Below are 144179 nucleotides of genomic sequence, written 5' to 3'. Positions count from 1 at the left end.
ATCATCAAGTCCAACCCTTGATCCAACCCCGCTGTGGTTCCCAGCCCATGGCACTGATGCCACATCCAGTCTCAGCTTAAAAACCTCCAGGGAGGGAGAATCCACCCCTTCCCTGGGCAGCCCATTCCAATGGCTGAGCACCCTCTCTAGAAAGAAATTCTTCCTAATATCCAACCTAACCCTCCCCTGGCACAGCTCAAGACCCAGCCCTCTTGTCTTGCTGAGAATTGCCTGGGAAAAGAGACCAACCCCCCCTGGCTCCCCCCTCCTGTCAGGGAGTTGCAGAGAGTGAGGAGGTCTCCCCTGAGCCTCCTCTTCTCCAGGCTGAGCCCCCCCCAGCTCCCTCAGCCTCTCCTCCCAGCACTTGTGCTCCAGTCCCTTCCCCAGCCTCGTTGCTCTTCCCTGGACCTGCTCCAGCCCCTCCATGTCCTTCCTGAGCTGAGGGCCCAGAACTGGACACAGCACTCCAGGGGTGCTGAGCCAGAGCCTCCTCACCCCTCTGTGACCTGGAAGGCTCAGGACACAGACTCTGCTTTAGCTTTCGTCTGCACTCACATGTCAAACCCAAATGGATCAGGAGTGAAACACTCTGATGTGACTCAGGCAAACACTCAGAAAGGGCTGGGAACACAGAAGGAAATGACAGACCAGGGAAAACTGTCCCACATTTGAACTTCAAAGCCTTTCCTCTCCCTTCCTTCCCAGCTCCTTGCCAAGACCTGGCAAGTCCACAGATCTGGAGTTTCTCTGCAAGAGCTGGTGACAGCCAGTGCTTCTGAAAACTTTGCAGTCAGCAGACTCTTCAGGCTGCTTTCAGCCCGAGAAGCAGCTTTCCAGGGCAAAACCGCCTGAAGACGAAAGTTAGAGGAGAAATTCTGCAATATTTGGCTTAAAAATATTAATTTGGGGAATAAGGGGGGGGGGGAGTTAATGAATTTCACACTCAGGAAGTGTTATCAGATTTTGGTGCCATCTGCTTGTGCCTAAGACAGTTTCCAAGGCAGCTTCTCTGTGCTGCCTCCAGCCTCTGCTGGTGAGAGACCACGGACAAGGGAGAGGAGCAACCTCCTTGCTTGGCCTCCCAGGGCAGCCTGTACCAAGCCTTGCAGTCTGACACTGAATATATGTGCAGAATATTTATAAATAGCAACAGCCTTTAACTACTTTGTCGAAGGAAAGGGTGAAGTGAAATAATGTCGGGGGGGGGGGGGAAAAATGGTACATTCACACCCTCACACACAAAGACAATTTTGCACTTGTTCTGTGCTGTTTTCATTTACTCTCCACTAATCCTCAAGAATGAAAAATTCATAGAGGAATTACTTTGCCCACCAGCAAGAGAACAAGCAGAGTCCTACCACCAGCATAAGGCAGAAGGAAGCAGAAGGACATAAGGCAAGTTGCTGCACATTTTGGATGGAAGGAGGACAGAATTGCTCTTCTGAGAGACTTCTCAGGACAACAGAACAGGCCTCCAAACATTACACTCCATAGTTTGTCTGTGTCTGCTTTTGCTTGAGCATTTTTCTTTTGCTTGAGCATTTTTCTTTTGCTTGAACATTTTTCTTTTGCTTGAGCATTTTTGTTTTTCTCGACCATTTTTCTTTTGCTCTGGTCACTTCACACACACAGGTTCTGGTGCTTTGCAAGGCTCTGTCTCAGCATTTTATTCACACACTCCACAAAAGCAAGTTTCATGCATTCACAGCACTAATGGCAACTAAAAACATGAGCTATACTTAACTCTTCGTTACTTCAAATATCCCTCAGAAGTCAAAGGTCCTGGCTGATCATTCACCTCCCTTAAGCCCCCAAAAACCTGACCCTTGAGACCACTGAGGTTGTGGAGCTGTTCCAAGTTTAACAAGTCTCAGTGGGGTCCAGCACTGCCCAGTTCAAGAAGCAAACCAGCAATCCTTGCCCTAAACAGCATCGAGCTCAAGGAATTCTGCTAAAAACACAACCTTGACCCATGAAAAAGGGACAAAAGAAGGACCCTGTGGGGCCCCACCCCAGGAGGACACGGGCACCACACGCAATGTCACATCCTTCATGTATTTTTGGAAAGTGGGAGGGAGAAAGCCCATTTTGGAAGAGACAGAAAAAGAAGCAACAGTTCTGCAGAGATTTGCTGGAAATACTGTGCAGGATGATTTCACAGAGAGCTTTCTGCTGTTGACCCCAGGTGGTACAGACATAACTCCTCCGAGCACAGAATACACACAAACCTTATCTAGAGACATTAAAGGAAGCTGCTTGACATTGAAAATCAAATTGATTTCTTGCCAAGATTTCACAAGGGCATGTGTGACAGCAAATGACATGCTTAAGCCTTTGCAAGAAGAAAATAAACATGTCCAATGCAAAAGCCATCAGTTGCTGTGCCAGCTTGAATTATGCACATCTGTACTGATTTGACACCCAGCTTGCTTGGCAGCACAGGCAGAGTGTGTGTTGCCACAAGCTGAAAGAGATAAATAGGCTAGAACAGAGCTGGCTGTCTTATATAAGGCTGCAGAGAAAGCAACTGGGAGATTTAAGGAAATAGTGTCCACTCTCCTCATTTCTCACTTTCCTGTTTAGCAGCAGTTGCTTGGAAAGCCTCTGCTGCTGCCCTTGGACTTTGTTTCTTGGTATATGAACAGTCAGCCTTTAGGAAATTGTTGGCTTCCTGCTTTCTTATAACCAGGGGGGAATTTCAAGTTGTGCAGAACCAGCTTTTTTTCCCCCAAAAGGCAGCAATTTAGTGTTTAAGGTGATGTGATGGATGGAATACCTGGGGCTCACTCCCTGGTTCCAGACCTGGCACTGGGATGTAAGGCTGCCATTCCCAGGGTATTCCCACCATTAAACTCTGGGAATATGGGGGTCCCTCTCACCAAGTGCCTTTTCAGGAGGGGGAAAAAAACCCCACCAAAATGGCTTTAAATATTAAGTGCACCCTTTAGGAAAACATCCCAAGAAATGGCCTTGTTAATATGGTTATTTTGGGATATTCCTCTAAAAATCTGTAGCGTGCTCCAAGGTGTGGGAATTGCTACAGGAGGACACAGGGAATCAGAGAGGGGAAAAACAAGAGGGTAAAAAGATGAACAGGAAGTGTTTTCCAAGTTCAGGCCTCTTTTTGGGGAGATGCCACCACCAGTGAGCTGGGCTGGGTCGGTCCCACCAGCAGCAGGATGGGACTTTTCCATGGGAAAGTTGGGATAAAGCGTGAAATGGGCAGGAGGCAAATGCAGGATGAGAGAAAGGGGCCTCAAATTGCATCAGGACACATTTAGGTTGGAAATTAGGAACAATTTCGTCACAGAAAAAGTTGTAAATCATTGGAACAGGGTGCTCAGGGAAGTGGTGGAGTCATTATCCTTGGAAGTGTTCAAAAAACACTTGGGGACATGGTTTAATGGTTTAATGGTGACCGTGGTGGTGCTGGTTGATGGTTGGACTTGGTGATCTTGGAGGTCTTTTCCGACCTGAACGACTGTGCCATTCCATGAAATGCTCTGACATTCCCGGGGTTCTGTGCTGCTGTGGGAAACGAGGTCAGCTGTCTGAACTCCAGCTTTTAAACTAAAGCCATGGCAGCAGAATTGCCCCCGACTGCCCTGCCGGGTGTCACGAGCTCTCTGACCCCCCGGAGCTCGTTTCTCTTGGATTATTTATCAAATCAGAGCGGGGACTCTTCAGGCCAAGCACCATCTTCCCCAGGAGTGTGTGCCATGCCCAGCACACTGGGACCACTGGGGTGCTATAAATAACCCTTCCCACCTCACTCCTGGGGAGCAGAAACAAATGTTGAAGTCCCTGAGTACCTTCCACCCACCAGAGATTAATGGAGCTGCCACCTCCCTCTGTGCATTTTGCTATATTAACATAAAGTTTCTATTGCACAGCAGTTTGATCCATTTGTGTTTATTTAACTCCCGTGTTCTGACAGAAGAAGATGGAGAATCTGCATAATTAATAATGACCCAAGCAATCTCACTTAATGCCTGTTCTGAACCCCCTGACTATCCTTGCTAACTAATGGCATCTATAATAGTGTCAGACAGGGAAAAGACTCCTTTAGTCTGCTGAGATATTATTCACCTGGGATTACCAAGGGGTGTTTTTCAGCTCCAACCATTAGCTGGAATTGCTCAGGTCATTCATAAAACTTCCTTTACTTTTCACAAAGGGAGCACAAAAGCAGGGCTGGAGCACCAAGTTGTGCACCAGGATTAGTCTCTTTCATATATATATATATATTTATATATGTGTGTATTGCCATAGTGCTCCTGCCATCCCCAAGGCAGGAAGAGGGATAATAAGAGTTTTCCTGAGAATAAGCAGCTCTCCCAACAGCTTTGGAAAAGCCGATGACTCAGTAAATGACCAAAACAAGCTGTGCTTGCTGCAGAGGGTCACCTGCATCCTCAGGACCCTCCTCTGCCCCTCCAAAAGCAGACAAACCATTTTGGCTCCTGAAGCCTTAACTTGTCCCAGCTTATTCTCCAGGGAGCCTCAGATGCCCCAAGCATTTAGTCTGCACTGACACTATTTGTATTTTCATTTGCTGGCAGTTTTGAAGGGATTTAAAGACCAGGCTCGTCGTGTGTCTCTATCACAGACCCATCAAAAAACCTGAGGAACTGCGAATTTTAGGGTCAGAAGGCTGAAGGAGACCAGGTTTAGCTTCATTTGCTCAAATAACAGATTTAACCCAGTTCACAGAGCTGGGTTTTCCATGCTGTGAGATGCTGTGTGAACTGGGCAGATCTGTGGGTGCAGGGATGGTGGGTTTGGGTTTTTGACCCCTGTAGCAGCCCCACCAGCACCACTTCTTGTCACCTCTCCCACCACTGCCCCAAGTTGAGCAGCTGCCAAAAAAACCAGACTCCTGTGCTACAGGCAGCCAGGAGAACAGTCAGGAGCACAGGCAGCAGTGCCACCCCCAAATTTCAATTTAAACAGCCCCCCTGGCCACGAGGTGCTTTTGAAAGAGGCTGTGGGAGGTGTGAGGCTCTCAGCAGGCAAAGGCTTTATTTCCTGCAACCAAGTAAACTTGTAATTCCCAATATCAGAACAATGCCGTTTGCCAGATCAGATGAAATGCTTGTAACAGGGGCTAATCAGATTCTACATTAATGAGAGAAAATATGAAGCTAATCAACACTCAGGCAGGTCTCTAGGCTGCAGGCCTATTAAACTTCATAAAAAATTAATGACTGAAAGAGCAAAATCGTTTGTAAGGGGTCTCCAGTGGCAGTGGAAGTGTCTCAAGCGCCGTTCACCTCTCATTACACTGCATTAGCCTCCCTTCCCAGCCCCAGCCACATCTCCTGCTCAGCCCTGCACTGCTCTGCCCCAAGACCGTCCTGACAGATTTATCCCTCCTCCTTCCCTCCCTCCCACGTCCTGCTCCAATTCCATAGTGGCTTTTTCCATTTTAATTAAGGACGTTTGCACCCCGTCAGCTCCCGGGAAGTACCTTTGTTCCCCGAGGTCTGGGGGAGCCCACGGAGAGCAGGGAATGGGGCTGCTCCTGCAGGCACCTGGAAAACAGGGATGAGACAGTGTAAGAAAGGAGCAGGTGAGGAAACCTGTGGCCAATCCACCGGTGGTTTTGGCTTCGGGACATTTTCCTGTTGGGAAGAGGATTTTCGTTTGGAAAAAATGACTCAGGGAAACACAGAACTGTGGAGTCACTGGATGGGTTGGGAGGGACCTTAAGGAGCATCCATTCCCACTCCCTGCCACGGGCAGGGACACCTTCTACTAGGCCAGGTTACTCCAACCTGGCCTTGGAGACTTCCAGGGATGAACAGGGCAAAGCTTCTTTGTAGTGTCTGCAAGATGGATTTGCAGACATTGGGCTCCTGCTGGAGCTCCTTAATTCCCGTTGGAATTCAGCCTCAGCCCTGCCAGTTCCCCCGTGCCACCTCCAGCAGGTTATGAATTACTAATAAGATGCAAAAAGGGAGATCATAATACAATGAACTGTACAAGAATGGAAACAAGGCAGGTTCCTCTGGCTTACATCTGTGGAACAAAAAGGAGGCTCCACTGATTTTGGCTGTTGCAGTCAAACATAAATAAGACAGGCTCAACCTGCCTGGTCCAGTCCTTTTTCTCACATGAATTGTTAAGCTCTCGCTTAATTGCAAGGTTGTGCACAACAGATCACTTTAAATGATCCTCTGTTTTCGGTGTTGTGGAGGTAAAACAATCATTTCTTAGATATTTTGGCTGGGAAAATAAAAGACCATCAGAGCACGTCTTCAATATTTAATGCACTATGTAAATTAGCTGTTTAAGTACATATCTACTTCAGTGAAAGAGGAGTAGAGGAGGTACATTAAAAAGTATGAGAAAGACATCTGGAGGATTCAGTAATCACTGGTTCAGTACATGGGTCTCAGAAGACCCAGAGGTTTTGATCTGAAATATCTTCATGCCTGAATGGTTGTCAGGGGCGTAGTCCCGGGCCTGTTTATAACCTGCTGCAGCTGAATTAAGCACCTCTAGTTCCTCAAGCAGGTTACAGGAGACTGTCATTTCTGTCTGCAGTACTGAGAGGCTTCATTTTCCCCTCCTGATGTGGGGTTGGAGTCCATTAGTGGGAACTCATTGCCAGTAATGAACCTGCTTGGAGGAGGGAAGTCCCACAGCTAATCAAGGCTTAATCTTTGCATGGTCCACTGGGGACAGGGCCACGTTCTCTGCTGCCTTGGACTGTGAGAAATCACCTAACTCTGCACAAAGAAATGCCTGTTTGTGCCATTTTGGTGGAGCAGCAGCTGAGATCAGCTTTGTTCTCAGCTCACACAACTTTGTTCTCAGCTCACACAACTTTGTTCTCAGCTCACAACTGCATGAGATGCAGAGCAAGGCAAAGTGTGTTTTCTCTGCCCCAGTCATACCAAAATCACACAAATCCACTTCAGGAGCAGCTCTGTAGAGCAGGGAGGAACTGCAGAGTATTATGGCAGCTGGAGCTGTAGGATCCATCCTGTGTTCCTATATATTTACACACACAAACAAGCTGTGGTTGTGGTTTGAGCAGTGCCTGGGTGAGACATGAACCAACTGGAGTCATGGATACACCCTTCCTCTTCCTTCCCCTTAAGGATTGGAGCCAAATTCTCACCTGGCAGACAAATTCTCAGCTACACAGTTCAGATTTTGGGAGCCCAGAGCGTTGAATTTCGCAGATGAAAGGAAGCAACAGCAAGGACAGATCTAAAATTCATCTTTCCTGGCTAACAGCTTAAAAGTGCCTCTGTTTAAAAAAACATGCAGGCCCTTTGGAGCTGCAGGTTTATCTCTGAAAGACTTTTCTCCTACAGAAGATAAACCCAAGATGAAAAATTTATTTGGATGCAAACTGTGTAGGTAAAGTGCTGGCTACAGCTCCAAAGCAATAAAACTCCTCTTAATGTCTTCATCATCTGTTCCAGCTCCCTCCAACAAAATGGTCCAGGATATTCAGGAGCCATCAGTCTGACTTACCTGAACCCTGCTGGCTCCAAGCTCTGCAGAACAACTGCCAGTATCTCATGGTAGTTTTTGGAAAGAATAATTCTTGAATATTTTTTTTTTCTTTGCTGCATAAAATAGGAGGAAGTCATAAAGCTGCCCCTGACTTCAATATAAAGTTGTCATCCCCGCTGCCAGAGAGTCTCACCCTCCAAAATTTGCAATATGACCAAAAAAAGGGCAAGATTAAGTAGAAAGGAACTGGTTTGACACCTGAGGGCTCTTTAGGACTCCAAGACCATCGAGTCCAACTGGTGACCAAACACCACCTTGTCCCCCAGCCCAGAGCACTGAGGGCCATGGCCAGCCCTTCCTTGGACACCTCCAGGGATGGGGACTCCAAACCTCCCTGGGCAGCCCCTTCCAATGCCTGACCACCCTTTCCAGGAGGAAATTCCTCCTGATGTCCAACCTGAGCCTCCCCTGGCACAGCTGGAGGCTGTTCCCTCTCCTCCTGTCCCTTGTTCCCTGGGAGCAGAGCCTGACCCCCTCAGCTCCCCCCTCCTGTCAGGGGGTTGCAGAGCCAGAAGGTCCCCCCGAGCCTCCTTTTCTCCAGGCTGAGCCCCCCCAGCTCCCTCAGCTGCTCCTTTGGTTGGAAGTTGTGACCCACCATCAGAATTTCCCTGGCTCCTGCCACAGCTTTAACTCCACTGCTGTGTAAATTTATCCAATATCTGTGCCACTGATGTTCCTCCAGCACTCACTTACTTTAAAATCATATTGTTTGTATATTATTAAGCATCAGGGGTGGGATCCACCTGCCCACTGGAAAAAAAAAAAACCTCTGTGTGTGATTTATCATCCATTGTCGCTGGAGGTGGGGAAGGTGGATGTGCTGGATACAAAAAGGGAAGAACAAAGCAAGTGGGAACAGGTGGTGGGAGCTTTTGATGACCACACAGAGAATATAACATCATTAAGAAGATAGATGCAGCTCTGCCTCTAATTTATTATCCAGGTTGTCTCTTCCAGGATCACGTTGTCTGCAGGGCAGAGGAAGGGGCTGTGTGATCTCACTCCAAGTGAGGAGGCAGGAGCTGCAAAGAGCTCTGAAAAAAAGGGGAATAAATCAATTGCTTTGGTACCTTTGGACTCTGAACTTTTCCAGGCAGGGCATATTTACTGCTGAATCTCATCTTGTGACTAATATTCACTTGGAATGCAATGAGTGAAATCAGCTCGTTAGAAATCCAAGCAATGTATTCCTGTGGGTTTTTTGCTTCTCTTTTGGGAATCCTCTCCTGTGTAAACAAGACACATAATAACCCTTCTCTACATTTCACACGTGTGAGCTGCTTTTCAGCCAGAAATGTCACAGTGCTGGTGCAATTATCCCTATTTTCCAGGACTAAAAAAGGAGCACAGAAGGGTCTGATCCACCAGCATTAGATGTGACAGCTAAATTTGGATGCCCGTGCACGGTGCAATTTTCAGCCCTCCCACCACCTCCTCTCAAACAAGGGGGAGTCATCCAAACCTCCAACCCTTACAGGCAGTTTAGATGGGATATTAGGAAAAATTCCTTCGTGGAAAGGGTTGTAAAGCTTTGGAAGTAGTCAAAAAACCCATGGATGTGGCACTTGAGGACATGGTTTAGTGGTGAACACGGTGGGGGTTGGACTTGATGCTCTTGGAGGTCTTTTCCAACCTTAATGATTCCATGATTCAACCATTTCCAAACACACTCAGGAGATACAGTTGGATGCTCCTGCCTTGGAAAAAAACTAAACCTCATTTTAGCATCTGAAGGGGGTTTTGGGTTCCTCAGAATATCTGATCTTTATCTTGGGGAGATCCTGGCGCACGTACTCAGAAATAAAACACTGAAAAGAGACACAGCTCCCAGAAAAGTGGATTGCAAGGTATTTTTGGGGAGGTTGGAACAAGGGTTCAACCTGCAGAAGCCTTAGAAGGGTGTTTTAAGCTGTGATGTGTTATAAAAGGGGATTTATCTGACGTAGGCACTGACTTAAGTCCATCAGCTCCTACTTGGCACAATCGTGGCACAAACAGACAGTTTAGATGCCAAGTGTGTTTTTAGGACACACAGCAGCAAATTAAAGCCCCTTAAATGCTGCTCCAGCCTGGGCTGGTGCCTTCCATGCTCCTCAATGCCATTCCCAAGGCTGGGATGGGCTCAGCACCCTGGAATCCTCAGCTCCCAGCACGGAACCACCTCCCCTCTCATGGGGACAGACCCGGCCAAGGGCTGGGCAGAAGGGCCTGAGCACGGGGGAAAATCAGGCTTTGGGGGAGATACAGCGACCAAAACACCAGTCCTGCACTGGGAAACCTGGGTTTTTACTCAAACAGACTGTTTTAAATCTGTTAAAAACACAGGAAACATGTTTTGTAAAAACATGCCCAGAGGAAAACAACAAGAGACAGCAAGACCCATCAGAGCCCAAAAACTCCTCAGCAAGACACAATCCCTCTGTGTTCCATCCAGCCCTGCAGGACCTGCCCATTTTCAGCTGACACTGCCATAGATTTAGCTCCATTTAATTTCTGAATTTACACAAAGACCCTGTAAGTGGTTGTGATTTTTTTTTTCCAGTGGAAAAACCGGGGTCTCGCTGTATCTAACCCTGGGAGTATTTTAATCTTTGGATCAATAAAATCCATTAAACAAATTGCTCTCCCCCCCTCTCTCCCCTCCTCCATGCATCCTATCCAAACTGAGGGGGGGGGTTAGAATTATTTATTTATTTTGGAGCACGCTTCCACAGCTCTGATGATGGATTGAGCACTTTTCTGCTGGTGCAGGGAAAAAACAAACCAAAAAAAAAAGAAAAAAATCACAGTTTCCAACTTTGAATGGAAACAAATGGCCTGTAAATGCAGTGCTTGGAAAAAGGCAAAAACCACTCAAAAAAAAAAAATATGCCTGGAATGTTTATAGATTTTTAGGCTTCATGCTCTGTATGTGCAAATCAGAAGTAATGATTAAAAAGTGCTTTTCTCTTTGGAAAGGTTAAGTGTCTCCTCTCATACAAAGAAACTCTGTGTACCAGCACTCTCAAATCCTGGAGTGAGATCAAGTGCGTGGAGTCTTGATAGCAGAATATTTAGTGATAAAGGATGACTATCAGGGAGGATTGAAAATCTGGAGAGCAGGCAGATGTGCTGCAGCACTTGGAGCTGCACTGACAAAGTCTGACTTGGAAATACACCCAAGAGAGAGCAGAAAAAAAGGGAGAAAAATAGTTGGAGAATGGTGTGTTTAGGTGAGGGTGGGGAAATAAAGGGATGAAAAGATTTCCCTCACTGGGAATTCCTGTTCGGTCCTGGGGACTAACCAACAGGCAAAATCTCTTGGAAGATCAGCTGGAAGGCAGGAGGGCTCTGCAGAGGGACCTGGACAGGTTGGAGAGTTGGGCTGATTCCAACGGGATGAGGTTCAACCAGGCCAAGGGCCGGGTCCTGCCCTTTGGCCACAACAACCCCCGGCAGCTCCAGGCTGGGCCAGAGGGGCTGGAGAGCAGCCAGGCAGGAAGGGAGCTGGGAGTGGGGATGGACAGGGAGCTGAACAGGAGCCAGAGGGTGCCCAGGGGGACAAGAGGGCCAATGGATCCTGGCCTGGCTCAGGAACAGGGTGGCCAACAGGGCCAGGGAAGTGATTCTGCCCCTGGACTCAGCGCTGGTGAGGCCACCCCTGGAGTGCTGTGTCCAGTTCTGGGCCCTCAGCTCAGGAAGGACATGGAGGGGCTGGAGCAGGGCCAGAGGAGAGCAACGAGGCTGGGGAAGGGACTGGAGCACAAGTGCTGTGAGGAGAGGCTGAGGGAGCTGGGGCTGCTCAGCCTGGAGAAGAGGAGGCTCAGGGGAGACCTCCTCACTCTCTGCAACTCCCTGACAGGAGGGGGGAGCCGGGGGGGGTTGGTCTCTTTTCCCAGGCAACTCTCAGCAAGACAAGAGGGCTGGGTCTTGAGCTGTGCCAGGGGAGGTTTAGGTTGGATATTAGGAAGAATTTCTTTGCAGAGAGGGTGCTCAGCCATTGGAATGGGCTGCCCAGGGAAGGGGTGGATTCTCCATCCCTGGAGGTTTTTAAGCTGAGACTGGATGTGGCATCAGTGCCATGGGCTGGGAACCACAGCGGGGTTGGATCAAGGGTTGGACTTGATCTCAGAGGTCCCTTCCAACCCAGTTGATTCTGTGATTCTATGATTTTAAAAGGGTCTGGGACATAAAGGCACTGAAGGTGCAGAAAGATGCTGTGCACAAGTTTAGGGCTGAAGCAGAAAGAGATTTTCCTTCTGTGTCTCAGCCCATTTCCCACTCAGCAAACAACTCACTGGGCAGAGCTGCTCTGCTGAGAGAGATTTCCCTCCCTGCTCTGTTGGAGCTAACGAGAGAGTTTTCTATATTAAGTCTCTAAATATGACATTAAGCAGAACGGGGAGGAGAGGAAAGGGGCTGGCAAGAGGCCATAATTAATTTTCTGACATTTGGAGAACTGTGACATTGGGTCTTATCTGTCTGTGATGGAATACTCCTCAGCCCTAAGGCAACTGGTAGTATTTAACCAAGCTTCTGATATCCAGACAAATAACAACTTATTATGTCTTTGACTCAACAGAAGGACAAAAAAAAAGAAAAAAGAAAAAAAGGAAAAAAAACAGTTAAGGGCTTCAAATGAAAGCACTGAAGTATTGTTATGACTGAGCTTCTCAAGCAATGAAAACCCATTTCTGGCATTTATAAAAGCAGGATTAAAACATTGAGTTCTGCTCATTTACAGGCCAGAACTTTGTGTCTTCTGCTTCAGATAATAGTAGGGATGTGGAAGAGGAGATTCTCTGTTGGGAAGGGGAAGGTGATGGGAAGGGAGCACAAGGAATGTGAAGAGAGCCTGGGGCTGTGGCTCGATGGTGTTTGTGCTGGGAGGGGGATTTGTGTCCTTTGGCTGCATTTTTGGGGTCACCTGAGATGAAGGGCATGGCCAAGCAGGTCTGTCCAGAGAGACTGTCCAGCATTCCCAGCAGAGATCTCACCCACAGCAGTGGAAGTGGCCATGGCACCTCATTTTCCTGTTTCCTGGTGAGAGGAGTGAGAGGATAATTCTCTCCTTGTCAGCCCTGTCCATCCAGCCCATGGGTTCTTGGAGAGCTGAGCTCCTCTGAACGAGTTTAACACAAAGGCATCTTGCACCAGCAGTGATGGAAAACCACCCAGGATCTGTCTGGGTTCCTGCTGAACAGGAAAAAAATCAAGAAAAAGGCAAGTGCTAAGAGTTTGTGCAGTCAGAGAGTGAGTGGGACCAGCCACCAGTGGAACTTAAAGGGAATTTCTCTCCTCTGGCCACAGGAAAAGGAACTTCAAGGGAATTTCTCTCCTCTGGCCACAGGAAAGCTGCCAACACAGAGAGACAGGAGGAGGTTTGGTGGAGGATCCTCCCTCCTGCCTTCCTGAAAGTGCAAAAAGCAGCAAATGGAGGAGCACAATGAACACAGGGAGACCATGTTTAGCAAGAGAATTGCAGCAGCTAATTACCAAATAATAATAATAAAACATCTTGGAGTTTGCTAATGGAGGGGTTGAAATAGTGTAATTCTTAACAGATAGCAATTAATACAGGCTGGAGTAGCCAATAAATTAAGAGAGCTCATCTGTTCTGTTCTGGAAGCACATGATGACATATTATATGATGACAGCTCTGGCTTAGAAATCAGATATGTCTGGAATTCCTTTATTTTTATGGGGACAGGCAGGCATTCTCTAGTGGGAGCTAAATGAAGTTAAAGCCCTTTTGTAAACAGTTTGCAATCCCTGTATTCATTAAAGTCAAAAGTAATTGTGTTGTTAATCAAGTCTTCATTTTAAAAGGATCAGAACTGGACCTGCCCTATAACCCTCTCTCTCCCCCCCCCTTTTCCAATAATCACAGATCAACCTTGTGTAAATTAAAGCCTAAATTTGGCTTTCTGTTTAATTTAGTTCTGTTCAGTCCTGGCCTTTCAGCCACAGTATCATTTGCAAAGTGTGGCCAAGAGATCTGGGGGTAAATTTTTTCCTGTTTTTCCTTTGGATCTAAACCTTCTCACAAACTTCTATTTGCATAAAATACATATATTTTCTTGCACCATCTGAAGCTGCCAGTGTATGAGCACATTCCATGCTCTGAAATAATTTTATTCCAAGCTGAAAAATCTTGAATAATCTCAGGGGGTGGGGAACGTTGGGTTTTCAAGGCCATTGTTTCAGGCACTCAAACATTTTTTCCTTCTTCCCTGTGAAGCAAAATGGACCAAAACAGGCTGTTATGAGTTACTTATTTCTGAAATTTGCATCTCAGGGTCCTCGACATCGTAATGTGTTAGAACTGACATGATCTCACAGGGCACAGCACTTAAAAATATTTGATCAGGGGTCTTTTTTTCAGAGTGTAAAATTCCCTTTGTAAAAAGAGGAGAACTCAGAGGCAGAACTGGTGCCTGGGCATAGCTCTGAAGGGAACCAGCAGCCCTGGAATGGTGAAGAGCAGAGCTGTGCCATCAGCCTGGGGTGTGTTCCCTGCCTGCAGACACACACACATATGCCTTCCCCAGGATGCAGAATGAACAGGGAAAAAACCCAAGGAAACCTATGAATGAGCTTGGAACTGTCACTGCTCCATTTCTGAGCCGTGGCTGCTCTAAAAATGAGAGTTTCCAGAGCGTGGCTGTGGTCTGTCCCTGGCTGGGCACAGAAGGTTGGTGCTCAAAGTGCCCTCTGACATCTCCTCCCTGTGGGCACCACGAGGGCCAAGAAATGGCACATCCCTGGCTCTGGGAGGCAGAATTCCAGACTGCTCCTCTTTGGGTCTCGTTGGCTCAGATCTCTCCTTTATTTTTTGACAGTATTCCCATTTTAATCCAAGCAAAGGTGCAGCTGCAGCAGCAGCCAGACCTTCACTCTCCAAATCCCTATTTTCATCTATGTCAGAAATGTCTCATTTGAGCTGCTCCAAGTTCTGGCCTCAAACACACCTGTGTTTGACAAGAATCTAAATCTAATTTCTGCAGCACTGGGCAGCATTAAGTTGTTGTTGGGGGGGTTAATTTTAAACAAGTGCAGCGTGGGGAGAGATTTTCAGGGAGATATCTCTCTCCCTGAAAGGTTAGAGCAAGCTCAGTTGCTGCCACTCTGAAATGAAAGGTTAAATTTAGCCAAAAAAAGGGAAGTGGTGTCTTCCATCAGTGAGCATTCGATTGCAGTGACATAACAATGCCACAAGAGCAATTTAATTCTTGGCATATTTAGAGGTGGCATTAGGGAGTCTACCAAGGTAGCAATTTTCTAGATAATCAACTTAATGTCTTCATTCTAAGTGCATTTATATGTGTAAGTTAATTAGGGGAGTTAATTTTCACAAATGGCAGAAAAATCTGCATTTTTTTTTCCGGGGAGCTTTGCCTCGTGCCAGTTCGGGATTCAAAGGGAGCTGAGAGACAGAACCTGAGGTTCCTGTCACAACAACCAGCCAGTCAGGCTGGCACCTGCTGCCAAATCCAAGTCCTCCTGGGGGTAAAGGGACACAGGTTGTGTGGCTGGAGAGAGATCACAGCCCCTAAAGCCCTGCAGGATCCTCAGCACGAAGGGTGGAGAGAAACTCGTGCTGGTGGAAAGAAGAAAATGGGACCAGGAGTTAAGTGATGGAACCCCAGGATGGGTTGGGTTGGAAGGGATATTAAAGATCATTTATTTTCAATCCCACCTTCCAGCAGATCAGGTTGCTCCAACCTGGCCTTGGACAGGGATGAGGAGTCCACAACCTCCCTGGACAAGCTCTTCCAGTGCCTTCTCCCTGTGTCATTCCAGAGCAATTCAAAGGGTCAAATTTTTGCAAATCACCAGGGAACCAGGATGAATATGGATCAAAACTGCTGGCAGTAAACATGGAATTGCAAAAGGGCATCTCAAGGGGTGGTGAAGCATCTCTCTTGCTCCCCACCACAACACCACCTCGCTGAGCTGGAGGGGAAAACGCTGGAAAGGAACCCTGTGAATGATTGCACAATGGCCTCAAAAACCTTTCTGCTAAAATTCTGTAAGAGAGATAAAAGCAGACAGTGATAGCTGGCCTCAGTGAAGCAAAAGAGAATTTTACCGCACGCTTTTAAAAAGCCTGGAATTTCAAATGGAGTCTGTAAAAAGTTAAATTGCTCTGAATAGCCACGCTGCACGCCCGAATTTAGCAGGGCTATCTGAGTCCACAGCAAGTGCTCATGTATTAAAATAATGACTGCTATCCACTTTTGAAAGCATTAATGCCTTGGGTTGAAAAAGAAAGCATTTGTGCTGATTGCCTTCACACATGTCCCTCTGAGGATGGCTCAGCATCACTCCCTCCCATCCTCCTTTCTGCTGGGCTTCTTCAAATTTTCCTCCACTTGTCCCCTTTGGCCCCATTTTCATATTAATTTTTATCTTGCTGAGTAAAAGCCAACTCGGAGCAAAGACAGAAGGCATGTGACAACAGGGCCACTGGCACTTTAGATCTGACTATGAGAGCAAATATGGATTTAAAAGCACAGCTTGAATATGAGCCACTTTCCACCACTGGTGTGGGGCCAAAAATCCCCTTCTTTGTTCCCCAAATCCACCCAGGATTCAGAGATGGAAAGGCTGAAAAAATGGAGGTGTTCAGCTGGAGAAGAGAAGGTTCTGGGGAGACCTTGGAGCCCCTTTCTGTGCCTAAAGGGACTCCAAGAGAGCTGGAGAGGGGCTTTGGACAAGGACCTGGAGGGACAGGACAGCGGGGAATGGCTTCAAATTATAAGAGAGTAGGTTTAGATTAGATATTAGATAAAAATTGTTCCCTGTGAGGCCTTGGCAGAGGTTGCCTAGAAAATCTGTGGCTGCCCCATCCCTGGAAGTGTCCAAGGCCAGGTTGGACAGGGTTTGGAGCAACCTGGGCTGGTGGAAGGTGTCCCTGCCCATGGCAGGGGGTGGAGCAGGGTGAGCTCTGAGGTCCTTTCCAACCCAAACCATCCCATGATCCACCCAAACAGGCTGAAACAGGAGCAGGGAGGGAGGAGTTTGCTCTTGCAGCACCAGCTGAAGGATGCAAATGTGCAAACTCAGGGGAAGGCAGGGGGGAGCGGGGAGAAAAATCTGTATTTCTGCCTGGTTTGTGTGACTGGGAACTGCTGGTCCCCACGTGGCAGCACAGACACGTTTGGTGTTGTGACATGGCTGATCTGCCATTATGGTTTGTGGAGGCAATAGTGGAGGGGAGGAACATATGGAAACTTTGATTTCCACATTTACACCCCTCCTGCCATCGGGGTTTTACATCCAACTATTACTTTTCAACACGAGATTTCATTATCTGCACATTTCTAACCCACCCCATCAGTGCAGGACCCGGGTGCCAAACACAGCCATTAAATGAGTGATTGCTTCCCACAAAAAGGGCCACATTCCTGCTTCTTCTCAGGAGGAAAAGTTCTTGCTGTGTGCACAGGGGGGTGAGGACTTAAAGGAAGGGAGCTTTGCTGGTGAGCAAATACAGGTGGCACAGGAACATCACCAGCTCAGTGCAGCACATTTCATGTGGAGAAATGGTGGGAAAGGCTCTGCACCCAGAAAAAAAAAATATTTCATTGGTAAAGGATGTGTCTGCAATGTGCTTGCTGCAAAATGGTAATAAAATGGTTTTAACTTGCTTGAGCCACCCAACCAACACCTCGTGACAGGAGCCCACCCCTGTGACAGAAGGAAAGACAGGGATTTTAGGCTTTGCTGCATTATGAGGCACAATTTCACGTGCTTTGGCAACTCTAAATAAAGGATTTGCCGTGTAATGACTCAGCTGCTGCCTGTGTGCAATAACAGCAGGATGGATTTGGGGAGGGAGAGTCTGGGCAGGGCAGCCAGGCCTGGATTTTAAAGAAGTTCTTGCACCTTAAGAGGAGAGGATGGGAGCTGGCACAGCTCTCCAAACCCTTCTACCTCTTTGGCTTTTCTAATGTGGTTTCCCATCAAGCAAAATGGAAACTATGACAGGATGGGAAATAAAAGCAAGAGACTGAGAGCTGCTGCTTTCCACAGTGCTGTGAAACAGGAGGGTTGAAGTACAGGCTGGTTTAGATATGAAATAAACACTATTAAGGTATCTATTAACCTATGTGAGCCTTCAATTAGATCAGTAATGCTTTGAGGGAGGAACTGTTTCTGATGTATGCTTAGGCAGAATAATGAAAGATTGGCCCCCAGGTACTACAGCACTATCAATAATAAACATTATTACTAAATAATAGGAATGAAGACTTGGAGTTAATATTTAAAACGGGCATGAGACCAAGAGCATGCCCAAGCACATTTCATGCTTATTTTAATTGCCACAAGACAAATAGAATGAGGATGGATGTTCACTCAAAAGGGTGTGATTCTGTTTTGCTGAAGCATTCAGATTTTAGTGGGCTATTGTCAAGCCTATTTGGACTCAATTGTGGGCAGAATTGCAATGAGAGCTGTAGTTGCCTAGCAAAGGTCTAAGATTTCCATTTAAAATTAATGTGAACTGTTTCTCTGGATCTGACATATGGGCTTTGAGAACCCCTGCCAAGATGTCAAGAGCTAGACTGCTCCCCCTCCAACTCTGAAAAAAAAACCGCCGGAGGCAACTTTCTCCTGGTATTTTGGCATTTGGCTCAAATGCAAAACAAAGAGACACAGAAACCCTCCTGCAGTGGAGCTGCACAAGTCCAAGGGATCGCAGATAATGGGGCTGCTTGGCTGGAACAGCAGCTCTGCTCCCTCCTGGGCCACACACTGAACCTGCTCGTGGGGTGTCTGCTCTGGGGAGGGGACGTGGGGAGGTGAGATTTTGTGCCAGCAATCACAGACCACAGGAGAGAGAGACCTTTGATTGGAGCCAAAGGGCTGAGAGGGCTGAGAGGAAACCCCCTTGTGTGTAATGGAGAGAGAGAGAGAGATCCCAGCTACAACAACTCCAGCTATGTCTGCTGCATCGAAGAAGAGAGACACTGCTGCCCTGAAAGTGGAAAGGATCTTTCCTTCTTCCCTTCTGGACTTTTATTGGAGGGAAAAGAGATTTGATCAAATGTAAATATTGCTTTGCCATAGGAGAGATAGTTAGAATGGTGTATATAATGTATTATAATATTTATCTGTGTAATAATTGTAACATAATTCTCTTCCCCCCCCATACTGAGTCCTGTGTTGTGTCTGGAAAAATCCCTCTCACACTGGGGTGAGTTGTGGGAGGGGGGTTTGGGCTTGGAAATTGGATTTTTAGGGGTCTCGAACCACCACAGGAGGCTTCTCCTCCTCTGCCCTGCAGGGCATCCCCCCCAGTGCAGTGACACTCTGGGGACAGCTCCTTGTCCCTTCAGATCAGTGAGCTGCACACTCAGCCACAGCAAAGGCCCTCTGACACTCCACGGGGGCATCCAGGAGAGAGCCAGCAGAGCTTTTGGCTCCTCTGAAATTCAGATCACACTCATTGCCCGACCCTGGGAGCAGCAAAGGAAGGGGGAACAACTGCTGTGGTGGAGTGGCAGATGCATGACCTGTGCTTAAAGCCCTGGCACCAAACTGGAGCCAAAAGGAGATTTGGGAAGTGCTCAATTCTTACAGGAGCAGCAGCCATTAATACCTCGTGGGGCAGATGGAGGGAGGGAAATTATATTCCCGTTGAATCCTTTACCAAACAGCTCAGCTATTGCGAAGGCTTTTTATCATGGTTTTTTGGAGGCCCCAGGTTTTGCTCTGAACAAGGGGATGTTCTCCTGGACCAGCCAAGCTGGTCTGGTCCCCAGTCAGGTCCTGCTGGAGCTGCATCACTGCTCCCATCATCATCCTCAGTCCTTCATCCTGCTCCACCCTCACTCCCTGGGCACAGCAAAGGCAGTTTTGAATCCTCCAAGCCCTCATCTCCCTCATTCACCTCCCCCTCCACCAGATCAGCTCCTGATCCACACTTCCTTGGATACCCAACCTTGCTCAGCACTTGAAAAATTTCATTTCCCTTTACATAAATTCCCCTTCTACTCCACTAAAAAGAATACACAATTCTCTTTGGTTTGTTTTCTTCTTTCTTTTTTCCCACTTCCCAAATTATACCCTTTCAGATGAGTGTGAAACTCTTTGCAGTGAAACACGGGGGTAAATAAGGGGGAAACCTGCCAAGGGTTCTACAGAATCCAACATTAAAGCAGCTCAGAAGGCAGTGTGGGGAAGGGGAACTGCAGAGGAGGAGGAAGAGGAGCAAATAAGGTGGCTAAGAGATAAACAATAGGTTCTAAAATGCAAGGAAAAAAAAGATAATGATGCTAAAAATGGCTGCAGAAAGACAGAAATGAATTCTCAGCTTCCCACACCATCTTTAGGATGCTGAAGGAACTCACAGATGAGAAAAGATTGTCTCTGGATGAAGAAACTTCCTGTAAGACACACAACAGGCTGCTCTGGGCTGCTTCCCCATCCCTGAGCATGACATTCCCACCGGATTTTTTGGGCAAAGCCTCAATCCTCATTCCTGGTTGGACAGGAACCCTGCTCAGCTGTTTTGGACAGGCAGTTTGGTGCAGCTGCAGCTATAAACTGAACCCCTGATGTAGATTCTAAACTATTTGGAACAAGAACTGTTTTCATTCTGTTGTCTGTGATTTCAGCTTGACCTGGCCCTGATGTTCAGAGGAACCTCCTGATGTTCAGAGGAACCTCCTGATGTTCAGAGGAACCTCCTCAGCACTGGGCAAGAGCAGGAAACCACGAGCAGAAACACATCTGGTGTCCACCCCTTGCTCCTTTTGAGATGCCAACATTGCATTTTACAGCTGAATCCTCAGCAGGAGTGGGAGGAGAGAGAAGATTGAACCAAACCAAAAGATGAATCAGAAGAAGAAAATCCCAGTAAATGCTTCCCCTGTGCAGTTGCAGCTTCCACACCAGCCCTGTTCCTTCCCTGGAACAGCAGCAGGGCAGAGCCTTTGTCAGCAGCAAGGTGCAGGCACAGGTCCTGGAGAAGGGAACTGCCAGAGAATCCCAGAATGGATTGGAAAGGACCTTAAAGACCATCTCTTCCCCCCCCTGCCACGGCCAGTGACCCCTTCCATGCACACACTATCCCAGGTTGCTCAGAGCTCCATCCAACCCAGCCTTCAGCACTTCCAGGGATGGGGAGTCCACAACCACAGCAGAGTTTCCTATCCTTTGTGAGGCAGGATGGCACCTACCACAGAGTTTCTTTGGCTCCATTTGGCCCCTGCAGGAGGAGAAGGTGCTGAGCCACCAGCTCCCACCTCAGTGTCAGCCACGGGCTTCCCAATCCCTCGGCTTTTGTTCCCTCCTCTCCCACTGGAAGCCGTGGCAGCCACGCTGCCGTGGAGAGGTGCCACACAAACGGGCTTCTAGTCAAGGCTTGGTGTCACTTCACTTGTATCTTAATTCCGCTGTGGAGCTCTGGGACCAAATTCCCTGGCTCTCACACGGGCACGTGCAGCCCAGAGACTCGAGGCACGACATTCCCCACGGACACACACGACACCAGGAAAACATTTCCCGGTGATGGAAACAGTCTGGGAGAAGAAACAAAACATGCAGACAACGCACAAAGGCATTGGCTTTTTTTGTTTAGTCTGACTTGGACCACGTTGAATTGGTTCATTGTTTGCAGAGGAATCTGAGCAGAATTAATGATTCGCAGGCAGGAAGAGGCACTGTTTGCAAATGCAGTGGCCAGACATTCTCCAAGATCTGTAATCTAATTTAGCTCGGAGAGTTAATGATTTTAATGATTTGTTGTGATCTCAAAACAACTGTTAGGAGATAAATCTACATCATTAAACCTATTATGGTGTTTTGCTTCATTTAGCAAATGGTGTTTTTTTGTTCTGAAGACGCCCACATTTTAAACAAGCAGAGAGGTCAGCTGCTGATGGTAAGGAACAATTTATTCCCAGCTCCCTTGGAGACTGAAATGAAAGGTGTCCTTGGGAAAAAAAAAAAGAATTCTTCACAAATGTTATTGAGCATTTTACAAACAACAAGCTTTGCTTGTGCTGTGCCTGGGACAAACCAGACCAGATTTCTGCAAAGAGCCACCGAGCTGATGGTTCGGGGTAACTTGAGTTAAAATCCAGTTGCTTCTCAAGGATCAGAGGGGGCTGCCAAGCTCTGGGAGCAGAGCTTTAAGGCCACTGGCAATGGCAAGAGGAAGGTGGTAACATCAAGAAGCCTTTTAGTAGCTGTTTAGCTCTGGATGGAGGGTTCACTTCTGCTTCTGGAAAGACAGATCCAGGTCCCAAAGCACAGCAGGTGATGAACTGTCTGTCCTGCTGCAGGACATCTCCATGGGGCAAGCAAAGTGCCACAAACAGAGCCCACATCCCCCAGGTGCCATTGCAGCCCTGCAGCTCTTCTGTGCACCAACACCCTCTTCATGGGATCACAGAATCGTGGAATCAAGGAATGGTTTGGGCTAGAAGGGATGTTAAAGCTCATCTCATTCCAATCCCCTCGCTGTGGTTCCACCAGACCTGGTTGCTCCAAGTCCCATCCAGCTTGATCTTGAACACTTCCAGGGATGGGGAATCCACCTCTCCAGGAAGATTCAGAATCATAGAATCAGCTGGGTTGGAAGGGACCTTCGAGATCATCAAGTCCATCCACTACCATTTCCTCTTCAGGAAGGAAAATATTATGCAAGACTGATACAAAGTTTAGCCAACAAAACTTGCATTTAATTCCCTAGAGACTGACTAATCCACCATCATTTTCCCACAAACATGGTGCACAACCTTATCCACACAATCAAACAGCAGCAAACACGTGAACGAATTGACTTGCATCATCTCTTCCATTTTTCTCATCATCAGCAACAAAGTTCAGGATGAAACAAGGGCAAAGAAATGAAGCTCTGAGAGGTACTTTCAGCTGCCCAAGGAAGATGGAGAGAGTGTGTTCACCAAGCCCAGCCACGGAGACATCCCACACACCGAGATGCTGTGGATGGATTCCCACCACAGTTTCATTGTCTTCCCCCAGCACCAGCTCCTTCCAGTGTATTCCATTCCCAAGCTTTTTATGCTGACTGCAAAGAGGATGGAAGGAGGAGCAGAGGAAGGTGTTTGTTTCCTTACTTTTCGTGTCAGTTATTTACACAGGAGAGAGCAAACAACCAAACTCTTTCCCCTGCAAGCTGGAGAAGTCTATTACAACTGACAGCATTTGCCTAAGCTAAATATTTTATAAATTTCAAATATGACAGAAAGAAAAAACAATTCTGTAAGCAGCAATAACTGTTTTCTTGCCCAGCTCCTTTTTAATCCCTGGGCAGGGAGGAATATTTCAGTTCCTCAGATGTCACTCAGCAATCACTACCATGACTCCACACTTTTCAGTCTGCCTGGCACTGAACAAACACCAGAGATGAGGAGGGAGAGGAATGTGTTTGTTTGTAGGGGAAGTGAAGCACCCACTGGGGTCTGAGCTCCGTCCTTGGAGCCTTCATAATCCCCCCTCACTGCATGGACAGCACAGAGCTGCCACTTCAATAACCCAAAGTAAATAAAAAACCAAAGAAAATATCTTTCACTTCTGTTTGTTTTGGGGAAAGCTTCTTTCTTCAGCTCTCAATAGAGGGAATAGATTTTATTACCCACTGTGACATCTCCAAATGTAGCAACTGAACTTAAGTGGAAAAGAAAGTCACGTCCTGCCCTTCTGCATTGCTTTCATCCCCCGAGATTCCTGATTCTTATCAAAGGGAGAAGGCAGGAGGGTCTGGAGCTGTGCAGACACACACACTGTGCTCTAAACACACTTTGGGAGAGCTCTGCAGTGCTGGAGACAGTTCCCACCTGGATGGCAGCTCCTGGTTGACACCATCTCAGGTAAGCCAAGCTCTGCACTGGTTCGAAATCAGTCCTTAATTTTTACTCCTTAGTTACTCAGTAGCTCAAATCAAGACATTCACATCTCTAAATTACCAAACCATCACCTGGAATTTTTTACTTTCCTTTACTTTTCATTTTTCACAGCAGCAGCAATAACAGTGCAGCACTCCCACCCCTCCATGCACCTCCTGCAAACACCTTCTCTTGATGGCACCTCTTCACACACACCAGAGCACCATCTCTCACAGGGTCCAGCCCCAGTTCCATGCTGGTGTACCCAGAGCACAAACTGGTCTGCAGCTCCAGACACCTTTGCTTTCTGTATTTTAAGAGGAAAAAAAGTTCACAAAACCTTGGATATTTGTATCCTGTATTGAAGAGCGAGTAAACAAATAACCCTTCCAAAGAAATGGAACTTTTCCAACTTAGGTGGGGAAAATAGAGTGATATAAAATAGTTATGCTGGATGAGCTTGTTAAATGCAAATATTTCTTCTTTCTAAGTTTTCCATGTGCTAGGGACTGGCTGACAATGAGAACATCCTTTGCTGAGAGTACATTACCAGCCCTTGAGCCATCTGCCAGGATCTCCAGGATCAAAACAGGTAAAAATAGTTATATTCAGGGATTTGCTCTAATTTGAGGGTTAGATGAAGGTTTGAAGTCATTGTGTCATGTTCAACCTGTTCAGGTTTTCCTCAGCACTGTCATCAGACTTTACTCTTGGTGAGCTTTCAGGCACAGAAAACATCTGGTATCAAACTCTAAATCAACACTAGTACAGTTGAAAATGTGGTGGCTTCGTGCTGACAATCCCAGCTGAAGACGTGGGCCTTTATTTCATGGGATACTCCCATGATTTTCCATTTTCCTGTCTGCAACAAGACCCCCTGTCCATCACTTTGGCCACTATTCCCGTGCCAACTGCTGCAGCTGTGCCTGGCTGGGCTGTGATATTTGGAAACCACCCTCCAGGTAGAACAAATGTTGGTTTATTCACCGGCTGGAAATTTGTTAAATAAATCATAGATTCCTCGTGGCTCAGAGGAAATTAGCAATAAGCTGTGCCTGCAAGGTTGGACATATTGTACTTCAAAATAAGCAGGAGGTCTCTTTGAAATTCAAAAGAGATATATGGGGAGATGGGGAAAGGCACATCTGTGAATCGTTTTTCCCCAACACCCCAAAGGTTGTTGCAGGAGTCTCAGCAGAGCCCTGTCCCTGTGCTGAGAGCATCTTTTAAATCAGCTTCAATGCCTCTGCCTGGATCAGAGCTCGGGAGCTTTTCCTGGATATTGAGGTACTGGAGCAGGTCCAGAGGAGAGCAACAAGGCTGGGGAAGGGACTGGAGCACAAGTGCTGTGAGGAGAGGCTGAGGGAGCTGGGGGGGCTCAGCCTGGAGAAGAGGAGGCTCAGGGGAGACCTCCTCACTCTCTGCAACTCCCTGACAGGAGGGGGGAGCCGGGGGGGGTTGGTCTCTTTTCCCAGGCAACTCTCAGCAAGACAAGAGGGCTCGGTCTCAAGTTGTAGGTTGGATATTAGGAAGAATTTCTTTGCAGAGAGGGTGCTCAGCCATTGGAATGGGCTGCCCAGGGAAGTGGTGGATTCTCCATCCCTGGAGGTTTTTAAGAAGAGACTGGATGTGGCATCAGTGCCATGGGCTGGGAACCACAGCGGGGTTGGATCAAGGGTTGGACTTGATGGTCTCAGAGGTCCCTTCCAACCCAGCTGATTCTGTGATTCTATGATTCTCTGATTCTATGATTCCTCTGGAAGCTCTGATGTCCTGGGCTGCCTGGCTGTGTTTCAGGAGCAGGGCTCTGGCTTTCCAGGCTGCTGGAAATGGGAGCCCCATCCCATTATTGCCTCCCACTTCCCATTTGGGAACCCTGCGGGGGGTTATTATTCTGCCAGGGTTTGACATTTCACAGGGGCTGAGGCCTGGGGTGCTCTTTATTTGACAATTACTCCCGAGTTTGCCTCGGAATATACACGGAAAGGCTGTTTCTGAGAGCTCCCTTCAAAGTGACATCTGATGAATTTAAATAACGGGTTTGAGCGCCTCGAACGCTCCAAACATTTTTACATGTATTATAACCTTTACAAACCCTTTGTTCCTCTTCCCCATCATTTCATAACCCCAATCTACCTGGGAATATTTCAAGAGAGCATTTGAAAAAGATGCTGAAAGACTCTACATCTTTTTCCTGTGTTTTGAGTTTCTGTTGGTATCAAATGTTCTTTTCAACAAGAGTTATGAGATATGAACTGCTTCCTGAACAGCTTTTGGGTCAGGCAATGGATATTTATTTTCTCACCTGCAATAACCAATGAAATCAGAATAACTTCAGCTTCTCTGCTTTTATTTTCATAGGTTTTAGGTTTGGAAGGGACCTAAAAGATCATCTCATTCCAATCCCCTGCCACAGTCAGGGAACCTTTCACTAGACCATTTTACGGAGACAAAAAGTTGAACAACTTAAAACATTTTTTTTTCCTTATCATTCTGCAATTCCTTATTTTCCAAGAAATTTCCCATTGTGCTGTAAAAGAATTTTTTTTTTCTTACAATAAATGTATGTCTACATTAAAAAACCTCTACCTGCAGGTCAAAGCTGCTGATGGGGGCTGTGGAGTAAAAGCCTTTGGAGGCAGCTTCACTCATCATTACCAGAGATAAGCAACTGGAATTCACTTTAAAGGAGGCAGAGACACCCTAAGCATCACCAAAACCTCAGGTGAGCCCTTCATCTCCCAGCTGGAGACCCTCACCCCTCTCCCACCCAGCCCTGAGCCTGACCCCAGGGTCAGGGAAAGGTCCAGCCGGTTGGGATCCAGAACAAGGACATGCTCATGCAGCCAGAAATCCAACAGTTCTCTGGATAATCCATTCCTTACATCCCTACAGTGCTTCCAAAACATTCCTGGGGGGGTTTCCAGAGTCCACAACAGATCTGGACACAAAATCCTCCCTCCTGCTCCTCAGTGCAGGGCTCACCCGTGGCTGTGCAGCCCTCCTGCAGTCCCAGGGCCCCCTCCCACAGGACAGCCAGCAGCTCTCGTTATTTTTTTCGCCCTGAAACCACCCAGGGAAGAAAAAAAAACCAGTGAAAGAAAGGCCAACAAAAGTTCAGATGAAGCAGAATTGATGCTCGTCGCTGCAGGGCAGTTTAAACTGAACTACAGTGTAGTTTAGATAAATAAGGATTAATTATCTTTCTGTTAGTCTGTGAGGCAACATGTAATTAAATTATTTTGCAGTTATTGTTTTCGGAGTGTTTAACCAAGGAGCAGCACAAAGGTAGGATTTTCTGTTTAACATCTTGCAGAATAGTTTCACGTTCAGAATATTTTGTTTTACTGTATTAGCTTGTGTAAACTGTGGCACTGCATGTTTCCCTTTTCTTTTATTTGCCCAATGGCTCGTTTACTTATTGGAATTGAAGTCAGAAGTGGTTTGCTCTCACAAACAGCACTGAATTTCTAATAAATATGTAAATAACATATCTCTGAGCTGTTGCCTTTGGCATTTGTTCCTACATTGTCTTCTACAGTAGTCAGTCTGTGAACACACACTTGTTTTAATTGGAAGAAATATCCATGATCTAAACATTGCTCAGAGTCACGGGTGCTTTCCCTCACTCTGCTGCCACTGCAGGGAAGGTACAACCCAAAATAAATGATGAGGGAACAGAGAAGCTGGAGAACAGCAGAGATCAAAGCCAAGGGGTCACTCTGCAGGCAGCAGGTGGGATTTACCTGGGCAGAGGGTCCCCCATCCCTCCCGTCCCAGAGAAATCCTGGTTGCTCCAACGAGCAGGGAAACCTGACCTTGGAATGATGCTGCCACAGGGAGAAGGGGAATTTAAGCAAGCCCTGAATTTTCCCTGGTGTCTGCACCTTTCAACACCTTCAGCCTCCCAAGTGCAGATCCCAGGATGGGCTGAATGCGACAGAGCAAGGATTAAGAAGATCAGCAGTGGGGTCTTGAGTTAAAAAACTCATCCTTTAGGGCACAGTGGGACCTCAGGATAAAGGAGATGTCCGGAGATTAAAGCTGTGCCGAGCAGGAATTGTGCCCAGAGAAAAGGAGGGAGAGCATCACACATAATTCAGAAGTACAAGTGCTCAGACAAAGCCCTCTGGCCCTTTTGCTGCAGGAATTCAGATGCTGATGTCGGAGCAAAGCCTCCCAGCACGAGGTGGGGGGACTCCACTCAGCTCCTGCCTTGGAGGCTCCTTTCTGCTTCCATCCAGCTCTGAGGAGGAAAAAAGCTTCCCGAGGCTCCTGGCACTGGGACAAGACCTCTGTGAGGGGGGAGAGGGCAGAGGGGACAGCTCTGGGGGCTGTCACTGCTCAGCATGTCCTTCCAGAGACAGGACCTTGAGGAGCTGCTGCCCGGGAGCTCAGCAGACCCAGCCCTGAGCGCAAAGCACCCGCAGCTCAAACTGCCTTTGCTGAGCTGAGCTTCTCCCAAAGCCTTTCCACGTTTTTCACTTGTTCCCTTTCCTCCTGGCTGCCTTCCTGCCCCCAAGTGGGAAGCCAAGGAGGGTGGGCTCCAGCCTTGCCAAGGTTTGGAAATCCCGGTGTCCTCAGAGCGCCTTGGCTGTGCCTGGGGCTGGTTTCTCTTCACCTCTGCTCAGATCAGAGGGGCCAGAAATTTGTCCCTTCCCACCTTTCCCTTCCCAGAGTGGAGAAATCCCTGAAGCTGAGCAACCTGCACAGCCCTGCAGACATAAATAGATCCTTAATTGCTTCCCTGGGCTGAGGCTTAAATAGATGGGAGAAAGAGGATGGAGAAAAGAAAGGGTTATTTATTTTGGGGACAGCAGGAGGTCAGGAAATTTTCCTGCATTTAACCAATGAGATAATGAATCTTTTAGCTCACAAAGTACAGTGGATCCATAGGTACTTAGGGCATAATGTAATTCCACCCCTATAAGCACTTCCACACCTAATGGTAGAAGAATGTTTTGTGCTCCTGGTGCTTTATCAACAAAATGCCCTCCTGTAGCCACTTGGCCTTTGGAGATTATTTTCTCAGGGAAGCTGTCATCACTCAGCTGATTAATTACTCTAATAATCATAATTTTTTTTTCTAATAAAACACTCTCTTCCCATTCATTAACTACATTGCAGGTAGGTGACAGTGGTAATTATTCTCTGGGAGTACTTCTGAATTATCTTTTCTAATCCAGCCTGTGCTGACATTTTTGAGAGAAAAAAACATTTTGTCTTTCTTTCATGAGCGGGGTAACATTTGAATATGCAAACAGTGTCAAAGCATGCCCTCTGGATGTTTTCCTGAACTATGATTTATGAGGCTTGGCTATTGTATTTGCTATCATAGACCTCGAAAGGTCATTAGACAAAGAGGTTTTCCCTGCAGGGGTCCCTTGCCATCTTTATCTTCTGATATTTTAATTTTTGTCTCGAGCACCGAGCGGGAGAAGCACCGTGAGTTCTCCCATATGCCTCTGCTGTTTATTATTTATTTATTCCTGGCTGTAAAAGTCCTGTGTGATGCTTTAGGCCCAGAAATCCACATCTGTACATCCTTCCAGGGTCAAAGAGCTGCTGTTTGGGCTCCCAGGTGGCTCTGTGGGATCTTTTGTCTTTGGGGATGGGAATTTCCCCCTTAAGGGCCGGAATTCCAACCCCTCCCTGCACGGGGGATGTAAAGGGGGAGCTCACCCACCTCTCCCATCCCCACTCAGCCTCCCAGACAGGAGCAGATCACCCTGTCCAACTGCTCACACTGGATATTTAGGGACAGCATTCCCAAATATCCCAAGTGCATCCTGCCTGCACAGCCCTTGGAGCAACTGGGATGCATGGAATGATTCTCTGTCAGCACCAGGGGCAGGTTCTGGCCCATAATTAGCAAAGCTGGGTAAACAGAGCAACAGCTGCTCTGTAAATATTAGTCTGTGTGGTTGAATTAACTTCTCCTCGCTCTTGCCCTTCCCCTTTTGTTCTTCATTCCCTGCAAGGGGTTATTGGGGTTGGGTTTACTTGTGCAAACAGTTCCCAAAAGCTGCTTGAAGTCCCAGGTAGAAATATTCAGGGGAAAAACAAAACAAACATATCCATTACATGTATTTTGTAACCATATCATGTATTTCTGCATGATGTGGGCAAGTGAGTCCAACACCACGTGTTTTATGGAATAATAAAAAAAAATCAGCTTGGAAAGGGACCTTTGGGATTATCTGGTGCAACCACCTGCTCCAGGAGGGGAAGACTTCAAAGTTAGATCAGCTTTGTCCAATTACATTTTATTAAAACTCAGTGAAATAGAAGCAGCTTCCAGGGAGGGGGAACAGCTGCCAAAACCATCCAAACAGAGAACTTTGGCCACTGGAACAACTTTCTCTGCTCTCTTTTCACGGGAGTTTTCTGCAGCTGCCTCTCCCACACATTCCTTGTACTTCCCATCCCTGACACCTCCTTGTGTTATTATCCAACATCCCTGACAAAATACGACAACATGACATTGTTTTGGGTCTAGCAGGAGAGCTAAAACACGGAAGGATGTGCTGGATACTGGTCACCACAAACAAAAAGCTATTTTGCAGTGTCTGTCTTGGCTGCTACAACATTCCAGGGGCTCTGGCTTGAACACAGCTTCCCAAATCTAATGGAAGAGCCTGAAGACACAACAGCTCTGCTCCTGTGTTTATTAAAGCTACAAGTTCTGAGCTAGCCTAGGGAAAATGAGGATGAATTGATATCTTTATGTTAAAGCTGGGAGTCAGCCTAGGGTCTCATAATTCCTCCAGTGTGCTTTGAACAAGACTCCCAACCTTCCCTGGCTGTATCAGGCCAGCACAGGCTGCACCTAAGGCAGGATCCTGCACAATGTGCTCGAGGAAGAGCAACCACTTCAGAGTTTCAGTGGAGTAAAGGACAAGGAAGAATCACAAGGGGAAAAAAAAAACCCTATGTAGCTCTGCTCAAAAAATGGAATAGTTTTTCTGTTGCTGCACTAACAGGCAACAAATAGATCTGCAGGAATTATTGTTCAAGGGAACAGTAGTGTGGGATTCAGCTCTTAGGAAAGAACTGCCCTAAAATGAGAAAAAGGAAGGTCTGATTTGAATGCAAACTGTGAATTGATGCTCAAAGCTCCCAATACCCACGTTCAACACAAACCTCTGATTTCTGGGGGGTAATTACAACAATGCAATAACTTCACCCTGAGCTATAATGAACAAACCAGTATCTTTCTTTTCTGCTTTTCAGCAGCCCAGAGTGGTTCTGTGCCCGCAAGAAATGCCTTCCTAGGACAGGCTGCACTCAGACAGAGCTTGAAATGATCCTCATCTTAACACCATGGCACAGAATGAAATTAAGTTACCAAATATTTGTAAAACATTTCTGGATTCTCAGGTGAACAGAGTTATTACATTAAATTAATATTCCAGAACATTCTACCATTAGTGGATACCAGTGCTTTGAACCCCACGTTCCCTCCTCTCCACCCTTCTGTGAAGCTCCAAATCCCCTGTGCCAGGAAACTCTGCACTCAGGAACAGGCCCTGTGCACACAAAATTTAACTCTTAAGAGGCCAAACAGACAAGGAATGGATATGGACAAAGAAGTGAAGCCGCTGCTTTAACCACAAAAAAATCTCTCCCTGTGGAATGTTCCTGCCTCACCAGTGACTGGTTATTCCCTCCCATTCCCAGGAAGAGCTGTCACACACTGCAGTGGCTCAATCATATCTGGCTTCTTCTTTGACAATCAGTAGCTGGAATACCCATAGTTTTACATATTAAAAAACCAGAAGGATTATCTCTATTCAGATCTCACACTGCCAGTGAAGCCACTGCTTTCTGCTCTCTTTTTCATCTGTATTCATTTAAAAAATAAGTAAAGGTAAACCCCTTGCTGGAAGTTGGTTGCATTCCAGTGCTGTGTTCCATTGTTTTGTTGTTCATATCAATGACTCTGAAAGCAGTGCTGGCCCTGAGCAGCTGAGATAAGTGAAATCTTTGAGACAGAGATGCTGCCAAGGAGACCCAGCACCAGTGGGAAAACAAAAACCACTCAGAATCAGTGTTAATCCTTTTTTCTGAAGGACCTTGGGAATCAGTGCTCTCTGATCCTGGATTTATCAGACAATCCTAGAATGTTTTGGGTGGGAAGGGACCTTAAAGATCATTTTATTCCACCCCCTACCATGGGCAGGGACACCTTCTACTAGACCAAGTTGCTCCAAGCCCCGTCCAAAGTTAAATCCACAAGTAAGATTTCTCTGGCAACTTTTAAACCTAAGTGAGACACCTCACATGTCTTTTCAGATGTACCTTAATAACCAGTCATTGGTTGTCATAATATTAAAAGGTCATATTTTATCAAGATATTGGCCCTGTGAAAATGTCACTTTGTGACACCCTTGTTGAGGTAACAATTTTCTGCTACATTTACTCTTCTACTGTCTTTGTAGCTGAGCTTAACAGTCAGAAGAAGCACAAATCCACGTACAACCCTCCTCAGAACTTCAGCAGAAACCCCCAGCTGCATGATTGCTCTTATATTGCCAAACCCAACCATTCTGGGAAAGCTGTGTGCCTGTTTTGCCACTGACAACTGCACAGAGACCAGGCAGCCAGGTTTGTGTTTTGATGCTGAATATTGTTAGTGCACCAAGCACCAGCTCTCCATTTGCACTGGTGACAGCTGCAGGGAGAGGGACTGAGCTTGGATTAATGAAGGTGGGGAGGAGGGAAGGAGAAGACAAAGCTATTTGTTGTAGCCAGGGGGGGGTTGGTCTCTTTTCCCAGGCAACTCTCAACAAGACAAGGGGGAATGGTCTTAAGCTGTGCCAGGGGAGGTTTAGGCTGGATATTAGGAAGAATTTCTTTGCAGAGAGGGTGCTCAGCCATTGGAATGGGCTGCCCAGGGAAGTGGTGGATTCTCCATCCCTGGAGGTTTTTAAGAAGAGACTGGATGTGGCATCAGTGCCATGGGCTGGGAACCACAGCGGGGTTGGATCAAGGGTTGGACTTGATGATCTCAGAGGTCCCTTCCAGCCCAGCTGATTCTGTGATTCTATGATTCCATTTCATGGAAAGAGCTCCAAAAGAAGAGGATCACTCAGGGTTACCCCAGCCTTGCCTTTGAGAGGGACCCTTCCACAGCAGGGGAGCAGCCCAACTCCCCGCTCCATTTTCAGACACTTATTGGTCACATCTGTTGAAACTGAGATTCAAATGTTTGAAATACCTCTCCTCTGTTTGTTTTTGCTCCCCTACCCCCTGTGCACACAGTTCCTCTCTGCTCCCAGGTAATGGCTTTGGTGGGGGCTGCTTGCACAGGGAGAAAAGCTGGAGTGGTTCTGTGTTGCTGAACAGAGCAGGAGTGTGCCAGCACTGTCATGCCTTAAGATTCTTTTAGTTTTTTGCTTTTTCTAATTTTGATAAGCTTTCTATGTAATTATAGTAGAAGTAGACTTTAGAAGTAGCTATATTATACCCCTCACCCTTTAGCACAGTAGTTTATACATTCCCCTACCCCATCACCCCATCCTGTGTTCCCCATATTGATCCTACCCCTGAATTCCAGCAGAAAATGTTTAGTCTCTTGTCAAGGCAGGCCTTTCCTGTTTGAGGACATCTAATCCTGAACCTCAAGAGTACAGTCAAGAGCTGGGTGACTGTGTACCCTTTCTGCTCTGAAGAAGATGAAGATGATGAAGAGGTGGTCCCAAAAAGCATCCCAGACCCAATTCCCGGGGGGTGGACCAGGGCAAAAGCTACGGGGTGGAAACACTTGGGATTGGACAGCCACTATTATAAATTGTAACACCTGTACACGGTTATTTCATTAAATCCTTTTCTTATCTCCAATTAAATTGCTCTGGAGGGTTTTTTTTTTCCTCAGCTCCTGACAGGCAACAACTGCAAACCCAAGGCATGTGCAGCCCTGCTGCATCACCACCACGATTTCAGCTTTCGCTCAGCACGAGCCTGAGGGCAAATTCAAAAGTTGAGAACTTATTTGAACTTGAGAAGGATTTCTGCAGCTGCAGAACTGAGCCGAGACACACGATAACAGACAACTGCTACAGAGCAGCCTGACCTCCTCAGCAGCTCATTTTGCACTCCTGGGGGAATGTAGGATGGCTGGTGCCCTCCTGACAGCTTGAGCACGAATTTCCATTATTTGTTTTGCAATTTGTACATATTTTGTCAGCATTTGACTTCACCGTTCTGACTTTCTGCCTGCAATCTCATTTTGCCAGTTCTACCTGGTTCTCCTGCTTAATTAAGCTCATTACTGCATTGAGTTGGACTCCACAATCCTTGAGGGTCCCTTCCAGCTCAGGATTCCTGCCTGTTTTCCTTCCTGAGGCTGGGACGCAGCCCCTGGCTTGGGATTCTGAATGCCATCAATTATCAGATGTGTTTTCTTTGCCACCAGTGCCAAACAAGGCCTTTTTGGCCACAGCAACTGGCAAAGTTGACAGGATTCGAGCAGATTTGATAATTCAAATATACATACACAGAACTGAACTGAAAGATGAGCTGAAGTGTTTATCAGATTTGCAGAACTATTAAGGACGGAGCCATATGTCTGTAAAGGTACAGAATCACAGAGATATTAGGGTTGGAAAAGCCCTCCAAGATCATCAAGTCCCCTTTGTGCCCGATGCCCCCCTTGTCCCCCAGCCCAGAGCAGAACAACTGCCAGTATCTCATGGTAGTTTTTGGAAAGAATAACTCTTGAATATTTTTTTTCTTTGCTGCATAAAATAGGAGGAAGTGATAAAGCTGCTCCTGACTTCAATATAAAGTTGTCATCCTTGCTGCCAGAGAGTCTCACCCTCCAAAATTTGCAATATGACCAAAAAAAGGGCAAGATTGAGTAGAAAGGAACTGGTTTGACACCTGAGGGCTCTTTAAGACTCCAAGACCATCAAGTCCAACTGGTGACCAAACACCACCTTGTCCCCCAGCCCAGAGCACTGAGGGCCACGGCCAGTCCTTCCTTGGACACCTCCAGGGGTGGGGACTCCAAACCTCCCTGGGCAGCCCCTTCCAAGGCCTGACCACCCTTTCCAGGAGGAAATTCCTCCTGATGTCCAACCTGACCCTCCCCTGGCACAGCCTGAGGCCGTTCCCTCTCCTCCTGTCCCTTGTTCCCTGGGAGCAGAGCCCGACCCCCCCCGGCTCCCCCCTCCTGTCAGGGGGTTGCAGAGCCAGAAGGTCCCCCCTGAGCCTCCTTTTCTCCAGGCTGAGCCCCCCCAGCTCCCTCAGCTGTTCCTGCTGCTCCAGCCCCTTCCCCAGCTCCATCCCTTTCCCTGGACACGCTCCAGCCCCTCCATGTCTTCCTTGCAGTGATGGCCCAAAACCGGACCCTCTTTCTTAGCAGAGGAAGAACACAGCTGGAATCAATCTTGCCTCACTGATTAAGTGGAATTAATTAGCTTTGTGTCTATTTGAGTGTAACTAGACATGTTTACACAACATGGGGATGTGCAGGAATTATTATCCCTGGGCACCCTTGGCATCCCCAGCTGGCTGAGCAGCAGCACACATATGTGCAAGCTCCCGCTGAGAGAACTGAGGCCCAGCAGTTTCCAGGAATGGTTGCACGTGGTTATTTCCTCAAAAAATGCCCAGTTCAGATCCACAAGAGCCGACTGGAAACACCCAAACAGAAAAATTCAAAGGATAACTGAAAAGAACAGTGCATGTGAGTGGGCTGGAGGGCTCTGCTCAGACACTCAGCCCTTCCAGGCGCTTTTTTTTTTTTTTTCCAACTCATCTTTCTTTTCCAGTGGCTCAGTAACCTCTAACAAAAGATCTGTCCTTTTTAATCATGCTCTTCCCTCCTCATTCCAGCCCCTCTACATACACGAGCCTGTTCTGTTTGTTGAGCCCAGCACAGGAGCCCCGGGGCTTTAGAAAAGTCTTTTTTCAGCATGATTATATCCATCTCCAACCTTCCCTGCCCCTTCCCTTTTTACTGCCACTCACCATCACAGAGCTCCTGTGCACTGCAAATTGGATGTGACAACAATGCTCTATATGTGCTTATGGAGTTACATAAAAAAATAAAATGGGTGGAATGCATGCATCTAGATATGTTTATTTTGAAAATCACCAAGAATTCTGTTGTTTGCACAGTTCCTGCTGTAACTGACTCCTTTGCTTACTTTATTCCCCACGATCAGAACACGGAAAGCTGCAAATATTTGGTATATGGCAGATGATTTGCTTCAAAAGCCAGGAATCAAGTGACCTGCAAAGCTTCCTGGCTGCAAAGTCATGCTAAAATCTGTTTTTTGATTGTTCGCTCTGAATGTTGTGGCAGGAGCAAAATCTACTGGTTGTAAAATATTTCTTTTGCTTTCTTCTCCCCCCCCCCTTTTTTTTTCCCCTTGAGTTCAGGAAACACACTTTACCCACTTTGCTTTCTCTTTTGTTGCTCCAATAAATTCAATGAAGGCTTTCCCACTGGGGGCAGAGAAGCTGTTTTTACACTAAATTTAGGCCAAAACAAAGTAAATCCCTTTTGATGAAAACAAAATGTACATCAGGTTTGAATTCCAAATGTGACAGACAACTGACACCCTCTGTGTGATATACATCATATATATAAAAATATCAGAGATATATATGTATATATTAAATATATCTAATATATCAACAGAACTGTTGATTCATAAGTACCATCCTTATATTCCAAAAACCATGACTGGGGTGTTATTTATGCTCACACCTCTGAGAATGGAGCAGATCAATAACTGAGGAGTTAAACACAATAGTACAGATAATAGATGATCTAATAAGCATGTAATAGTTATATATTAAGTGGCAAAATACGACAAGGCACATAAATATCAGCTTAATTTAAAAAACTTCTCAGTTCAAATTTTTTTTGCCTTAGTGGCAAAAATATTGGGGCGTTTAAAACTTCTCTGTCTTTTTTTTTTTTAACCTTAATTTAAAAAATTTCTCCATTCAAAATCTTTTTGCCTTAGTGGCAAAAACATGAGGGCATTTAAAACTTCTCTTTTTTTTTTTTAACTTTAATTTAAACAATTTACCATTAAAAAAAAAAAGGGGGGTGTTTAAAATTTTTCCTTTTTTTTTACCTTAATTTAAAAAATTTCTCCGTTTTTTTTTAACCTTAATTTAAAAAATTTCTCCTTTTTTTTTAACCTTAATTTAAAAAATTTCTCCTTTTTTTTTTAAACCTTAATAATTTAAAAAATTTCTCCTTTTTTTTTTAAACCTTAATTTAAAAAAAAATTCTCGATTCAAAATCCAAATTGAGAAATAAATTATCCATCAAAGCAGAAAGTTGTACATTTATATATATATATATAATATATATATAAATATACAGAGACTATTTAGAAGGGCGTGTAGTGACAGGATAAGAAGGGGGTGGCTCTGAACTGAAAGGGAGCAGGTTTAGGTTGGATATTAGGAAGGAATTCTCCGTGAAGATGGGCTGGGAAGCTCCACGTAGATGGATGCTGTGAGCTGGGAATTCAGCTGGGAATCCTGCCCTTGCCATAATTAATGCACAGCCATGGGTGTCTCCCGTGCCAGGGCTCTCCATCTGTCCGTGCCAGGAGGATACCAAGGTGTTCTCCCTGCAGTGGGAGCTGAGGGGGATTTTGGGAGCACCAAACCCAACTGGGAAACCTGGCAGGAGAGAATTCGCATTTTTGTGCTGCCTCCCCTCCCACACTGGTGGTTCAATGCTAAGTAAGTCTGTGGATATTGTATTTTCAATACAATTTGTATTTTCGGGGTGGTTTGGTGGCAGCAATTACTTGGGGGCTGTGTTTGCACCACGGGAACCCTCTGCAGGGAGGTGGGAAACGTGGCAGATGGACAGGTCCAGGCACCAGAGTGGAGGGGACAAAAACCAGCTCTCAGCAAAAGGAGGCTGGGTAAATTTGAATCCCAAAACCTTGGAAAACAAGAGCTGACAAACATCTCGTGATTCGAGAAATTTGGGACCTGTTGATGTGCAACCCTGAGATATAAACCTGGCTCCAAGCAGAATTAAGAAAGGACTTTTTTTTGAGATGATTGTTAAAACCATGTCTAAACCCCTGTAATCCCTCTATCCCCCATGGAATCCTGCTTGAAGAAAAACTAACTATTTGGAAATTGCAGTAAAAACTTGTGTAACTCCCCAATTAACACAGGTTGTCCCCTTCATTAACATGCCCAGCCTCAGATGCCTCTAAAATTGTGTTCTGTTCAATAAAGCATTCCAGTTTTTCCCACGATTCCCAGCTGGAATCGTGTCTAGCTTTTATTTTTCAGACTGCCACTCCAGAGAGCAACTTCTTGGTGGAAACTGGACAAGAACAGCCTATTTTTCTACCAGAAGGGAATTTTGCTTGGCCTGATCCTCTGAGTCCATCTGCCTCAGCAGGACACGCTCCTCCTGCTGCTCCAGGCAGCCAGGAGGGCTCTGGAAATTCATTCTTTGGCTCTTCTGAGCCCTTTTGGTGCTGCAAACAGGGAGATCAGGATGTCACTTGATTAGTGTGTGTTTAAGGTAGTGATTTCTACCTGATCCCTCCTTCCCTCCATGTAGGAGGAAGATTCCAGTGTGCCTCTCCTGTTCCCTCTGTTGAGGGGTGGCTGGTACCTGAGCAAAAGGGACAGAGGTACCAAAAGTGTGGCAAAGTCAACAAACAAACATCAGATATCTCATCATTGACATAAATTGAATATATAAACTGGGAAGGTTTGCATGGGGAGGTCATTGGTGGGAGACTGGAAGTGTGTCCCTGGGTATCCCTAACAGTGATAGCACAGAATCATGGAATGGGTTGGGTTGGAATTATCTCATTCCACCCCCTGCCATGGGCAGGGACACCTTCCACTAGCCCAGGTTGCTCCAAGTTTATCCAACCTGGCCTTGGACACTTCCAGGGATCCAGGGGAGGCCACAGCTTCTCCGGGCAACCTGTGCCAGGGCCTCCCCAACCCTGACAAGGAAAGAATTCCTTCCCAATATCCAATCTAAACCCACCTTGTTTCAGTTTTAAGCCATTCCCCCTTGTTCTATCAGAAGTACTCCCCAGGGTTTCATTCCCAGTGATTCCCACAGGATCACAGCTGTAACCCCTGAGCACTGTGCCCGCTGCAAAGGGCACGAGCACTTCCCAGTTTTTCCCAACCACAAAGGATATCACCTCTGCCTCCAAAGCTGGTCATGCCTCATGTACATCACATCCCTCAGCCCATGAAAAGATTTGTGTGTGTGCTGAGCTCTGTGTGTGAGCAGCCCCTTCAGCATTAATAACTCTGATCACTGTCCAGCCCTCTGAGAGTCCATGGCAGAGGTAAATCAGAGCCACTTCCCCCCCTGGTTGGAATCAGGCAATTCCCACATTTCCATCTCCCCGTGGCCACTCTCAGACGTCACCCAGAGCTCTCACTCCAGCAGATGAGAGGACTCAGGTTACAAAGGTGCACAGCAAGGGGTTCAGGAGGTTTACACAGATTGGGAAGAGTTCCAGCTCCCTGTGGAGGAGGGGAAGGATGATATGGAGCCCCTGGACTGTGAACAACCCTGCTTGGTTCTGTGTCACACCCGACAGTCACACAGGGGTCAGGACAGGGGGCCAGACAGGGGCTGCTCCATCCCCTCCCTGGGCCTTGTTCCAGCCCACAAAAAATTTCTCTCCACCACAAGCAGGTCTGGCCACGTTTTACTGCCTGCACATTTACTGTCAAACCTTGACTTTTTGCACCTGGCACAGCACTAATTACTCCACATTACAGTGTTTTTTCCCAACCTTTGACCTGCCTCCTTCGGGCTGGCTCTGACCTGGAGCATCCCCTTCCCTCTGAGCAGGGAGGACCAGAGCAGAAACACAAAGCAGGAGCACCAGAAACTTCTTTCCTCCTACTTTGATGCCACAAAGATACTGGGTGCCACAGGGCACCTCCCAAAGCACAGGCAGGGCATTTGCTAAAAGATCTTTTGTCCATACAGGGAATTCTCACGTGATTTCCCACAGGACCAGGGCAGCCCATTGACACCATCAAAGATCAGTAGGTGATTAGTTGGAATTTAGGATAGGAGAGACTCACAACCTGCCTGCCAAACGTGTCTTCCTCTCACTAAGAGAAGGTTATTGTAAGAAGTCGAATAAAAATGTATTTTTGTTTAACAATTAAAGGTAATTGGCGAGTGCTAATGGCTCTGTGATAGCAAAACTGGGGGGGGGGGGGAAAGCAAAGAGGAAGAAACTAGTTTGAAGGGACTTTATCTAATTTCATTTTAATTAGATCCTTTTTCTAACTGAGTTTCTAATTTTTCAATTAGCAATTAGCAGCTGCAACTCATTCTGAGCGTCACGAGGTGCCAGAGACACTAATTACACCACAGGAGTAGGAGGCTGAAAATGAGAAATAAAATTATCCATGAATGTTATTAGAAGAAAGGAATGATTACATTCTGTAATAATATACTGATGTGAGCCTAATTAGATTGAAGGATTGGGGGGAAAAACAGGAGATTTAAAAATGGATTCCACTTAGAAGCTTATAGGTCACCTTTTTGTCATTACTAATGATGAGGTGTGTTGTTTGGAAAAGAGCCAGTTTGGGAGGGAGGGTGTTTCTCTGTCAGTCACCCAGCAAAGGTGTCAGTGATGCAGAGAGGAGGGGACAGTACCTGGAGATCTCCAGATCTCCGTGAGCACAATGTTGCCTCCTGTCTAAATGGCCAAGGATAACTTTTACACCTTATTTTGATGGGTTTTGAAGCCCCCAGCTGAAAGGAAATGCAAAAGTTCGCTTATTTTCATGATTTCCAGGCTGCAGCAGGTCCCCACTCGCCTGTCAGCAAACCTGTACCCAGGCCCTGAGCTTCACTCAGGAAAAAGTGGAGTCTCTGGGGGAGAAAACTGTTAAATCACAGCAAGGGAACCAAAGGCAAACCCACAAAGAGCCACTTGATAGCAGAGAGGGAGCACTGCTCTGAGTCCATTTATTTCCACTTCTAAAACACACCAATTTTTCTTTATGAATCAATAATCCCTTACACTTGATTTAATAATGGGAGTGACCTCTCTCCAGCTCCAGTGTGCACAACCTGCAGTTTGGAATCACTTCAAGGGACCCCAGCAATAAATGATTACATCCAAATGTGGTCCTTAATAAAATTTATGAGCTCCCATTCATCCCTCTCCCCTATTTGTCTTTATATATCTCACAGCATTTGCCACTAATTATATTCCTCTTCATAATCTGGGCTCCCCAGTTAAGGGATGTAATTGATAGCTTCTGAAAATCATTCATTCCAAAAGGGACCAGAAGGGTTTTGTCACACTGTTCCCTCCCCATTACTTCCTTTCCTCCCAGCATTCCCAATCCTAAGACTCTTCAGAGCTTATAGAAGATCCAGTAATGGGTCTATAATAAGAAAGGGGAAAGAATAGTGAATTAAACCCAAATTCCCTCCCATTAGTTGCTAGTGAAGGAGTCACACTTAGAAGAGGGGAGTGCTACAGGGAACCTGCCCTTTTAGCCTCTCCACCAACTCTTTGTGAGGACTCCCTACCAGGGTGAAAGATTAGTGCAGAATGGCAACAGAAGTTTGGGGGGAAAGGGGAGAAACAAATCCCTTCATTTAAAATTCAGCTGTTGCAACATCTGGTCCTCGGGAGCTGCAAACTCTCCTCGCAGGAGGCTCTGCTTTGTTGGTGGTGGCACGAGAGGTTGTGGTTTAGGGGCAGTGGGGAACAGTCCTGAATAAATAAAACACACTTTTGTTGCTGGAGAACGGAGGGAGAGAGGCAACAAAGGTAAATAAGGAAGCCTGAACTAGCTGGGGGGGGTCAGTTCTGCCAAACAACCCGAGCTGGTCCATCTGGAGGGGGAACTGGGGGATGGGGGGACCTGTCTGCTCCAACTCCTGCTGCCGGATCTGCAAAGCTAAAGTGGTTTTGCTGCTTCCAAACCCAATCTTATCATTCCCTGTCCCCACCTCCCTCTTGTTCCTAGCACAGTTTCACTGCAGAGCTCTCAGGGGCAGGGAGGACCTGAGCCCTCCAGGGTGAGGCACAGTGAGGATGAGCAGGTTCTCCTGGGGCTGAGCAGGGGAAACCTGGGGAGTTCCACCTTCTTTCCACAGTGAGTTTTCATTGCAAACCATGAGCCTGCTGCCAGTGGTGCTCTGGCTTCACTGGGACTTCCCACCAGTCATAGAATCAGAGAATCAGAGAATCAGCTGGGTTGGAAGGGACCTCCGACATCATCAAGTCCAACCCTTGATCCAACCCCGCCGTGGTTCCCAGCCCATGGCACTGATGCCACATCCAGTCTCTTCTTAAAAACCTCCAGGGACGGAGAATCCACCCCTTCCCTGGGCAGCCCATTCCAATGGCTGAGCACCCTCTCTGCAAAGAAATTCTTCCTGATATCCAACCTAAACCTCCCCTGGCACAGCTTCAGACCCAGCCCTCTTGTCTTGCTGATGGTTGCCTGGGAAAAGAGACCAACCCCCCCCTGGCTCCCCCCTCCTGTCAGGGAGTTGCAGAGAGTGAGGAGGTCTCCCCTGAGCCTCCTCTTCTCCAGGCTGAGCCCCCCCAGCTCCCTCAGCCTCTCCTCCCAGCACTTGTGCTCCAGTCCCTTCCCCAGCCTCGTTGCTCTCCTCTGGCCCTGCTCCAGCCCCTCCATGTCCTTCCTGAGCTGAGGGCCCAGAACTGGACACAGCACTCCAGGGGTGGCCTCACCAGTGCTGAGTCCAGGGGCAGAATCACTTCCCTGGCCCTGTTGGCCACCCTGTTCCTGAGCCAGGCCAGGATCCATTGGCCTTCTTGTCCCCCTGGGCACACTCTGGCTCCTGTTCAGCTCCCTGTCCATCCCCACTCCCAGCTCCCTTCCTGCCTGGCTGAGTCAAGTTCTGCTCAATAAAAGCTCAGCCCAGTAAAAGCCAACAAACCAGCCAACGTCGACCACCACTGAGGCCAAAAGGGACCCTCTCCCACCCAGTAGACAGAGCTGAACCAGCTCTCCCACCCCATGAATCTCATTAAATCTGCTCTCTGCTGGCTGAGAACGTTTCTTCACGTCTCCCAGCCTATGGATTCCCACAGAAATCCAGGCAGGATCCCTGCACAGGCACCTGGCTCGGTCCAACCCGTCCTGCTCCACCCCAGGCTGCACATGGAAAATCCCCCTCGTGCCCACGGGCCAGAGGGGCTCTGCAGCCACAGCCCAAGTTTGGATCAAACCCTGATGCCCAGCAAGTCTGTGCTGCAGTTTCTCGAGCAGTGTCACGTATTAAAAACCACCCTATAAATTAATCTTGCATTTAGAAGCTGCTTAATAATTCTGGCCCATCATCCCCTGACAGAAAACTGCTGCATCTGCAGAGCTTCAGGGAGCAAAAAGGAAATAAAAAGGAGGAATGCAGTACTCAAAGCACTCTGCTCCTGCTCAGAGCTGCAGTGGCAATATTTCCAAGAGTGCCACCATAAATTTAAACTTTCAAAAACATGCCAGTCAATCACTTTAGGTACTTTCAATATTTTACTCCGAAAGCCATTCAAGAATTTTTTTTTTAAAACAGGCAAAAATTCCTGATGTTGAGTACACAAGTTTCTTTCCCTGTTCAGATCTTATTCCTCTACCAGGAGAAGGCCAAGCATTTATCCAAGGTCCTTCAGAGCCTCTTTTTATTTCAGAGTCACCTTTTTATTTCACTGCTTGAAAAAACTTGTGGGCTTTGGTACTTGTGCCAATAAAAGCTTGGGGAGTTTGTATTTATTCCTGGGAGCATCACAAGGTCTAGTGCCTCCAGAGCCAGTCCAGGAGACTATTTTAAGAAAAATCATCACTTCAGATACAATTCAAACGGCCTCCAAATCTCCAGGAGGCTTCACTTGTCACACAGATAAAACATGTAAATAAACAGATGCTTGCAAAATAAACAAGTGCTTTTAGAGAAACGCTCTTCAAAAGTCAATATTGTGGTGAATTTGAGTCAGAGCCAGCCCGTGGAAACCTCCACAGTGGACATTCCAGGTAAGCAGATCCCTCATTCCACGCTCCTCTTGCCTCCCAAAGACACCTCCTACTCACCAGCCTTGGACCTGTTTTTCTTACTCCAGAGCTTTCCAGGAACCCCCCGTTTTCAGCCACCTCATTTGACCCCAAACAAGCAGGGAAAATACGACCCATCACGAGAAATATCAGCATAATGCTCCAATTTTCCCCCATTTGACAGCAATCAGGTGGAGACTAATGGCTCTGCTCGGTGACTAAATCATTTAGCACCAAGGTATTCTGTCTCGTTCTCATTAGGAAAAGAAAAAAAAATATTCCAATAATCTCATTATCCTGATGTGAATAACAGTAAAAATACCCCAAGACTAATGGCTCCTTCAGCACTCTGGCTCTGTGGGATCACTCAGGCAGGTTTATGGCTCCTGCCACAGCATCTGCACCACGTTCCAGCAGCAAGGACTCGCCTCCCCTCCAGCACAGCCCTGCTCCTCGGGCTTTGTTTCAAGCCACACTCACTTATGCTCTCCCTGCACACTTTTATGTACTATTTTTAACTAACTTCAATAGGAAAAGAATGTGCCATGGAGTGTTAAACTTTATGGAAATTCTCCTGGAGAATAACATCATTTCACGGTGCATTACTCTACAATGACCTGGTACTTGAACAATTAATTTTTAAGGTACAGCCTTTTTCTTCCTGTGCTCTATTTAGCTTTTTCCTAAACCATCAACAAGACCAGGATTCCTTTATATATGTATAAATATATATATTCCTTTCTCTTTATGATCTGAGGAGACAGTTAAAACCTCCCAGCATGTGCTGCATTTTCACAATTCATCATGCAGAATATTCTGTTTGAAAACAGAGAGAAGAAGGGGAACCGAAGTGCTCCAGGATTTACCTTAATTATTTCTACCTCATGAATCTGTTGCCATTTCTCAGCCCACCTTATTTGCTGCTGAAAGTCTTCCAGAGTTTCCCAGAATGCACTGAAGCCAATCCTTTTTAGCACAGAGTGGCAAATATGCTGCGAGGACTCACTTTTAGGGCTGGCAAATAGAGCCTGGAATATTCCCAGTGAAGCTGGTGGGGGAGAAGTGCTGTGTCAAGAAACAGGAATCAGGACAACAGACATTTTTTGGAAGCATTAATGGCTCGTCCCTGCCAGATGCAGCACCCAAAGCAGGATTTCTTCCATATTTTGTGCCCTCCTGGGGTTTATATTCAATCTTCCAGCGGTGCCCTCACACGGATTTCTTAGTTTTGAAACCTATTCCCCTTCCTCCAAAGCCATTGTATTTCCAGCTGTGCCATGATATGTGTAAACCCACTTTCCTCTTAAAAAAAATTGCCATTTCTGACTTGGTTTTATTTTTTTTTGTTACCTGGTAATACCTTGACTTCCTAATTTGTGCATATCTGCAATTTCTATGGAACTGTGCAAAACAAGGATCAGTGAGTCATTAGAGCATGTCTCTTCCAAGCCATAGGATTCCATGGTAAAATTAATCAGGCTAAGAAATAACTCCCTTAATGTCAGACATTCTTCTCTTCTGCTACACTAATCTAGTGGATTAACTCTGCCATCTGCATATTAAAGTCAGATGTTTTGCTCTTTATTCCCTTCAGTGCCCACTTGCCATCCTTCCCTTCCAATAAATGAGCTCTGGGGTGGTTTCAGAAGTTTTGGTGACCACTGAGACACATCCCAGCCTGGAAGGCAGGAGGCTCCCAGGGCCACCCCCTGGAGAAATAAAACTGGGTTTGCTGTTACTGCTCCAAAAAGCTGTTCCAGGTTCGCCCTGGGCCAGCTGGAGCAGAAACAGGAACAACCCTGGGCCATGAGGAGTCTGCAGGACCAGGGATATCCTCAGTCCCTGAGGGCTCTGCTCCTGGGAGGGATGAGAAGACTTTTCCAGGAAGACCCAGGGATATCCCCTGTCCCTGAAGGCTTTGGCTCCTTGAGGGACTATAAGATTTCTTCCAGGGATATTCCCTGTCCATAAGGGCTCTGCTCCTGGGAGGGACAAGTAGATTTTTCCAGGGAGAGCCAGGGATATCCTCTGTCCCTCAAGGCTTTGGCTCCTTGAGGGACCTTAAATTTCTTCCAGGGCAGAGCCAGGGATATTCCCTGACCCTGAGGGCTCTGCTCCTGAGAGGGATGAGAAGACTTTTCCAGAAAGACCCAGGGATATTCCCTGTCCCTGAAGGCTTTGGCTCCTTGAGGGACTATTAGATTTCTTCCAGGGATATTCCCTGTCCCTCAGGGCTTTGGCTCCTTGAGGGACCTTAAATTTCTTCCAGGGCAGAGCCAGAGATATTCCCTGTCCCTCATAGCTCTACTCCTGGAAGGGACAAGATATTTTCCAGGGCTGGGGAAGAGCTGGGTGGTTTTCAGCCTCTCAGAAGCTGCAAAGAGAAGGAGCCAGCAGGGGTTGGGAGCATCCCAGAGCGTCACTGTCACTGCAGGGACACGGCTGTTGGTGGCAGTGACAGTCACACCGAGGAAATTAGAGGCTGTCAAGCTCCCTCCTTCCCCTCCAGGTCACACAGGGGTGTGGGATCTGGCAGCTGTTGGCACTGGGAATTTTTAGGAGGCTGGGTGATGTGTTAACAGGGCTCCAGAGTCACACACACACGAGGCTGCAGCTCCTGAGGACACTTTGAATCCTCCCCATCCTGGCAAAGTTGTGTCCAGGGTTAAAGCAAATCCCGAGGAGCTCAGAGAAAAGAGAGGTGGTAAATACCCCGTCACGGAGAGCGACAAGAGTGGGGAGGAAAAGTGTCTTAAAGCAAGTTGGCCTGTGAAATGAAGCTGTTGTCTGTCACCCCGGGAACGTGTTAGTCAGTGTAATTATTCCCAGGCTATTCTCTGGCTCCAGCAGCCCAAACATTCCCATCAAACTGGAACACGGAAAGCCTGTCAGTCACCAGCGATTTTTCAGTCTCAGTGAGCCTTGATGGAAAATGCAATTTACAAAAAGGAATCAACATTTTCCCTTGCAAGACATGGATAAATGACACTTTTTCTGAGATGCTCTGGTACCTCATAAGCACTGTAGCTCAGATCCCTTAAGCATTTTCCTCATCTGTTGGGATTTTGGCTGGAACACAATTTCCTGCTCTCCCCAGAGCAGTCACAGGATGGAGTTCATGTACAAGGGAATTGTTCCTATCCAAGAGACCTCCTGGTACAGGGGGGTTTGAACTTGAATTAAATTGACTCTGTTTCAATTCTAGAGCTGCTGAACTTCTCCTCCCCTCCACACTGGTCGCCTGGAAAAACTGGAAGCTACAAGACAGCAAAACAAATCCTTGGCAATCGATGCCCTCGGATGGATTGGGGTGATTTGTTTTGTTTGGAGTCAATACAGTCCTTCCAATGCAACCACAGCTGTCCCCAGAGAGCCCTTAGGATCTCCCTGGAAATAAAGGTGATGGGAACAGCATTTTTCAGAGCTCCTGGACACAACAGACCTAAAGACTTTTGCTGAGAACTGTGTCAATGCCCCACCAGGGACCTGGACCTGCTGCCAGTGGCCAGGGTTTAACAGTGCTCTGGGAAACAGAGGGAATATTCTGTTCCAAACACAGCTGGTTTTCTCCTCCACAGACAGTGGTGATGCACAGGTTGCAAAGAGCTTTAGGGGGATAGAAGTGATTACATTTCTGTCAATGATTTCAAGAAGGTAATTTGCTGTTGTTGCATCTCAGGAGCTTAAATTTAAAGTTTTGAAGCGTTTGAAGTCCTGTGGGTAAGGGAACTAATACAGGACATGTGACTAATGCTGGGCTGAGTAGGAGTCCTGCATAAACAGATAATGAAAATATCTGAGCAATTCTCCTTCTGTACCTTGTACACAGAATATCCTGAGCTGGAAAGGACTCGCCAGGATCACCAAGTCCAACTCCTGAGCTTTGTATTCAATGGATTTCATGAGACAACTTCCCAAGACAGTTCTGTTTCCTTGACACTGTGACGGGCACAAATAGGCAAAAAGGAACTGTCACAGGAATCAGATTCAACTGTGTGAGTGGCTAAACAGCACCCTGCATTCAGAAAAAATTATATGTACTCAGGATTTTTTACCCCCCTCGTGAACATCTTAGCAATATATATAAATATTTATGTTGCTAAATAGCAAGGAATGATTAGAAGCAGGTGTTTAATACTGGGAAATAGGTCCATTATTACAAAAAATGAGAACTTGGAAGCAATGAAAATAAAGGACAAACTTGAATGTGAAAGAAGCTGTTTATGCATAGATTCAGCACAGGGAAAGTAGCAAAAGCAGGTGTGGCAATAAGAGAGTGGTTCATGAAAACCATCAGTGGCAGAAAGAGAAGAGATTCAGGAACTTAGTAAACATTAAAAATGAAAATGGCACATAATCTCCCAAAGACCAGGGAGGAGCTGCTGCAGTTGCTCTTAAATTCTGGGGAGACCCTAGCAGAAAATAGAAGTAATAACGTGAACTCCCATGGCCAAAAGGCACTGTTGCATTCGTTGCCACAGAGAGACTAATTTTTGTCTGCCCTATACTGGGCCATTCCCCTTTATTATTATTATTTTCCTCTTATTTTTACTATGGAATCCACAGGTTGAGGAAGTTGCCTGATGAAGAAAGCACAAAGCACAGAATTTCCAAGTTTTAAGCAGAAAAAGCAGCTGCTCCAGGACAAGATAAACCCATTTATCCTCTGGGAGTCTCTGCAACTCCTGAATCCCATTGGCAGCTGTGCCATTTTTTCCCATTTCCTGCTGTTTAGGGAACCCCCCTCTGGGTGTGATGCACAAGGAGGAGGTGGCAGCCAGGTTTATTTTCAAATAAGGGTCAGGTCACACTCTTACTTTATGTCTGAGGTGAGTTTTCCCTGCCTTTGAAAAAGAAATAAGAATTAAACTGCAGTTTACCAGCTCATAAAGGAGCAGTGGACAAATTACCCAGCTCGGCTCTTAGTTAAAAGTGACAAGCAGGACTATAATTTACACTCAGACTCTGGGTTTAAGTAAAGTCCCCAGCACTAAATCTCACATTGCAGGCTTTCTTTTGTGTTTCTGACTCATTTTGTGCTGGGAATCGTTTAACCATCGACTTTAACTGCTAATACAGTTCCATGAAATGCAAAGTATAAATCAAAATTACTGGATCATTCAGACTCTGTCTAAGTAGTTGTTTATATGGCATTTTTCTCCTGCTGCTTTTGTATGGCTACAGAGACACCATCAAATTATGATGTACTGCAGGCATCTCCCTAAGATCTTGGCAAACTGTTGCAAATAAAACCCAGCCCATTTAATTATTTTCTTAGTTATACAGAGCTTAAACACTCATGAAAATAAAAGACACTAAAAAGGGGGCAAGTACAGTTGTTCATCAGCTGAATGATGAATAAATGGAAGCTGTTGTAATTAAAACAAGAAAAAAAAGCTCAGGAAGTCCTTGGTCTCTGTGCAGATGATCAGGGGAACAACACCTGAGCTTGAGACAGGAAAGATTAACTTAAAGAATTTCTTAACTGGGAAATCTATATAAGAAAAAAAAAGGCAGAAATTCCAAACCAATGATGACATATTGCTCTGAATATTCTTTTTTTTCCTTTCCTTTTTCAGACCACTCCAAAACAGTTCATGTGATTTCCTTAAAAGAGTTTCTTAAAGAGTTAAGAACTCTTTCAGAGAAAGGGGGTTTTTTGGTCAAAAAAACTTTAAAAGAGGCTATCTTTTAAAATTATATTTTTAGGTAATCAGTAATGAGAATTTCTGTTAAGACCAAAAAAAAAACCAAACCAACCCAGACCGTTTAAGACCATTAAAAGGAGAAATAACTAAAATTATGGAAAAGAAAGCTTTCCAAAGGACAAAAAGCTGGGAAACAACCCTAATGAGGCTTTTCACCTGAACTCCCATCAGCAGCAGATTGTGCTGAAAGGGACAGGGATGTTCCCTGAGAAAAATAACAAATATTTAGGAATATCACTCAGGAGCTGCAGCCTGGAATTCCGGGGCAAAGGAAAACAGAAGGGAAGGTACCATGGAAGCCACAAATCAAAGGCCTCTCTGTAAATCGAGCCTGTATGTTCATTAATCCCAAATTAGCACATTAAAATAAAGCAGCAGTTGATTAATATCCCTAAGTAACACTTGGAGCTGAGTGAGAACTTGATGCTAATTTACTTGATATTACAGTGCATTAATAAAGAGACAGTCTCCCTTCAGCAGGGAGGCTCTTGGAATTCAGCTCTCCCAAACAAACAGGAGGAAGCAGAAACACATGGCAGAGAGGGATAGAAAGCTCTGCTCCTCCTGCCCTGGTGGCAGCAGGGAAAGCACAAAGGAATGTTCCTTTGGGAAGGAAACAGAAGCGTTGGAAGAAAAGCTGTGGGGAGTTTTACAGGGAATTGGTTCCCTGTTGGGAACACAGCAGTTACTGCAGGAATTGTACTGGGAGTAGATCCAGCCCTGGGAAAAGTTGTTAGGCAGCAGAAACACCTTGCAAATGGAACTGGGGAGTCCAGACTGGGGAGATTTTAATCTGAACTGGGCAGATTTGCAGGTGGGGAGTCCCAAACCTGCCCAACCTCGGGTAGGAACAACCACGAGACTCCCTAGAGGAGCTGCTGCTCCAGGGAAAGCATTTCAACAGAATGATGGAGGAGCCACTTGTATTTTACACATCTCAGCTGAGGATACCAACCATAAATACTTTTTAAATGGGAGACAGAAGTTTTCAGTTACCTGCATAAAGTGTCTTCACTAATATTGATAATTTTTAACCGACCGCTGCCGTTCAGCTCATCTGAAAATACCAATATGCCAATAATGCAGTTCAACAGCCATAAGACACACCATTAAATTTTATGTAGTTGCCCCTCCACTGATCTTACAGAACATAATTTCTAGACAGAACCTGGTGCTGAATAAATACAATGTCACAACCATGTATATATTGGGAAGCAAAGATGTTGGGATAACTGAGAACACACCTGGTCAGGAAAGATGCACCACCACAGACTCGGGTCCTGCACGAGAAGCAGAAGGGGAAATCACATGAACTGCTTTGGAGTGGTCTGAAAAAGAAAAAAAAGGAAAAAAAAAAAGAAAATTCAGAGCAATATGTCATCATTAGTTGGGAATTTCTGCCTTTTTCTTCTCATATAGATTCCCCCAGTGCCAATATTCCCCGTGTTGAACAAACTAAAGTGACAAAACTCAATATGGAAATGAAGATCATTAACATATTAACCAAACTGTCGATATTCCAAAAAACCAGCCCGAGCTGCCAAATAATCCTCTGATTAACGACTTGGGGGTGTCAATTAGCACTGCAGCCACCCCCTGCCCCTTGCCCACAGCCAGATGTCCTGAAAGAATCAACTGGTTCACTGTGGCAAAGCCCAGCCTGTTCTCTTCGTGTGATCATTGCTCTGCTATTTAATTGCTTTGTTTCTTCAGGAAAAGTCTGTTCCTTAATTACGCCGAGCTGATAATTAGTGCAAAAGTGAAATCTTGCATTTCAGTTTGCCAGGTTCTGGGTTTTTAATCACAGAATCGCAGAATGGTTTGGGTGGGAAGGGACCTTAAAGATCATCTCGTTCCACCCCCTGCCATAGGCAGGAATTACCCCCCAGTGAAGGATTTTTGTTTCCCAACATGCTCCATGGATGTGCTTCATTGCCATCATCACATCCGTGCAGCCTGCTTTTTTTTTCCTGAAAAGGGCACTTCCACAGATTTTTGGGGTGTCAAAGTTCATTATAATCAGCCTTCTCCAATTAATTTTTCCATTTCTGAACCATATCATTTCAAAACTTCTGAGGGAGCCACAGCTATCAAAACAAAAACCCCGGGAAACGAGGTTTGTGTGCAAGAATTTGACAGTGACTCTGACAACAGATGATCATTTCCAATAACAATACAAGAAAACATTTTCCTGTAAAATGTGTACCAGAAAAATCTGCAGCAACTTCCACGTTACAAAAGCAAACAGAAGGATCACCGTGTGCTTCTCCATCAATTGATATTTACTTGTTTATTTGCGAGATGGTTTTACAAGTGGGGCAATAACTTATTCATTACAACTGCACAAACACTGAGCTGGCATTTGCGTGCCCAGCTCCTGACCTAGAGATGTTTGTCTTTCACTTTTACGAGCTATAAAAGCTTTGCAAACAGGGCTTTGGAGTGGAGGCTGACGAGCCCTGGCAGCGAGGATGGCCCGGCGCTGAGCACACATCCTTCAGCACTGACATTTCCTCCAGTGACACAAGGTCATGCAAGCCATGAACGGCAAAGCAGAGCCAGGAAAAAAATGGATATTAATGAAGTGTAGCTCTGAGTAATAATGCCATGAGCAACCCCTGATAACAAACACATTCTCCTAATAACATCTTCAATTATCTTCATTAATGCCTGTCCGTGGCAAAAACGTGCAGTGCAGCCCTTCAGGACCACAGAGCCTGCAGGGCTGGAACACACTTGGACTGATTCCTCCAGCTTATCCAGCAAAGTGCTGGCTGATGGATGGCTTAAAGGATGATAATATGCATTTATCATGATTTTTTTGGGAGCATATGCCTTCATCGTGTCACCAGAACTCGAGGTTTGAGTGGGGTTGATGCATTCCCGGGAGATGTGTGGGCTCTGAGGAGACAGAAACGCTGCCTGGCAAACGTGTGCAGCCCTGCAGTGCTGGTGGGATGAGCAGCAGAGCACTCCTGAGGTGCACAGGGGGGGCTTCCCAAACCTGGCACCCTCAGGGGAACCAAGAGAGCCACCAGGAACCCCCCTTTTGTGTGGCAAGACCAGGAGCAGCAGCAGCCGAGCCCCCCTCCTCTGCAAAACACAGCCCTGGGGAGCACTGACAGCTCCAGCTGCACCAGGGGAGAGGTTTTTGGACATCAGGAAAAATTTCTTGACCAGAAATGTTGTTCAGCCCTGGTTTTACAAGCAGGGCAACAATTCCCAGGGCAGTGGTGGAGACCCTATCCCTGGAGGGATTTAAAAGAGGTGTGGATGTGGCACTTGGGGGCTCGGGTTACTGGTGGGCTTGGCAGTGCTGGGGGAATGGTTGGATTTGATGATCTTCAGGGTCTTTTCCCACCTTAAAATGTCTATAATTCTATGATTCTTTCACCCTGCCACACACTGGAGTTCAGCTCAGGTCTAGTTCTCCCTGGCAAACATTCCCATCACATCCCATCCCATCCCTGCTCCTCCTTTTCAGAACAAGCTCTGAGCTTCTGAAAGATGCCAGGCAGCAGCTCGAGGAAATTAAATCCTTTATTCAGAATTTAGCTCAGCATGGCACTGACATCCCCCTCAAATTGGCTCTCAACTCTTTGAGTCCTATTTTGGAAAAGAAAATTTCCAAGGAGAGGAGAGGTTATCAGTCAGCAAACCCTGGTGAGGCTTGTGACAAAGAAGGGATAATTAGTGCTTTCTGTAAAAGCATCTTCTAGGATGTGGCCATTATCTCTATTTGAAGGATGAAATCGAGACTAGAATTTCTGATAATACTTGGAGCTATTTCCTGTGAGTGAAAGATCCTGAAGTACCAACAGTCTCCTCCCTTCTCAGCAACAGCTCTGGGCCATTTATGGCTCTCTCAGGATGATGTGAAAGACAGCACAAAACTAACTATTTTATGTATTTGCCAATATTTGTGTCAGCTCTAGGTTTTTGTTGACTTGAACTTCGAGGTTAGGACATTCCAAGTGCAGGAGCTGAAAAGCTTCCTAGGAAGTCCCTCAGTGGTTATTTTCAAAGCTGGTTTTCTTTTTCGTTGCTGCACATAAAAATGGAAGAATTTTAATTTTGAAAAATTTAAATTAAAAAAAATAAAAATAAAATAAAAAATAAAATAAAAATTAAAATTTAAAAAGTGTCCAAAATATGAAGGCAGGGAAACTGTGCAAGCCCTTCTCTCCTCCCAGACCCTGCTGAAATCCTGGGTAACGGGAAGGAAAAGCTGCAAGAGATTTTCCTGTCACCACTGAAGCCTTGCCTGGATATTTTTATAGTAATTTCAATTTAATAAAGTCATCATCTGTAAATTTGCTCTCCTCTCCTTTGAATTGGAAAACATTTAGTCTCAACCCCTGCAGCCCTCCTGTGATCACACAGAGATGCTAATGAGGTTATGTCTCAATCTCGTCCTCCCTGGTGCAAACACACTAAGTGAGTCTTTTCAACTCAGGAACCTCATTTATCTTCAGCAAGTTGCTCTGTTCTCATCGTTGCTCTGCTGCTGGTCAGAGCAGGGACAGCTCTGGAAAAGAGAAAGGTGGAGAGGAGGAAGGTGGAGAGGAGGGAGGTGGAGAGGAGGAGGAAGGTTGAAGGAAAGGAGGGGACAGTCCTGGTGCAGCTTCACCTCGAGTTCTGTGGCAGTTTTGGGTGGCACAACATAATAAAGCTGTTGGAGAGTGTCCAAATGAGAGACATGAGGATGGGGAAGGGTCTGGAGGGGTCACACCAGGAGCAGCTGAGGGCACTTGGTGTGTTCAGCTGGAGAGGAGGAGGAGGTTGAGGTCAGAGCTCACCAAGGGCTGCAGCTCCTCCCAAGGGGCAGCTCCAACCTCTGCTCCCTGTGAGCAGGGACAGGACCCAGGGAACGGCTGGAGCTGTGCCAGGGCAGGGTCAGGTTGGGTCTCAGGAGAAGGTTCTTCCCCCAGAGGGTGGTTGGCACTGAACTAGGAAGGTGAACACCCCCTGCAGAAGCGGGGTGACCTTTTTGGGGGAGTGTGTTTTACTTGCTAGGCTGTGTGAGCTCTGTCCTGCTGTTCAGGCCAGTTATCAAGGGCTCTATTGGAGAGGGTCCAAAAGAGGGACATGGAGATGGGGAAGGGGCTGGGGGGACCCTACAAGGAGCAGCTGAGGGCACTTGGTTTGTTCAGCTGGAGGAGAGGAGCCTGAGGTCAGAGCTCGTCAGGATCTGCAGCTTCCTCACCAGGGGCAGCTCCAACCTCTGCTCCCTGTGAGCAGGGACAGGACCCAGGGAACGGCTGGAGCTGTGCCAGGGCAGGGTCAGGTTGGGTCTCAGGAGAAGGTTCTTCCCCCAGAGGGTGGTTGGCACTGAACAGGCTCCCCAGGGCAGTGGGCACGGCACCAAGGCTGCCAGAGCTCAAGGAGTGTTTGGACAACACTCTCAGGGACAAGGTGGGATTTTAGGGTGTCCTGTGCAGAACCAGAAGTTGGGTTGATGCTCTTTGTGGGTCCCTTCCAGCTCAGGATATTCTCTGATTCCCTGGGAATGGAATAGTGCTTTCATGGCAAGGCAGCTTTTGGTAAAGTTTCAAAGCTGACCCACGTGCTGGGCTCAGAGTAACAACAAATAAAGACATAAAGGATAATAAAGGTGGGAAATAACAGGGCAGCAAAGAAACAGAAGGCTTTGTCAGTGGAGGGGGTAAACCCTACACTTAGGCCAGATCAGAGGAAGATGGGAGGAATAAACACAGCAATCACAGATTTAAGGGATCAGGATTTAAAGGCCTTGCTGTCATAAGGGAGATAAGAGGAAAACTAAGCATTTTCTAATAGTAGAATATCACACAAAAGGATTTGAACCATATTTATGTGTACAATAATGATTTACACCTTTCACCTTGTATCTCAGAGCACCTACTGAACTGAATTCCACAGTCAGGAGGTGCTGCAGACACCCTGAGCAGAACAAGAAACACAGCTGGGCTGAGGCTGCCCAGCCCCACAGGCATTCCCACACCCCCCAGCTCCATTCAGGAACTCCCAATAAAGTTTCCCAGCCTGCACTGTGAGGAACAAGACACGGATAACTTTTTGGAAACCTCAACCGAGCAGCAAACCCAGCGAAGAAAGAACAGAACCTGAACATCCAAGGTCTTGGGCTTTGATCATGGCTGGGTTTGGGTTTCTTTTTTAAAAAACCTACTTGGCTTGTTAATGGTTAGCTTCCCTTCCTTTTCATTAGCTGTCTTACATAAGTTTTGGATGCATGGAAACATTTTTCTTCTCAAGTTTTACCTCTGCAGTGCCCAGAAACCACAATGCTGATGTGCAGCAGCCGAAATGAGAGCCCTGAAACTGAGCCCTTGTTAGCACAGCCACACTACAAATCTGCCCAGAGCAGGCTCCAGAGTAAGGTCTCATCTTTGCCAGAGAGATGAAAAAGGTGAAAAACAGCAGAAGAGAAAGCAGGAGTTTTGTGGGTAGAGAAAGAAAGGGCAAAATAAGGAATTCCACGAGGCCATTCGAGTGCCTGCAATGGTCCCTGAGAGGCAGCTTTTAAACTTGACCACATTCAACCTCTGCTGCAGAACGTTTTCATATGAAGAAAAGGAATGGTAGGAGTGTTTTGTGGGCTGTGACACTCCAGCCCTGCAGATCCCAGCTCCCCAAGAGCCAGCAGTGGGATCCTGGGACCAGCTCCATGTAGGTGCAGCACTCACACTGCTGGGGTGTCCTTGCTGCCCGTGCACAAGGAGCAGTAAATAAAATAAAAAATCCTGGCCCAATTAAAGGTTCTATTATGGCCACACTGCCAATAACTTCACTCCATTTAACTGCAAAACCTGCCTGGACAGAACAGCCCTTCTGAAGGACAGATATTTGAGTTTTCACAGATAAGACAAAGGGTAAAAAAGAAACAAAAAGAGAGAGTTCTTTTCTAGCATAAATCACTGAGCTTTGACTGATTTAATTTGATTGACAAAGGGTAATGTTAACTATACAGAGCAGATCTTAATTCCAGCTGGAACTGGACATCAGGAATGGACAGGCTTGCCCGAAATATTTTGCAGCAGAAGCAGGATTAGCTCCCTGAGCTGCCTTCAGCCCATCACAGCATCCAGAGGGATGGCAGGGGCAGCTCACAGGGACTGTGGGAGAAGGGGGAACAATTCCTGGGAGCAGCTTTGCTTTGAGGGGTGAGGAAATCTGCTGTGGCTGTGACAAGGGATGGTTCTGCAGGAACCACCATGAACCCTGGCCCTTCTCCAGCCTGTCAGATCCCTCCTGCAGCTCCCGAAAACTGGTTTTTCCCCCCTGTGCTGTAGACCAGGAGGGTGCAAGGTGTGAGGGCTGCATGGCAGCTCCCCCAAGCCAGGCTGCTTTCCCTGGCTTCACAAAAGCACTTCCACAGAATAAGGAACAAAAGGATTAGGGAAAGGTGTGAATAATGCACTTCTACCCTGTCTATCCCCGCTTGCTGTAACAGATTGGTAAAATAACTTCATCCACCAGTTTATTAACAGCTTGCCCTCTCTTGTATCTCACCTCCATAATGAGATAGAGCAGATATGATGGATTACATTTTGCCTCCTGCTTCCATCCCGAATGAATTATCATTTCACTCCCCTCTCAGCCTCGTGGCTTGGCTGCCTGCAGCCCATTAAGAGCCGGGAAGTGGGAGGGGGAGGGTGAAAAGGGTGCGATGTAAAAGGTAAAGGTCCCTCCGAGAAAGCAGCTTTAATTTTCAGACTGGAGGAGAGACGAAATGAAACCAGAACGAGGAGATTCTCTCCCTTCCATTTCATCTGGCGATCCCGAAAAGCAAACAGAGCAATCCAAGTGCGGGAGGATCTGGGAGTTCAGTCTCCAAGTGCTGGGTGAGGGCTCAGCTCCCAGACACCGTCAATCACCGTGAGCCAGGCTGGGCTTTTTCCTGCCTGCCCAAAATACCTCATTCTGCAGCTCTGCCCCAGCAAAAGCCCTCGGAGAGACGAGTATTCCCAGAGCCACAACTCTTGCCCTGCTCTGACAAGAAGTGCTTTATCTCATCTCTCTTCACACGAGTGTAGGAGTTTTACCCACACACATCAGAAGAGATCATCTCGAATCTAACACAGACTTTTTGTGCATCTGAATAACAGAAAATCAAGAGCTTTTTCCAGCATATTGAAGGCTTCAGCTGTTTCAGATAAAATCAAGATGCTTCAAGATTTTCTGGGTGTATCACAATGCCACTAAATACCTGGTTTGTTCGCCACAGAAATAAGCTCCTGCCTGACCCCAGTCATTATCTCATCAGTCCTGATACATCAAGGAAATAACACTCCCAGTTCTTGCTCTGGCTACTGCTTTAAAAATTGCTCAGGGTGCTCATACAGAGGCAGGAATTTTGTGTGTCCCTTTCTACAGAACAGAAACCTCCCAGGAGCACAACCGAGCACTTGCCAGCAGAAGAAAAGAGTTGCACAGCCCAGCCCTGAGCAGTTTTGTTGTGTCGTTCAGCAGGAAGTTTGTGTAATTATACCCTGGGTAAAGACATGACAACTGCCTTTTTTTTTTTCCACTTTCAAGCCAATTGAGCGCTATGAAAATTCATGAAGCGAAAATTAAGAAGCTTCAAGCAGCTCCAGCACCGACCCTCTGCTTTTCCTTTCCCTCTGCCAAGAATTTGTTACAGGTTCTACCACCAACAGCTCGTTCTTCCCTACAAAAAACATCAGAGCTCACTGTATCTTGTAGCAGCAAAAATCTTTCCCCCCAGCAGCACTGCAGCCTTAAGAGCTCACTGATATTCTCTCCTCACACAATATTTCCATACAGGGCTTGTTTTGGAGCATATTTTAGTCTAATGTGAACGATAGGTCCAGCAACCCTTAGCTAAACATTTTAAGTGGGTATCTCAGGGGTGATGGCAACTAGATCTAAATAGACAAATTAAATCATAAAACAGTTTTAACTTTAGATAAACCTGATAAGTGGCTCACTACAAGCAAGCTAAAAAAGAGAGGAGAGGCTGGGCTGACCCAGCAGCTTTATCAGACACCTTTAATTTTCATCTTCAGAATTTCATGCCGTGGCGAGAATATGAAAGATATTGATTTTCGCTCGTACCTACGGTGCAGGACAAGATCTAAATTTGATTTTCAGTTCCCCCCGTGCTCTGTGCAGCGGAGACAAATCAAAAGCAGCAGAAAAGCCCGTCCCTGGGGCAGGTGACCTTCGTGGCAGACTCTGCAGTGACACCTGAGGGCACCAGCTGACCTGGTGCTGAGCAGATCCAGCACCTTCCAGGCTCACCTCCACCCAGGGGCTGGAGGAACAGGCTTTGGGATCGCTCCCAAAGTTCCCACTAGCGAGGTGAACACCCCCTGAAGAAGTGGGGTGACCTTTTTTGGGGAGTGTGTTTTACTTCCTAGGCTATGTGAGCTCTGTCCTGCTGTTCAGGCCAGTTATCAAGGGCAGTTATCTCGTGCAAACACACTAAGTGAGTCTTTTCAACTCAGGAACCTCATTTATCTTCAGCAAGTTGCTCTCTTCTTATCATTGCTCTGCTGCTGGTCAGAGCAGGGACAGCTCTGGAAAAGAGAAAGGTGGAGAGGAGGAAGGTGGAGAGGAGGAAGGTGGAGAGGAGGAAGGTGGAGAGGAGGAGGAAGGTCGAAGGAAAGGAGGGGACGGTCCTGGTGCAGCTTCACCTCGAGTTCTGTGGCAGTTGTGGGTGGCACAACATAATAAATAATAATAATAAAGCTGTTGGAGAGGGTCCAAAGGAGGGACACGGAGGTCTGGGGGGGTCCTACAAGAAGCAGCTGAGGGCACTTGGTCTGTTCAGCTGGAGAAGAGGAGCCTGAGGTCAGAGCTCGTCAGGATCTGCAGCTTCCTCACCAGGGGCAGCTCCAACCTCTGCTCCCTGTGAGCAGGGACAGGACCCAGGGAATGGCTGGAGCTGTGCCAGGGCAGGGTCAGGTTGGGTCTCAGGAGAAGGTTCTTCCCCCAGAGGGTGGTTGGCACTGACCAGGCTCCCCAGGGCAGTGGGCACAGCCCCAAGGCTGCCAGAGCTCAAGGAGCATTGGGACAACACTCCCAGGGACAGGGTGGGATCTTGGGCTGTCCTGTGCAGGGCCACTTGATGATCCTTGTGGGCCTTTTCCAGGATATTCTGTCATTCTGTGACTCTGCTGGCACGATGCTGCTTTTGTGCCAAGCCCACCTTGCCCTTGGCCATCACCCCCACCCCCTGAGCACCCTGTGCTCCCCCAGCACAGCCACCACCCCCCTCCCAAGCTGCCCAGAGCCAGCCCAGGTGCTGATCCTTGATGATACTGAACCCCCCTCTCTCAGATATCAAATGATTTCCAATGTCATGAACCCAGCTCTGCAACCAGGGCTTTGGCTTACAAGGATTAGAGCTCAAACACTCAGATCCTGTGTTCTGTGTCTAATAATCCTGTAATAATACCTCCCTGAGACTCAGAAGAGGAGAGAAAATAAAGGGGTGAAAACAAAAAAAAAAAACAACAATAAAAAAGGTAGATTTTTGGATAGATTTTGTTGGATGTTCCTGAAAAACAGGGGTGGGCTGGAAAAGTCTGCTCCAAACTCGCCCCCGTGAGCAGAGCATGGGATGAAAAGAGAGCAGAGGAACTCTGAAAAGACAAGGAGCTGACTTTGACAGATGGATGTAAATGTGCCTTTCAGAGCAGGAGAACAGTTGATTCTAAGGCATGAAATCAAATTAGTGCATCTGCAGCTGCCTATGTGTCATCCAGCTTCATATTTTACACACTAAAGACATTTTTTAACCTCATGTTAGCTACACTTTTTTTTTTTTTTTTTTAGTATTACACTCCAGGATTTGCAAAATGGTATTGGCAGGTATTAAAAATGAAAGCTGAAGCGACGGTGCAATCTGTCTCCTTTTCTATTGTAACATGACAGAAATCTTTCCTGGGCTCATTCACCAGCAGGTAGAAGTCTTGGAAAAAAAAAAAAAAAAAAACAAATTCCCAGCCTCAGCTTCTTCAAGAAACGCAAAACTCTTCAAAAGCTGTAAGCCAAAAGTATGATTTTGCATTTCAGGGAGTCACAGAATGGTTTGGGTTGGAAGGGACTTTAAGGATTATTCACTTCCAATCCACAACCCCCTTTCTGGAGGAATTTGGGGCCAGTTGGTTCTCTGACCATCTCACCCCTGCCCAGGTTCTCGTCTCCCCCACACCCCCAGGAGCCCCCAGCACCAGGCTCATCAAAGCTGGCCCTGGGATGTGCTCCCTGAGTTGATGAACCCCCTCATTTTTATTCTAATATGGCTGGAGGAGCAGTGCAGGATCATGTGTCTGCACACATAGATAAAATCCCTGTTAAAGAGCAATTAAAGCTATTTACTGTCCATGTATAATGTAGCTCATTGCACCGGAGCCATATGGAAGTTCAGTGATAAATAATTAAAAAAAATGAATCTTTTAAAATAAGAGTCTTGCTTGCAGTCTGGAAAACTTTCATGCTCAGAGCTTTTAACTTACAACTTACTTGGGATTTCAAAACCTGAGAACAATGCAGGCAGCACAGATGATTCAAAACTTGTTGTCTGATTTACATCACAAACACCACAGCACTTCATTCCAGCTTTCCAGGAGCAATGATTACATTACAGAATATCTGCCTACAGCCCTCAGAATTGATCCACATAAAAAGCTGCACTTGTACAGCTTTTATAACCAATTCCTGAGGGTTTGGTCAAAAATCAGTACAGGATAAAATTAGGCAGAGATTGATTTATGTAGAAGGAACTGTAGTGGCAAGGCTGGTGGATTGTATATAAACTGCAAGTGGGAATGGCTATTGCCTGAACACAAATCAGATTAATTGTAACAGAAACAGGAAGACAGGAGCTACAACTTCTTTCCTGTTTTCTCTCCAGACTAATCTGTGAGCCAAAAAAGAAAAAAAAATATGAGCAGGGTGATTGTTTCCCTGTAACACAACGAGACAGCAAAACAAAATGAGGGTTTCACAACTCCTGATGATTTGATTCCTGGCCCTGTTGCTTCATTTGTCATCTCCTGGATAGCAAAAAATGAAGACTTAATATGTTACCAAGTGCAGAGTTTTATCAAATGAAGGGACCTGAGACCTGGATCCTGCCCTGGAATGATTTTTTTTTTCCTGCCTCCCTTAAAAACTAGAACTCACCCCTGCTGAGTGAGTCAGGGAAAAAGAGCCAACAGATTCTGCTCCCTGCCAAGGAGGATTAATGTGCTACTCTGGCATTTTTCTATCAATTCCTCTGGTAGAGAAATGGGATAAACTTTTCCAAAAGGTGCCTCAGGTGCCATTATAAGTATGGGCGAGTGAGAAGGTGCAAGGGAAAAATTGTTTTGTGCAGGATGCTCTGAGGTGACAGACATGAGGTGTGAACTTTGGGGCAGGCTCTGCCCCCTCCTAACCTGAAAAGGCCTCTGAAGAGCCAAAATAAAAACCCAGGAAGAAAGGAATTAAAGGTTGTATGAGTTCCAGGTACTTGGATATAAGAACTGCATCCCAACCCATCCTGAAAAATCAGGGCCCATTCCTTGTTTGTTTTTATCACGGGGGAAATCCCACTTGGGCACCGAGAACCTTCTGTGAAAACAAGTTACTAACACAAAGACTTCACCACTGAAGTCATTTCATCATCATGTTTCCTGTCTGAACTGCTGTAGCCTCATTATTGGTGTTGCTTGAACACCAGTAAAAAAAATCTCGTAGGAAATGTCTGCATTAAAACGTGATCCAAAAGCAGCTCTTTTTATGTGGATCTTTCTTCTCTGACTCAGCAAAACCACTGCTGAATAATCCTGCTGGCAAAACACCTCCCCAGCCTTTAGCCTGCTGCAGCACTGGATTATTTCCCCCCCATCCCACCCCACTTGCCTTTTCCTTGAAAACACAGTGATGTCTCTGTCATGTTCCCATCTCAAATCCCCTGTTCTTCCACACGTGTTACATTTGTGACTCCTGCTGTGGTTGCACCCTGAAAGCAAAGTGCCAAACAATGCAGGGAGAAACAGGGAGAAATCAAAGCATTTTAGGAATCTTAAGCTTGGCAAAAGCTGTGTGTAATTTTGCTTAGGTTGCAGGTTGCCTTGAGAAAACAGTATCAAAGCACCATCTTTTCCAAGTGCTTGAGATTTACTTTTTAAGTTTATTTTTACTGCCTATTGTAGATCCCAGACTGACAGCTCTGAAAACTCTGGTTTTTTTCCATTTATTCAAGAAGAAGGAGAAGAAACAACAGAGATATCTGATATATCTTTCCTAGGACAGCACCTGGGAGGGTTGGGAACCCACAGCCCAGTCCTGCTCTTGCTTTACTCCACCCTCACTCCTTGTGAACATGGTTGTGAAAAGCTCAGCCAGAGCTCTGAATTGACAATCCACTAATGACCAATTGATGGAAATTTCACAACCAATCTGCTCACAGCCCATGAGGCTGCATACAAATGAAAACAGAATATAATAAACTCTTCAGTGTCTGGGGAGACCGAGTCCTCCAAAGGCCACTGCTCTGCTGTAAAAGCTCCTTTAAAGCAAAACCACAATGGATTGGTGTTTGGTGCATTGTAAAATTCCCATTTGAGCTGATTTCACAGTGCTCTGACTTCATTCACTATTAGCAAAGAGACCTTTGTTATATTCCTGGAGATGATGGAGATAAGGCTGGAAAGGTCATCCCTGCCCCATGATCCTGCAGTTGGACCAGCCCCCTGTTTACCAGCAGCTCCCACAGAAATGCCTGAGATTCCCAGTGTTCTTAATTCACAGGCTAAAGCAGAAAACCACTATTTCTAGAGCAATCTTTTAAAATAAAAGCACTTGCACCTGTAAATCTGTTGGAATAAGTGATTTCTGCAGGTACATCCCCGACGCTCTGAGATGTTCTCATAACGCATCACTTCCCCAGATCTGGATGCAAATTACAGGAGCCACATTTCCCAAAATCAGCATAAAGAAGTCGAAAATGCATTAGGTGGGAGAGTAAACTTGGCTGTCAGTGTAATATTTCTATTACAGCAGCCACCCAATTGGAAAAAAACCAGCTCGTCCTCGGGACGAGAAAAACGAGCGGAGAAATTTGTGCTGTGATTTTGGGAACTTCTGACACTTGCAATATTTACCTGTCACACCGAGTTTATTGTAAGACAGCAATTAAAACTCTTTTTTTTTCCTATGTGAATTAAATCAGTTTGGTCCCTGGGACGTGAAGGGCTGTGAGCAGTGCCCAGATGAGCAACAGAGGTGCAGCCTCTGGCTCCCAAACCACTCTCTCTGCTCCAATTTCCCACTTGGCTCATAGAATTTGCCAGAAATCTTCATTCTGCATTTAACTACCCCTTTTCCATGCCCCAAAAAAACCCTCTCCTGTTGAGCTGCTGGTGTTGGGGTTTGCACAGCTCACAATGAACCACCCCCCCACCTCCCCATGGGCGTCACGACTCAGGCACTGCCAAGTGGGTTGAAAAACAATCTGAGGAGATGGACCTTTGTGATCTGCTGCCTTGTGATGTGTTGTCAGAGAGAGGATGCTCCTCAAAACATGCAGGCATGTGGGGATAGTGATGAGCAAGCTTTTGGGGCAGCCCTTTCTGCTCTTAAAGAAATCCTCCCTTTGGGTTTTACATCCCCACACTATGGAAAACCCCGTCACCAGCCCCAGAGTGGCTCTGTCCCCTTGGAGCAGAGAGCAGCACTAAGAATAAAGTGAATTAATTCATTTCCTAAGTCACACTGAGGTGAGTCATTAGTGGATTGTCAATTCAGAGTTCTGGTTGAGCCTTTCACAACCATGTTCACAAGTGGTGAGGGTGGAGTAAAGCAAGAGCAGGGCTGGGCTGTGGGTTCCCAACCCTTCCAGCTGCTGTCCTAGGAAGGATATATCAGATACCTCTGTTGTGATTGAGTTGTTTCTTCTCCTTCTTCCTGAATAAATGGAAAAACCAGAGTTTTCAGAGCTGTCAGTCTGGGATCTCCAATAGCCAGGTGAGCTCGAGGTCAGAGGGAGGAGTGAAAATGAAGAACCCTTTCCATCCACCCCCAGCATCCTGGAGAAATCCCACCCAAAATCCTGCCTGTGCTCTCCATCACTGCTGCTCGTGTTTGACTCTAACACAGCTCTGCTCTGTGCCCTGATTTCAACTTTTTTTTCTGATTTCAATCCTCTGATGCAGGAGATAATTTACATTTACTTAAGTTTTCAGCTCTGGGAAGTGGTTTTAGGACACCACATGATGAAAGGCTGCCGGGAAGCACCTCCATTAGTTCTAATGACTATTGCAACTAAATTACTGCAATCTCCCAACAAAAAGAACCTCTTAAAAGCCACACGAGCAGCTCGGATCTCCCCTGAAAGGGGCAGATACATCACTGAACCACAGGATAACTGCGAGGGGGGGAAACTCGGCGTAAGACGCAGGAACTTGTTTACGGGAGGGTTTATCTCATTTTTGGGGGCAGAAAATAAGAAACGGAGATTTTGACTTCAATATTAAAATCTTAAACCCTCGGTTTTTCCCTGGAATCCTTGACGGCCGCGTTTTCCAGGCGCGGGGCTGGTGCTGATGCTGATGCTGCTGATGCTGATGATGCTGCGCTGTCGGAGAGCCCCCTCTAGTGCGATCCCGGCCGGCCCCGCTCCGCTCCCACCCAGCCCGCACGTATTTATTCCTCTCTCTGCTCTTCCAATGATTTCTGGGCAGCCCTGTTATTATTTATGGCTTTTGTCAGGAAAAGGGGAAAATTTAAGGCGAGTTCGGAGTCGACCCGTCGGCGGAGCAAAACCCGCCTGCCCAGAGCTCTCGCTGTCTCGGGAATGAGATAAAGATCTTGACTGTCATTATATGGACTAAATCTCATTGGGAAAGACTGCGCAGAGAACTGTAAAGATTCCACCCAGCCTCGGTAAACAAGTTTATATCCTTAATTTTCCAGCGCAGGGCTGTTAGACCAGACATTGAGCTCTGCAGTGCAAAGGCAGGTTAATCAAACAGGTTTAAAACCTAAATAAAATGCTGCAATGAATGATATCTGTTGGTAGACTGATGTAAATGTTATCAAGTGAGAGGAATGACTTCAGGACCTAGAAGTTTTTCTGTTATCTGATTACATTTTCATGTTCTGTGAGGGGAGGGTTGAGGCTGTATATTCAGCTCTTAAAATCCACAGCACCTCTGCAACAGATTATAACCTGGGTTTAAGGATTTACTGAGGAAACAAATGCATGCAATTCAAATTTATCAAGTATCTGTCTGTTCTACCAACAAGGAACGAAATTCAAATAAATAAATAATTGAAATAAGAAGGGAATTTTTGTCTTCCAGGGGCAGAGCACTGATCTTCCCCAGAGCTCTGTCTCCAAGACCTTTTTCCCTGATGTAATTCCCATATCCACCCTGGCAGGCTGAGCAAGCAGCCCAAAGTAGCTCTAACTCTGCCTCCCCCATTTCTCTAACGAGGCAGCAGCAGAGACCTGAACTCCTCATCACAGGAGTGGGGGTTGCACTCCCTGTCCTCCACAACAGGAGTTTAAAATCCACATCTTAATGTCACTCAAGACATTCCCAAGAGCAGGCAGAGGTTCCACCTGCAAGGACAGCAGGGCAACGGCTCTGTGCTGGCAGCCCTTGACTTTGTGGGACAGTGACAAAAAGCCACCTTGGAATTCTGCTCTTCATTTCAGGACCTGCTTTTTGTGGTCCACAGCAGGGATGGAACAGCTGGCACTCCTGCAACTAGAGAGAGATGCCTTAAGAGGGCTGTCTAACCAAAAAACTCGGCTGTGCATCTCTGGGAGAGCTGATGAAAAATGTTACCTCTGCCTGAAAACCTTCCCTTTCCTCGGGACTTATCTCAGAGACTCTTCAGCTGAGGAGAGCTGGTCCCAGGAGGGTCCTCCATCACTGTCCTCATCACAGACACTCAGAAACCTCCCCATGACCCCAGACAGACTGTCCCTCTGATTTGTGGGGCTCACTAAAGGATCAGGGCTCCGAGCTGCTGCCAAGGGGAGGAGCAGGTCATCGTTTGCACTCTTATTCTGCTGCTGGAAGGAAATATTTTATACTCCTCTGAGCCTCACATCCAATCCTTTTTCCTTCTTACCATTATGCCCCTGAATAACTGTTCATTCCTTACAGACACCTGAGATGCCCAGAGGTCACTGGGACAAATGACTTGTGCAGTCACAGCTCTGTCATCTCCTCTCTGTCTTTTCTCCTTATTTTTATGGCACTTTATTTACTTGCTACCTGTTGTCCACATCCTAAAACCCAACCTCTCAGCAGCTTGAGTGCTTTGCTTTAACAGCCTTAAAGGCCCTGACCTGAGCCCTGAGACACCACTGCACTGAACTCCCAGTGCCACAGGGATGGATCATGGAATCATTAAGGCTGGAAAAGACCTCCAAGATCATCAAGTGCAACCTTTGACCAGCACCACAACACCCACTAAGTCATGTCATGAAATGTTGTGACTACACTCGTTTTTTGAACACTTCCAGGGGTGGTAACTCCACCAGTTCCCCGGGGAGCCTGTTCCAAGGCTCAGCCACTCCTTCAGAGAAGGAATTTTTCCTAACCTGAGCCTCCCTTGGCATAATTTGAGGCCACTTCCCCCTGTCCTATCACTCATTGCCTGGGAGCAGCAGTTATTTCTACCCCTCCTGTCAGCTCCACCAGCCAGTGGGGAAAGTGACTGTGTACCTTCTTCAACAAGGTAAATATTGGGATTTGTTTGACACTTTGCCACAGGGAGCTGAAGAAGAATTTCCCTTCTGCTCCCATTTGTTCCAGGCACTTTCCATTCACAGCTCACCTGGAAAGTTACAGACTTGAGGGTCTATGACCATAGATCAGCAGTCAGAAATGGATGCAGGAAAGGGTGATGGAGTACAAAGCAGGAGACATTGGCAAGATGGTTAAAGAAAAAGTCTTTTTTTCTTTCTTTTTTCCTTTTCTAACAGCTCTGTAGAGTGCAAATGTGGAAAAAAACACCCACAGCAACACGGGTTAAGGAACATTTGTCAATAAGAAAGAGAATAAAAGCAGGCACTAAAACAACAGAAATAATGACTCTACTTTCCAGATTTTGATTCCAAAACGTCTGGTGCCTCAGGCACTTATCTGAAAAACTCTTCTTCAGCACAGAACCTCAGTGTTTCACCTCAAATAGTTGTAGTTAACAAATATTCTGTGTGTGTGTGTGTGAGAGAGGCACTGACAGACAGCCCACAGCTATATGGAGAGATGGAACTGCCAAGAGGGAATAGAAACAAAAGCCCAAGAAATATTAGAGCAATACATCTTCAGCTTGGAAAAAAAAAAATTGTTCTGTTTTCTTTGGTTTTCCCTCCACGTCCCAGGGAGCCACGACCTTGAACTGCACCTAAACCACTGGGAATCCTGTGGGAATTGCCTCTTCCATGGGAATTGGCTCCTCAGGTGCAGAAGTCACCATCCAACCTGCTGAGCTTTGTCTGCTGGAGCCCAACACACAGTGAGGTTGTTCCCAGTGGTCCTCACTGTGTCAGTCACTCTGTGTCCTCCATGAAAGAACGTGCCCAAAAGAAATGGGAAGATGTGCTTTTCCTCAGAGCTGTGGTAACATCCACCTGGGATTTTTTTGTGCTTTCCTCTTGTTGCTCATGGTTTTCCCCCCTTGGAAGGTGAGCTTTACCAAAGGCCCAGGTGAAGCTCCAAACTCCCTCTGTGCCTTTTAACTGCGTTGGTTACAAAGCCACATCATCAATATTTAAAGAATAACTGTTTCACAGCCTGCTTCCAGATGTTCTTGCTTTCATTATTGCCTTATTACTTAAAAAGACAACAGAATGTGATATATTGGATGTATCATCTACCCTGACGCTCGTCTGTGTGCTGGTGCCTGGTGGGAGCATCCTGTGAGAAACAACTTCATTATTTCCTGCACAGCCACTGAAAGGAAAGGAGGGTTTAAGGGCTGCCAGAATGCAACAGGAAAACCTCCCCAGGCTGAGCTGAACCCCTCTGGCCACGTGCAAGGGGCATGAGAGGCAGTGGCAGGGCCAGCAAGGATTGTAACGACCAGTCAACAGAGGGTATGATGCAGCCACTACCCCCAGTTGGAGGAATCGCCCTGCTGGTGCTGACTCTTATTTACTCCTGTAAATACTGTTCATCTGCCCGGTTTCAAGTCACAGAGGAAGTGATTTTGAGCAGAAAAGGTGTCCTAAAGCAAAGCTCAGAGATGCTCCCACCCCTGTGCAGGTTGGGGGGTGACTCACTGAATTGTGCAGTGAGACAATTCTCAGGGAGGAGGCAACTTCCATGGGATGCCCAGGGAGTCTCTGCTGCTGGTGAACATCAGAGGCCTCTGGAGGACCCCAGTGAGGCCTCTGCAGCAGCTGGTTTTATTGTAGAACCCACTAACTCCTCCCAAACTCCTGAACAACAACTCACTGTGCAGTTCAGCCAGGGCAGTGAGGGCTCCTGTTCTCCTCGTGCAGAAGAACAACCTGGTGTTTTTCCCCAACACAGAAGTGACTCCAGAGAACAAAATTCCCTGCCCTGCTGGAAATACTCTCACATTCTCAGTTCTGTTGTTCCCACTTTCCACAAGAAGGGTTTTGCCAATGATGCCAGTGAGGGGAACCAAGAGGAAGGAGTGCTTTGCCTATAGCCCCCTACATCATTTGGGTGAGGAGATTCTAGCCCTGCATCCCTCAGCCTGGATATTCACCCTAAAATTAAAAAAATATATTAAAAACTCCCATTAATTTCCCTCCATTTGGACTTTCCTTCTCTGACATGAATGTCCATGTTAGCCAGCCTTTGATTACAAAACTACTTTGTATTCCATTTCAGACTGTTTCATCTGTTATCCAGGGATGTAGGAGGACTCCGAGTTGTGTCACCCTCCAGTCTCTGCCAATAATGTCATAATTTGATATGGAAACTATGCATACTATTATATTTTAATTTGATATTTAAAACATGCTTTGGCAGCCAGCTGACTCCTTTTGATGCATTTATCTGATTTCTCTCCGCCTTTTTATTCTGAAAATACTCCGAGGGAATATGTCCTATCACATTTTTGTTATGCAAACTGAATCTGTAGAACTTCCAGTTTCCTTTTTTTTTTTTTCCCCCCTAGAATTTGGTAAATATATGAGCATGTAAAAAAAGGAAAATTGGGTAAAATTCAACCATTTGCTACAGAGAGAAAACTTCTAGAGGTCTAACCTTAGATACTTGATCTTCATCATCTTCAGTCCTCACTGTTCCTTCTGCTCTTTCTATTCCTACTCCTTGTTCCATATTCCTCATCTCTTCCTGGCCAAACATCTTTATCCCAGCTATACTGCAGATTTCTGCTGCATCCAAGGAGCCAACAGGGAGATCCACAGCCCTGGGGAAAGGCCTTTTGGAGGAATATTGGAACATTTTAAAAGGAGGTGAGAACAATCTCCCCCAGAATATTAATTGCACCTAACGAGGAGGATCCAGCATGACTCAGGGTGTTGCTGCTTCACATGAACAGCTGATGCAAATTGGAATTATTCTCACTGCAAACACTGCAAACACTCAATGTTAAGGATTATTAGGAACAGTTGGAGGGAAAACTGGGAGCCTGCTGCTCAGGCTGGATCAATATTTGCAGGGAAGTGATGGGAAGTGATGAGGAAGGCGAGCGGCGCTGCCCGTCCAGCCCAGAGCGGTGACACGAAGTGACAGGGGAGGGGGAGCCAGCCCTGAATTTCCAGGATGGAAATTCCAGCACCACAGCAAGGCCAGGTCAGCTGATGAAGCAGTTTGCCAGAGGAAAAAAAAAAAAAAAAAAAAAAAAACACACAACCATCAAGCTCAAAAAGAGGAGGCCAAATAAATGCAAAGGGAGACGGGAACGGAGGAGAATCAACGGAGGCAGCGACTGGGCAGGGAATGCTCCCTCCAGCCTGGGAGAAAAAGCAAAACTGGTTCCTCAGAAAGAATATTTCTGCCTCTTCTAATTGCTCCTGCATGGATGAGCCACCTAATTCAATTAAATTTTTTATTTCTAATGAACTCTGGTTATGAAACCAACAGTGTCCTGGAATGATTGCGAGCGTGGCTGAAGCAAACACATTCCCCCTGGACAGGGAATGTTCTGAGAGAGGCAGAAAGTTTTGTCTTCAGTGAATCAATAAAAAAAAGTTACTGAGAAATGACCAAATCTTTAGTTGAGTTTTGGAGACCCTGTTTTCATGCAAAATGTAAATGAGTTGGTAGTGGCCACAGAGCTCTGCAAAAGCTTTAGCATTCTCAATAATAAGTTCACTTTTATATCACTCAGTGTTATTATTTGCATTGCCATCTCTGCCCCATCACTCAATATGAATTTTCTCCAAAGAACAGTGAATTTTTGTGTATTTTATAAACTCAATGTGCAGCAGAACCCACCATGTGATCCCCAAGAAGATAAAAAGTGTCATTTGAGAGAATGAAGATTACAAACGGTTTCAATTAAAGCCACACAAACCCCTGGATTCTGTTTTCCACATTTCAGTATTTGTCCACGATGTGCACACAAACAGCCCTCCAAAGAATCCTGCCCTCAGTAATTTTCCCTTTTCTTAATCCTGATGTACAAAGCCTGGTCTCCTGGGATATTAAGAGGATCTCATAAGGACAATCCAACTTCATATTGATTCTATTTCCCAGATCTATAAAATTGGTTGCCTCAAGAAACACGAAGGGAGAGAAGGAAAAAAAAAAATCCAAGGCATGGTTTAATTTAAATACCACTTCCAGCAAGAGGGGAAAAAAGCACAAATGGGAAAAAAAAGCGGAGGATGATGCTCGTTTACTAAGATTGTGCTGCTTGAAACGTGCAACATAAAGTGACAAGGGAGGGAGGAGATCATTGTTTGAATAACATCAATATCAACAGAGACACATCCCAATCTGGCAAGGGACATGGAAGATCCAAACTCCAAACAACATTGATGGCCCAGTAAATATTATTCCGACAGCAGGAGGGGGAAGGGAGGAGGAGGAGAGCCTGGCTGAGACTGGAGACAGCCTGGGAGACACTGGGAATAATATTTGCTCCAAGGGACTGCTGGGCAGCAAATGTGCAAATCTAATTAAGGCCTTTCTCAGCTTCTCTGCCTTTTTTTTTTTTTTCTTTTAACTCTTCTCTTTTTCTGCTCCCCCTTTTTTTTTCATCTGGACCACTGCGGTTATAGACCACAGTTAATTGGGGGTTCAGGTATTTCCTGCTAATTGTTTCGGTGTAATTAATGCTGCCTCAGAGAGGGAGGTCAGTGCTGCTCAGCCAAAGTGGAGCTTTGGAAGACGTGATGAGACAACCCAGCGTGTCCCCCAACAGAACAGCCCTGCTCCAACAATCCTACAGGAAAACAAAATCAGGGAGAAGGAGAAATTCTAAGCAGTGATGAGTTACTCCAACCTTTGCCTTTTATCTAGATATCAGCACAAAAAAACAAATCCAAAAGATGATGGTGGTCCTTCACTAGAGTGACTTTTGACATGGGCAGAGAGTGATAGGACAAGGGGGAAGGGTCTCAAACTAAAAGAGGAGAGATTTAGTTGGATATTAGGGAGAAATCCTTCCCTGGGAGGGTGGGGAGGCCCTGGCACAGGTTGCCCAGAGAAGCTGTGGCTGCCCCTGGATCCCTGGAAGTGTCCAAGGCCAGGTTGGAGGGGGCTTGGAGCAACCTGGGAGAGTGGAAGGTGTCCCTGCCCATGGCAGGGGGTGGAACGAGATGGTTTTTAAGATCCCTTCCAACCCAAACCCTTCTGGGATTTCTATGATTATCTGGGAGGTTTTTCTTTCAAAAGAAGGAAGTTTGGGGGTAAACTGTTTAAAGTCTTCTCCTGCTTCTTTTCTTATTTCTGTGACAAATGACTTTTCAGCCCTTTTTGTCCTTATTTCTCATCGGCGGAGCCATCCCGGATTTTCATTTTTCGCCTGAGATCCTCACATTTTTCAGGATGCAAAACCTGCACATCCCACAGAGCCCCATCCAACCCATCCCAGCCATCAGGAGCACTTTGGGGCAGGTGAAGTCCCCCAGCTCCAGCACATCAACCTCCCACCCACCTCCCAGTGAGGCAGCAAAGCTCGACCACAACCAAAAGTTGCAGCCAGAACTTTTAATTCCAGATACTTCAGGTTGACATTTAGAGAGGTAATATGACAATTCATTGTGCTAAATCAATTACTGATTATCAATACAGCACTTAGTGATGTATAATTAGTATGTAAAAGATATATTTAGCTGTAGATTATACTAATAATAAGGGCTACACGAGCAATAGCTGTATAATTACATTTTATGAATACAGGAAACCTGTGAGAAATGCTCCGAGATTTAATTGACATTTAACAAGATAACTACAGCAAGTTAATTAGAAATTATATGCTAAAAATATGAATTAACTTTTAAATAATATTTTAGCTTGCTGCAATATAACTGTAGTAGTTGGTTATATGCCACTGAAACACCTAAATGAAATAGTTCTTTCAAATACCATCTTTCTAATTCATTTCCCACAAACTAAAGCCTGTATTATCAGCTTCTCATTCTGAATCCTTTTTGCTATAAAGAGGCTGAGTTGATCAGCTTAGTGAAAGACTTATTTTTATGGCCCTTTCATACTTTTTAAAAATGAGATTTCTCTTACATTTCTTTCAGCATCCAGAGAAAAGATTTCGGTTCAGCCGCGCTTTCAGCTTTGAACCCTGAACAAAAAATGCAAAGTAAGGCACTGACAAGCATTTAGACTCCCTGCAAGGTGATACATCAGGGATTCTGACAGTGCTAATACAGCCAGAAATTCGGAGAATAAAACGACTCTGAGCTGGTTCTGATGCGGATGGGTGTAATCACACAGAAAATATAATAGCGGGTTCTCAGCGCAGCGCCGGTATTTTTAGCTCCAGGTAGGGGAGTGCAGAGATGATGGAAATCTGGCTCAAAATTAGGTTTGCTGCAGGTTCTCGGGGGAGCTGTGGAGCCAATGCCCAGCCCCTGCAGCGTGGGTGGATGTCATTCCAAACCCTGGGGATCAGAGGCTTGGGAAAGGCAGCGAGGACTCGCCAGCTCCGCTCCCAGATGAGTGTCAGGAGATCTAAAGTCTCTCCAGTTCAGCCTCTACACTTTTATTATTTTGCATAAGACTCCTCACTTCTGCACATCGTTTTGAGGTTTCTTTATTACTCCCTTCCCTACCAAATTTTGCTTCTAAGTCATCTGGAGTTTAATTCATCTCCACGGAGAGTTCTGCGGTCCCTCCACTGAGAGGGACCCTGGGTGGGACAAGTGAGATTCTGCTCTCTGGTTGATCCAGCTGCATGGAGAGGGAAATAAGTTACTCAGAGGAGCAAATGGACCACCATTACTGGGAGAAAATGGGGCAATTTCTGCTGTGTCCCAGCAAACTCCAAGATCTCTCCTGCAGTTTTTTTGCCAGCACAGCCTCGTTAGCATTCCGGGCCTCACACTCCAGATTATGCACACACAGAGCACACATGATTTACTGTCCCTGCTCCTGAAAATGTCGCTTCCCTCAATATATCACAGGAGGAAATGGAGAAAACAAGATGATAAAGCAGTGAGGGATGGCTGAGATGACCTGATGTGCACCTGAGATTTGCAGCACCGTGCAGCTGATGGGAATTGAGGGGTTGTTTTTAAGCTGTGAAAGGCAAGCAGATGCAGAACACTTTGGACAAGATATGCAACAACTCTAATCTTGGCCTAAGGCCTGATCTACACCCGATTAGAAGTTTAGAAAAGCTTTAAAAATAACAAGCAAATAAGTCCCAGACCTCCCATCTTCATCCAGAAAGGGCTGGAGAGCAGAGAGCCAAGAGTGACACTCTTAGGGGGTTGTGTATTTTCCTGGTTATCAACTCTACCTAAAGCAAAACTAGAGAAGAGACAGGGAAAAAAAATAAGGAAAACAGGTGACTTTTGAGAGACAGGAGTCTGAGCAAAGCTTGCCTTTGCACCACTGTGACACAGACTTGTCTCCTTTCCTGTGCAGCCAAATCCCTGAGGAAGCCAAACCTGAGGAAGCCCAGGTGGCTGCTTGCAGAGCCTCTGCTGAAGGAGTTTCTCCTGCCATGAGCTCCAGCCACTGCATTTAAAACTGATAAAACATAAAGAAATAAAGGAATGACAACAGTTCTCCCTGCAGCTGATCCCAAACTCCTCAGCAGGCAGGGCTTGGCCCTGTGAGGGGTTTATCTGCTCCTGGTCCCCACTGACCACCCACTTGCTAATTCCCAGCAGGACTTTAGGAACCCAGCTCCCATGAGGTGGAATCCTTGCTGCAGAGTTTTCTCAAACACCCCAACAGCTGGGGAGGATCTTATTTACTGTTGCTTCCCAAAACTCTGCCTCAGGAGCAATGATGGATCCTTTCAGGACAATGGGGTTTTCTCCTAAGGCCTATCAGGAAGCTTTGGATGTTATGCTGAGCTTCTCTGTAAAACATATTTTAAAGAAGATAAAGCACATGTTTATATGGGCTCCTCTCCTGTAAAAAAAAAATATTTAAAGAAGATAAAGTGCATGATTATATGGGTTCCCCTTTTCACTTCCACTTGGTCAGTAGATTAGTCAAGATTGATTTTTTCTGCATGAGAGGGAGAGGCCTAAGGTTAAAAGATAAAAGGGTAGATTCCTTTTAAAATGTAATTTAGATTTTTCTGGTATTAGCTCCAGTATCATCACAGAATCACTTCAATTTTCCAGGAGCACCTGAGACCCGTTGTACAGCTGCAGGCAAGGAGGGAAAGATCTCCTCTGGCAAATGGAGCAGCTGAGGACCTGCAGGACCTGCCCCACACAGGGTCTCTGCCTGGGGACTCCAAGCCTGTGCTCTCTAAACATCTGCCAAAAAAAGGCAGATCAGTGACAAAAGTTCTGCTGGGGAGTCTGGCCTTGCTGAATTAATTCAGTTTTGCTGTGGTTGGTGCAGGTTTAGAATTGAAGTTTTCAGGGCACGTGTTTAAAAACAGTCCCCCCAGTGCCCTGGGGGTGCTTTTGGGTTGGGTGTTGGGGAAAGGTTCTTCCCCCAGAGGGTGGTTGGCACTGACCAGGCTCCCCAGGGCAGTGGGCACAGCACCAAGGCTGCCAGAGCTCCAGGAGGGTTTGGACAACGCTTTGGGGACAGGATGGGATTTTGGGATATCTGTGCAGGGCCAGGAGTTGGACTGATGGTCCTTGGGGGTCCCTTCCAGCTCAGGATATTCTATGTCTCTGTGATCAGGACTCTCTCCCAAGTTCATGCTTTTATAAACCCTGTGTTGCCTCCTTACAACTCTCCCAGAAGCTTCTGATCATTGGAATCCTCAGAGGGACAACCAGGAGCTTCCCAGTGCTCCGGGTGTGTCCTGGGAGGAAAGCCCAGCTCTGGCACAGCACAGAGGCCACACTCCTCAGAGTGCTCATCCCAGAGACAGGCCAGAGGGACACATCCTTCCCTGGGCAGGAAAAACAGCAAAAACACGGATTTTATAGAGAATATTTCAGATTTTAAAGCTGTTGTTAATAACAACAATAAATAAGGGGTGATAGAAGCCGACGACATGAAACTGCCCCCCTGGGCAGAGTTAGGGCTCAGTCTGAGCTCAAGTTTGAGGACTTTCTTATCCAAACTTCTTCTCATGACTGCTCTTGCTGCAAAGCAGAAGATCAGAGTTCCTCCCTCAGAGCAAACATGGGTTATCTACCTGCAGTTCTCATTTTGCTGGGAAAAAAAAAAGGCATCTTTGTACGACATGTCACAGTGGGCTGGGTAGGAATGACTGGATTATTCACCAAGAATAATTGAGCTGATACGTTTCAGCATTTTTTTCTTTGAATAAATTATTTGCAAATAAACATTTTCATTATTCGACCATCTCTGATGTGCCATTAGCATTCAGTGAATTATTTATTCAGCAGCTTTTCCCATCAATCACTGAATAAATTATTCGCAAATAAATTATTCTACCAGCTTTTGCTTTAGAGATGCCCCTTTGAGAACAATAGCTTCCCAGAATAGCAAACAGGCAAAGGGAGCAATTTAAAAGGCCTGATCCTCAGCTCAGCTGTCTTGGTGGAAATCTGGAGGATTATCATGGAAATCCTTGGCCTTTCTCCCTATTTGTAAATCACATTGAGGTACCAAAATGTCCCACTTTGCCAAACCAGCACAAAACCAGTGCCCTCAGAACCAAGTATCCTAAAAGGCAGTCTCATTTCCAGCCTGATTCAAGTGATCTCTAATCAAACCAAGAGCTCAGCTCCCAGAAGGGTCCAGGGAGAAGCAGGGATTGTAGCACAAGCCCAGATCTCTCTTTCCCCTCCCAGTCAGCCAGGCAGCTCCACCTTGGCTGCATAATGCATTCAAACCTCGTCAGCACATGGCCCCAGCCTAAGAATTGTTTGTGTCTGGGCCAAGGAGGATGAAAGCCTGTTAGAACTAAATGAAGGCTACATTTATGCCAATTTGAAGGAATAATTAAGGTGCAGCACGGGGGGAATTTGCTGAACTCCTCCGTCCTCCCAACAAGAAAGAGGCTCTTTTGTTCGGCAGCACAAAAAAGTCACCCTCATTAAAACAAGCCATCTTTATCAAAACCACTCTGAGGATTTATCACCTCACCCAGATGGTGGGGCCTTTCAGGGAGAGGCAGGGAAAAAAAACCTGGGGGGGGGGGGCTGCAGAGCCCAGAGCCCTCGTTTGGAGAGGGCTCGTTATCAAAGCTCCGCGATCCCCGCGTTGATCCCGAGCCCGGCAACGCAGCAGAGGTTGTGCCAGAGTTTTAATCACACCAACCCTACCTGGGCTGCCTGGCAGTATCACTGCAAGAAATAATTGCTAATTTGCACAGATTGAGCAAACGAGACCCGGAGTGATTGTATGGGGGGGGGACAACTGAACAATAACATTAAGATCTATAATTGACTTAATACCAGACGCTCTTCCCCCGGTGAACCTTCCTCCATCCTCGGAGTAATTGTGTAATGACATTTCCGTGGAATAGACTTGTGACATTCGAAATGACACTTATGTCAGGGTTGTCAGGCTCTGACAGCCTCAGAGACAGCTCCAGCGAGGAATTAATCACTTTGGAGCCTTCAAAGTTGCTCATTTATCGCTGCCAAATAACATCTTGCAAAAACAACATCTCGCAACGAAAGCGTGAGCTCCCAGCCACCTCAACCTCCAGGATGGGCTTTTTCCCTATGGAAAAGCTTCCTGGAGACCCTGCAGGAATGGTGTCCCTCACTAACAGCACTTCCATGGTCAGCCCACCAAAAAAACCACCACAGATGTTGTTGCCTCCTCCAGTTCTTCTCCTCTCAACCTCACAGCACCTTTTACCCGCCCTTTATAGTGCTCATACCTCTTTAAATACATGTATGTGCTGTAAATACAGAGATTCCACTCCCAGGCCTGCAGGTAGTGAAAGGGTTAAATTATTTGTTGGGGAGAAAAGGACGCTTTCAAAAGTTCTGTACATAATGAATATTTAAAAAAAAAAAGAAAGAAAGGAAAAGAGAACCTTCTCCAGATCAGTGTATGGGCTATTATTAGACTATCAAACTGTCATTTTTCAAAGCATTTCAATTGTCACAATTTTTTCTAATGGCTTCTAAAGCATTATCTAATGCCTGGGCCAAAAAAAAGGAAGAGGATCAAAGCATGTTGAAAAGCAGGAGTCAGCCTGCATGACAAATGAGTGTTTGCAGGCTAAACTCTTCCTATCCCATTTGCCTTCCAAAATATTTGTGAGCTTCAAACCAAGATGACTTTATTTGTAGATTGGGGTTGTTTTTTTAAAAAGGTGTAAGTGTCAGGATTTCCCTTTTTCTTTCTTGATAGAAATACCTTTAAGGGAAAGGATGACCCAGTTGTGGTCCTACAGAGTTTTTTGGTCTGGTTGCCACGAGTGACACACCACAGGGGAGGTCCCAGAGATGTGGAAAGCTCAAAAAAAAAAACCCTAAAAGCTTGTGGTGGATGTGGGTGGAAGCAGCTGGATGGCAGAGGAGCAAATAAAGAGGGATACATGGTGGGTGGTGCAGGGAGTGTCCTGCTAAACTCTGCAAACTGAGGGGGTTTCTGGCCCCTGCTGGGTGTAAAAAATGGTCTGGGTGGGTCTGAAGCAGCTGGGAATTGCCTGAGCTGGGGGTGGTTATCACCAGCACAGGTGGGAAGTGCTTTTCCTTTGGATAACCTGGTGCCCTTCTCCATCAAGAGACACAGAGGGGACATTCCAGCTGTTTCTGTGACTCTCCAGCCCCCTGCACTGTTCCCAGACCACAGTGTTGTCTTCTTGTTCTGGATTTTCACCCAAATTCCTTTAGGAATGCCCAGCCCTGGCTTCTTCTCCCAGGAAACCATCAGCAGGACAAGAGGGCACAGTCTTAATCTCCTCCAGGGGAGGTTTAGGTTGGATATTAGGAAGAATTTCTTTCCAGAGAGGGTGATCAGCCATTGGAATGGGCTGCCCAGGGAGGGGGTGGAATCACCACCCTCCCTCCCTGGAGGTTTTTAAGATGAGACTGGATGTGGCATCAGTGCCATGGGCTGGGAACCACAGTGGAGTTGGATCAAGGGTTGGACTTGATGATCTCGGAGGTCTTTCCCAACCTGATTCTATAGATTCTATGATTCTATGACTGAGGCACTTTACCCTCCTGTTCCCCCCAAATCCCACCCCACCAGGGACTGCAGAGGCCTCACCTGCAATCCCCCTCCCAATGCACCCAGGATCAGGCTGCTAATGTAACATTTATCTTTTTTTTTCAGCCCCAATGACAATGGAATTTACAAAGTGATTCAGTTTAACCGAGTGTGACGGCGATGGGCTAATTCCACATTCCTAATTAAATTACATTATTTGCTAGGTGGAGGTTTATGAGCAGAGGTGAAGAGCAATGAGATGAGCAAGCCACAGAATCACATGTACTTGTTAGACCTGAGACTTTTGTCCAGATGGCAAAATGAGGGATTCTATTTCCACCTTTTCTAAATGTCACAGTATTTCCCTGTGTTTAATCTGGGCCTTGTTTATGCACAGAGTCGTTCTCAGATGAGAAAATGGGGGCTATTCAAAGGGAAAACCACGGACCCGAGTGCAGAAAGGAAGAAGTAGCTGGATTTTCTCAAACCCACCACTTCCCACGTACAAAACTACTGCTTTAAACCCAGAAATATTGTTGCTGCTGGATGAGTTGGGAAGTTACTGAGCAGTGATAAAGAATTGATGGCAGGGAGAGGAAGAGGATTCCCAAGGCTGGTCCCTCTCCCTGTAACCACGAGCTGCCTCTGGTGGGAATCCAGCCCAAATTCCCTGTCTGCCACCCGCCTCCAGAAAGCCACTCTGCAAACTCAGACAGCTTTTTTTTGCTGATGTTTTCCTCAGCTGGAATTCAGCTTTGTATTATGGATGTTCAGAGGCAAAAAATATGGATTGCAGGCTTAGAGAGTTTTGTCTGAAATCATAAACAGAAAGGGAAGAAATGCAAGAAGTGGGTATATAACTTTATGGCCTGTGAAATTAAATTGCCTTTTACAGGTCCTTCCCTTTGGATGGACAAGGAGAGGGTTTGGCATTTTATGGGAGATGAGGATTAAAACCTACCAGCACCAGAGGAAGATATTGTGCTGTCTGATTAAGGATGCAAATTCCCCGTGGGTTTAGGGAGCCTGGATTTCAGGATTGTTTGGTCTCCACCGAACCACAGAATGATTTGGGTTGGAAGGGACCTTAAAAATCATCTCATTCCACCCCCTGCCAAAGGGAACCTTCCCCTGGACCAGGTTGCTCAGAGATCCAAGAAGTTCCAGAGACATTTTAATTCCAGCAGGAATGTGCCTTGCTTTGGAGATCCCCAGCACTAGAGAGTCATAAATACCTGATGGCAAGGAGTGAAAATCCATGTCCTAAATCACCAGAGAGAGGGAGAGAAAACAGGCCAGGGGAAGGAAAAACCTTGAACTTATTGGAATGTCTTTGAACATCCCTCCAGCACCGCTCAATCCGAGCTCTCCTTTCTTAATGCAAATTGTTCTCTGCACTGGCCTGTCAGGTATTGGCAGTGAATCTGTCTCACCTGGAAGTATCTGGATTTTGCAGGAGAAAACCAATGGAATTTGATGGAACTGGTACTAAGGATAAAGCAAGAAAGACAGCAACCAAGTTTATCACCTAATAGGGTTTTTTTCCAAAGTTGCAGCGAGTTACCCAAATCCTGTTTGATTTCAGCCAGGAGCTGAGGTTCTAATTTATCACAGGAATAACAGACCAACACATCCCATGCCATGTCTCTTCTCACATTAATAGTTTAATAATTCATCTCATAGATGAATGGCATGGATAGGAAGGTTGCAAGTGATGATGAATCTGCTCTATTCCCCCAGGAATTTATTCCAGGGGTCTGTTCTCCTCATTTGAACACTGTGTCTCATTTCCAAGTTAATTTTTTCCAGCTTTACCATTCAGACATCAGGTTTCACAGCCTCTATTTTCACTGCATTAAAAAAAGCTTTAAACCCCACCTGTCTCACTCTTAATTTGCCCTTTGGACCTGACAGAGGAGTGAAGAGCTGTTCAATATCAGAGATTTTGACATCAACATTGGAGATAAACCAGAGCCAAACTGTGTTTCTAAAATCCCTCATGAGAGCAGGGAAGTCAGAACCAAGCTTTAAAAAGCCCAAGGGATAAAACAGTTCCGTGTGTGATCATCAGAGAAATAACTCAGGGGAGGAGGTTCTCGTCTCACCACATTTCAACTCCTGTGTATTTTATCTGTCCTCTTGTAGCTGCTGGTTTTTGTAGCATCTGATTCCAATAAATTGATTTTGATGATGTACTGAGAATTAAGCAGATACTTCATTACCTTGACTCGGGATCAAACTTCAGGAAGACATAATTGAACTTTTACGAATCCCGCAATCTCATTTAGGCAATCAATTATTTTGTTGATCTGTTTAAGCACTTTAATGAGAGCCAAGGAGGCAGCAGGAAACAAAGCAAGGCCCAGAAGCCACCGGGAAGTTTGGAGGTGTAAGTGAAACGGAATTTTTGGGCCGAGGAAGATGAGGAAGGGTTTGTATTTAAAATGGGGCCTGAACCAGAACATAAGAATAGTCACAGCAAGCTCCTCCAGGGGCTGTGAGCATCCCAGAAATGCAGCAGGAGAATAAGAATGTAAAAAAGGATACACTTCACTTTAACTGCCAAGGGCCAATCACAAAGACACCGATGGGAAGGTGCAGAGGGGCTGAGTGGGGAGGACAAAAGCAGCTGAACCTCTGAGCAGAGCAGGCACCCCATTGTCATGCAAAGCCCCTGCACCTTGCAGGGCTTCAAAATTCAATTCTTTTAAGAGCCTGGCTGTAGTTAAGTGCTGAGAAAGGAAAAGGAGTAATCAGTATAAGTGAGATGGGCTTTTACAAGGGGAAAAGAGGGATGGGCTGCAGGGGTGTGGATGCTGGGAGGGAGGGGAGTCCCTGTGCTCACCCAGCAGCTCTGGGTCAGCCACAGAGAGATCCCTCTGCACATCCAGGGAAAAGGAAAAGGAAAAGAAAGAAAAAGAAAAAAGAAAGGGGAAAGGGGAAAGGGGAAAGGGGAAGGGGAAGGGGAAGGGGGGAGGGGAAGGGAAGGGAAGGGAAGGAAGGGAAGGGAAGGGAAGGGAGGGAAGGGGAAGGGGAAGGGGAAGGGGAAGGGGAAGGGGAAGGGGAAGGGGAAGGGGAAGGGAAGGGGAAGGGGAAGGGGAAGGGGAAGGGGAAGGGAAGGGAAGGGAAGGGAATAAAGTTTCTCTTCTTTTGAGAAACAAGTGTCCACTGATGACCTGTTACACCCTGCACTGGCACTACCTGTGCTCCAGTTCCATGTTTTTCCCTAACAGCTTCTACCAGACAGTGCCAGGGAAAAGTGACCCCCAAAGGCTGATGCTCTCCTTTACCCCAGAGCTGCTCCACCCCACTGGGACCCTGTAAAGCACATCAAAACCCCACAGGTTTTACTAAAATAGGAACAACTCTGGGGGACAAGACCCAACCTGAATTAGTTCTTTGCCTTAGTTCTGTTCCTGGGTCAAGATGTTTGTACCTCTACCAGTTTGTAACTGGAATTTTCAGGGATGTAAAAGCTGCAGGTATCAGGAATTGAGTTAACTCATTTATGTGTTTTAAAACTTATAGCAACAATAATAATTATCATTACATAGCACTGTTACTACTAACAAAACCAAGAATCATAACTATTACTAAATAAATACTATTATTATTATTACTTCCTACAGTATTAGGGATCAATTCAGCTGGGAGACAAATGAGCATCAGGCTGGGGAGGTAAATGGGAAAGACAGAAAGGGAATGCTGGAATAAACAATCCCATTCCCAGTGTTTTTGGCAGGATATGATAAAAGATCTCCAGCTGTCCCAGCTCCGAGGAGGGGCATCAATATATCACCTGATACAGCTGAAAAGCTTACAAAAATCTGCTTGTATTTTTTAATCATCTCGCATTTTAGACCTTTTAAAGTACAAATATGGATTTCAAACATATCAGGGGAACAAATTAACTCGGAAAAATGGCCGCGCTTTCCAAGGTTGCACCTGCCATGAAATTGCTCCAAGTTTGCATTTTCCCCGAGTCTCTGGTGTGTCATTACAGCAGATTGATCACCCTCCTCTCCCCAGCAACTCCCCCATTAGAGGGTTATTGTATGGAAATTAATGGCAGGCTTGAAACATTTCTTTTGCAGCTGCAGTAGTAGAAGTCAGTTTTGATTAAGCACTCGAAACCCGGCAGACTGGGGTGATCTCTTTGCTTTAGTTCCCTCTTTTATTATCACTGGTGTCAAGTTTTGTTACTTTAGCCATTCCCCTGGTACTCCCACTGCATCCTTGGGTAATAATAGGGGTTATTTTTTTTATGGGCACATCTATTTATTTTAAATACGGGCAGGCTGATCCTCGGAGGTGCAAAAATCCCTTTACATCACCCTCACCACAGGCACAGGAATCATTCCTGCTCATTCCAAAGGCCTGTTTACACTCAGTGGAGTAAGAGAGCACTGATGTAAATGGATATAAGGAGTGTGGATATATCCCTGCTCACTTACACCACGAGCACTTATATCTGATGTCACATTTACCTGCTCTGCCTCTGGTTCATCTTGCTCTTTCCTCCCTGCCCCAGTTTGATCCAGTTCCCCCTGGCAGCTGGGAAATAACAGACATATGAAGTGTCTCTTACGAAAAGAGCCCGTATTTTTTTAAAAGCCAGCTATTAATCAAAGCCTTGCTGGAGGAGAGGCTGCAAGATCCTTGTGAAATGCAGGAGCAGACACGATGCTCTGAGGACGCTCCACTTCTTCCATCATCCCAACAGCTTTTCTTGCAAACAGTGAACTCAGTGGGTTTAAAAACACAGGGAGGGAAGTTCCTTTTTAACTGATCCCCCCACAGATCATGCAATAATTGAAAAATATGGAAGTGCACTCTGTGTCAGCTGGAATTACACCCTTGGAGTGTGAAAAGGAGACGGGAGTCATTGAACTGTCGCTGGCACGGCGGCGCCGGGCAGGGGTGGGCAGAGCTTGGTGTTCACACATCCCCATCCCTTCCCTGCAGCTCCCTGCATGTGAGCCCTCAGCAGAGCAGTGACATTTGCCCCTGGGTGTTGTCCCCACACCTGGAAAAGCTGGAGTTACATCCCCTTTCCAACGTGGCACCAGAGCTGTCGCAGGTTCCTCTTGGCTCCGACCGAGTCGGAGCAACCGGGTCTGGTGGATGGTCCTGCCCATGGCAGGGAGGGGAACAAGGTGAGCTTTAAGGTCTCATCCAACTCAAAGCACTCTAGGATTCTAGGATTCCATGATTCTGTGACTCTGCTGCTGCTTAAAACCCACAGGGACCTCAGGTCTGGGGAAGGTTCTTGCAGTGCATCACTCACTGCGACACAAGAACACTTCTGGTTTAGCCAAAAGTGGTGACTTTTCTTGATCAAGGGGCAGGGATGGCTCTGGATGCTGGAAAATTCTCGGTATGCTTTGATTGACCAGACACCTCCCTGCTGCTCACAGTTCAGTTTGCACTTCAATTCTAATTTCTAACAAGCTTCAGAGTAGGAAATTTGTCTTCATTCCCCACACACACACACAACACAAAGTACCTAAATTATATGTCAATAATCACAGCTAAAAAAAAAAAAGGAAAAGGAGGCTTTTGAGAAAAAAAAAACACAAATCAATGCCCAGCAAGGCCAATCCTGCCAAATGCCAAAGTGCCACGTGCCAGGAGCCCCTGCAGCCACAGACCTGTGCCAGGAATGCTCAGGGTGCAGCTCAAAGGTGTGGCAGCGACCACTGCTTGGAGAAGTGATGAAGTGACACCTTTAGGGGGGTGGGAAGAAGAAAAGAAAAACCTTTAAGGGATTATTTATAGGGCTCATAAAGGTGCCTTTTGAGTATCCATCAATCAAAGAGTCAGTTAAAGAGTGTGCTCAGCACACGGGAGAGTAGAAGGAGCGAAGAAAATTGGATGTGAGAGCAGGTTATCATCCCTAATCTTCAGCAATCTGCTTCCTGTGGAAAGCTGGGCAGTTTGGGGAATGGGAGCACTGAACAAACAGGTGCTTGGCTCTAAACTGCTGGGGCTGGGCAGCTGGTCCAAGCCTCTGCAATGGTCTTGGAGATCTTTTCCAATCATTTCTGTGATTCTATAATTCTGTGATTCTCTAAGTCTATGATTCTATTAATTCAGTGATTCTATTAGTTCTTTGATTCTATAATTCTGTGATTGTATAATTCTATAATTCAATGATTCTATTCATTCTACAGTTCTGTGATTCTATGACACCATAATTCTATGATTCTATAATTCTATGATTCTATTCATTCTATAATTCTATGATTCTATTAATTCTATAATTCAATGATTCTATTCATTCTACAGTTCTATGATTCTATGACTCCATAGTTCTATGATTCTATAATTCTATTCATTCTATAGTTCTATGATTCTATGACTCCATAATTCTGTGACTCTATAATTCTATGATTCTATTAACTCTATTTTATGATTCTATGATTCTATTAACTCTATGATTCTATAATTCTGTGATTCTATGTCTATGATTCCATAATTCTATGATTCTATGATTTTATGATTCTATGATTCCATTAATTCAGTGATTCTGTAATTCCATTATTCTATTAATTTTATAATTCTATTATTCTATAATTCTATGATTCGATGAGCAGGGATATCTTCCACTAGACCAGGTTATGTAGCCAAGAATAACAGAGATATCTCCAGTTGGATCTGCTTGGAAGAAGCAGCAGATGACAAAAATAAGGTCCAAATCCACCCCTGGTGACCTCCCTGCCAAAGACAGGAAAAGTCAGCAGTGAGTTCCAACAACTTGAGTCAGAAGAACAGGAGATGGGAAATAATCAACAAGGAAGGAATGGAAGGTATTTGGGGCTGGAACCTGCCTTTGGGGAGCAAATAAAAGCAGGGAGACAATAATAACCAGGCAGTGGGTGAGTGCAGCCAGAGGGAAGGGCTGAGAATATGGCCTGAGAGAGGAGACTCACAGAGTGTCACAGAGCTCACAAAAGCTGCAGGTCACCAGCAGCAGGCTCGTGGTGGTCTCTGATTTGGTGGCTGCTTCCTTTGCATCCTCTCTGGTGCTCCAGCTCATCTCCCTCTCTTTGCCCTGGTTTTGAAGTGGCATTTGAAGTGTGGCATTTCATTAAACTACAGTATTTATTTCATTGAACTCCAGTAGCAGAGCAAGGCCACCCCCAGCTCCCCTCATCACCAGGAGGCTTTCTGGGGCTGATTTAGAAAATAAAGAGGGCTTTTTTACATATATATATAAGCAGATAGTGATGTCTGAAATACAATCCCAGCCCTGAACCACCCTTTTGGGATACAGTCACTGTGTGGCTCCTTCCAGCAAACAGCTCCCCCAGGCATGGCTTTACATTCCCTTCTGATATGACTTATACATTAAATGACAAAGTACTGTCCCACAACTCCCCATTTATCTTATTAAATGGCCCCAGAACAGCTCTGAAAAATGTGTTTAACACAAAGATATCTATTAATTAATAAGCACATTAGTCAGCAATCAATACTTGCTTGATGGTATTGTTTAAATTATACATGTATAATAAGGATCCTGTTTCTGCCTTTCTCATCTGTTTTAAAGGCATATATTGAAAATGAGCAGTGCAGAACGGCTTTGCATTTTAAAAAGTTTGATTAAAATTATTTTTGAATAGACTAATCCTATGAATGTATTATATGGCATAAAATTAGCCCAGAGCAGAGTCAGTTTATCACCTCGGTCCCTTCACAGCCCATCGATTAACCAGGCACCAGGAGCAGCCTGTTCTCTTCCCTGCATTTGTATTTTACTCCAGGGATATTGTTACCTGTCTCAAAATCCTAAGCAAGGAATTCCTGGCAATTCCTTCCTCTTGGCCTGCATAAAACGTGCAGCTAATTCTCAGGCTGATCCCCTACTGCCACTTTTATTTCTTGAAGCCACAAGCAGAGACCTCAAACTGCAGATCCCTGTTCTCAGAAGTGATCTCAGGCAACACTCACATTATCATCCAAATGATGTCCTGCACCAGTCCCTTGCTGTTTCCCTGCCAGGAGGGGTTGGATGTCTAAATTCTCTCCTAAATAGGGTTGTCATAAATGTGAATAACTTAATAGAAGTGAAGAAAGTCAATGGAATTATCCTGGGATTTTGTCAATATGGGCATTTGCTTTAGTCCTGCTGCTGTGTTTAATAAAGCTTAACTTCTCAGCCTGGACATTCTCAAAGTGGATTAAAAAGTATTTATTTTGCATTAAGAAGCAGTCTCTGTAGGTGTAAAGTTAATATATTATATTATTTAATGTACTAATATTTATATTAATATGTTGAAATTCTATTAAATTAATTCCAGCCATTTACACAAGTAGTTTTACCTGGATAGTTTTAACTTAATTGGCTGGAGCTCATTTACCTGAGTGTACACAAGCCCTAGAGAGCCAAGGGGTTTGCTTTTAAAACATCACTATTTAAGAAGAGCATCTCTCCTCCCTTCCTAGACATGCAACTAAAAGCTACTATTTTTATTAAGAAAACTATTGTCTGTTTTTCTCTCAGCCCCTGAGGATACATGGCCATTTCTCTCTCAGTTCTGTCATGCTGGAGCTCCAGGACCTGCTGAATTAGAGCAGCACTTTTTCCTTTGTCCCAAAGAGAAGGGTATTTTCCTGTTGGCATCCAACACCCCCCTCCAGAGCAGAAAACCCCCTGAACCCAACCAGCTGATGGAATTACAACTTCCAGAAGTGCTCAGAACTCCCTGTACATTCAGAAAAGTCATGAGAGGGGGCCAGGCTGACAAACCAAATTAAATGTGTTTGCAGGGGAAAAGGGATGGTGGAGAAGGTGAGTCCCATCACCCAGCGCTGTCCTACCCGTGCTGTGCATGAGAGGGTGCTCTGCCCTCACCCAACCCTCTGCTCTCCCCCCAGCTGGCACCCCTGGATTTACACTTTTCCTCGCTCTTTTCCTCGCTTTCCTCCTTTTTCTCGGTGCCAGGAAACGACAGAGTCAAACTGAGGGAGCCCAGAGCCCGAAAGGGGTCCCAGGGAAGGTGGCTGAGGGGGAGTGTGGGACCTGCTGGGGGGCAGAGGTGACTCCAGGGTGAGGAAACAGAGCCCAGACAAGTGCTGGAAAGAATTCCTCATCAGCCTGTGCATGGCTGGGTCTGAAAATGAGTCTGAGCACTCAGCCCTGAGCGTGCCCAGCTCCCGCCCTGAGGATGCTCTGAAACCTGCTCTGACACCAAGGGCTTGGCTTGGGAAAGGAAAGAGCCACTTTATCTTTTGTTTTGTGATCTGCCAAGGCCAAGCCCCCCTTCAGCCCTAATTCCTACTAGGAACAGGGTGGTTATTTCCAGGTATTTCCTATCAATTCAGCTTTGCCCTCAGGAGCAGGGACACTGTTCATGTTTGCTGAGCACCTCACGACATCCCAGCCTGACACAGACCTTGGGTCTCTGTGAATATTCACCTCCAGGGAGGTGGATGTCCACCCCCTGGAAGTGTCACCCTCCAGAAATCCAGATTATACACACTGTGAAACAGGATCAGAAACATGCTGTTTCCAAAATCTCCTAAATTCCTCAGGTTTAATTATCTTGCTTGTTCACTTTTGAAAAAAAACCAGCCCTGGCTCATGGAGTTACTTCAGGTCTGTGTTTGAAACGATCCCAGGAATAAATGAATCCATACAAGAAGCTAAACATGGAGAGGGGTTTGGGTTTTGTTTGATTCTTCAAACTTGGAGCAATTCAGAGGCAGGAAATGTGCATGAATTATTTAAATAAAATTAATGCTCAGCAAATCCCTGGAATTTCACCTTTGCCTTCTTTACTGTGCCTCTCTTCTTTCCTATATTGGACCTTCAAGAAGAAAATCTATTCCTTACCCTTTACTGCACATCCAGTTACACTGGGCATCAATACCAACCCAGAGGGGGTAGCTACCAAAACTGTGCTTGTGCTGTGTCTGCACACATGAATGTGCCACCCTGAGCCCCCTTCTCAGTGATGCACATCCAGGCTCAACCACTGAGGTTTCTGTGGGGTTATTTACAGCTGTAAAACCAGATTTGTTTCCTACAAACACCTTCAAAGTTTATCTAAATCTTGCCCTTTCACCAAAGGCTTTTACCTCTCAACACCTTTTCACCTCCAACACCTTGGCTGTGCCACTCTTGGCACACAAACCAGCACAGGGACACCAACCCAGCCTAAAATGAGAGATCACAGGAACACCCATCCAGCCCTGCAATTAAATCACTCCTGCTTTGCAACGAGGAGTAACCTTTGTGAGCATGACTGTCCATGAGCTACAGAGGGCAGGTGAAGCCCTCCCAGCTGGAGGAAGGCAGGAGAAGCTCCTTCAGTCCCACACCCACAAATCCACCTCTCACAAAGCTTTCCTGCAGCTCCATGCAAAGCAGCACGTGTTCACCTTGGGACCAGGGGGGAACTGAAGGGTTTGGCTCTGCCTGAACCCAAAATGCAAAGTAAAAACCAGCCCATGTCAGAAGGACTCCCAGGAGCTGAGGAACAAACGGCCTTTCCCTTTTTTGGCTGCTGGATTGCTGCTGGGTTGCTCAGCAGCACGGGTGGGATTTCTCCCTCAGTCATTCAGGGTTTGAGTGGTTAGAGAGGAGAGCTCAGCTCGCACATCCAAGCGTGGGATTATGGCTCAAATCCAAACAACAGCCTCTTTACCTGGACACCAGGATGGAGATCAGCCCAGGAGCCCCTCAAATCCAAACAACAGCCTCTTTACCTGGACACCAGGATGGAGATCAGCCCAGGAGCCCCGGCAGTGCTGAGGAGGAGTCGGGGAGCACAGGCTGGTTTTAGCTCTGACACATCCCAGATCAAACACTCCTGGAGGTCACCACGTGCAGCCACAGAGGATGTTGCAAAACCTGTGATAAAACCAAAAAACACGATGTGTTCTGATAGTTGCATTGAAAATGAGCTTTAGGGTCTCCATGCTTTGCTTCCTTAATGGCGTGAAACGTAATAGCCTCACCCGTAATAAAGACCAATTACTTTTTAATAAAATAATAAACACTCCAGGTTTATCACTTAATTTATCCCCAGTGCTCAGAAAGAAAAAAAAACAAACAACTTTTTTTTTTTTTTCTCCTTCTTTTTTAATATTCTCAGTGATTAGATTTCAATAACCTGCTTCCCAGTAAATGTGTGGCTCATTTCCCTGGACGGGCACAATAGGCCATAACTTCCCCTCCGTTAGAGCCCTAATGCTGTAATTTAGAACTTCTGTCAAGATGAAAGATCCTTCCAGGGAGTTGCAGCAGGCCCATGGCAACACTTTGGCTCAGGGCTGGATAATGAAGTTTTCATTATTAAATAAAGATATTTTAGGAATGTCATAACCCATAAATCCATTCTTCTACAACGCATCAGCACAATATTTTGTTTATTTCTCATCCCCACTTGATTCCATCTCGCCTGGAGCTCCCCATTCCCTATTTTTTGGCTGCCTTGCCAGCACTTTGAAGTTGCCATAGAGATAAATTCTCCAGTATCTTCCCCCGTGGTCCTGGTGTGCTGGAGATTGGATGCAGAGGCTGGAGTGGGATGAGAAGGGCAGGGGCTCACATCCCTCCCCTGGCTGACAGCCTGAGCTCTGCAATTCGGTGCTACCTGAAGGAAATTCTAATGTGGATCAGCAAGAATTATGGAAAGAGGGTGTTTTTCAGGAGGAAATTCAGTGCAGCTGAGTGGTGCCACACTGGCTTTTAGGCAAAGGCAGCAAGTGAAAGCCAAGGCAGATTTGCAGGAAAAAAGTTTCTCGGCACTTAAGGCTCGTTGAGATGAATCAATAGATACCAGCAGGGAGCTTGTTGCCTTCTGGAGACACAAGAAAGGGAATTATAAATCGAACAAACACAGGCCTGCTCACCTATCAAAAAATTCCGTTTATTTTCAGAGTTTAAAAAAACAAACTGTAAACCCCATCAGCACTTGAATGGGTTGGAAATAATTTTCCCCTTCCAGCATTGAGCAAACAGGAAAAGTTCTGTGTGACAGCACGAATGGTGCCTGTAATGGCTTGCTAAGATCCCACTAATTAAAAAAAAAAATAATCTCATTTGAAGATAGTTAATGGATTCTGCATTTCTATAAAGTATTAGGAAGGCAACATTATCTGAACTTGGGGCCTGGGCTGATTATTGTGCAATTAGTTGTGATTGGATTCACTGAGGGGAAATGCTCGAAGGAATAACCACCAGCAACAAAATAAATGTGCTGGAATTGTCCTTCCAACCAGTTTGATATTGTCAAACACTACCACAGTGTTTGAATTGTAGCCCTGATTTTACATTGCTGGGCTCAGTTTATCCTCTCAATGCTTTTTCCCCCTTTCCCTGATTCAACCTCGGTGAATCCCTGAAAATCAGGGAGTTTTTCCTCTTCAAACTAAACGCCAACTTAGAATATCCTACAGCACAGGGGAGAGGGGGAAAGTATTTGGGATTTTGATCTGCTGCATTGTGATGATGGAGCACCCTTTGCCAAATTCGGTTGTTGCCTCCAGCAGCATCAACAAAGGATTCTGGACTCAAAGTAACGTGTCCTCTGCTCTGCCAAGGACACTCAGGGGGGGTCAGAGGGACCAGAGATGGTCCAGATTAATTTTGCAGCTTGAAAGTAGCCAAGGATGCTCTGCTGGCTGCCAAAACAAACTCCCAGCATCACACTGGGACTTCAGAGCTCGGAGCAATCGATGTGAAAAATCGTATTTTTGCCCTTATGAAAACAGATAAATCTCAGTGCCCGTTTTTGGGGACAGATGTGCTGGATGGGACTGAACAAGGTGTTTGCCTCCCTTGCCTCTTGCTGGCGTGAGAGGGACAATTTTTGGTGAGCACTCCCTCCAGCATCGTCTCACTGTGTTGTCTCACAACAGACCCTGTTGCTCCTGGAGGGGTCTCCTCCTTTTTGTTTTAAACGATTTTGTTTTAAACAATTTCCACAGCACAAAGTTGTGAGTTTGCACAACTGGATTTCAGCTGAGATAGATCGAGCTTCCAGGAGGGAATCTATGAAAATAACCTCGAATTTCAGCCGAGTGTTCCCACGATAGAGCTCGAGAACAGCTCGAGGCGAATCAGGACCAAAGGAAAGGCAAGCAGGGAGATAAGAATCAGCGCTCAGATCTTGCTCTCGCCTTCCTCAAAAGAAACAAATAAATAAATCCGGAATGGGAAGGAGCGAAGCTTGGGGAAATTCCAGCTCGGTGGCCACTAGGTGTCTGTCTCGACTCAAAATCATGACCTGGCCCAAGGGAGCCAGCGGAGCGGGGCTGGGGAAGCTCCCAGCTCCCAGATTTGGGATCAAAGCGCTTCCCACCCTCCCTGGGCTTTATCGCACCGAGTCTCCTCTGCCTCTCGTTATCAGCAGCATCTCCGGGGATAAAGTTCAAGCCCCCCCTCCTTGTTCCCCACCCCCGGGAAGTGGGATCTGGCCCGGGTGGTTCCTCGGGGTGGGTGGCTGGGGCTGGAGCCTTGAGCTGTTCTTGGAAGCTCTTCTATTTATGGAAATCAACGTCTTTCATTTCGCTTAATTAAAGCACCCGGGAGCCACGGGGCTCGTGTTTTCCAGGAGATTAAAGGGTGCTTTTAGAAGGCAAAGAAGGGCCAAAGCCGGAAGCTTAAATTTGAACCAACTCTTTAGTGGGAAGAGACGGCAGGAGATTCAAATCCAGCACTATCCCAGCTAAATCCTGAAGTCTCATTCCTACCAAAAAATTTAAACTGGACAAAATAACACCAGAGAGTAATTTCTATTTCTAGGATTAATTTCTATTTCTAGGATTAATTTCTATTTCCACTACTGTCCAAAAGCATAATTATTCAGGAAAAAGGCAAACATAAATGACGATAGAAACCAAGTTCCACTTTTCTGATTTATTCGCTTCCAGACTACCTCGAATGTTCACCTGGAATGTTTCTCATTTCACAGAAAAACTGTGATAAAATTCTACTGACCTCACAGAAGTACAACTGACAGCAGTAAAAAAAATCTAAAGATTGAACAGATCAGTTCCACTGCTCTGCTTCTAGATTGACTTACACGAGGACATTTGGGATTTAGCAGAGGACACACTGGAAGTTTTGCGGGTGAGACCATCCAGAACCTCGGAGCATTCAGGTTCCATTTCATACCATTGTCTAGTGTAGCATCAGGGATATTTTCTGACCTCATTCCCAGCATGGCAAAGCCAAACTCAAGATCAGCAGTGCAGGAGACAATGGACTTTTGCCAGGGCAAGTGTGGTGAGCTCAGCTTGCAACCTTAGGGGTGACTGTCTCAGGCAAGCACCTAAAACCATTTTAAAATGGCTTTAAAATGACTTTAAAATGGCAAAAAGCAGCTCTGTGTGAAAACACCCAATTTGTATTTTCCAGGTAGCACCAGAAATACTTAAATCTGGTACAAACACCATGTGGGGTGAAGAACTCATTGCTTTTTAATTCACTTTATGGCTCTGGAGGGTGGACCCTCCTGACCTGTCCATGTGCAGCAGCTGCTTTTTATCCCTTCATGTTGCACAGAAACCCACATTTGTCATTTTGACATTTGCAATGTCTGTCTGATCACACCGATGTCACTCCGAGTCTGTTCCACTGCGGGCAACAGATTATACACTAAAAAAAAAAAAAAAAAAATCTATATAAACCTCCAGAAGTTGCAGTTTTGTAACTTCAAACTGAATTTTAGAAGGAAGCAAAAGTGTTCTTGGCAGAAGCACCATGAGAAGTCACCCCCTGTGATGTGGCTCAGCAGCAGAGGCAACACCAGGAGACACTTTTTCCACTCTCTCTTTCTTATCAGCCAGGAACTGACTTTCCCCAGGGTCCCCCTCGAAAATACCCCATGAAAATATCCCGTGGTTCCAGCTGGCCAGGTGGGGATTGGAGCAGAGCAGTGAATCTGCTGAGCTAATGAAGCTCAGGCCAGAACTGTGTAAATACCACAGCGAAGAATTTGCAAACATTTGTTCAAATGAAAGCCTGGAATTAGTTCCGATGGCACCCACGAGTCACAGCGGCTCCAGTCTCCTCTCCTGGAGCACTTGAACAAACGAGCTGTTGTTTAAAAGAATATTCAGACAAAAGCATCACGAAAACACAGGTGAAAACATGCCCAAATCTGAGCGGTTACGCAAATATTTCCTCCCATGACTAATGACAGCAGTGGCTTTTCAGGCCCTTTGTGAACCTGGGAGTCGTCTGCCTACAAGTCCAGAATGTACCACGTGGAAAATCACCCAGAATGTTAAAAGCACTGTGCTTTGAGAGAGGTGGATTCATCAGTATTTCTACCAACTTTCAACCCAGCGTCTTTCACCCGATCAGAAATTCGCTTTAATATCTTTGGAAACTGTTCCTCGTATCGCCCAATTTATCTAAAAGCCTCTGAAGTCCTCTCTGCAGGAATCTGTGTATCCCAAGGCTGTTGCAAACATCTGTCTTCTCAGCACCTGCCAGTAATTTCCTAAATATCCCGGCTCCAACAATGCCAATATTCCTCCAGCAACTAAACCTGGATGGACCAAAAGGCTGTAAAAGCAAAGCAGGGCAGCTGTTGCTGTGGAATAGGCCCCCTGTGTGAACAACATGGGGTTTTCAAGGAACAAGAGGAGGTGAAAAGTGGGAATCAGGGTGTCAGCAGGGCACTAATGAGGAGCCAGCAGTGAAATCCAGGGGTGGAGAGTCCGGAGGCCCTGCAGGTCTCTGAGCTCGGAGGTGGGAAGAAGATGCACTGGAGAAGAGTTTCTGCAGGGTTCTTCTGGCAGCTGCCCACCCTAAATCAAGCTCCTACTAGCTCAGTTGAGCTCAACAAACCTGACACTTGGCCAAAAGTCTTTGACAAGCTGGATCTTGAAGGCTAAGAAAACAACGCCCTGACAGCTTTTGTATTTGCATAAACATTATTTAATCGGTTCTGTGCCATCTCATTTCTGCAGGAGGCTGTGCCCAGACAGTTTCCAAAAAATGAGTTTAAATGCACGTAATTCTGGTGGGAATGGTTTTCCTTGGGACAGTTCCTGAAGGCAAAGGCTGCTAGAGGAGAGGCCAAGCAGGGGCAAAGGGCACAAATGTCCTTCTGCTGTGCTGCCACTTGGGACACGGCTCAGAGAGACACCTGCACTCAGAGGCAGGTTCAGCCCACCCAGTCCTGTGAATTCAGCATTTGGCTGATGGATGCTCCTACAGCAACTTCTATTCCAGGCTTTTTGAGAGTAATAATTCATTTCTAAGGCATTAGAATTATGTGTTTTGAGTTGCACTGATCATCCTTTCTGACCTAGCAAATAATCCCTGTGTTTTCTCCAGGGCTCCTGCTGGTTGTGCTTCCAGAACATTCAAGCACATTCGACCTGTGACACTTCTTTCCTTGAAAGAACAGCCCTTCCTGGATCCCTTTGACTTGGTAGCTGGAATGGGAAAGCTTGCTCAGAGGAACTCAAAGCCTTTGAAGATAATTCATACATTGGTCAACAACTGTAATAACGGAGCTAAAATTACAATGTGCTCCAAGCACTGAACATTAAAGACTTTGCATTTTATAAAACTAATAAATCAAACATGGTAAGTAAGCCCAACTTCTGGCTGAATCTAGAGAAGAGGTGCAGCTTCATTTCCCTGAATCCTAGTGGGGTTATGCACTTGAAACGACTCTGCCTCCCGAAATCATTGAATCAGCAGCAGGTTTTGCAATGTCTGGTCAGGCTGTTTGAGGCACAAGGACTCACAGAGAGCTGGTGATCGTGAGAAGCTGACCAAGAGTGGCCCCTTCTCCTTTCTTTCTCCCTCATTTCTGGCTCTTTTTTGTGGATAAAGATGGGAGCAGCTTCTCCTGAAGCCGTGCATTGGTGGTGATGTATTTTGGAAAACAAACCACATTTTTGTTCCCAAATACAAAATAAGAGAGTTTTCCTGATTTCAGCTACGTGAGCAAACCTGCCTGCAAAGCCTGTCATCAACTCACAGATAAAAGCAAGGCTTTTAAAGGCAGGAAGCTGATGCTCACATTTTCGTGGTGTATCTGGTCTGTTCTCATGAGAAGGCAGGAGCTGCCTTCTCCCAGCAACCTGAAAAAGCCCTGGAAAAGCAACCCAAGCTAGGGCTGGTTTCTGGCTTTTCCCTTTGCAATAGTAACAATATTGGACACATAAAATTAAGGAAGATGTGAGGTTTTGTTCTTGAATAAACGATGAGCTCTTTGTCTCAGGTCAGCACGGTTGCTGGTTTAGGTCCAGCAGAACCAGAGAGTTCTGCTGGTTATTAAGTTATATATTAAACTTAATCTGAAAAAGGGTGGGATTTTGTGAAACTATAAAATGTATAAGATGGAAGCCCACAGGGTCTTTTTCCCTGGAAACTCGGTGAGAGAAAGACCCGGCGCGCCAAATAAATTCTTCTTTTCTTTGTTCCCTGAGTTTATGCCGCCTTTCTAAATTTAAAAGAGGGATATTTCCCACAGTTTTCGCTTCTGAGAGGACTCAGCATTACATGTGTGACTTCTCCATGCTTCTAACCTGGAGAAGGAAGTCAAAAAGATCATCCCATGGCTCCTGAGGTTGTCATCTTGAACCTGCTTTTCACTTTCTTGGAGCGAAATGAGCTCAGATTCCACGTCAGCACAACGGGGTGCTCGAGTTGTGGGTGATCTGTGCAGTTCTGTGCAACTGCTTGAAGCAGCCCAAGAAGTCCCAGGGCATGAAGAGATGACAAATGCAGGCTGCAACACCAGGACTGCCCCAGCTCTCCTAACCTGGCTGCTTTCAGCACCCCGTGCACCCTCCCGAGGTTGAGTTGAGAGCAGAAGCTCCAAACAGGGAACTGGGGGGGGGAATGGAAATTTACTTCCAATGAGCTGTAGACTGGGTGGTTTTATGTGGAAAATGCACCCCACCCTCTCTATCTGAGGATCAGCAGCAGCAAACTCCCAGCACCCAGTTGCTCAAGGGGAGATCTCCACTGTCAGGGTGATTTGTGATGCCTTTGAGTTGACAGGTTTACCTCGGGCAAGGGAGGAGGTGGGTTTGCAAAGGAAGGAAGGAAGGAAGGAGATTAAACCTCCATCAAAATGTGCTGTTACCTGTGGCAGGGGAAGGGGAGAGGCGGTGGGGGAGGGTGGAAAGGCAAAAAGCACACGAGAAAACTGCTTGAGCGAAAAAGGGGAACGGTGAAAAGCCTGAGGTTTTACACAAGATCTCTCTGGCTTTCAAGCCACACAAAGCTTCATTAGGGCTCTGCAAGGTGGCAAAGACTCCTCCAAATCAGAGTCAAGCACCTTCAGAAAAGTTTTTCACAGGGGCAGAGCCAGGAAGCATCAGACACCTGGATTTTAAACAGCAGGCAAGGCAGAAAAACGAGTATTTCCTAATTTTCAGATACACTGAGAATATGCAGCTCCATTAGAAGTTGCTGGAGACTTGGACTGTTCAGTAGCCCTGAAAATAAGATTGCAAGTGATTCTAATGCTGTCCTCACACTCAGAGAAAGGTTACACGCTGTGTGTGTTGGAGACACACAGATATTCCCTGTTCTGGGGAAAACAAATATGTAGCCACCATCGAGGTAACTGTGGCTCTTTCTGGTTGAAGGAGCATCTAAAAATAAAACCTTGAATGACACTGAAAGGTCAAGGAAAAAAAAAAAAACCCACTATATTTTTTACTGTTGTGCCTGCAGAAAAGCACAGGAGCATGAGGTCAGAGCAGAAAAATTACAGCTCCTCCTTCGTGGCCACACCAGTATCCCTAAATTTGGCTTATCAGACTTCTTGATCTGTGATTGAGCCAAATAAAAAAACTAAAGCTCAGTGTTTCCATCAGGTGGTTCAAATGCAACCACAGAGCTCTGCTCTCCCTCTTCCATCCAAGCATTTTTTCAGCCCATCCTCAGGAGGGAGGAGGACCCCGAAAAGGGTTGTGGAGCTGCTGGGTTCCTTTTCCTGCTGCTGTGATGTCCCTCTCTCCCAGTGGAAACAGATTTCCACTGGGGGATGAACGGGATTTGCTTTTCCACATTCCTGTGGGTACAACCATCCCTTCCCTGAGCACATTCCCACATCCCCAGTGTTGAAAACACAGTTTTTCTGCTTTGCTCCCTGCGAGTGGCACTTCCACCCCCTCCATCACCAGGAACATATGCAGGGCACAGCACAGACAGCACAGCAGATTGTCAGGAATTCGGGAGGAGGCAGGATTCAGGATTCTGAACCCTGGAGCCAAACAGAAAAACACCCATCACAGGGAAGGGAAAAATCTGGGAACCTCATGGATCCACCTCACACCTTCTCCCAGTGCAGCTGCCAAGGGGGTTCACACATGAGGAATTAGCAAAGAGCAATAAATACCCAGAGGGAAACAGGCCTCCCCTCAGCACTGGAGGCAATAAATTTAAGTCCCAGTTTCAAAATAGGAACATTTCAAAAACTCTGTTCCTCGTCCCAACTTCACAAACTGGGAGAGGGGATTGAGATCTGTGGTTTCCATTCTGGTTCCATCCTAATGATGTGTCCAAATGGGAATATAATTCCTCGTGGGAGTCCGGATGGCAGGCACCTCTTAGATTTTGTTGTGGACTCACTGGAAAAAGGGTGAGGAGAGGGAAGGGAAAAATCTGGGAACTTCATGGATCCACCTCACACCTTCTCTCAGTGCAGCTGCCAAGGGGGTTCACACATGAGGAATTAGCAAATACCCAGAGGGAAACAGGCCTCCCCTCAGCATTGAAGTTAATAAATTTAAGTCCCAGTTTCAAAATAGGAACGTTTCAAAAACTCTCTTCCTCGTCCCAACTTCACAAACTGGGAGAGGGGAGTGGTTTCCATTCTGGTTCCATCCTAATGATGTGTCCAAATGGGAATATAATTCCTCGTGGGAGTCTGGATGGCAGGCACCTCTTAGATTTTGTTGTGGACTCACTGGAAAAGGGTGAGGAGAGGGATTGAGGCTTTCTAATGGAATATCCTTCCTCAGCCACTCAGCTCAGTACATCACCCCAGCTAAAACAGGGGAGTCCTGGGGGGAAAGTGTAAACTCTGGGATTAAATAACAACAGAGCAACCATAGACAAGCTGGAATTACCTATTTTGCTTTTATGTCCACTGTTATTTTGTTTCCAGTGGATTTCGAGGTAATAATTTCATCTAGAAAAACACAGAAATGTATTACCCAATGTATGTTTTCCATAATAATTAATTACTTCCAATTCTTACTCGATTGCACATTCACTAGTTCAGTGATATCCTAGTTCAGTTCTTGCTGAAAATACCCATTTTGTGCTAGTCAGAGCTTTTAGTGCTTCACCATATTTCTTTTATCTGGCTGTCCACTGATGCCCTTTAATCCTCTATTAAATTATCCCCATAAATCATTTCTTTATTCCTCGCCCTAGAATTCATCCAGTAACTTACATTCAAGATAATAGTTTGTGTTTTTGTTTGAATACAAAATGTGGGACTTTGTAACAGCAACCCCTATTCCAGCAGCCAAACAACCCCAGCCAGAGCCAGAACAGACATTCCTTTGCTCTCAATCTGCTTTACCTTCTTTCCTCAACCAGTTATTATTATTAATTAATGCTTTATATATTTAAATTGCCAAATCTGTTGACATCTCTTGCTATCAGCAGCCAGATCAACTTGTCCAAGGTTTTATTGGCATTTTACAGCTCTGTAGTTGGGATTATCTTTGCTGATCTTAAATCCATTTTCTTTCTTGCTTCCTCCCCTGTTTCAAACACCCTTTCTGCTCTTCTAGCACGACCAAAAAGTTGTTACAGACTATTTAAACTTCATTCATCCTGATGCTTTCACAATCTTCCCTCATTTTTTTTCCCTTCCCACTGGGATGAGAAGAGAAGCAGAGATGGGGTGTATAAATCCTATGCAGCATTAAACAGCAAACTAATAATTTTACTGGAATTCTAAACTGTTGTACATGCAAGAGATATATTGAGGAATATATAATTTTTTTTCCTTTAAAAGCCTGTAAAATAATATATAACTTTCTGACCCTATTTTCAAACTCCTCAGAGCAGTTGAGAAACAGAAAACTCTCTGAAAAAAATAAAATCAAGGTATTTCTATTCCTAGAACTTGTACCAAGACTTTCTTCCCAGCGACACTAAAGACAAAACTGACTGAACCAAAACCAGGATTTTATAGATCAAGGTAAGAAGGAAGCACTGACACAACTACAAGGAGCCACCTCAATCTGTGTTTTGAACAAATGCTATTTAAATATCATGAAAAAGAGGATCAGGCCATGGTTTAGAATCCACCTGGTCTGCTGGATAACCTGCCCAGAGACCCCACCATGGGTAACCAGGACCAGAACTAGTTAGGAGAAGGTCTTGTTAGTTAAACTTCCCACCTGGGAAGAAGACTTCTTCCTTATTTTCGCTTTTCTTAAATGAAAGCAAACAATTCTACTGTTAATCACTGCATAAAATGTATAATGTACTACATTCTCATTTCCTTCTAACAGCTTTTCTTGACTTACTTGAATTATTTATCAGGAAAAATGTTATAACCTAAATGCCAGTTCTCCGAGCCCCAAATTAAATGGTTAATTTATATGGTATGTTTATATCTTTGGTACCTATTTCTATAATGACTTTCTTTTTTGATCTATTTTCTCGTGCTTTTTAAATTCAGGAGTGTTATGGCTAAAATATCAATAGTAAATAATTTGCCCTTCATATGGTCTTGTAGGTTTTTTTTTTTTATTTTTCCTCATAGCTTTTTTTTTGTTAGGATCCTGTACAACAGAACTGACTCGCATTTAGTGCAACCAAAAATTAAAATTAAAATTAAAATTAAAATTAAAACGTTGGGGATGTGGGAGGGTTTTGGGGGTTTGTTTTTTTGATTTTTTTTTTATTTTTTTTTTCCTGAAAACCTGAAAATTCTTCCCTTGAATCTTCCTTTGAGGAAGACAAAGATTTCACTGCTTTGTGCAGATTCATCTCCAGTTCTGGTGACACTGTTTGGGGAGGGAGGGTTGGAGGGGTTGGTCCTCAGCAGGGACAGCTCAGGGTGTTCCTGTCGATCCCAGTGGCAGTGGTGGCTTAGGAGAGGAGTCCTTGAGAACTTTAAGGATCCCACACTGAAGGATCACCCCTTAAAACCACGGGGATCCATAGAAAAGTCTTCCTGCTAAAAGTTCCATGGATACCTTCAGACTCTGGACACGCCACACATTGTTTGCTGCCCCAACACCCAACATTCTTCTTTTTAATTGCCCAGTGAATTAAAACTTGTGAAACCACTTAATGACTGGATTTATTCTCCCCGAAAGGATGGTTTGTAATTACAGGCTGCTCGGGGAAGGGGCTTTCTCTTTTAATTCTAATTGCAAATAATTGACTGCAAAAGATTTCTGAGCGTTACTTTCAGAACAGAGATGCCTCCTTTGAAGTCAATATTTGGTTTATACCTTTGTCATGCATGACATGTCATGTTTATGCCGTGTCCTGCAATGGGGATGCACGAAAAAAATGTGTCTTGCTTCCAGCAATATCCACTTATTATTATGGCAGCCAGTGCTGGACCTTCCTGTGTAAATAATCCACTAAAATAAAATGGAGAGTCCCTGCTCAGAGAGATCCAGAGGCATTTCCAGGGGGATTCAGTCACAGGTATCAAGCAAAGGAATAAACAAAGAGGAAATTATAAGAGCTGCATCAATCCTGATCTATTCACAGAGCACTATTTTCCATACCCTCATTTTCTAGTCCCCTTTCCCTGTTTTTAAATGACCTGTCACCACCAGGAATTAGTTTTTAGTCCATCCTTGTGGAATTCAGTTCCCATGGGAAGACACACTTAAGCTGCTCTCCTGGAATAAGGACAGACACTTCCTCTATCTTGATATTATCTCCATCACTATATTCCACAGGGAGAAGAGTTCTCTGGGTAACAATTTCCCACTTGAATTTCCCATTCAAAGGCCAGAAGAACTTGAAGAAGCCATGGAAGGCTTTGGAAGTATCAATGCCTTGGAAACCTTGCCAGGAAGGAGGAGACCAGATGGTTTCCAAGTGACTCTGATCTGGTAAAGTCTCTGAAATCTCCACTCAGAGGAGCTCTGGAGGCTGCACACAGAGGTAAATTCTGTGTTTATTTAGAAAAGCAAGAGGATGGCTAAAGTACTTACTGAAAGGAACACCTATGCTGAAAAAGGAGGGAAAAAAAGGAAGGTTTTTATTCTGGGAGAGAACTTATAAGTCTTCATTTTCTACCAGTAAAGCATGAAGCTATTTGAAATCATTGGATCACTCCATCCAGTAAAATAATACAATTATTCAAGATGACTAGAAAGATTTGGGCCTGGGCTTGCAAATTCTCATTATTTTCTCCATGGCCTTGAGGGTGTGATTCATCTGTCTGGATCTAAACTAGTCACCTTAGGCTCCTCTGAGAGATAAGAGAGAGAGAGATCAGCACTTGCAAGGTGTGATTCATCTCATCCCAAGGCAGACATCTAAACTGCTCCCACAAAGGGCCCTTTGGAAGCATCTCTATCTCAGCTGAGGAGAAGCAGAGCCTGGATGACCCAGCCCTGCAGAGCCCTCGGTGAAAGGCTGGAATTTTTGTGGAGTCACACTTCTCCTGACTTAATGTCTGGTTTGAGATGAGGGAATGTAGATGTGCCTTTGATAAGTACAGACAGAACCTTAAAAAAAAAAACCACCAACCCTCTACCTGTTAATTTACTGATCAAAAAGAAAATCAGTTCATCTGCTCTCGTCTTCCCTGTTTGATTGGGCTCCTTGAAATCTCTGGAACATGAAGTTTTATCCCAGTTATTGAATAAAATATCTTTCCTGTTCTTGGTTGCTTGAATTTCAGTAGCCAGTCATCACCCTTCTACTTTATTAGCTCTGTGATAAAATAGGATGTTAAGGCTTTCTGGATCTGATTCCCCTCTATATTCCAGATTAATGTGTCCTAGATTAAGTTTGACAGAAGTAATATTAGTTCGATTGTTCCTGGAATATCTCATCTGTAAAATAAGAGGAGAAATCAATTCAACAGAATACCTGGGGGAAGAGAGCAGGAGAAAACGACTCTCCCTTGGAAAAGAAGGTTTTTCTATGGAGAGGAAACAAGAAAAAATACAAATATGGGGTTGTTTTGCCTGTAGGAATGCCCATCCCAGGAAGCCTGACAGTTCTGATGGAGGCAAAGTGGCTGGAGGAAAAAAAAACAAAACAACAAAAAAAACAACTGAAGACAGAGAGAAAAGGAGGCCAGCAAGAAATAATAATAATAATAATAATAATGAGAAAAATGTCACATTAAATTCTGAGAGCAGCAGCTGCCTACAGCTGGAGGGGGAATGGGAGCAGACGGGCAACGTCTTGTGAGAATTCCTGCGGCCCAGGCAAGTCCCTGCAGCCCCCAGAACATTCCAGCGCCCCTGCACGGCCCTCCCAGCTCTGCTGCTCCTCGCAGAGGCATAAAATCCACGTCTGCTGCTCGTGTCTCCCCGGCCCTGTCCCCTGAGAAATCCTGGAGCAGCACTTTGGGTTTCTGAAGAGCAGATCTTGGGATTTTCGGGTTCGTGCAGAGGAGCGACCGGAGCGTGGCAGGAGGGGGAGTGGGGACAGTGCCCTGGCCCCTGGAGGGACCTTCCTGCACTGGTCACCTTGATTTGGGAGGTTCAGTTGCAGGGGAAAGAGTGATGGGCACGTGCAGGGTTTGCTCCAAGCTCCACCTCTGCACATGGAGAAGGAAGCAGAGACAACAGAGCCCTTGAACGTGGTCGTGGAACACAACCATTAAAAGGGAAAAAAAAAGAAGCTTTTATTTCCTACTCCGTGGCTTCAGAGAAGCTTCTGCTTCTCTGCTGGGAGGGACTGAACTTGTAAAATCAAAAACTGACTGTTTTTGATCAGCTACTGACCCACACGTGGGTTACCCCTCAGAAAAATGTTAATAAGCACTTCATTATCCCCTGTCTGATCCTGGGAATACAGCACATTATTATCTGTCCCAAAGGGGGTCTAAGCACACATAAGCAAATCTGATTAATCTCAGGACTCCACCAGCTCCAGGTCCCTGGGCCCAGAGCACCAGCCAGGAGCATTGTGTCCTTGAACTGCCTGCAAAAAATATCCTGGAACACAACTTCCCAGGTGCAGAGTTAAGGGGTGGATTTGTCTCCGTGTGTTCTCTCAGGAGCCCCAGCCTGTACTAAAAAAAACAAAAAAAAAACCAACAAAAACCTGGAAAGAGTAGATGGATGAAAACAGGAGAGCAGAAAGGCTCAGTTCAGCAGATCTGTCTCTGTGCTACCTCCTTCCAGTTCTCATCTGCTGCCTGCTGAGCTGACAAGAGGTGTGCTCCAGCTCGATTTTTTTTCTGTGCTTTTGCCTCCTGTTGTCTTCACAGGATTTCAGAATATGCTGCCAGATGCTCGTTCATGCCAGAGCAGGATGAGTAATAGTTTCTTCATTCCAAAATGAGCCCCTCTGATTCATGGTATGTGCTACTCATTTTCTCCAGCACCCAGGGAATCAAAGTTCCTCATGGGCCCCCTGTGGAAAGATTAACGTGCCAGCAAAAAACCTGATTGGGAATGTGGGCAAATAATGCTGGTTTGTGTATTTGTTCTTTGCCTGCAGTTCTTCCTCTCTCAGCAAAGCCCATCAGCATTTCCATGGATATTACATCCATTATCATAATGAGGATGAGGTAAATCTTGCTCACCATCTCCTTGCTAATTCTGCCCTGACTGTGCTTCTCTAATCTCCATCAGATTGCACCTTCTGCAGAGCTGCAAGAGCTGGAGTTATGAGATCATGGCCAAAGAAGCCTCAGGTCCATATGCATCACTTTATACATTTTTTTCCAAAGAAAACATGCACGGAGGAAACTCATAAAATGTCTGCTCTTTCTCGTGTTGCTTCAGAACTAAGAGACTTGTAAATCACTGCTGAATGGGATGCTCTATGCTTTTCTGCCTCTATTATGTATTATGGGGAAATTAATAAGTAATGGGATTTGCAAGATGAAAAGCAAGGAAACCCACAGGGTAGGTGATGGAGAGGCATAATTTAAAAAGTCAATGAAAGGTTCCGTTAAATCACAGTTAAATTATGCTCATATTCACCAAAGTCCTGTGGTAAAATGCTTTTTTTCATAAAATATTGAGGCTCCTTTCTGCAGTGACAAATGAAGGTTCCCACAATCCTGGAGGACTGAAGGAGCTGGAGATGAGCCCGTTGTTACACCTTGGGAGGTTGTACCCTCAGAGCACTGGCTCATGATGCCCCAGAGCACCTTTTGGGTGCTGACCCTCAGCACAGGCTCAGGGAACGTGGCTTCAAACTTCCCAGGGTGTGTCCTGTCCCTTCTCAGCTTCTGCTGCCACAAAATGTGGTCACAACCTTAATTCCAACATCCACAGGACTTGCCTTCAGGCTCTCCTAAAGCCAGGCCTCCTCCACCCCCTTTAGTCCTGCCCTTGCTGTGCATTTTCAGGGAGAACAGGAGCTCTCAGAGCTGTTTTCCAGCCCCTCTGCAGAGTCTGGGGGGTTGTCCAGGTGTCCATCTCATTTTCCCTGCCCACTCCTCACGGTAGCAGTGATCTCTGGTTTCAGCCCTGGCCTGGCAGGGAGCTTGTCAGCACAAGTAAAATGTAAATAACCCCCCAGGCAAATCCCCTCCAGCCCTCCCCTTTGCTGCAGATGCTCCAGGCTCCCAGTCTGGCACCTCTGCCCAGCCCTTCTTTGCCCCTGGGAACCCAGGGGCGGGTCAGAAATCGGAATTTTCCCTTCAGCCATCCTGCTGCTCCGCAGAGTGGGAGATAAACACATCGATCTGACAAGTCCTGCCGTGTCTCCAGCACAGACTGGGGACATCACATCGGCTTTCTCTGCCTTTTCTTGCTTTTCGCTGAGAAGTTTTGCACTTGCAAAACCAGTTTTTTATTGATTGGGGAGGGAATTGAAGAGCATCTGTGCAACAGAATTGAGCATCTGAGAGGTGAAAACAGGGGGCAATTCCTGGCCCTGATGACAAACAAGGGAGGGGAAAAGTTAATGTCAGGTGAGCAAATGTTCAGCAGATAAAACACAAAAGCCTCTTCCTCACACCTAAAGATTCAGAAGGCTTGACTTGCTTCTAGGATATGGTTCTAAAAGCAGGCCCAGTTTGATGGGTTATGTTGAATTTAGAGAAATAATGTCCATTTGCATCCTCCAGGACTTTGCCCTGTTGGTGTCTTCACACAATCCCATGATACCTGCTCTCTACTAAATGCTTCAGCACTGAAACTCTGCCTTAGATCACATCATTTTAATGCCTTTTGGGGGTTTTTTCGTGTTTTTTTTTAAAGTCCTGTTATTGTGGGAAGTAACCTCTGTCATGTGAAGAATTGTTTTGCATTTTGGGACCTTGGGAAATTAGATGGGGATAAGTAATTATGAGGAAACTTCCTCGAGTTGAATACAAATGGACTAAAGGAGCAGAAAGCTCTGCAGTGCATTAAGAGAAGGAAACTAAAATTTGGGAAGTGATTAAAAAAGATAGTCTAACCTTTCTGTGGGCTTCAGCCCATTTTGAATTGATTTGAATATATATTTTAAAGGCTGTTTAAAACTGCTCAGAAGTGCCAAAATACCTTTGTACATCAACACTGCCTTTGACCCAAAGGGAGGAAAAAACTGTCTCAGCTCAGGTCTTTTCAAATATTTATAGACCTATTTTCCAGTTTGACCTTAATTTAAATTTCACATTTATTTCTAATAAAATTTCAACAACTCGGTTATTGGCAAAATCTACTGAAATATTGGCGTGGGAGAAAGGGAAGGAATACTGAGACAAAAATGCTGAAATTTGGAAGGAAATTTTGGGCCCTTCAGACAGGAGCATCCATTTCTTTCTTCCTAAAAATAACTGCCTTTCCAAAAGAAACCAACCCCTCAAAAAAAAATCCAAGATTCAAGATAGAAGTTCTGTCTTGCAGAGTTATGTTCCTATTTGCATCAAACCCAGTGTCTAACACTTGATTTTTACAGTCCAACAGAGAGCAAATTTGTGCAGAAATAGCGCTGGAATTTAGGAGCTTTATGACACATTTTTACTGGGTGATTCCACTGTTATCACTCTGGCATTTTCCTAAGATGCCACTACAATTGCCCATTGTTCTTCCTGCGGTTTTCACCCGGGCAAATCCCGGTGAGTTAACAAGATTCTATCACCACCATCACCAGAGAGAGACGTGTACACCCCCCAAAGTGGGTATTTACAGCGCCAAAAAAGCTCGAGAAAATATAAAGGCTTTATTCTTGTCTCCTTTGTGAAGGGCTCACAACCACAGGAGCAACCAAGACAACACTGGAAGAACAATTGGAGCGAGGTTGAAAACACATCTTGGTGTTCTTATCGTGCCCTGGGAGACAACTGGAATCTCCCACAACTTCAGCTCAGGACAGGATCACAATAATGCAATAATTGTGTTGTCACAATTGCTGGAACATTAAAGCTTAACCCAGTTTAATTTTGAGAGACACACACAGCCCCAGATTTGTAGGGAATCTTTCTAATTTAAGGGAGAAATGTTCAACTGTTTTTAATTTCCCTTTTCTAGCAAAGACAACAGGCCACTGAAGGGGATGGGGCATTTTCCAGGCCTCGGGCAGCATCTTCTCCAGGGTGAATTCTGTTTGGATTGGCTCTGGATCCCCTGTGTTTAACCCCCAGGGACAGGCATCGACTTGATTCCAGGGGCTGTGTGTGCACGTGTGCTTAAAGGGGGCTTTCAATTAAAACTATGAGAAACCATCAGCGAGGAGAGAGGGTTTATTAGCATTAGTTGCTCTCTTATGTGTGTGCACACCTGATGGAGGGGGGGAGGAGGAGCTGGCTGTTGTTTTAAGCCTCCCTTTTCTTTTGTGCTGTGTCTGGGCAGGACCCAGATGTCTGGAATGCACCTTAAAACAGCCTTATCTCCAGAACCCATCATTACATGGCAGGTGGTGGAGCCTACTTTATTTTCTCATTTCTCTTCTTTTTTTTCTTCTCCTCCCTCTAACTTCCCCCTCCACCTCGGGGTAGGAATTTCTGAACCTCAACCAGTGAACATCTCAGGGCTCACACACCTGGACTCCACTGCCCTCCATCACTGCTCCAACCCCGAAAAACTGGGGGAGGAAGAACATGAAAAGCCACAACAGAAAGACCATAAACTAATCCAGAAGACAAATGCCCATAATATTTTAAACTTGCACAGGAATTTGTTGTTAACTTGTCTTCCTGCTCAGTTGCCTGAGTCCACGCTAAAGATAAATTATTTCCACAAAAGAGGCTTCAGGGACACTCCAGAGGTGCTGGAGCTTGGCTGGAAAGATGATTTGGCACCCAGGGCTAAATGAGCATTTACTGCCCAGCTCTCCCATCACGTGCAGCTGAGGGAGAGCTGCTGAACACCCCAGGGGTACAGCTCATTTGGGCAGCAAGTTCTGCCCACAGCCCAGGTCATCTGAGTCCGTGAGGCTTAATAAAGACCACACAGCTTTACCTGGACGAGAGAACACGTCCAATGACCCTTCCCCTGCTCCCAGTGCCCTGGGAAGCCTGACACTACAATCCTTTTAAAACACCAGCACGTTTTGGTTCGGAGCTTTGCAACTGCAAGGGTTAGTTTAGGGTCATTTACACATCGAGTGTAAATGTTAAAGCCACACAGGCAGCATTTGCCACGTTTCTGTGCTGCATTTTCAACCCAACAGCATTCGGGTGCTTCGTCTATTAATGGACAACTTTGTGCCTGGAACAAAGGGGGAGTGAGAGCTGCAAAGCCTGGGCTGGTCTGACTGTCAAGAACTTTTCAGAGCTAAGATTTGAGTGCAGGGTGGGCATTTAAATGTCTGACAGGTCAACACTGCCTGTACCACACTTTGTTGGAGTTAACTGGGAAAGTGCTGCCGGGACCAGTCTCGTGGCACTGCTGAACTTGCCATGAACAAATTAAAACACGTTGAAGTCACTGAGAGTTATTTTTTGGTTATTTTCTGTTCTGAACTTGTTGCACACCTGGGTTTTGAGACTTTTGCAAAGCACCAGGAAGGCAGAAGGAGCCCCAGAACCAGCAGCACCTTCCCTCAACCCTCAGCAGCCCAGGGGTGGATTTGGGCAGAGCAGAGCCCGGCTCTGTCCTGACTTGTGCAGCAACCACCCGGCACAGAAGGGCCTCAGGATTAGAAACATGCAAAAATGCTGCAACTGTGTTGCCTTTGCTCTGCCATCCCTGAAAACATAGCCCACAGTTACACTTTCCCAGCTGGAAAACCCCAGAAACCACAGCACACGAGGAGCGGCGGAGCTGCGGGTTCTGCTTTAATTAAAGGGAGGTTTTATCACTTGCAGACTTCCCTGGGCTGGAGGAGCAGGGGAGGCACAGAGATCACTGTTGGAAGGGTTCAGGCACCTCCAGACCCAAAGCTTGAGGGAGGTTGCCCAGGGGGTCAGGCTAAATCATCCCAGCTACATCATCCGACCTGCAAAGGGGGATGCCCTGTGTGGGAAGTGATGAGTCTTTGCCTTTATTTACTTTTTGTAGGAATCAGACACAGTTTTCTCACTATAGTTTTAACAAAAATTTGTGGAATTTACAGGATTAAGAAATCAAAAATCCACACAAATCCTTCCACTGTGTCCCACTTATCCTGACAGACTGGAGCAATTGGAACATCCACCCAAAAGCCGGAGAAACTCGACAGCGTCCCAGCCTGGCACTGTGTTATCTGAATTATCTCCATTTACACCAACATGAGAGGAAAGGGAACCAGGCTCTGGAGTGCCCTGCACCCAGACAGCATCTGCCAGTGCTGTCATTTGTCCTTGTTTGCCTCAAGAGGTGAATAAATCCAACCCTCACGTGCAGAACCTCCTGTTGGAGATGGAGAATCCCCACCCTGAGGATGCTCTGAAACCTGCTCTGACACCAAGGGCATGGCTTGGGAAAGGAAAGAGCCACTTTATCTTTTGTTTTGTGATCTGCCAAGCCCCCCTTCAGCCCTAATTCCTACTAGGAACAGGATGGTTATTTCCAGGTATTTCCTATCAATTCAGCTTTGCCCTCAGGAGCAGGGACACTGTTCATGTTTGCTGAGCACCTCACGACATCCCAGCCTGACACAGACCTTGGGTCTCTGTGAATATTCACCTCCAGGGAGGTGGATGTCCACCCCCTGGAAGTGTCACCCTCCAGAAATCCAGATTATACACACTGTGAAACAGGATCAGAAACATGCTGTTTCCAAAACCTCCTGAATTCCTCAGGTTTAATTATCTTGCCTGTTCACTTTTGAAAAAAAAAAACCAACCCTGGCTCATGAAGTTACTTCAGGTCTGTGTTTGAAACGATCCCAGGAATAAATGAATCCATACAAGAAGCTAAACATGGAGAGGGATTTGGGTTTTGTTTGATTCTTCAAACTTGGAGCAATTCAGAGGCAGGAAATGTGCATGAATTATTTAAATAAAATTAATGCTCAGCAAATCCCTGGAATTTCACCTTTGCCTTCTTTACTGTGCCTCTCTTCTTTCCTATATTGGACCTTCAAGAAGAAAATCTATTCCTTACCCTTTACTGCACATCCAGTTACACTGGGCATCAATACCAACCCAGAGGGGGTAGCTACCAAAACTGTGCTTGTGCTGCACGTGCAGAGGCTTTGGGGATTTTTTTATTTAGCTTCATTGTTACAGCTGAAATGCAGGAGGAGAAATTCAAATCAGGGGGAATGCAATAATCTCCCAGCCTGCTGTTCATCAGCTCGTCGCCCGTTAAAGAGCAGAGCCCTTTATTAAAAAGGACACGTCTTATTAAAAAGATATGAAACAAAAGTGATTTTTAATTTTATTGGGGAGACAGAGTCACTGGCAGAGACAGCCCATGGCTACTTGTGTTGATCAAGTCAAGAGGGAGGGCAGTGAAGCACTAACACAAATATGAAGCTAATAACTTTTTCACTCTTAGGGAAAGTGCTGTTCAATTCCTGGTGCTCCAGGCGTGTGCAGCTTGAGTGGAAATTCAGAGAAATTACATCCACCTGCTTCCATTGCTTTACATCCACAGCCAGATCTTCAGCCAGCGTAAATCAGTTTATCTCCGTGCTGCCAGGCAGATTTATGCCAGCTGAAGATGTAGCCCCTGGTCTTGCACTTCAGAGTAAGAAGCTTTAAAAGTAGAAATGAGCACGAACCCCTTAAAATATTCTCTGCTCCCAGAACTCAGGAGGAAAAACAGACTCCCCTGACTACCTCCAATCATCCCACAGCTTGTGCTGTCTTTGAGCTAATGGATGATGGTATCCATTGGGGGTTTTTTAGGTAGATATTTAAACCTGAAAATACTGGTGGGTTTTTTTTTTTTTGGGTTGAGCATTGATTTTTATTCCTTCACTTGCATGTACTGAACTGATGTTTTATTTCTAGTGGAAGGTGTCACTGCCCATGGCAGGAGGTTGGAACTAGGTGATCTTTAAGGTCCTTTCCAACCCAAATCACTCTGTGATATGCAAAACTCTGTTTCCCTCAGGTCTGTGTGCCTGCTCTTGGTCTCAGGAACCTGCTGCCTCCGAAGAGGGATTCACACTCAGAATGTTCTGTAGGTTGGTCCCACACTCTGCACTCCAGCAACGGGAACAAACGAGCAGCTGAGACACAAATATCTCTCATTCCCTCACAAATATCTCTCGTTCCCTCACCAGACTCCTCAGAACAGACACAGAGCAAAGGTGGAACCTCTGCTCCTCCATAACTCACGTGATGCTCCTCAGAGAGTCACCAGTCGTGGGCAGAGACCTCCCCTCAGGAGAAGTTGTTGTTTATCTCCAAAGTGTCACCAACACATCACCTCCACCCCCTCCTGCAACACTGTGCAAGGCTCTGCTCTGTCACAACAGTCACCTGAGCCCAGGTAGTGCTGGCAAACCCCTCTCCACCCTCCCTGGGTCTCTGCCATCCCAGAGCAGGGCTCCTCAGTCAGACCAGCTCCCTGCACACCGTGGGCAGATGCAGCAAAGCAGGAAAAAAAAAACCAGATACAGCCACACAAAGCATGAAAAAAACCTCCCTGTAAATAACAAATGTGGCATCCAGCAAATCTAGTTCATTTGAGCTTTGCAGCAGGAGGGAATACCAGCTTCTCAAAGGCAGGAGCTTGGCAAGGTTTTGCAAGTACAGACAAAGAACGGTTTGCATGTGATTGAGAAAGTGAATATACCTGTAAGACAGTGACTGATGTCAGACTGCCCTGGCTGCTTGATGCCCCTGCTACAGTAATTCCAGAGCAACACACCGATGAAGCAAGTTGCTTCATGTTTGCTGCCTAGATAAAAAAGAAGTTAATTCCCAGCAGATGAGAATGGAGCTCTGGTATTTATTGAGTGTTGCTGGCGCCCAGTGTAAGGCAGCTGCCTCAAAGTGCTGCACGTGTGTTCAGGTTTGTTTGAAAAGGGTTAGACTCGTGAAATCTGTGCTCTATAACTGTAATGAAGTGATGGACCAGCCCGGGAGCCCGTGATGTCACTTTGGAGTACGAGGGTACAGCAGGGCTGGAGTCACCGGCCTGGCTCGGGGGCGGGTGACAGACTGCCTGGTGCCAGGGCAGGAGGCACTGAGGAGGCTTTTGATCTGAGCCCAGGCAGGCAGACAGACAGACAGACAGGCAGACACCTCCCAAGGCAAGAGCATCGTTTGTTCAGGTCAGGTGAGAGGAGCAGTAACAGAGTCACTGCTCCACCCAAGAGCTCGTGGGTGACCCGGGGAGGGGGCACAGCCTGGTCCTGCTGCCAACACCTCCTTGGTCAGGTCTAAGCCCTTTCCCAGCAGGGACCACACCCCACCCTGATCCAGCCTCGATTTTCTCCAGTGTCAGGCAAAGATGCCACTTGACACACTCCAACTGACACCAGGAGAAGCCTCGGGCAGGGGTCGGGCATGGAAATACCTGCAGAGTTTCACCTTGACTTTCTGTACTTCCTTGTCGTGGTAGAAATCTGGAATAACTCCCTCCAAATGGACTCAGATCAAGGAGCTTAGAGAGGGCAGAGTGGTGTCAGATAAAGCTCAGCAGATGTTCTGGTCCCAGCACACACAGACAAAGAGAGAACTTGTGCTTGTCCTGTCACAAGAGCCCCTCGTGGAATTATAAAATAGAATCGCAGGATGGTTTGGGTTGAAAGGGACCCTAAAGATCGTCTCATTCCAACCCCCCTCTGAGTCACAACACAGAGATTTTCTCTGAACTGTATTTTCCAGGAAGTGCCTTGAGGACAGACACCCTGAAAAGCGGGATAGGGCTGGGCAAATTGAGCCCCCGAGTGCTCTGGTTTGACTTTTCAGGGGCAAAGAAAGAATTCTGCATTTTTCTCAATGGATCATAAACGAGACTTATTTTGTTGTTGGGGTTTTTTTTCTGGGAACATCTACAATGTCTGCAAAATCCCTTTTTGTCCACCCCAAGTCAAGATAAATCACTTGTATCTTTATAGCAGCTACTGCAGTTTTTTCACTGTTCATGAATTGAAGTCAACAAAAAAAAATTACTTTCTAACTGTGAAGCAACTTTCAGTCTTGGCTGAATGAGACAGGTTCCCCAAAGTAGCATCGGTGTTTATATTTAACACTGGTTTCTTACACATCCAAAAATGCCCTCTCAGAACAAGAAAATACAAGATAACATCAGGAAAGGCAAGTTAACGCCTCCTCACTCAGTCATTACCACAACAATGCCAGACTGGGATTCTGCATAAAGCCCCCATATATCAGATCTGCAGAAAAAGACAGAATGTAAAACAAGGTCTCCTGTGTCAGGGATTTTGCTGAGAGTTAGAAATCTTCAATTTTTAAAAAGGCGAAGGGATCCAAATCAGAATCGAGCTGCCTCTCTTCCTTCATCTCATTTTAATTGTCATCATCAAAAACCCGGAGCTGAGGTGGCACCTCAGGCGGGAGAGCAGGGGAATACACATTGCAACAGTAAATAATGCAGGAGAAGAATATTAGTGCACAGCAGCTGGTTTATGTCTTTGGCTGGGAGGTAAAATCACAGCCCATCGTTTGCAAGCACAGGACCTTGCAGTCCTTCAATTTTTTTTTCCCCGAGGTGTGGTTAAAGTTACTGAGGTCGACGTTGCTCGTGGAGTGAACGTGCCCCGAAGTCATGAATTCATGTATTCCACACTGGGAGAGCTGAAGTCATGTATTCCACACTGGGAGAGCGAGGACAGAGGGGAAAGGCTGAAACAGGAGCCCCAAGCCCACAGAGGCAGCACCTCTGCACACCTTGGTGCTGACACACAGCCACCCCAGCAAAGCACATCCAGCTCAAACCACCTTGCCAACAGAGGGTTTTTTACTGCCCCAGTTACCCCAGTCTGAAACCAGCGAAGCCTGGGTGGGTTTGGTGTGACCCTGATGTCGTTTCTGATGGGTTTTTGTCACCCCGGAGCTCCTCGGGAGCGGGGCAGGCTCGGAACTCGCCACCCCCGGGGATGCATCTAAATAACTGCCCTGGTAAAAATTCTAACCAAAAATAATTCTAACCAAAATAATTCAGTTAGTGTGATTAGCCTTGGCCGGGCCTCAGTCCCTGGGACTTCCAGCGAACTGGAGCATGTACTTTAAATACTTCTCTGAACCCTTTCATCTCCTGCTCCACTAAAGCCGCACATCCGTGAATACTCCTCTGCTCCCCCCGATCTGCATAAAGATCAGAACAGCAGCTATTATGCAGAATGACTAAAATTATCCATCCCTTATTTGAATAGAGGGCTCTGAAGAGAAAGGTGCAATGGTTCCCACAGCAGGAAGGGGGGAGGGAGCTGAAGGGGCTCCCTTTGACAGCCCCAACCTGCGAGTTCAGCCCCAGCCCCTCCTGAACCTCTGCCTCTGACCCTGAGGAGCAGCCCCGGGCTGTGCTTCACCTCCTCCCTGCGTCTCCAGGTGGGATGTTTCAGGTGGGACACAGCACAGGCTTTGCATGAGGCCTCTCTTTGACTGGAGCTTCAAAGACACCCCCCCAGAGAAGGCGATTTTGCCTTTGGAGATGTCGCTCACAGACACAGAAATAGAAGCTACAGGGTTATTTTTTTTTTCCCTTCAACACGACGGGAGCTTCAAGTTTCAGCCCGTGTTAAAGGAGCTGCCACGTGCACTGCCACATCCCTGAACTCTGCCAGGGCTCACCCGGTCGGAAGAACGAAGCCTCCAAATTCGAAATTATTTATTTAAACACCCGAATCTAAACGTCTTAAAAGCACGGGGGTGTTACTTTAAGGCACCCCACCAGACCCAGGGTGCAGGCACACAGCGTTATCCACGGCAGCATCTGCCAACTTTTCAGAAGCCACCAGACGTGGCACCAACTGACCCAAGCGTGGCTCCACTCAAATATTAAGTTGTTTTCTTTGGATTTGAGCGGGAACGGCTCCCAGAGGCGCTGTCAGCCTAGAGAGCATCGCAGAGCAAGTCGAGACAAGGCAGAGCTGAATAAGACTAAAGAAAGGAGCGTTCCCAAAGGCGTGTCCTTGGCCCGGGCTGGAATTGCCGCTCAGATAAGCCAGCAAGTACCTTCATGTCGGGGGAAGGGAAGGGCTCGGGTTACTGCCAAGCTGCACTCGGAGCTGCAGACAAAAGGCCAGGAATGAGTTGACAAAGCCTGGCAGCCCCCGACGTGCTGGAACAGCTCCCGGGAGCCGCTTCCAGGAAGGTCTGTCTGACCCACCGGGAAGCCAGGACAGGAGCTGCACATCCCCAAAGGAGCTTGGCAGGGAGCTGGTGCTGGGATGGGCACAAAGATCACGGGGAAGGGGTCAAAGGGGGAGTGGGTTGAACCTGTTTTACGGAATGGTTTGGGTTGGAAGGGACCTTAAAGCTCATCTCGTTCCATCATCCATCATCCCTGCCACGGGCAGGGACGCCTTCCACTGGACCAGGCTGCTCCAAGTCTCATCCAACCTGGCCTTGGGCACTTCCAGGGATGAGGAGTCCACAACCTCTCTGGGCAGCCTGTGCCAGGGCCTCGCCATCCTTACAGGAAAGAATTCCTTCCCCATGGCTACGCCTCCCCTTGCCACAGTCACTTCCCCGAGGATCTCACAGCAGATGCTCAGGGAGAGCCTTTCCCCAGCACACAGGCACAGGATGTGCAGGCAGTGGCTGCAGAAACTTTGAAATGTTTTTCTTTTTTCTTCTTCTCGTCAGTAAAAATGCAAAAAGAACCCAAACCAGAAAACAAATTTCTCAGTTCTTTCAGCTTCGCTCATCATAAAAAAAAATAACAACACCAGAAAAAACCCCATCCCAATTTCTTCATATTATCAGTAACAGATTCAGAAAGAAACATCAGAAAAGGTGGAAAAATTGTGGAAAAGCCTCCAGAAGCCAAGGATATTTATCCTAACTAAACTCAGGTTTTTCACTACCACATTTTGAAACTCAACTTTGTCAGCACTTGCAGTTTTATAAGGACTGAGCCAGAACCACTGCTGGTGGTTTTGCCCTGTGAACACATCTGTGCTCATACACAGGGATTGCATAATCCCAGCACACACCATTTCACAAGAAACCTCACGTTTCCCAAAAACAACCAAGGTGGCCCAAACACTAAATCTGATGCTTTATCTAATGATTGTTCCCTGCAAACAGGAGGAGAAATATTTGTCACCAGTGCAGGGAATTCTTCACCAAAGGCTGGCACAGCCCTTTGCACAGTGAGCAGATCCCAGTTTATGATTCCCCCCAAATCCAAGTTTAAGGGGTCCACAGATTCCTTGGAAAACACTCTCTCCTCTGTCCTTCCCACCCACAGGAGTTATCAAGTTCTTTATAAAGCCTGTTATTGCAGAATGTGATTTTTTAGCATTGCTCTGAACTGCAGAACAGGGGGAGGAATGTTACCTCCATATTTTCCAGGAAACAGGGTTTTGTGTCATTTAATTTTCCACCCTCTGCATTTTTACAGCAGAAATAACACAGATCTCTCCAGACATGGATCTGTGTCTGGGATTCACTTATATCACCTTCCTCAGGTGTTCCCTCCTCAGCCCTGAACTTCTGCCATCAGTTACTTCCTTTGGTTGGGAGCACACAGGGAGCAAAATTCCAGCCTGGGAATAGGCAAAGAGGGCTCCTAAAACACAGCTGTGCACAGAGGCAGAGACCTCCCCCGACCTGCCAGCTAAAGCAATGCTAAATGTTTCTTTCAGGGCATTAAAATTCACAGAGAAGTCAGAATTTTCATCTTTTCTGCTTAAAAGTTCATTCCCTGGGAGCGTAGATGCCAGCCACTTTTCTCTTGCTTTTTATTTAGTTTTTCTTTTTGCAAACATTAAACTGAAAAATACACTCCCTTAGCAATGCTCTGGCGGGCTTTAGACCACATACATCAGCTTAAAAGGTTTATTTTTAAATTACTGTTGCATTAGTTCTGGCAGCAGGATGATTCATTCTGCCTCCTCACTCTCAACCCCAGTGTGGGCACAGAGAGTTTTAATTCTGAAGTGACTGGTGACTGCAGGGTTTATTTTGCCTGGGTCTGGAACAGGCATCTCAGCACAAATATCTTTGTTAATAAGGTTTAGACAGGCAGAGTTTACAGGTGGAACTCACTGACAGAACGAGCCTGAGCTACCCCAAAACCCTTCAGATTGTTGGGCTGATCAACGCTGGGTGGAAGTTGTTTTCTGAAGCAGAAATTACTATAAATTTCAGTTCTTGACCTGTTGCAGACACGAAAAATACAAGTAATTAAAACACAGCCCCTCTGTCTGCTCTTCAAAGGCAGAGCAGAAAAGGCCTGGTTACCTTTAGAGCCTTGGGATACTCTGGTACAATTAAGGTATAAATCAATCTCTAATTATTTCGTTTGAAGGTTATTTAAGACCTTGCCTTGGAAAGCTTTAGCAGGGATGGGGCAGCAGCTGCTGAGCCTCCTCCTCCCCACAAAGGTGCTCTGCAGAGGCAGCAGGAGCTGTGCAGGGTCCCTGCTCAGAGCAGAAAGTTCAGTTTTTCCACAGAAATTAATAAAGAGCAGCACATCACCCAGGGAGAGAAGTTGGCACAGAGGGGCCTCACTGTCTCCTCAAGGGGAAGAATATCCATAATTCTCTCACTCGAGCAGCACAACTGCATCCTGCCACCTGCACCAGCCTCAGCCTTGGCAGTTCCTCAATGCTCCAATTTAAGCACTTTTTCAGTTATTTAAAAAAAAATAAAAGTTTTTTCCCCCGACTCCAACCTGCATCACATAAACTCAGTTTGGGGGCTGTTATTTTTCTAGTCACTGAAGCAGCAGCAGAACCCATTTTATCCACAGTTAAAGGCTGTGCTCTGTGCTTTTCCCTGGTTTATCACATCAGGATTTAGCTGGTGAATCCACAGAATTGTGGGATTGTTAAGGTTGGAAAAGCCCTTTAAGATCAACAAGTCCAACTGTTATCCCAGCACCACATTCACACCAAACCACGTCCCCAAGTGCCACCTCCACACACTTTTTAACACTTCACCACCAAACCACGTCCCCAAGTGCCACCTCCACACACTTTTTAACACTTCACCACCAAACCACGTCCCCAAGTGCCACATCCACACACTTTTTAACACTTCCAGGCACGGTGACTCCACCTCTGTTCCAATGCTTAACGACCCTTTCCCTGAAACCATTTCCCCTGATTTCTGATCTAAACCTCCCCTGGTCATTCTCCAAGAATATGCAAATCCGAAACAACAAAATGAAACAAATGGTGAAGCTTCCAATTTTCTACTTTACTGGAAAAGCAAAAACCTCCTTCCTGGTGTCCCAGCACCCACAGGCAGGTTCTTAAACCCAACCTTAATTTGCCACCCCAGAAACACTGATGGGAAATAACAGAGCTGATGGGATGTGTCACCAGTGTCCTTTTATAAGCCCCGAGCACTGTGTTGAAACGTGGACATGGCACCTCAAAAATAACAGAGCAGGAGAGCAGGTTACAGCTTGTTGGCTCTTTTCAGAGGTGTCTTAAGGGACCTTCTGGAGCAATCGAGTGAAGCCGAGCAAAAAAAACACGTACAAAGAATTTTATTTCAAGAACTTCCTTCTCTGAAAGAAATATTTTCGTGCACACGCTCCCCTGCTGCAAAGGCTGATTTAAATCTCCTGAAAAACTCTTGTCTTCCTCTGTTTTTCTATATTTCCCATAGTTTTACTGCTTTTGTTTGTTTGTTTTTTATTAGTGATGAAAAAGAACAAGTGGTTCCCTGTCCGTGGCAGGGGGGGTTGGAACTAGAAGATCTCTAAGGCCCCTTCCAACCCAAACCAGTTTCTATAATTCTCTCTAACAAATGGAAAGTAGCAAAACTAAACTTGGACAAAAAGATTCTGAAGTCTCTAGGGGTTTTTTTTGCCTTTTTTTCTTTTTTCTCAGGGGTCTTTACCAAATGAAAAGTCCAGTGTTCTGCTGTGTTATCATGGATTGGTTCAGTTTGAGAGGAGCTCTGCTGAAAACACCAGGGCAGGAGCTGAATCTCTGTGCAGGGAGCACAGATTCCAGGAGTTTTCCTGCCCTAGTGCCCACAGGCACCTTTTTTATACCTTTGCTTTGGAAGCATGACCTGTTTGCCTCGCATTTCAGATTCACATTCTCTCCCAGCTGTTGAGAATCACCAGGGGAGGTTCAGATTAGATATCAGGGGAAGTTGTTTCATGGAAAGAATTGTCAAAGCATTGGAGCCACCGTCCTTGGAAGTGTTAAACCCTTGAACTTCCCTCAAAGTTCTGACCCTCCTGGCTCTGTCTTGCTTGGCCACACTCCCCCTAAGCAGAGGTTGCAAGTTTGAGCATGGAATTCTTCCTGCTGCTTGGATATCCCAGCAGGGAGGAGCTGGGAGCCTTCCTGCCCCGCTCCGGGCTCATCCACACCGAGCTCCCAGGAAAGATGCTGGAGGCTGCCAAGGATCCAGGCAGCAGCCTCTGAAGGAAGAGCCAAAAGCATGAATGTGGAAGAGCCAGGTAGCAAAGCAGGCTGAGGAACCAGGTGTGCTGGCTCCTGCCAGCTCCCACTGCCACGGGGGGAACGGGAGCGGAACACGGGCACCGTTTGCTTTTCCATCTGGAAGGGAGAGGGAGAAAGTAAAGCTGGCTGGAGCCTGGGGAGCGGGGGCAGACGACAGCAGAGGTTGGCATAATTGGTTTTCTTTCCAGCTGCAAATGAGCAATTATGGCTGAGGATATTTGAAATAAAATTACTGGAACCTGCCATCAGTTGAGTGACCTCTGTGTAGATGTCTTGTTGAATGACAAGTAGGATTAGAGTCTTGACTCTGTCGAGCCATTAAGGATCTAAACACCATTTAGTGCAGATGAGAATTCATCAGGACAAGTGCCCTGGAAACATTTTGGCCTGTTCTTCTGCCTTGCAACTCCCAGTAGTTGCAGTCTTAAAGCTGTCGTGAGGTGCCCTGCGCCGTCAGCTGCTTGTCAGAGATGAGCAGGACTCATCTGACTGGTGACACTCCACGTGATTCCTGCATTGCTGAGATGCAAACAAGCTGCTATCAGAAAAGCAGAATGCCCTGGAAGCAGGATTTAAAGAGCACTGACAGGAATTGGTAATCCAGTGATAAACCTGCAGGTCCCAAACGGGGATAAATCTCAAAGAAACCTAAGCAAGTCTCAACCTTTCTCCATTGTTCTGGAACACAAAGACTTTCTTAGGACCCTTAAGTCTGAATTTTGCCAACTGCTTGTGGCCATTCACAGCAATAAACCTCAGAGAAATAAGAGCAGCTGAGGGAAGGGACTGAGTGGATGATGCCCCAGTGTTGACCTGAAACCCTGCAGGTCTCACCACAGCTCTGGTGTGAGGAGATTGCAGGAGAACTGAGAGGGAAGGATGACTCCCCAGGATCAAACAAGGGTTTTTTGGCTTCACTTCAGAAAGGTTACAAGATGGTTTTCCTTTTATGCATGTGGGAGAGAGTAAGAGCTGCACAGGGAGAGGGTGCAGGAAGGTTGGTTGTGCTGCAGCACAGTCAGAGAAACCAGGCAAAATAACCCTGAAACACAGCATTACCCTGTGGCTCGTCCTGCTGGGATGGGGAAACATCAGGAATGTGTAGTCTAAGGGCTCCATTTAATCCTCACTCCTATAGAAGCAGTTGCTTTATAAATACATTTTTTCCCAATCATAAATTTGGAGGCAAACAGTGAAAAAAAAACCCAAAAAACCCAAGTAATTATTCTCCACCTGCTTGTGGCCTGAATTTAGAGTGGGCAGCTTGAGGAGACGTGGCCCTGAGCTTTCCTGGGCCGTGTTTGATGTCTCAAACCTGCAGACCAGCTGGATAATTTGATCCCATTTATTGGACAAATTTCGAGGTCAAAGCTGACAAGGCTTCAAGACCACACAGATTCCTCCTCCTGGGGAGCCAAAGGGTGGAATGTGCCTTTCAGCCCCGGCAGGGAAGAGCCTCCATCCCCTGACACGTTTCCATCAGCAGGGGTTGAGTTTGCAGCAGCAATTTTATGATGTGTTGGCAGCTTTTTCCACCTAACGGGGATGTGTTGAAAGTTGAAGGGAAGGGATAGTTGCCATGATTGGATATTATGGAACAACATGACATTCCTCCCAGTGCTCCACTCACAGCCAGTCCCACCCTACCTGCCCTTGACAGGAGCTGTTGTAAACTTTAAAGGTATTTTGGTAGTCTGCAGTAGCAAACAAAACAAATAAAAGAACAGATTTGTATCTAAAGGAACAGCAGCTCTGGCTTCAAACTGTGCAAATTGGGGAGAGTTTGGCTTATTTTTTCCCTAAGAAAATAAAAGCAAGCAATGAATAGTGATAACCTTCAGCACGTATTTCTCTAAAGGTATAAAAGGTGAAAAACTGCCTTTTCTCTAAAGGTATTCCAGGAGATGCATTTACAGATTAATATGTTCATCCTCCATGTTTAAAATGTGTGGCCCAAAAAAAAAAAAAAATCGGAGATTTTAATTCCTATTCGTGGGCAGTTGGGATGGAAACTGCTGCTCAGTGCAATTCAGCACAGCCAAAATTAAAACAGCAAACCTTGTGACCTGTGTCACAACCAAAGCAGCCTGGATTTAGAACCTCTGGTTCATCCAATGAAGGAAAGGAAAAGCAGATTTTGTGTGCCAGTCCTTACACTGTGGAAGAATGGTAGTAAGCTGTTAGCACAGCTATAAGAAAAAAAGTTAAATTCAATATTTTTTTGTTTGTTTAGTTATGTACACCCTACTCCAGTGGAAAGGCAAAGCAATTGAAACATTTTGATTTGTGCAGATGAGTGGACTTAAAATACCCAGACATAAATCTGCCTTGCAGGATATTTGTGCTAAATGCAAACAGAAGCACATCCAGCCTGGCCTGCCAAGCTCTTCCACAGCAATGGTTTGGGAGGATGGAGGACAAACCCTGCTGTGCCCACTCCCTCATGGCACCACCAGTGCCAGGCAGGGGGTGGGCACCTTCCAGCCCTGCACCTCATGGAAAAGGAGGGAAAAAATCAAGGTGTAAGAAAAACACAAAGGGCTCAAGAGATTCACATAATGCACACAGTGCAGCTCCACGAGTCCTGCTGTAAATGGAATTCCTTTGGAGCTGCAGTTAAAACCACTGTGTGAAGGCCCTTTGGCAGAGCATCCTGACACTTCCCAAAGTTCTTCCCTCCAAATTCTTTGCAAGGAGACACCTCCATAGCAAATTCTTACCCCCTGAATCGCCAGTTTTACATTACAGTCCCTGTCTCCCAACTCCTGGGGTACCCAAGAACCAGCTCTCACGTGCATTTTCCATTTCTTTAGCAGCTCTGAAGGAGCAGAATGAAATATTTCTAAAGTGAAAAAGCCAGTAAAAAAAAAAAAAAAAGCCATTTGACTGGGCAAAAACTCAAATGCACTCTTTGAGGTTGTTTATAAACCCGATATTAACACAAACCTTAAGCAAAGACAGAAGAAACGCTCGTTTGGGGGGGGATGCGACAGCAGAGCAAAATGAACTTTTTGGGGGTTTATTGCAGTGCTTTTGACGTTCCCGGGGAGAGGCGGCGGGGCCGGTGCGGGTCGGGCCGTGCAGGGAGGAGCCGGGCTGCGATTCCCTCTCCATTGGCTGCTCCCGCAGGTGAGCGCGGGGATAAAGACCCACCTGCGGCCGGGAGGGGCCGGGGCCGCGCCGCTCCTGGGCCACCGCCTCTGGGATTCTGCTCCAAAGGAACGCCACAAAAGCAAAAGAAATGACCCCCGAGTTTCTCTTATCGCCCGCTGTTTTATTTTAATTTCCCGTCTCTAGTTCTTTTATTTTTTTTTTTTTATTTTTTTTTTTAATTTTGGTTTAAAGCTCAGAAAAGCGGCCGCGGGACGGGATTGGGACCAGCTGAACCGGGTGAGTGAATGATGCAACCACATGTTCTTGTGTGCTGGGTAAAACTGAGGGAGTGTCGTGGCTGGGGGTCACTGGTGCTCTGGAAAGGGAATTTGGAAGGATGCAGGATGCTCTAACGAGGGGTATTAATTAATAATTAATTCACGTGGCAGAAGTGCAGCTCATTCCCTCCAAACACCAGCACGGCTGCCCCCTTCGCTGTTTCCTGCCCTCAGCTTCCAAACAGCTTTTAAAAGGAAAAATGCAAACTCCTCAAGCGGTTCCTATGGGTATTTTAAGTCATAAATAACAGCAAAGTTCTTCAAAGCAGCTGCTGGTGGAACATGGAGAGAGATTTCCTAAACTGGCAAGAATTAGGAGGTTATTGCTGCTTAAATTCCATCAGAACCCAAGAAGTTGCTCTGGACTTGGTGCAACAAATACCAGATTTGAGGCCACCACGTGTAGGAATTTAACTTGATTTATTCTTCTCTTGATTTTCTATGCAAATCACTTGGAAAATGTTTTCTTACCTATCCAGTGGTATCATAAAATGTGACATTATTAAGAAAACAGTCGTATTAGTTTTCTTTCCTTATAGAGGAAGTTTTAACTTGCTTTAGGTCGAGTTTGCCAAGGTCTGTGAAGCCCAAAAGTCATTGCTATGTGGTGTTATGGATGCTTAAGCTTAGCCTGGGTGAGGTCTCTCCTGATGAGACAGAGTTTATCTCTAGGATTAGAGGAGCCAGTGGGCTCAGGTTGCTTTTTTTTTCCCCCCTTTCTGTAGGGTCTTGTTTGTGCTGACTGTTGTGTCCCAGTAAAGGTGTCCAAAGGCCTTTTCTCATTCACTTTGAAACGAGAAAATCACCTCTCCAGGGGTAAAGCCAATTTCAAATGTAACTTTAATATTAGTGTGTTGTAAAACTGACCCAAACTCGAGAGCCATTTCCCCCTTTAAAACCAAGAACAGCCAATTTCATGCAAAGTCTTTGGAAAAGTGTGAGGGGAAAAAATGAGTATTCTGAGTAAGGCACAAAACTGGAACCCCCTGGAGGAGCAGCAGAACGTGCTTTGAGCAGGAACCTTCCTAGGAAAGGCCCAAGCCAAGGTTCTTTTTGGACATCCTGCCTGGATCAGGCTGGATTTGCCTTTGGAAGCCACAGAGCATCCAAGCTGAGCTTTGGAAAGCAGTTTTTACTTAGACTTCATTTAGATGCAAGCCTGTGTTACAGTGAAAGAAAATTACTCTCTATTTTCCAACCAGGATAGTGAGTTCCTGGCACTTTGGAGGGCACACAGGGGCACTGGATTCCAAGGGTTTGGAATCACTGGGACTGAAGCAAAGCCTTTTTAATGTAACAAATGCAACGAGCTCTGGCTCAGAGCCTTTATCTCTCAGTTCCCCTACAGACAAAGAAACGGAGCAACATTTGCTCGCCTCAAAGTTCAGGGAAGTCCAGCACAATTTTCTCTGACCTTTAGTTAAAGGTTTGCCACTTCTGAGGGTGCAGCAGCTCTTTGCTGCTGCCGGGGTGGATGCCCAAGGCTGCAACCAGACTCTCAACACTTTTCCCCAGGGAGAAGCAAAAACCGAATGGAATCTCATTAAAACGTTGGAAAAAAAAAAAAAAAAAAAAACAACCACCCAAATTTACACTTGAAATCGGGCGCTCGAGATTGAGGGGAGCTCGTATTTCGAGTTTTTATTGTGAGATTTCGTTGATTTAATTATCTGAGCTGCTCCTAAAGGAAGCTGGAGCCAAAACCCAGCCTGCAGGTGTTTTTTCCCCTCTCCTGGGCTCGGTGGGTTGCAGGCAGGAAGGGGTTAATAGCCGGGGGCCGTGCATTAGGCACTGCCGGGGCTCAAGCCCGTCGGAACTTGCCTGATAAAAGGCATCTCAAATAAGCCAGGATTGCACACAGGAATTTTGCTGGATGGGTTCCTGCCTAGGCCACCCTTTCTCAGGGCTTACCGGAAAGCTTTTAACATGTCTTGACAAAAACGAAGGGAGAGGCTTCAAGGCAGGAGCAGGTTTATATTTAAAAGCAAAAGTGAGAGAGGAACACCCTGAGCTGTTTGTTCTGTTAAATCCCCCATCGGCACCTCCGCGGTGGGGGGGGGGGTTGGGTTTAGGATTGTTTTTTTTTTAAATTCAAGCAAGCATTACAGTTCACCCTCAAGGCAAGTTTTGCATCCTGAACTATCTTTTCCCAAGCTGCAGAGCACGAGCGAATTTAAAAACTTCAAATCTTCGGTTATCCAAGTGCATCCAGACTTGTTACTGCTCAGAACTGGACCCTTCATTTCACTTGGAAAGCCCCAGTTTTCCCAGGCATCACAGAGGGAGAAGCTGGGACCTGGGTCCCCTAATTTGGCTTCCTGTCCCTGTGAAGCAAAGCCACCTAAATTAGAAATAGCATTTGCCATTCCTTGCTGGATGTGGTGAACTTTCGTTTCAATCGTGGGATTTACGTATTTCAGGGTAGATTTTTTCATTAATATCTTCAGTTCTTTAGATGGGAAGCAACATGCAATGCCAAGTACAGGCATTATAGTCAGATTTCAATATTACTTTTGCAGGTAAAACCAGGAGGTATCTAAAAAAATAATATGCTTCAACCTATAATAATCTCAGAAACATCTTTCCTGCGTAGATGCAGGGATGGGTTGGGCTGGTTTATGAAGGGGGAATATTCCTAACAGTCTTCATTTTCATTCTTTTTGTCTCCTTCACAGGTTGGAAGCTCTCTGGAAGTGGCTCCACACCTTTTAGAGGGTTTGGACACTGCTTTGCTTAACTATTGAAACCTTTATGGTGCCCTAGGGCAAACCCATAATATCCATGACCCATTCCAAGGTGTGCTCAAGAGCAGTGGCAGCCTGGCAGTGCCATGCTGGGATAAGGGATGAGTTCCTTGCTCTGCCCACAAGGCCCCTGGAGGGAGCAGACAACAATTACCACATCATATAAGGCTGTGACTAAATGAGATTATTCCTCCCCTCTCCAGGCTAAAGGGAAGCTGTTCCCTTACACATTCCCATTATGGCCAGAGGTCCTTAAAAAGGAACAGAAAGTTGCCTCCAGGCCTTCTTTGGATTTGTAAATTCAGGGGGTTAAGGCCAGAAGGGACTGTGGCCATTGTAAAAGCCATAAAACCCTCCCCCCAAAAATGCCTCGAGTGTTTAATTTGGAGAAACTCCCGGTAGTTTAAGACCTTCAAAAGGTGGAGAATTGCCTTAACCTTTGGTAAGTTGTTCCCACACTTAACAGGACAGAGTGTACCTGGCTGCTTTGGTGCAGGCTAAAATTACAAAGCACGAAAAACGGGAATTTGGGGGCGGGGAAAAAAAAGAAAAGGCAAAATTTCAGGCCATAGAATCCCTTTAAGCACCGACTGCAGAGTTTCACACCTCCTACACACCATCCAAACATCCCAGCCCTGCTTCCCTGAAAAGCATGTGAACACACAGTAAACTCTCCTGCATTTTCCCAGTGAAATGAGAACCATCCATGGGTTCTGTTGTCCTTCATTCCACCGGAGTCTGTCTCATACCTAAACCAGATTTCAGTGGAGTGAAGCACAAGAGACATGGAGATCAATCAGCAACCAGAGGAGCTGCTTCCCACTGACAGAGAAGGGAAACCACGTGGGAATTAATTTGGATACACCAGGCAGAGCTCAAGATGCTGGGAAGTGGAGAGGAGCAGCACCCAGAGCGTTTTAATAACCTGAATATTCCTTGAAAATCTCCAGTAAGAACCCTTTTCTGAGAATGTACTTACTTGCTGCATAATATGTAAAGATTAAAAGCCTACAAAGACCACAAGCTGCTTTCTGGAAGGTTTAAATACCTTATTAGCAGGAAATTAAACCCTAATGTGGATAAATTAGATGTGTAACCTCATCCCTTTCAGTCATCTTCCCTCTAGGATGGTAAATCCAGGGAAGGAGCCAGAATGGAGCCTTGTTTCAGTGCACGTGCACCACTCTGCTTTCCCTTAAAGATCTTTCTCTAAGGAATCACCCCAGCCACGCCTCCTTCCTTCCAACCCTCCTGCCACACTGCCTTCAGAACCTGGAAAAACTCCATTCATAGTTGAGACCCGTTTGTTTTGTAATAAAATTAAATGTAAATAAGATGGAGGTCGAGGGAGAATTCAGATTTTTCAGGCTGAGCACAGGATAGATCTTTCAAGGTGTCAGTGTCAATTCCTTGAAGGTTGGTGCAGTTAAACATATTTGATGTATAAAAGTGTCACATCCAACACTAATCAGTCACCAATTGTAATTGCCTTTTCAAAGTCCTCACCTCCCTGAGACAAATGCCAAAAAAAATGAGGTCTGGCAAATTTAAAACAAAAAAAAAACAAATAATGTCTTCCTACCATCAGGATGTATTGTTTGCTCTGATAGATTTAGTACCAGATCTCAAGAATTTATTGTCCTGTATTATTTCTCAGCTGCTGCCTAATCCTTCTTCCCCCTGCCCCTTCTCTCTGACTGATTTTAAAAGCATTCCCAAACTACTTGCTGAAGGCTTTTCCTACAAACCCAGGCCAGTGAAGGTGGAAAACCAACAGCCAGCTTCCACACCCAGTGGTGCTCTGAGCTTTTCCAGGCAGCAGTGCAAGTTGTCAAAGCTTCTGATATTTATTTCCAGGCCCCTTCTTAAGCCTGACACACGCTCTGGGCTGGAGATCTCACAAAAAAACTGATTTCCTGGCTAAAAGCTACACTCTAGTTTAAATCAAATCATTACAAGAACACATTTTCAAATGAGGATCTGGCCACTGTTTCAGTTTTCTGTGCTTTCTTATCTCTGTAAGTATCTTGAAATACATCACCACCGAAAAGAACTCTTGGGTAGCTTTTCATTGAGTGGTTTGGGTTGGAAGAGACCTTAAAGTTCATTTAATTCCAACCCATCTCCATGGGCAGAGACACCTTCCACTAGAGCAGGTTGTTCAGAGACCTGTCCAACCTGGCCTTGGACACTTCCTTTTCCTGAAATCCTTTTCCTCAGGGTATCTCAGAACCTCTGAGTCCTCAGCAAGAGTTCTGCTGGTGAAGGGGAACAAGAACAGTGGCAATAAATTGTTTTATTTTTCCTCTGTTTTGCTTTTGTAGCAAAACAAAGAGTCAAAGTGCACAGGGGTGAGTATCATCTGTCACATGTAAGTGGGTGAAAGCCACACAAGTTTAATTTACCAATTAAAGATGATAAACCAAGGGGACCTGCCTTGCCACAGGTCCAGAGGGCAGAACCCTGGTTCTGCTGAAGACCCACTGAAGCCCAATTCTGCCTTTCCCCCCTTATCTCCTTGCCTGGCATCAGCCACCCAGGCCCTCCTTTGGAGGGCACTGAGAGGTCTGAGGCTGAAGACAGAAGTCCAGCTGGGTATTAATGACATGCTAAGGAATATTTACAGCACTGAGTAACACATCACTTAGCCATTTGTTCTTTTTTTGGATATTTTGGCTAACAGCTTTTATAGCAAAACAAAGAGTCAAAGTGCACAGGGGTGAGTATCATCTATCACATCTAAGTGGGTGAAAGCCACACAAGTTGGTGTATTTACCAATTAAAGGTAATAAACCAAGGGGAGCTGCCTTGCCACACGTCCAGAGAGCAGAACCCTGTGCTGGGAAAACACCTGGTTGTGCTGGAGAGCCCAATTCTGCCTTTTCCCCCTTCCCTCCCTGCCTGGCATCAGCCACCCAGGCTGGGCACTGAGAGGTCTGAGAATGAAGACAGAAATCCAGCTGGGTATTAATGACAGGCTAAGGAATATTTACAGCACTGAGTAACACATCACTTAGCCATTTGTTCTTTTTTTGTCTTTCTCTCCCCCATGAGAAGGACATTTTGGCTAACAGCTCTCCATACATTAAAGCAAGGCCTATAATGAGACAGCAGACAAACTGCCAGGGATGTGCATTGCCTTGGACAAGTCCCTGTCAGCAGAGCCTGCAGGGAGCAGAACTCCTTTGAGGGCTGACAGGAGCTGTGTAAATGCAAGCTCGTTATCAAAGGAACCACAGCTTGTTGCTCACACTGATGGAGCACCACAGACAAGAGAAAAACCCTCAAGTTACTCTTTGGAGTAATAAGTGCAGTGTAAAGACTGAATATTTCCCGAGCTTGGAAAGCAATTGATGGTGTAGATCCAGCAACTCAGACAGGAGAAGTGTATTTTCAGGGGAAATAAAAGTACCAGCCATTGGTTTGCTCCTTCATTTGGGAGCTTCTTGGTGCTTGGGGCACTATGGAATCACAGAATGGTTTGGGTTGGAAAGGACCTTGAAGGTTATCTAGTTCTAACCCCCTCCTGAGAGCAAGGACACCTTCCACTGGAGCAGGTTCAAACTTGACTTCTTGTCCTTATTGGCACAGGGAACATCCATATAGAAAAAAAAAAAAAAACAAACAGCCCTTCTCTATTTCCACTCAATTCTTTGCAGGCTCCCTCACAATGACACAAAGTTGACATGCACAAAACTTAAAGCCCAGTACCCTCTCCTGCTGTTATTTGGGAACACCAAGTCCTAAATAGGGTGAAGGGGAGGTGGAGAACCCCGTTGGAATGGGTCAATTCGGGGCATATTTATTTGAAATGTTGCCTGTGCAGGTCATTTGCTGTGTTGAGGTGCATTAAAACCCTCAGGAACAGTTCAGGCTCTAACTGGTAGACTGGAGGAAAATGATTACAAAGCCCTCAAAATTTCACTTGCCCTCAAAATTTCACTTGTTGGGCAGCACAGAAGCAGTGAGTGCACACCCACCCCGACTTCCCTGGCAAAAATTAGACTGGCATGAGCTTCAAAATCCCTGAAATGGCACAAAACCAGGCAAGCTTCTATCAGAAGAAAAAAAAAAATCTGTCCTTTTGATTATTTTCCATAGGAAAGAAGATGAGGAATAACACTACTGAGCTGAATGGCCAGGGAGACAGACAGCTAGAAAAACCAGAAGTTTTCAAGCTTTTTAATAGTTCAGTGTTATGCCTAAATTCCTCACCTAAGGTCAGTTTTTATTCAGTAGCCAGCTAGGCCTCAGATTCCATTTGAGCACAAGCCTTGCTCCAAATAAATGTTGCCTTGTGTGGTGTTAACTTTGCTCTGGAAGCAGAGGGGAGGTTTGGATGAGAGGCCCTTTAGAAACCCTTTACAAATGTGGATTTGATTGACTGGCTGATTGAACTTAATTGCAGACATTCTCTTTAATTGTACACTTAATTACTGACACTGTGTCAAAAGATTTCTGATGCAGCACCTGGAGGACCAACCTTGCAAGTGCCAGTCCCAGCCAGCTGCACGAGGAGGTGCTGCACACATTGCCACAGCTTGGAAAAAGGGGGGGAAAAAAAATCATAATATTTTAATAATATACAATTAGGGTCTCACCCACCCTCCACACACACACACAATCACAGATCCCCTCGCAGGGAGGGCATCTGATACCCGGGGAACAGAAGAGGAACAAAGAGGGATAATTATGGGACCATGTGACGGTTCCACCCCTTTGTGGTCTCTCCTGACATCCCCAGTGCTGGGAGCTGCAGGGGGAGGGCAGCGTGCCATGGGGGTTGGCAGCAGTGCCACAGCTGCTGGCCACTCTCGATTTAGTAACTCCACACTTGGCTGGTGAAATTGTAACGGGGAATAAAACCCCAGATATTTGTCTCAGAGGTTAAAGCTCTGAACGCTCCCAGCAGCGATTTTGGGTCACTGCAGGGCTGGGTGGAAATAGCTGCTCCTGGAGCAGAAATAACAGCTCTGTCACTGTTTGGGAGGAGAAGTGTCTGCAGGAACTTTGTGATTGTTGTTCCCGTACTTCTCAACAGACAACCCCCGGCAGCCCCACAGGCTGGGCCAGAGGGGCTGGAGAGCAGCCAGGCAGGAAGGGAGCTGGGAGTGGGGATGGACAGGAGGCTGAACAGGAGCCAGAGGGTGCCCAGGGGGACAAGAAGGCCAATGGATCCTGGCCTGGCTCAGGAACAGGGTGGCCAACAGGTCCAAGGAAGTGATTCTGCCCCTGGACTCAGCACTGGTGAGGCCACCCCTGGAGTGCTGTGTCCAGTTCTGGGCCCTCAGCTCAGGAAGGACATGGAGGGGCTGGAGCAGGTCCAGAGGAGAGCAACGAGGCTGGGGAAGGGACTGGAGCACAAGTGCTGTGAGGAGAGGCTGAGGGAGCTGGGGGGGCTCAGCCTGGAGAAGAGGAGGCTCAGGGGAGACCTCCTCACTCTCTGCAACTCCCTGACAGGAGGGGGGAGCCGGGGGGGGTTGGTCTCTTTTCCCAGGCAACTCTCAGCAAGACAAGAGGGCTGGGTCTTCAGCTGTGCCAGGGGAGGTTTAGGCTGGATATTAGGAAGAATTTCTTTGCAGAGAGGGTGCTCAGCCATTGGAATGGGCTGCCCAGGGAAGGGGTGGATTCTCCATCCCTGGAGGTTTTTAAGAAGAGACTGGATGTGGCATCAGTGCCATGGGCTGGGAACCACAACGGGGTTGGATCAAGGGTTGGACTTGATGATCTCGGAGGTCCCTTCCAGCCCAACTGATTCTATGATTCTATGAATATTTTGGTGAACACAAAACTTAAACCCAAGCTGCGACGGCTCGTCTGTGTGTCACAGAAGATGTACAAATAAGCAGAGACTAATCTGGATATGTACAGTTTTTCCTTACGGTATTTTTACCAATAAAGCCACAATTACAAAAATCTTCTTATTAAGTAGATGTGTGGGAAATATCCCTCTCTTTAAATTTAGAAAGATGGCATAAACTTAGGGAACAAAGAAACAAGGAAGAATTTATTCAATGTGTCGGGTCTTTCTCTCACCGAGTTTCCAGGGAAAAAGACACCTTCAGTTTAAATTCCATCCATTTTACAGTTTTACAAAATCCCACCCTTATCAGGTAAGTTTTAATGTATTCATTTTTAACTAAAAAGGCTTCTTTTCTCTGAAAAGGGGCTTTTCCCCTTTTTCCCAATTGGCTGCAAGCCATCCCCTGTCAAAGGTGATGGAACTTCCTTTGTTCTTAGCCTAAAAAGAAAAGGAACCTCGTGTACAAAAAGGCCCTAAAAGATTTATTTTTAAGAATTTTCTCATTTCCCTTATCCTGCTGAAAGAGACCCTGATCCCCAATTCAGCTCTTAGAACTTGAATATCTTACAACTTCACGATTCACCTATTTATATAAAAAAAGTCTTTTTATTTCTCATAAGTGTATCAGTCAATTAAAAAAAAAAAGTCAATCATGGGGTTGCTAAGGTTGGAAAAGAGCTCTGAAATAATCAAGTTCAACCATGTTCACCACTAAACCACATCCCCAAGTGCCAGGAGGCTGCAGGGTCTCAGAGGAAGGCAATAAAGCACTGAGATGTGACAATCAGAGGGGAGCTGACTGATGGCAAGTGGGATGAAAAGGCAACAGTGTCCACGGCAAAGCACAGGGCAGAGGCTGCAGGAGTGTTGAAATCTGGTTTCCAGCTCACACATCTCATTCAAGGAGGAAACAAAACTCTCCAGGAATTAAGAATTGCCGACTTCAAAAGATGTGGAGAGGGAGACAGAGAGAGAGAGAAAACTGAACTTGTTGCAACGCTGGTTATGAGTTCCTGCCTCAATAGCTCTGCCTCTTCCTCTGGAAGAGTAACAACAAGTGGCACAACCTCTGCTTCTGTTGGGTCAGAGCAAGTTTGAAACAGTCCAAATACACAGGCCTGGCTTAAAAAGGGGACATCTTCCAGAAATGGGAGCTATGGATTGTCAGCACCTCCAAATTCAAGGCTATACAACATGCAGGAGATCACAGTCCCTATAAGTCCAGCCAGCTCAGGTGTTCAGGCACAGCTACATTCCTCTAAAAAAAACAACCCAAAAAACAGAGTACACACCAAAACTCTACAGAAAACCAGCAGAGAAGACTGGAATTGTTTTACACCCACAGAAATGCAATTTGCTCAAAACACCTGGAGCCTCGTTAATTTACCTGTGACATGTTGCTACACTTAATTGCCTTTGACAATTAGTAACATTTCAACACCTCCTTTAATGGCCCAATTATGAGAACACTTGTCTTCCGAGCCGGCAGATAGGAGAAAATAGATGGGTGGATCTCCAATGCAGAACTCTTGGGCCGGTATTTTAAGGAAGAGCTTAAAGAACAGACCCCAAGGAGGCTGGTTGTGATTTTTTTTTTGGCTCCCGGGGTGACAGAGGAGCTGTGTTGGCTCTGGCCGTGCCCCTCCTGGCACGGGGCTGTGACAGCCACGCTGAGAACAGCACTGCAAAATTAATTACAGGGAAAAGTGCTGAGCACTTCCCTTCCCTCCACGCCTCGCACTTGCTGTTTTATCGATCGCTCCTGTGTGCTGAACAAAGCGAGCCCTTTGTAAACCAAACCCCCTTTCCAAACCGGGAGGGGAAGGGGGGAGGAAACAGAGAACCACTTCTTCCAACCACACCAGCTCCTGCCTGTCTAGTGGAAATGCTTGTTAGACTGAAAACTTTGCAGAATTGCTGGGATTAAATGCGATTACAAGCAGTGGCTGCAGTCTGGAGGCCAATCTCTCCCAGAGATAAGCAGGAAAGTTCTTATGCTCCTTCAGGCTGGGCACAAGTGCTGATTTCACAGCCACGTGGAGCAGAAGAGACTGAGGGAACCTTGATGCTGCTGTTGCTGCTTGTAAATTAGAAAAATCCCTGCTGATAGACAGCAGAACTCACATTTCCAGCCCCACATGCAGCACTGCTGCTGCTGCTGAGTGCAAACTCATTTCTGGGCCCCTCCTGCTCCAGCAGCAGCGGCAAATGAAGACACTGGGTGTGTAAAGATCAGTAGGTTTTGCTCACATTTCCAGTTCTGCAACGTGCATTAGGATTTTCTGTGCTTTCCCTTTTCCTCCCACCTTTCCAAGCTCAGTTCTCTCACCAGACCAACACAATTCACCTTCAAACCCCTGCATTGCTGCTGTCAGCCCTCGATTCCCTTTCAAGCCTCTGCTGAACAGCTGCCTCTCCCTTGGGCCCCTGCATTTCTCCTCCTCCAGATTTATTTCTCTTTGTGAGCTATCTCGAGCTTCAGAGGTTTAAATTCTCCCCCAAACATCAACCACTTCAGCCCCACTGAGAATCAAGCACGTCTGAGTTGCACCACAGCACCAAGGATTCCACTGAGAGCTTTCCAGAAGGATCTCCCAGGGATTGTGGGATCTCACATCACCAGCATGACAACTATTGTTCTTTTGTGTTCCCTTTTGAACAGAATCTCAAATTATCTGGGTCAGGACACCAGCTGGATGCAGATGGGCTCTTGCTGACCAGTTTGTTCTCTCACTGGAGCTGTGTAAACCAGGAGTAAGTCTGAAGAAAGCTCCCCAGCCTCAAAGCTCCTCCAAAAGAGCAGGTGTAGTCTTAACACTAGATAGAGTTTACAAATAAAACAATGTTTTATTAAACTACTATTACATTTTGATTGAATAGCATTTGGACTACATAGGAGCAGACATATTCCTGAAAGTAATTGGTTTTCCACATCTGCTTTCCTTTCTAATTGGACTAATTACTTCGGTGTAGGATCATGTTCACTACTCTCCAGAAAGCAAGAAACCTTGATTTACAGTGAGAAGAGCAGCAATTAGAGAGAATTAATTCACACGGCAACATCTAAATAAATCATATTATGAGAAGACAGCAATGTAATTATTGTGACTGGTGACTCCCTTGTGGAGAAACATCATCCTTAAGCCTAAATCAAGTGTCTCAGTTCTCTGAGGAATCCACCACAGCTCCTCCAGTTGCACAGAGCATGTAGCACCAGTTTTATTTTTAAGACCTAATTGAGGTGCATTGTCAGAAACAATAGGGTCCAACAACACTGCTCAGGGAGCTGAGGAAAAGCAATCAAATCCTTGACAACTCCGTGTTTGTCCTTGGAATCAAATGTGTTCAACAGCCATGGATAACACGTGCCAGCAGCAGCTTCCAGTCAAAGCTGCATGGATTTTAGGGGTGAAGTGTCCTCCCTCCAGGCTAAGCCAGGCTTTCCTCACCCTCCCAGCCCAGTCTAACCCATCCAGACAGATGATTAGAAGTCCTAGTAAGGAGAACAAGCTGAACCACGGGCTTTCAGAAGATGATTCTGCCCCACACAGTGATAGTTCACCTCCCTCCTCCTCCATCACACATTTCTTTGCTGGTTTAACCAGTGCTGAAAGCCACCTTGGCAAGGCAGAACTCCCTTCATCTGTTATTAGCTCTGTCCCTAATGTCATTCTCAAGCCGTTAATGTCATTAACAACTCATTAATGCCATGTCTCTGTCCTTAATGCCATTCTCAAGACCTTCGGTGTTCCTCTCACAAATGCCCCTTGCTAAGGAGAGCACCACCTTCCTCTCATATTGTACTTCCAGAAAAAATCCACAGTCACTTTGTTTTTTGGGGATTTCTACACATGAACCAGACAGCACCAAACATCCTCTGCAAGAACTCCAGGGCTAACATGGAGTAATTTCTGCCACTTGTGGCACTGGCTCAGTGAGTACAGAAATAACTGGAGTTGGGGCAGAATTTTACACCCATTATGTGGGGTTTTTTCTGCATAGAAATGCCCTCCAGTTTTGGGGTGTAGGGAATCCAACCCCAGGGATTCTCACCTTATGCCTGCCTAAGTTACTCCATGGCTTTACCACACCAAGAACCATACATAGAATTACCCAGGGCTCCACCTCAGTTAATTAATTCCCTTAAGATGGTTCTTCTACTTCAGGAACATGTCTCTGTGTGACTCATCCTCTGAATTAGCAGTGGCCATTCCCTAATTTCAGAGACGCTGCTTTTACACCTTAGAAAGTCACATTATCTCATGATCTCACAGGATGTGAATAACCATGACAAGAATTAAAATAAAAAGATGTGTCCTGGTTAGAACAGCTGGGACCAGTTCATCACTGGATGGGTGTAACCCAAAACTGGGTATTCTAGAGCCTTCCATGCCATTGCCCAGAAACTGTTCTCAATAGACCATTTACACCCTCTGCCCAGAGCACCCCTGGCTCCTCAGGCTATAAACTGGGTGTTAAGAGGCCTGTGAGATAGGAGGATGCTCTTGTCCTCACAATCATTGTGGAACCCCTGAGGGAAGTACTGGGCATTCCTGCCTGAACCTGAGGATATATAATCTTGGAGCCTTGGGACTTTTTTAACCACTTGTTGGATCCTGAGAAGGACTGTGACCACCACTCTTGCCCAGACTGCACCAGCACTCTCACCAACAGGTTTTTCCCCTCTCCTTTTCCTTTGGACTCAGGGGGCCCAACTCACACCCCTCTGTTCATGCCCCAGGGTGCTGGGTTATACATTTGGGTTTTGTGGGTTAAAACCAACTGTTTGTCCGTATAATCGTATTTATTGTATTATTTTATTAAATTGTTATTCTGACTTACAATCTCTCTTTTGAGCTGGGCTCATTTCCCCTGCTGGTTTCCCTTTAAACCAGCACAAGATGTCACACCTTGCATCCACAACCTGACACGTGGTGAATCCCTCCCATCACAGAGCCAAGTTTCACAGCCAAACATTTCCCCTGTTTTAGCAGAGGCTCCATCCATCAGGAATGAGGGTGATGAACTGGCAGTTCAGAGCGGATCCATCTCAATTTGCCAGCCTTTTGCCACAGAAATACAGAAATACAACCATCACTTACAGCCCCTGCCTGCTCTCACTGCGGGACTGGGAGGGAAAGGTGTTCAACACTAAGCCTGCAAGAAAGCAAAGCCTGCAGCTTTGAGCTTTTAATCATGTTTAGGAGCCTCAGCTTTACTTGCTGCTCTTCAAAATCTTCTCTCCCTTTTCTTCCGAGAATTTTTCCGCGCCTGCCTTTAAATCTCTAAATGCTTCAGAAAAAAAAAAATAACCAAGAAACCAAAATAAAATCAAATGGAAATGGGGAATTACCCTCTGCTCTGTGAGTTTATCCAGATTCTCAGACATAAGGGGAGAATCCCTGGGGTTGGATCCTCTACACCCCAAAACTGGAGGGCATTTCTATGCAGAAAAAAACCCACATAGTGGGTGTAAAACTCTGCCCCAACTCCAATTATTTCTGTACTCGCTGAGAAATGGCAGAAATTTGGATTTCAATGACTCAAAGCAATACAAAACTATCCCAACTTGACTTCCCCCCATTCCTTCATTTCCATATTAATATTTGGTGTATTATCCAGACAGGCCTAGAAATGGAATAATGGAAAAATGGATCTAATTACTTTGGAGGCATGGAAGAGAGTAGAGATTTTTAATTGATTTTAGCCCTATCTTTCCATAACAAAAACACACAATTATTAGAGGTCTTCATTTTATTTAAGACCACAGGAACCACACACTCATTAAAAAAGGAAATAAAGATGTACAAAAATAAATATAGTCAAGTATCACAACAGTGTAAGAACTATTTTGAAGGTAAGAGGAAGAGCTAATAATTCACAGCCATTATTCCTTTATCATTGTTCAGCTGAAGGTTGAGAAGAGTTTAAAACTGCAATTATCAACAATAGGTTTGCATGGAAATCAGCTCCTCTGCTGCATTTCTCCCTCCTCCTCCTCTTAAATAAAGAGGTGGAAGCAACAAAGGAAGCAACACCTTTAATACAATAAAAAGAGGGTTTTTTTAAGAAATATCCATGCAATCAGATAGACCAAAAAAAAAAAAAAAAAGGAAGAAAAGTAGAGCCTTTTAAGAAGTTTGGGCACTTTTTAAAAATCAAACCAATTAAGACAAAGAAAATGTCAGGTTGGTCAAATCATAGTTGGGGTTGTCCCCACTATTAAGCCACATTATCTTCACCTATATTGCCTATATCTGCATTATCTTTACCTATATCTCCATTATCTTCACTCATATCTCCATTATCTTTACATCTTTTAATCCTTTGGGCAAGTTTCAGTTATTACTCCTTGTGGGCCACTCTTACCAGCTCCCCAGTAAGAGGAAATCTGCCACAACTGGGAGGAGTGGGACAAACTCGGATCCAAAGAAACGAGCACAGGAACAGGCAGGGAGAGGTTTTCCTGCCCTTTCCACCATTCCTCCGCCTCGCAGACCAACAACAATTGGGACAATTTACCCCCTCCTTAAATAACTTAGGAAAGTTAAAAAAAAAATCACTTTTCTAGTAACACGCTGCCCGCTCTGGGTTTGTTTTTCTTTGCTGGTGCCTCCAAATGACCGGGGATTAAGGAACAATTACAAGGCTTCATTCTTCCCGCCGTGTAATTCCAAGAAAGGAAGAGCATCATTCTGGAACATTGTGCTCGAAAAACAAAGGAGAGCTTTGACTGTCAAGTCACTGATGTTCCCTCTTCACTTAAAAGCTTTCCAATTTACTTACAAATTATAGTGTTTTTAATGCAAATTAAGCGCTAGAGAACATTCTTTCCTTCCCCCAGATTAGCGAGAACCAAATTGACCAGGAAAGCCAAACACGGAATCTGGACTGGATGAATATTTAAAATAATGAGACTGTTTAATTATTCTGATTGGTGAAGTATGAGGTTATTAAACGCCTCTGAACTGATGACAGGGTTTGAACATATGGTTTTGCTTTCTGAACACAGAGAAAATGTTTCCTGATACTCTGTGTTCTGCTGTTCTTTGTTGAATTAACTACGAGGATGAAATACAAGCTCCACATGCTCAGGACCTTGGGGAAATATCTCTTGCTTCAGAAGCAAATGCCACGATGTGAAGGCAGAGGCACTCGAGGTAACAGGGAATGTGAGCACACACTGACCAATTCCTGCACAGGGAAAAGGGGCTGGATCCTTCCAGCAGCTTTGGAAAAAAAACCCAGTTCAGCCAGTTCTGCTTTTACTCCAACAGGCCACTGAATTTACACACATTTGATAAGTTTCTATTTATATATACAGGAAAATCCTAAACCAGAGGGACTTGTAGCAAAGATCCTTCTCAGATCATGTAGTATAAACACACCAAATTCTCTGTATTTCCTCTTAGATTATGATAAAGGTTATACAACTCTTTTTTTCCCTGTTTGAACACTGCAAAACCCTTTTAACCATCAGGCCTCTAAATGTTCAGGTGTTCAACCAGCCTTCTGAGCCAAAAAGCTGTTACCTGGGTGCTTTCCTCCCAAGATCCTGCACTGAATTACCAAGGAAAGCATAAACAGGGAAAATATGACATGGTTGGAGTCCCCAGACAAGCAAAGTGCTTTCCTTGCCCCAACATTAGGGTGAAGTTCTCCCTGCTCTGCTTTCAGAGTGTCCACTTGTCCACTTCACCTGAACTAAGATATTCCCAGGTGGGCTTTGTTCCTTCCCTGCTGCACACAACAGTTTGGGCAGTTTTTCCCCTTTTATTTTGGGATTTAAATTCCAGAGAGTTTGTGTTTGACTGCAAACACTCAAGGTCAGAGCTGCTCATCTGCAGAGAGAGGGGCAAAAAGTTGAACAAGCTGCTGAGTTTTTAAGGTGTAGGACACCTGCTGCTTCTCTCAATGTCATGGATTTTTTTGGGAAGTGAGAGGACAAACCTGAAGTCCTCCACACAGGAAACTGGGAGAGGGACTGGAATGACAGGGTAAGGAGTAACAGGTTCAAACTGGAAGAGGGCAAATTTAGCTTAGATATTAGGAATAAATCCTTCCCTGTGAAGGTGGTGGGGCCCTGGCACAGGTTGCCCAGAGAAGCTGTGGCTGCCCCATCCCTGGAAGTGTCCAAGGCCAGGTTGGACAGGGCTTGGAGTAATCTGGGCTAGTGGAAGGTGTCCCTGCCCATGGCAGGGGGTGGAACTGGATGAGCTTTAATATCCCTTCCAACCCAAACCCTTCTGTGATTCCCTGATAAATCAAATCACCCTGAAATAACAGAACCAAGGTGGAGCCTGTGACCCACCCGTGTCCCTGTGACAGTCTCTGTGCCACCTCCTTGCCTGGCTCTGGCAGCAAATTCCTTTGAAGACGCAGTTCCAGGAGCTCTCACAGGGCCCATCAAGATCACATCCCTGCGGCAAGTCATTCCCACCTCCTGATTCCTAATGCCATCTGCTCCTCCCTGAACCTGTTTCTGCCTTTAATTAGAGATTCTGGAACTTCTGGAGGCCGAAGGGGGCAAAGAGGTGAAGGAGATCATCTGGTCCTTGCCTCCCCCTCGATGCTTTGTGCTTTGACCCCCCCTGGTAGGTGCCGGCTCCGAGCGCGGGGTCGCTGCTGTGCCCTTTGATGTGCCCTGAGAAAGGGCAGAACCCAGGGGAGAAATCCACTGTTCTTGGGCTTTTCTGTATGGATCCCCAGCCTCCTGCTTTGCTGTCTGCTGGCTCAGCCGGTGCCCACCTGCCTCCCCTCTGCCATCCCACCTCCAGCCCCTCATTCCCTCCCGGCACAAGCCGCTGGGATAATCAGACAATCCCTTTGTCCACACCTCCCCTCGAGCTGGCCCCGAGGAGCAGGTGGGGATTCAGCCGAATTCAACCCCCCCCTTGCTCTTCCCACCTCCTTTCCTTGCACTCCAAAGGAATTATGTTCCATATGGGGAACATTTTCACCCCCAGACAGGTGCTCTGAAACACAAAGCAAGAGCAGGGACCAGGCTCGGAAGGGAGAGACTGGAAACAGTTCAGTTGCTGAGCAGATTTTTTTTCCCCCCATTATTTTGTCAAGGTGGGGAGTTCTTTTTATTTTTTTTTTAATATATTTGCAATTCATTTCTATTTCAAAATGCTTTAACAACCCCCTGTGCCTAAGGGGAGGAGCTGTTACCTGTGCTGGTAACAGTGATACTCCCAAATATGGGCAAAACCTGCTGCTTTCAGGCACCTAAAACCAGGTCTAACGTAGCCCACAAACCACTCTCTAGCAGGACACATCCTCCTGCAGTTCCCACTGAGCTTTCCCAGTGCCAGCAGGGGCTGGCAAATTCCCCCTCAGGAAAAAAAATGAAAAAAAAAAATAAAAATAAAGAACTCAAGCTTTTACCTACATGAGCTGCTGAAGGAAAAGACACAAAACCCACAAAAGCCAACTAAGCAAACAAAAAGGAGATAAAAGCAGTTTGCTTTAAGGCAGCAGCTTTTCTGAAAGCCTGCAGTAAATCTTTAAGATTATCAATAATGAACACATTCAATGTCTTTTTTAGTCTTCTTTTAAATCACTCCTTGCAGTGGAAAGAAATCAGTCCGGGGGGTTGTTCCTATGCAAGTTGCATTTATTATCAAGGGATTGAGAGTGCTGGAGATGGAAAGAGGGAAAATGAGCCTCGACAAGGCTTGGGGAATAAAGCACGCTGCCACTTTATAGTCCTTCCTCCCCCTATTTGTCACAGCACCCCATAATGAGCACTGGAATTCATCTCGGCTCTAATGACACTCTCAGTGGTGGATGTTTCTCCCAAATTTAGTCAAGTGACAACAGAAAGTCTTTAATATGCAAAGGAGCCCTTTTTGTGTAACTCCCCAGAACTTTGGTGTCTTGTCATGCCTTACAGGAATTCCAGGGGAAACAAATTGCCACAATCACAGGAGGGAACAGGAGGGACGTGTCAGGGCAACGCTGGAATTGGCTCCTGATTTTCGTGTACGTGGAAGGCACCACATTACATGGAATAAACGGGTCCAGGAATTCCTCATAAATCACAGTTCAGCCCCACAGAGACCTGGTGGTGCCACACTCCCCATTTCTCCCCCGCCTCAAACACCAGCTCTGTGCCACCAGCTCTGCTCCTGTCCCAGCAAGATTTCCCTCAGGAGAGAACCCCCAGCTCCTGTTGGGATCAGCACCTTGGGATCCACCAGGATCCTCAGCAGGGTCACTCCAAGGCACGGCAGAAGTGATGCTGCCAACCCTCCAACCCTCCCAGTGCAGAAATCAGGAGCTGGGCCCCCAAAACTGCCTTTAGAGAACAAAGCTGAAAGAAGAAACAAATTCGGACATTTTGGGCAGAGTTTTCCTTGGTTTTTTGGTTTGCCTTCTTCCTTGGGTTTTGGGGTTTTTGTTTGGCTTGGGGAAGTTTGTTGTTTTTTAGTTTGTTTGGGAAGTTCTGTACTTGTTTTGTTTTCTTTGTCTTTGAGGTAGATTTTTGTCCTTTTTGGTTTGGGATTTTTTTTTTCTTTCTTTGGCTTGGGGATTTTTTTAATCTTTTGGGTTTTCCTTTCCTTAAATAGAGAGGAAATAAAGCAAGATGTCACTCCCCTCCCAGCCTGAATCATTCCATTAGACAACTCCTTCTGGCTAAAGGCATTAAATTAAAAGGATTGTGTCATTTTCTCCTGATAATTTTGAATTGATCACATCTACCAGGGAGGTGGAGCTTGGCTAGAAAGGGTCTGCACCAAACAGCTCCTTTTTTGTCTGTGATTTCCCTGGGGCATCTTTTAAACCATTAAAATTTACAAACAACTTCATTTCTTATTAACACAGTTCCTTAATTGCTTCCATGGGAAAAGAGTCAAGTTATTTGCATCTTCTTTCTTAGGGCTCCAGGGCTTCAGCACAAACATTTAAGGATGAGCTTTGAAATGAAGCAAAAGCAGAAGTTCTGCTCCAGCCCCAATCCAGGCTCAGGTTTGGGGATGGAACCTCCCCTCCAGACTTGCTCAGACACTTTGCACATCCCACACCAGGCCATTTTAAACCTCTTGAACAAATAAAGGGATGATTTTTAGGCATGGTTTTGGATAACATGCTCTTGGCAGGTTACACCAAACCAGCTTTTTTGTCCCCCAGGTTTGCCAACAGCTTCAAAGAAGGGCAGCACCTTCATCCCTAGAATTTAACACTCAGCAGTAACATCTCCTGCCCTGTTGGAATCTACAAAAAAACCCCATGTTAACAGAAATCCAGCATGGATTTCTCAAGCCCAGGATATTCCAAGGAGCTCACAGGCAAGCACATTCTTATTCCAACCGAGTACCTCCTCATTTTAATGTGTTAATCAAATCTCTGTGGTTCAGGTTTGAAGTTCCCTGCATTCATCATCAATTTGAGATGAACCTATTATTTAGGTTCAGAAAATTGCTCACCAAACTCAATCAAGCATTACTCTCCTGAAGTCTTTATAACAGGAGTGTTTTCATGGGGAAGAGCCCCTAACAGCAGGTCCTGGAGCAGCACCCAGGGGCAGGGTGAGCATCTCAGAGCCACCAGGGAGACCTGATCTCACTCCAGCTTGACTCTTCCCTTGGAGGGCACAGACATTCCAGCCAGGCCATTGGAGCAATTCCAGCATTTTCTGTCTGCCAGGAGCCCCTTCAAAACCCCCCCAGGCCGTGGTGACCCTCCCACAGGGCAGCTGGGATGGCACCTGGGATGGCACCTGGAGCCCAGTTTTCCTCTCCAATCCTCAGCACGACCGCAAGAGGAGTTTTGCTTTCCCATCTTTTTTTCCCCTGCAGAAGCCAAAAAGACCCATTGCCTTAATTTCACCTCGTGCATTTGGTGCTGGCAGCAGAAAAAGGCAGCAGCAAAAGACCTACGTGGCACCTGCCCAGAGACTCTGCTCAGACTGACCTTGCTCCCTCCCCACAAGTCCAAACAGTTTAAACTCCTGTGCCTGAAGGGAGCTCACAGGATGGAGAAAAGCTCTTTACAAGACAGGACAAGGGGGAATGTCTTCACACTGACAGACAGAAGGTATAGATTGGATATTCAAAAACAATTATATTGGATATTAAAAAAAAAAATAATCTTTACTTTGTGGGTGGGGAGGCCCTGGCACAGGTTGCCCAGAGAAGCTGTGGCTGCCCCATCCTTGGAAGTGTCCAAGGCCAGGTTGGACAGGGCTTGGAGCAACCTGGGATTGTGGAAGGTGTCCCTGTCCATGGCAGGGGGTGGAACTGGATGATCTTTAATATCCCTTCCAACCCAAACCATTCTGTGACTTTGGTTGGATGAAATTGTGTTTCTCCAGCAAAGATATCAGTGCAAAGTGCTGCCTTCTGGGATTTTTCCTGTATCCATGTCAATCTATTGGGGAAATACTCCAGCAGGGTTTCTGGATCCATCAGCTG

This window comes from Pipra filicauda, unplaced genomic scaffold (assembly GCF_003945595.2).
Source record: "Pipra filicauda isolate LSUMZ 115617 unplaced genomic scaffold, ASM394559v2 scaffold549_size319169_pilon, whole genome shotgun sequence".
NCBI classification, from domain to species: Eukaryota; Metazoa; Chordata; class Aves; order Passeriformes; family Pipridae; genus Pipra; species Pipra filicauda.
Note: the sequence above shows the minus strand (reverse complement) of the source record.